General features: G+C 47.0%; 5 protein-coding genes and 1 pseudogene across 15 annotated transcripts in view; 4 read left to right on the top strand and 2 right to left on the bottom strand.

The window, feature by feature from the left end:
- Positions 1-24,546: 24,546 nt before the first annotated feature.
- IQGAP3 (IQ motif containing GTPase activating protein 3) lies at positions 24,547-69,920 on the bottom strand. 3 transcript variants are annotated; one of them, XM_045204825.2, is made up of 38 exons: positions 69,841-69,920; positions 66,383-66,470; positions 55,676-55,832; positions 54,954-55,031; positions 53,568-53,644; positions 52,776-52,843; positions 52,574-52,687; positions 52,185-52,363; positions 51,669-51,756; positions 51,066-51,229; positions 50,437-50,524; positions 49,344-49,504; positions 47,533-47,690; positions 46,071-46,192; positions 45,809-45,972; positions 44,898-44,988; positions 43,871-44,038; positions 43,641-43,780; positions 43,366-43,536; positions 40,268-40,351; positions 40,056-40,127; positions 39,885-39,954; positions 36,699-36,907; positions 35,755-35,907; positions 35,344-35,507; positions 34,776-35,000; positions 33,752-33,892; positions 32,288-32,372; positions 31,606-31,838; positions 31,122-31,254; positions 30,887-30,989; positions 30,098-30,224; positions 28,976-29,063; positions 27,923-28,135; positions 27,354-27,520; positions 26,950-27,051; positions 26,401-26,509; positions 24,547-25,749 (listed from the first exon to the last, which is right to left on the bottom strand). In XM_045204825.2, the coding sequence occupies exons 1-38, from the start codon at positions 69,872-69,874 to the stop codon at positions 25,636-25,638; spliced, it is 4,902 nt and encodes a 1,633-aa protein (XP_045060760.2). In that variant the 5' UTR covers positions 69,875-69,920; the 3' UTR covers positions 24,547-25,635. The 3 variants fall into 3 exon arrangements, with proteins under 3 accessions (XP_045060760.2, XP_045060765.2, XP_024426821.3); XM_045204830.2 differs by having other exon boundaries at positions 30,098-30,212; XM_024571053.3 differs by having other exon boundaries at positions 51,669-51,747.
- Positions 59,183-64,120, top strand: LOC112315414 (hsc70-interacting protein-like; annotated as a pseudogene).
- A 3,795-nt stretch (positions 69,921-73,715) lies between the features above and the next one.
- On the top strand, positions 73,716-84,190 carry TTC24 (tetratricopeptide repeat domain 24). 5 transcript variants are annotated; one of them, XM_071219776.1, is made up of 8 exons: positions 73,716-73,766; positions 77,952-78,661; positions 78,866-79,069; positions 79,564-79,692; positions 79,840-79,952; positions 80,296-80,368; positions 81,593-81,687; positions 83,061-84,190. In XM_071219776.1, the coding sequence occupies exons 2-8, from the start codon at positions 77,956-77,958 to the stop codon at positions 83,199-83,201; spliced, it is 1,461 nt and encodes a 486-aa protein (XP_071075877.1). In that variant the 5' UTR covers positions 73,716-73,766; positions 77,952-77,955; the 3' UTR covers positions 83,202-84,190. The 5 variants fall into 5 exon arrangements, with proteins under 5 accessions (XP_071075877.1, XP_071075878.1, XP_071075876.1 ...); XM_071219777.1 differs by lacking the exon at positions 73,716-73,766 and adding an exon at positions 74,724-74,789 and having other exon boundaries at positions 83,120-84,190; XM_071219775.1 differs by lacking the exon at positions 73,716-73,766 and adding an exon at positions 74,724-74,789.
- Positions 84,191-87,512: 3,322 nt separating this feature from the next.
- On the top strand, positions 87,513-90,135 carry NAXE (NAD(P)HX epimerase). Of its 2 annotated transcripts, none has more exons than XM_024571062.3 (6): positions 87,513-87,739; positions 87,821-87,929; positions 88,055-88,165; positions 88,245-88,358; positions 89,249-89,396; positions 89,727-90,135. In XM_024571062.3, the coding sequence occupies exons 1-6, from the start codon at positions 87,558-87,560 to the stop codon at positions 89,927-89,929; spliced, it is 867 nt and encodes a 288-aa protein (XP_024426830.2). In that variant the 5' UTR covers positions 87,513-87,557; the 3' UTR covers positions 89,930-90,135. The 2 variants fall into 2 exon arrangements, with proteins under 2 accessions (XP_024426830.2, XP_053771617.1); XM_053915642.2 differs by having other exon boundaries at positions 89,249-89,443; positions 89,727-89,927.
- A 184-nt stretch (positions 90,136-90,319) lies between these two features.
- LOC112317216 (G patch domain-containing protein 4) lies at positions 90,320-97,370 on the bottom strand. Of its 3 annotated transcripts, XM_045204835.2 has the most exons (9): positions 97,288-97,360; positions 96,621-96,700; positions 94,726-94,861; positions 94,185-94,258; positions 93,998-94,090; positions 93,811-93,897; positions 92,244-92,335; positions 91,941-91,991; positions 90,320-91,537 (listed from the first exon to the last, which is right to left on the bottom strand). In XM_045204835.2, the coding sequence occupies exons 3-9, from the start codon at positions 94,805-94,807 to the stop codon at positions 90,751-90,753; spliced, it is 1,266 nt and encodes a 421-aa protein (XP_045060770.2). In that variant the 5' UTR covers positions 94,808-94,861; positions 96,621-96,700; positions 97,288-97,360; the 3' UTR covers positions 90,320-90,750. The 3 variants fall into 3 exon arrangements, with proteins under 3 accessions (XP_045060770.2, XP_024430059.3, XP_071075839.1); XM_024574291.3 differs by lacking the exon at positions 96,621-96,700 and having other exon boundaries at positions 97,288-97,370; XM_071219738.1 differs by lacking the exons at positions 93,811-93,897; positions 96,621-96,700 and having other exon boundaries at positions 97,288-97,370.
- A 16,888-nt stretch (positions 97,371-114,258) lies between these two features.
- The window catches only part of HAPLN2 (hyaluronan and proteoglycan link protein 2), a 5,313-nt gene continuing 508 nt past the window's right edge, over positions 114,259-119,063 (top strand). The window contains exons 1-7 of one of the 2 annotated variants that reach the window (XM_053915476.1): positions 114,259-114,359; positions 114,987-115,045; positions 117,277-117,388; positions 117,607-117,960; positions 118,165-118,281; positions 118,401-118,583; positions 118,947-119,063. The exon at positions 118,947-119,063 is cut by the window's right edge and continues 508 nt beyond it. In XM_053915476.1, coding sequence (XP_053771451.1) covers positions 117,301-117,388; positions 117,607-117,960; positions 118,165-118,281; positions 118,401-118,583; positions 118,947-119,063 — 859 coding nt within the window. In that variant the 5' untranslated portion in view covers positions 114,259-114,359; positions 114,987-115,045; positions 117,277-117,300. Of the gene's footprint in view, positions 114,360-114,983; positions 115,046-117,276; positions 117,389-117,606; positions 117,961-118,164; positions 118,282-118,400; positions 118,584-118,946 lie in introns of both variants that reach the window. The other variant, XM_053915475.1, reaches the window with a different exon arrangement.

The following is a 119,063-nucleotide window of genomic DNA, read 5'->3' as shown; positions in this document are numbered from 1 at the left end:
GTGGGGCAGCCAAGCCCCCAGGGGACCTAGAGAACTGGGTTTTCCACCAGTCTCCAGTTTTGAGGTTCTCCAAGCCAGAGACCTCTCTGGCCCCAGCTCTAATGGAAGGATTCTCTCAAAAACAGAAGCAGTCCTTGAACAAATTCTTGCCCAGGGCTGATTCCCAGAAAACCCCCTCCCCAATCTCCTGTAGACCTGCGGTGGTGAGCCTCCCGCCAACCACAGCTCCAGCCAATCTCAAGCCAGAGTCAAGCTTGCCAGGGCTGTGATTGGCCAGTTAGTCCTCCCTGCCTTGGAATGTTGGGTCCTTAACAAAGGAATGAGGAAGGAAGGTGAGTCACCTGGGAGGGTGTTTTAAAGGGCCAGGAGCTGGAGGGACAAATTAAGGGGGCGGGGATGGGGGGAATAGGGGGAGAGTCCTGAAGGGAGATAGAATGTCCTGGACCCTGAGATGCTGTAATGATAATTCACCGAAGAACAGAGTAGAAGAGACTGAGGGGTAGAATTTATATATTTATATGTATAGAGAGAACTAAGAAAGATTCTAGGGAGTAATGTTGCTGGAAATCAGATTATAATAAAGACTTCCTGAAAGTGACTCACTGCATCCTTTTCTTCTAGCCCCTGAACTACCCATCCCACAATCCTCTAGGTGGAAAATGCCTGAGAAGTCTCACACGCTTGGATCTCCTTCTTCCTTCTCTCCCTCTGGCTACCAACCCATATTCCCTAGAGAAAAATCATCTAATAGCCCAAAGTTGCTAAAAAAAAAAAAAAAAATCCCCAGGAGTCAGACAGACAACTGCCTAAGTCCTACAAAGCATGTGTAAACTCCTCTGCACAGTCTCACCTTCATAAGTCTACAGCGCAAAGGGATATCAATAGCCCCCTTTCTTCATGCCTCCCCAAGCATCCCTAATTTAACCTAATTTAGAAAGGTCTTCCTTATCCCCAAGGGCTGCTTCTCTGCCTGCCCATTGTCTCATATCTCTGGGGAGTCATTATTGCTGTTTCAGTCTCTGTATGGCTGCTTGGTGACCCCTCTTCCTTCCCCATAGTCAGGTGAACCTCCATCCATCTCCTCCCTTTCATTGTGCAGATGATTCCTCCAGTTTTTCAGTGATCCCAACAAAGTCCCCAATCTCTCCCCACATTGTGCATGTTGCTGTGAAGGAAAGGGCCATCAACATGAGTGTGGGCGGTCCTTCTCTGTACACATTCTCTACATGGACTTGTGTGTCCACCTGCGCCGCTATTTGTGCATAGTACTCTCTGCTCTGTGTATCTCTGCCCCACCAGTACACCCATATTGTGCTGACATTTTTGGTTTCTAATTTACTCTTCACCAGATCCTGAGCTCCTTGAGGGCAGCAGTTTAACTCAAATTTGGGTCTGTAGGGCTTTGCAGGGCCTGGCCATGGAACACGCTCACCAAACGTGTTACATGGCTCCGTGTGTATAACTGCACCTGAGTTAAAACTATAAAAACTTTACTGAACACCTCTACTTGTCCATTGATAACTGTACTAGCCCAGGAATGGGGTCTCTGATCTGGAGTTCTGGACAAGTTCCATAGGCGGGAGGTGTGAGGTACGGGAGAAGAGTCCGGCAGGGAGCTGTGCCCCAAGCTGTGCCAGGGTATAGGCCGGCTGGGGCAAAGTCAGAGGCCCTACCCTGCAACTGAAAGGGGCAGGGAAGGGGTGCCAAAGCCAGGTCCTAGGTCAGTGCCCCCCACATGAGTTCCCTGCCTGGGCAGGATGTGGTGGCAGCTGCAGGAGGGTGGGCAGGATGTGGGGGCGGGGGCAGCTGAAACGGAGCCTGACAGTCTTCTCCCAGCTCCTCCCTCCTTCCCTCTCCCCTCCCCACCACCCCCTCCAAGTCACGTGCTTCCAGCCGGGGCACGGACGGACTATTTCCCCTTTACGCGGAAGGACATAATTGACATTACAAACTCGACCCACGAGATACTTCAGCCGTATCACGCCTTTTCCTTGCCCCGTAGTCCAAGACGTCAAGTTTGCTGGATACACATTTAAGTCCTGATCACTAATCCGGGAATGGCCCCTTTAAATGCAAATGACAGCCTTCTTGCTGTCGCCCCCAACCCCCATTCCAACTTCGCTCCTCGTGCCCAGACCACGCCAGCTGCCATTGACGTCATGCGTGCGTCAGCGTCGCCAACCCAACCAGACGGCACGTGGGGGGAAGAAGGTGGCCTTAAAGGGCCAGAAGCTTTCGGTCTACCCGGTTACTGCTGTGAGGTTTGGCCTTGAAAACGAGAAATGAAATGAAAGGTAGGAAAGTCTATTGGAACAGGAAGAAATGCAGGATAGATGTTAGGAAGGACTTCCCAGAGTAAGGGGCCAGCCTTTCCTCTAGAAGTTTGAGTATTTGCGCCTGGGAGAAAGACCCAGAAGGAGCAACACAACTCTGAGGGTGAAGACTTGGCATTGAAGACTAGCCCTTTTACAATTTCAGCCTTTCCTCTATTCCTGTCCAGCATGTCTACAGTGTAAAGACTTTGTTCACTTGGTATCCCCAGCACCAAGAACAAAACACTTAGTGGATATGAATAGAGGCCAGTAGAAAGCCACCACCTTTAGGAGGCTTTCCCTGATTGCCCCACGGAGCATGCATAGCACATACCAGTAACTAAAGACAATCTCTCTTTTGAACACCCACCCAGAACATTTAATGAACCTGTATCTTCCTTCCACGTATTCATGACCCCAGGGCAGTGTTATGAGCACAGAACTTGAAGTCATGTAAACCTGGGTACCAATCCCATTTAAACTGTTTAGTATCTGAGTGACTTTGAACAAGTCTCTTCATTTTAGTTCTAATAACTGTCAAATGGGGCTAATGCTCCTTAGGCCATAGACTTGCTATGAGGATTAAATGGGACAATTTCTTTTAAGTGCTTGTATGATTTGTATTGCCTAGTAAACCCGCAATAATGGTGGGGAATAGGTTTTAAGATAGCCATTTCCCCCACTGAACTATGAGCTTCTTGAGTGAAGGACCTTGCTAATACTAATTATTCCCAGCACCAACACAATGGGAGGCTTATAGCTGGTGCTTTTAAACAGGAATGAATGAATGATATCAGTGTCTCCTGAAATCTGACTTCCAAACCCACCCCTGAAGTTTTACCCAAAGGGAGAAAATAGAGATGTCCCTTCTGTGCCCAGGTTTTAAGCTCTGCGGTAGAGCCTCAGGTAGAGTTGAAGTGAGGCCCTAATCTCTGTGGTTGAACCAAAAGTATTATGCAAACAAGCTGCAAATGACTGGCCTGCAATGGAGACCTGAGGGGGCCTCCTCCACACCTCTCCCCATCCCCAGCTCAGCTGCTAGAACCCTGTCCCGGGAAACCCAGGCTGGGCTTCTGCCAGGAATACAGGACACCAAAAGGGAACGGGAAGAGGAGAGCTCCTTGCCCCTTCAAAGAGTTCCTCAGTCAGACACTAATCCATGTATGGCCTTTTCTGGATCCTAGTTTGTACTGCCCACCACCCCCCTGCCAATTCCTCTCTCTAGCTCTGCCTCTCATCCCCCACCCCAATCTACATTCCCTCCACCGCTTTACAATAGTTACAGAGGGGGCAGGAGGCACAAGACCTCTTAAACCTGATTCCAGCTTCTTGGCCAGAGGAGCAGTAGCCACCTGGTTCTGGTTCAGCCTGTTTTGCAGCTGCTTGTTGATTTCATTGTCAATATCTGCTCCCATTTCTGAAGTAGTAAATAGACAATAGAAGGGACTTCCTGTCAGGGGAGGAGCTATGAGGAAGATGTAGTGAGAACCCTCTCCTTCCTTGAAAACCAGAAAAGAGCAGTGAGACCCTCCTGAGAGGGGCGAGGGTAGGGAGTGAGATGGTAGGGGGAGATTCAAGAATCTCCCAATCTCCCATCAGCCTTGATGCTGGCTCCTCCCCCTGAAGGGGTGGGGTGTTGCCCAGGAGCACTCTGTGTTCCAGAAAACCCCAAAATAACTGCCTTTGCTGTCCAGTTGCTATTTTTGTCCATCTTGTTTAATTATTCAAACCAAAGTTGGGGAGTGAACTATAAAAAGCTCTCCTACTTGGGGACCCAGGAGAGCTGGGAGTCTCGCCAGGTTGCAATAGCAGCAGGCAACAGAGTTTGGGTGAGGTCACTTGGTCTGGCCTCCTGCCTCCTCTGTTCCATCTGCTGTTTGCTTGCTTCCTCTGCTGGAAGGCGGAATCTAGGACCCGCCCCCCTCCCCAAGCTTCCCTCATGCCCTCATTTCAGCATCGTCAAGCCAGGCCTGCCTGGGAGCTGAGGTTCACCTCTCTCCCTTTACTCTGTAAGTATTTTCTCTCAGCTGTCTCTTGCTGACTGCTTTCTTGTCTTGGTTCTTAACCCAGAGACAGTATTGTCAGACCCAAGTATCAAGGTCTAAGGGAATGGGCTGGCAGGGAGTGTAGGTAAAGAGGTCAAGTCAGGGGACACAGACAGGGCAACTGGAGAGCACTCTGTTAGCTGGGGACTGGGAGCACTCTTTTGGGAGTGTGTGGGTGCCTGATATCAGTCACAGATGTGAGCTTCTTCAAGGGATTCTCCTGAAGTCTTTGCTCTTGTAGCTGAGAGGATAGAGAGGAAGCAGCAGGAAGGACCTGCTTTCTTTTTTGGGCCTACTCCTCTTCTCCTTTGCCAGAAGTCTAAGATCAGTTTCCACGGAAGCTGAAGTCCAGGGCAGGCTAAGTGACCAAAGCAGAATTTCCTCCGGGGCCTCCTCTGTGCCGCCTTCCTGTTCTCTTGTAACAAGGGGTGTGATCATGGTTGTTACAGCAACATGGGGTCGTGCCCTTGGAGGTGGTGAGTAAGAGGGATTGTGTTAGTGAGGGGAGACTGTAAGTTACACTGTCTGCTCAGGAGGGGCCCAAAGAGAGGCTGGGGCAGCCACAGAGACCCAGAGAGAGAGACATGGATATGGCGTTACAGTATGGACAAAAGGACAATGGGCCTCAAGCTCCAAGAAAAGGAGAGACCGTAGAGACAGATTCAGAGCCCCAGGGCAGAGAGAAGGGCAGACACATGGGGTAAGAAGCCCAGTGTAGGAGAGGGAGCCAGGGGAGCATGGCAGGACTTTCCAAGAGCCACTGTGGGTCCTGAGTGTTAAAAGAAAACTTAGGTTTCATATTTGGGCCTATTTTGGAGCCTGTTCCTACTCATGGTCTGTCAGCAGCAGCAACAGCAGCTCCTGGAGGTCCAACCTGGCTTTCCTGCTGTGGCTGCTAGTAGAACTCCAAGGTGGTTGGTTGCTGAAGTCCAGAAAGAGGCACGCCATTGCTAAGCAACAGAAGGCTGTGTATCTGGAGCGCATAGGAGGGAGCCCTGGCACCACTGATACAGGGAAGGCAGGGAGATGTAAAGGAGCAGGGTGGACAAAGCTCAAGCTCCCTCTCCCATCTTCCTCGTGACAGAGAGGAGGGGTGTCTCCATCACTCTAAGCATGTTAGTGAGTGTGTGGTCTTTCTCCAGAATGCCGTGATTGTGTGCTCGTGCCTTGTGACAGTTATCAAATTGACTCTGGCTGGGGCAGGGGCAAGGGGACGAAAGGCCAGGGTAAACATCTTTCACAGGGTGATAGGAAGGGTCAAGGACCTGCCCCATTTGCTAAAAGGTAGAGAAGCCTCTGTGGAAATGCAGAGGCCTGAGGGTGGCAGCTTGTTTGGAGACAGAAAAAGAGGAGAAGCTGACTGTGACCTGTACCAGCCTCCTCGTCAGATAGAGGCTCCACAGAGGAGAGGCAGCCTGGCAACAGGGTCCCTCACCCATCTGGATGTCTGTGTTCTCAAAGTGGAGTTCTCCACTGTATTTCATGATTTTTATTCTGTTGTTTTAAATTAATTTTCAGGTCGACAAGAGTTTGCAGAGGTAACCACCAATGAGAAAGACCGTTCTTTCTTCTTTAGCCCTGTCACCTACCCAACCGCATCTCCAACCATTCAGCCGAAGTAGCTTCGGACGCTGGACTGTCACCACTCTTTTCCCATTGGCTCAGCCCCAATTCACAATGAGTACTTTCATTCAACAAACACTTACTGGGCACCTATGATAGGGTGTTGGGGAAGTGACGAGGGGTGGGCTGTGTGCTGGACCACACCTGGCCCCTCCTGCATAGTGCCGGTCTGCCCGCTGGAGTCCCAGCGGGCTCTGGTTCCTCCACCAGGCTCTCCACTTGCACATGTTACATGGACTGGTTAATAACTTCTCGCTGTCTGTCCCGGTAAGGCCCCCAGTTCCACAGGGAACAGTGTGTGCTTCAGCCCTTCGTCTCAGTAAGGGCTGGGAGGTTGCAAGCCCTCTATCTCAATCACACCAGACCTGTCCCTGGAGGGCTGTGTTGCTGAGAAGACACAGGCCAGTGAGAAGCTGCCTTTGGCCTGACCCATGAGAAAGGGAAGAAGTTGGGGCCAAAAGGGGTATGACCTTGTTTTATTTTCATCCCTGCTTTGCGCCAGGCACTCAAAAAGGCATTGTACACATTATTTTCATCATCATGCAATAGCCCACCTGACACAGAATTATCACCCTCATTTTGCGGATGATGGAAGTGAAGATCAGAGGGTTAAAGAGCGTATTCATATTCACACAGCAAGCCACCACGGGGTGCCAGCCCAGGCCTGTGCGTACCCAGTGAAGGGTGAAGGGAGAAAACGGTTTCACTGTTGCCCAGGAATAGAACCCTGACTGTGTGATCACAGGGATACTGGAGGGACCGAGGACTCCAGACCATCGTTAGGACAATACCCTCATGAATTCAATGTTTGAAAGTGCTAATGAGGAAGAAACGCCCACTCGGAGATCCCGTATGGTCACACACAGACCTCCGAATTGCTCAGGTTTACAGAAAGCCAGGAGAGAAGGCTGGATCAAACAAAGCTAAAACCTAATCTCAGCTCAGTCATTTCTAGCTGTGTGATCTTAGGCATGTCACTGACCCTCTCTGAGCCTCAGTTTCCTCAGTGACAACGTGAGAGTGATACTCATAAGGTGCTGCAAAGATTGTAAGAGGTAATGCAAATAATGTACGTATGTTGCCTTGTAACAAAGCCCCTCTTTTTTCCATCCCCTTCAGGACAAGAGGACCACATATAACCATGACAAAATTCACAGGAGTATAAACCTGTTGGGCTAGTACCAGGAAGCCCAAAGCCTGGCAGAGGTTTGTGGGACATTTTAGAGTTTTCTCTTTCTCATGGCAGGGGCCAGGGTGAGGTCAATCACATTTAGAATAAGCAAGAGTATCAAGAAAGGGCCCCAAAAGAGTCCTCTGCTGAAGCGTGTGAAGTACTGGCAACAGTAGACAAAGGGGAAACAATTTCCAACTCCTATTTTCTTCCTGTCTTTCTCCTGAGACAGATACTGAAAGCGGAAATAAGAGAAGTGAAGTTCTGGAAAGGTGAGAATAAAATCTACAGCCCGTTCATTCAATGGATGGGCTGTATCTTCCTATCTCCACCCTGTGAAGTTCAGGGGCGGCACAGAGGGAGTGTGCACAGATGGTTATGGGGGCCTTGCCCCCGTCTGTGAGGAATTTTGGAGAATAGAAGAGGTGTCAAAAGACTGGAGGTAAAAATAGGAGGCTCCAATCTTTCAGAGGAGGGAAAGACAGATTTTCAAAACTCCAAGCTTGAGCCCTCCCCCCACCCCACCCCTTTTGGAAGGTTACAGAAGAAGGCGGGGATCATCTGGAGCTAGCTGGGGGTAGCCAGCCCCTGACTACTCAAGTGTGGACATCGCCTGGGAGACCTTAAAACTGCCAAGAGTTTCAGCCCACTCTAGACCTGCTAATTCCAACTTGCATTTTAACAAGATTCATAGGTGATTTGAATGTAAGCATTCAAGACTGAGAAGCACTTCTCACCATTGTGGCGATCATTTTGCAATATATGCAAATATCAAATATTGTGACATGCAGTTATGTACCACATAAGGATTTTCAGTCCGTGATGGATGGGCCACATGATGGTACTTCTGTAAGATTATAAGGGAGCCCAAAACATTTCTATCAGCAGTGATGTCGAAGCCATCATGATGTTGTAGCACAAAGGTGACAAAAAATCACCAAGGCTGTGGCTGAGGTGGTGAACCACAAACAACTTTAACCCGGTGTGGCTGAGGATGACACTGAGGAGCTCCTGGAGGCAGTTCCTGAGGACTGGCTGATGAGGAGGCGTTGGAACTGGAACGGGAACGCACGGCTAAAGGAGAGGCAAGAGAAAAGGAAACTGCAGGAGAAAAAGATGAAGAAATTCACAATGGAGGGTTTAACAGAAGCAATTGCTCCTTAAAAAGTTGGAAAACGTGGACCCCACCCCTGAAAGGTTCTCACTAACGAGAGGAGTGTTCATGGCACATTATCTGCTTACAGGCAGATCGATGATGAAAAAAGAAACAGAACAAGGACACCACCAGGGGAATGTTTCTGAAAAGGGGGGCCCTCTTCAAGAAGAGCCTCCGGCAGGCCCTTCAGGAGATCTTCCAGAAGACATTGTTACCGTGGGAGAGGACAGCTCCATGCGTTTTACTGGCCCCGACGAACCTCCAGTGGGAGAAGGTGTATAGGTGGCAATGTCACAACAAGAAAAGCGTGGGGGATGGCAGATTTTGTTATGGCCATTTTAGAAAGTATAATCTGCTACGTTTACTAATTATCAAAGAAATGGAAACTAAACAAGGGTGCTCTTGCATTTTTCAATTAACAACAATTGACTCAGTTAACACGGAGTGGAAGCTAAGTCCTTCCTTGTCAGGACAGATGAGCTAAGTTGTGCTACAGTGATAAATGCCCTCAAAACCTCTCTCAGTAGACGAACCTAATGCGTGTCTCAGTGTCAGACAGTGGCTGTCTCCCCACGGTGCTACCGGCTGGTGACTCAGCCCATGACACATGTCACAGGTTAGTAGCGAGGGCCGTGCTCACATAGGGGGAGCGCAAAAGCAGGTTTACAGTTGCATTGTGACATTATTTTGAGTTAATAAAGCTACTATAATAATCATAACTGCCTGTCTTTCTCCATATGAACAACTGTGAACACACATTTGCCCACCCAGTAGTCACTCAAGGACCTGAGCTGACAGAGGCGCTGCCATGTTGTAGCTGCACTATCAGGAACAGGTACCACATCAGGGAAAGAAAGAACAGAGAAGCACATGTGGGATTTTTTTTTTTTTTTAGAATTTAATTTATTTATTTTTAGAGAGAGGGGAAAGGAAGGAGAAAGAGAGGGAGAGAAACATCCATTTGTGATTGGTTTCCTCTTGCACACCCCCAACTGGGGACCTGGCCTGCAAACCAGGCGTGTGCCCTGACTGGGAATTGAACCGGCGACCTTTTGGTTCTCAAACTGGCACCCAATCCATTGAGCCACGTCAGCCAGGGCTGGGATTTTTATTGCCAGACTTAGAAGTGACACACAATACTTCCACTCACATTTTGAGTCATATAGTCCCGCCTAAACTGCAAGGGAGCTGGGAGACGTAACAGAGTAAATGGAGTTTTGGGTGAGCGTCTCTGCCACACCTGGTATGGCATCTACAAGGCCATACATGATGTGTCTTTCCACATCTTATCTCAAACCTTTTCTCCTGATATGCACATGGCTTACTCTTCACCTCTTTCAAGTCATCACTGAGATGTTTCTCCTTAACGAAACCTCTCCTGGTCACCCTATTAAAAATGGCAGCCCACGCCCATGCCTCTCCTTCACCGTATTATCCCTTATTCTGCTCTTTGCTTTTGCCAAAGTGCTCCTGACTTCTGACATGCCAACGTACCTGTCTTTACCTGCCATGACGTCAGTGCTATATGGGCCTTGCTCTGTGTCTGCTTTTCTTAATGATGGAGCCCAAGTATCTCAGGTAGTGCCTGGCACATCTAAGAGGGCAGTTGATAAATATTTGCTGAAGGACTGAATTTTTAAAAATATTGCTGCTGGCAAGGGTGTGTGGTAAGACTACCACACTTCTGTTCCTTCTTAGAGGGACTATACATTGGAACAATACAACATTTTTTTTATCTTCACCAAAGGAATTGTTTTCATTGCTTTTATTTTATTTTTTAAAGATTTTACACATCTATTTTTAGAGATAGGGAAAGAGAGGGAGAGAAACACCAATGTGTGCCACCCACCAGGCACCCAGCCTGCGACCCAGGAATGTATCCTGACTGGGAATTGAACCAGCAACCCTTTGGTTTGCAGGCTGGTACTCAATCCACTGAGCCACACCAGCCAGGGCTTTCATTGCTTTTAGATAAGGAGGGAGGGAGAGGGAGAGAAACATGGATTGGTTGCCTCCTATACGCGCCCAGACCTGGGATCATACACAGAATGCACAGCCTAGGTATGTGCCCTGGCCAGGAATCAAACCCGCAACCCTTTGGTTACAGGATGACCCTCCAACCAACTGAGCCACACAAGCCCGTGTGGTACAATTCAACTTTAAATAACCTTTGGATTTTGGGACAGTTTTAAGTTTACAGAAAGGTTGCAAACACAGTACAGAGGGTTCCTGTTTGTCCCTCACCCAGTTTCCATAAGGTTAATATCTTATATCACATTTGCCAAAACTAAGCAATGAATATTAACATATAACTGTTAACCAAACCCCAGACTTTACTTGATTTTGCTATTAAAGTCCTTATCTCTGTCCCAGGATCTAGTTCTGGGTACCATATTGCATTTGGCAATCCATATTATCCTTTTGGAGAAAGGGCTTCTCTTATGATGCAACACTGTTGGAAAGGCAACTGAGAGGTTCTACAAGCCACAGCAAGGACAGCTTTGCATTGATTTGCAAAAGTCTGGCTGAGCTGCTTTCTGGACCGAGGACCACTGGTCCCAGCAGGGTATACCACTTTTCTCTCTCCTTCCGGGAACTCTTTCTTTCTGTTATTGGTACAGATTCTCTTAGGCTACATGTAAAAAGATTCTATATAGAGTGCTTACCTTTTGATGCAGCAACTTCCCTTTTAGAAATACACTCCAAGGAAATAAACGCGGGCACAAAGATTTTAGGTGCAAGAAGAAATCAGGACGGAATCTTTGTAAATGACATAACACAGTCCAAGGTGCTTCAGCAAGTAGGTGTCTGTTGGGAGATGCTGAGTGGCATTCAGGGTTGTAAGGAGTGAAATGATTTGACCTGGAGAAGATGACGCACTGATCTTTCTGGGGGGCCCCAGTGCCAGAAACTAGTGGCCATCTCTCCAGGGTGCTGCCAGCTGGTGACTCAGCTCTGACTGGCTTCCCTTCCTGGGTTCTGCCCTCAGAATTCAAATTTTCATGGTAGAGGGGAAAGGGGTCTATTGTCTGCACTAGAGTCCTGAGCCCAAGGTCTGGTCAGTGTGAGGCTGATTCCACCAACCATTAACCCCACCTGTCACCGGGAGGGAAGGAGGGTCTGTTTCCTAGAGGAAGAGAGAACAATGCCACAAAGCATTTGCAACACAGCATTCTTTTATATATCAAAATTTAAACCATCTAAGATGGTTACATTGTAGTGGATTGATTAATTAAATTATGGTGTATCTCATTTAATATGGGAAAATGTTTATGATGCTAAGTGAGAAAAAATCTGGTTACAAAATAATATGCATAACATGACTCTAATTACACATATGATTCAACCTGGCTGGTGTGGCTCAGTGGATTGAGTGCTGGCCTGCAAACCAAAGGGTCACTGGTTCGATTTCCAGTCAGGGCACATACCTGGGTTACAGGCTGGGTCCCCAGTTGGGAGGGTGCACAACAGGCAACCACACATTGATATTTCTCTCCCTCTCTTTTCCCTCCCTTCCCCTCTCTCTAAAAATAAATAAATAGAATATTTTTAAAAGAACCAAACAAATATGATTGGAAGAAAATACGTAAAAATGTTAAAAGTGGTTATCATTCTGTGATGGGACCATGAATTACTTTTACCTTTTTTTTTGCTCTTAAAATATTTTTTTAAAAGATTTTATTTATTTTCAGAGAGCAAGTAAAGGAGGGAGAAAGAGAGGGAGAGAAACATCCCTTGGTTGCCTCTCACACCCCAGCTGGAGACCAGCCCACAACCCAGGCGTGTGCCCCAACGAGGGGTTGAACTGGTGACCTTTCACTTTGCAGAACAATGCCCACCCCACTGAGCCACGCAGGTCAGGGCTGCTCATAAAATATTCTCTACATTTTCTACAATAAATATGTATTATAACCAAGAAAAAATGATATTTTAAGTTCCTGCTCTTTTTTCTAGTTATTTCTGTTCTAGCTTTCTATTCTAAGGAGATAATTAAAAGTAAGTAAAGATGTTGTATACAAAGCTATCATTACAGAATTATTAATAATAGTGAAAATAGAAAACAACTTCAATATTGTAGGAATGTTAAATACAGTAAATACAAGGGGGGACCCAAAAAACTGTAATTCATTTATAAAAATTGTTTATTTATTCTGTATGTTTAAACTTTAGTCACCTTCAAAGTACTCTCCATTTGACACAATACACCTATGGGGACAGTTTTTCCACTGCTCAAAACAGTTTTTGAACTCATTAATTTTTTAAAAAAATTTTACTTATTTACTTTTTAGAGAGAGAGGAAAGGAGGGAGAGAAACATCAATGTGCAAGAGATACAGTTGCCTCTTGCACCAGCGACCTTTGGGTTCGCAGGCCGGCGCTCAGCCACTAAGCCATACCAGCCAGGGCTGAACTCATCGATTTTAATGCCTTTTAGTGCTTCTGCCATTTTTATTTTATTTTATTTTCACCTCTTCACATCAGCAAAACATTTCCCTTTGAGGATTTTTTTCATCCTGGGAAACAAAAAAAAGTTGCTTGGGGAAAGATTGGGTGAAAAGGGTGGGGCACAGGGGGCTGCCATTGTTGGTCAAACACTGTGGAACACTCAGCACGGTGTGGGCAGGTGCGCTCGTAAGTCGCCCATCACAAAATGGGCAAACATGTTGAGTCTTCAAAAAAAATTCACTGAAGCCAAACACAGCCTCTCACAACAACGCCAGCTGGTACACTGACACAGATGGGTTCCTAGAACAGTCACCTAGTGGGGGAAGCCCGTACTGCAAGGACCCACCCTCCAGGAGACAATTCTGTTTTTTGGGGGTCCCCCCTCATGTATGGGCTTTATTATAGTCATTAATGTTTTGAAGAAATTTTAAAGACACGGAAAAAATGTTTTTATGGGTAAATGAATAAAGAAGAATCCAACATCGCATGTACTGTATGACCTCAGCTGCTCCAGTAGTCTGTTTAATTCAACAGTGTCAATTCTTATATCACACTACTAAATGTGTGCCTCTAGAACAGGTTTCCTTGGACTGTCTGTAGTGAAGAGCAGTTTTTTAAAGATTTCACTCTGTTATGGACTGATATTTTTGTGAAATACAGTAACAACTAGTTACTAGAAAAATGAAATGAAAAAGACTTATAAAATTCACTCATTTTTTTCTCATTCAATTCAGGGATTAAATGACTGGCAGCCTGCTGGGCATTCCTCAGTGCTTGTCTCAGTGCCTGCATGTGCCTAGTAGTGGACCAGAAGCAGCTTGTGGGTCCTGCTCTGAGCAGCACTGTGGCAGCGCAAGGGACCTACCACCCAACCCCGTGGCTCACAGCTCAGTCAGAGCCACAGTGTGTTTGGCTTTCCTTTTCATGAGATTAACATAAACTAATTGTAATTTAAGAGCACAGAAAAGATACTTCCCCTCCTTGCTACTTCCCAAAGGTGACCACTGCCAAGTTTCTTGTGTGTCATTCCAAACAACATAGACCACTGACAGCTTTTCACATTGGTACGCACAGGTCTAGATCATTGTCGCTAGCGTTCCTCTGGGCGGCTGCCCTACTAAGGGCATCGCCGTTACAAACAATACCGCCACAAATACTCCAGAGCTCTCTGTTCTTTTGTCCAGAATATCCATAGGAAAAGTTCCGTGCTTGGTATGTGCAGATACCATTAAAAAAGCCAGCTTATTGAAATATAATTCACATACCATAAAAGTTGCTCTTTTAAAGTATACAATTGAGTGGTTTTTACTGTGTTTACAGAGTTGTGCAGCCATCACCACTGTTACAGAACATTTTCATCACCCCCAAAGGAGAACCCATCCCCACTAGCAATCACTGTCCATTCTCTCCTTTTCCTAGGCCCTGGTAACCACCAATTTACTTTATGTTCCTACACATGTGCCTATTCTGGGCATTTTGTATAAACAGAAGCATGAACTTCGTGACCTTTCATGTCTAGCTTTCAATTAGCATAATGTTTTCAAGGTTCTTCCATGTGGTAGCATCTATCAGTACTTCAGTCCTTTTTTTTTTAAAGATTTTATTTATTTATTTTTAGAGAGAGGGGAAGGGAGGGAGAAAGAGAGGGAAAGAAACACCAGTGTGTGGCTGCCTCTTGCATGCCCCCCACTGGGAACCTGGCCCGCAAGCCAGACATGTGCCCTGACTGGGAATCAAACCGGCGACCCGTTTGGTTCACAGGTTGGCACTCAACCCACTGAGCCACACCAGTCAGGGCTACTTCACTCCTTTTTAAAAATTGTGTAATATTCTTTCCTCTGAAAACATGTTTTATTTTTCAATTTCAGTTGCCATTCACTATTACATTAGTTTCAGGTATACTGCATAGTGGTTAGACAGTTATACGACTTATGAAGTGGTCCCCTCAGTATGTCTAGCGCCCACCTGACACTATATTAACTGTATGTATTCCCTAAGCTGTGCTTTATGTTTCCAGGACTGTAACTACCAATTTGTACTTCTCAGTCCCGTCACCTTTTTGACCCAGTCCCCAAATCCTCCTCCCACCTGGCAATCATCAGTTTGATCTCTGTATCGATGAGTTCTTTTCTGTTTTGTTTATATATTTATTTTGATTTTTAGATTTTACATGTAAGGGAAAACATGTGGTATTTGTCTTTCTCTGTCTGACTTATTTCATTTAGCATAATGTCCTCTAGGTCTATCCATGTTGTTGCAAATGGTTAGATTTCGTTCTTTTTTATAGCCAAGCAATATTCCATTACACACAGGTGGGGCGAAAGTAGGTTTACAGTTGCTTGTATAGAAGATAATATAATAACTAATAAACAATAATACAAGAATAAATTCTGTGTTTCCCGTACACACAACTATAACCCTACTTTTGCCCCACCCTGTGTGTGTACCACATCTTTACTCAATCATAAATAATGCCGCAAGCAACACAGGGATACATCTCTCTTTTCAGATTGGTGTTTTAGATTTCTTTGGATAAATACCCAGAAGTAGCATTTTCAATTTTTTGAGGAACCTCCGTAATGTTTTTCGTAGTGTCTGCACCAATTTGCAATTTCACAAACAATGCACGAGGGTTCCCTTTTCTCCACATCCTCGCCAGCACGTTTGATGATGGATTTTTTGATGATGGCCATTCTGACAGGTATGAGGTGGTATTTCATGGTGGTTTTAATTTGTATTTCTCTGATGGTTAGTGATGTTGAGCATCTTTTCATATATCTTTTGGCCATCTGTATGTACTCTTTGGAGAATTGTCTATTCAGGTCCTCTGCCCATTTTTTAATCGAATTGTTTGTCTTTTTGGTATTAAATTGTATGAGTTACTTATATATTTTGGATATTAACCCCTTATCGATGTATCATTTGCAAATATTTTCTCTTTTTATTCTGTTGATAGTTTCCTTTGCTGGACAAAAACCTTTCAGTTTGATGTAGTCTCATTTGCTTCTTTTTTCTTTTTCCTTTGCTCTAGGAGACATATCCAAAAAAATATTACTAAGAGCAATGTCAGAGCAATGTTTACTGTCTATGTTCTCTTCTAAGAGTTTTATGGTTTTGGGTCTTACATTTAAGTCTTTAATTTATCTCTTAAAAATATTTTATTTATTTTTAGAGAGAAGGGAAGGGAGGGAGGAAGAGAGGGCAAGAAACATCGATGTGAGAAAGAAGCATCGATTGATTGGCTCTTGCATGTACCCTGACTGGGAACTGAACGGGTGACCCTTTGCTTCAAGGGCCGACTCCAAAACAACGGAGCCACACCAGTCAGGGCAGTCTTTCTCTTGAGTTTATTCTTGCCTATAGTATAAGAAAGTGGTCTAATTTTGGTTTTTTGCATGTATCTATCTGCCCATTTTCCCGAACACCATTTCTTGAAGAGACTGTATTTACCCCATTGTGTATGTTTTTGCCCCACTTGTCACGATTTAACCACATACTCTGTCTGGAAGTTCTCCAGCTATACACTATGAGAAATAGACACATTTATTGAAGAAGATACAAGATATAAGAAACATTGTACATAGGGCAATGACGCCTCAGTCCCCTTCAAAGTAGGCAGCTTGGGACCTCACACAGTTCTCCCAGTGTCTCTTCCACTGTTCAAAACACAGTCTTGATCTTGCTGTGACTTTGCTGCACCTTCTTTAGACATGGAGAACCAGGTGACTTCCATTGGGACAACTGGGCCTTTTTTTCTGGATCACAGCCATAGACCCAGGATTCATCTCTGGTTATGACCTTCTTGAGGAAATCTGGTTCATTGGTAGCAGTTTAAATCAAGTCATTAGCAACTGCAACATGATGTTCCTTCTGCTCTGGTAGTAGAAGCCGTGGAATGAATTTTGCCATGAAACATTCCATGCCAAGATCCTGTGTCAAAACCTCAGCCACAGTAGTTTGTGGGATCCCCAGATCAGCTTCTAGTTCTTGCACTGTCAGTTGCCGATCTTAGTTGATTGCAGCCTGTGTAAGTTCAACATTCTCAGATATTTTGCCTGTTGTAGGCCTTCCAGAATGTGAATCATTTTCAACATACTCTCGACCATCTTTGAAGCTTTGCACCAGTCTTATTTGCACTGCACTCATTGCATGGTCCCTAAAAGCCTTCTGAATCATCCAAATAGTTTCTGTGGAGGAATGTTCAAGCTTAATGAAAAATCTGATGCGGATTCATTTTGAATGCGATGGCCACACAGTACACATGCTCACTCAGTGGCATCCACTACCCCCACTGATTAGTACAGTGAAGTTGTCATTGTTCATGCATGCGCATTCCAGTCCACTCTCCTTGGCTTCCAGGCTACATCAATGCTGCACAGTTATATTAACAATGGCTGGGATTTTCCGTACAGATCTTGGTAGGCCTGGGATTATTTCTGGGTTCTCTATTCTGTTCCATTGAGCTACATGTCCATTTTTATTCCAGTACTATGCTGTTTCAATTACTGTAGACTTGTGGTATAGTTTGCTATCAAGTACCATGATACCTCCAACTTTGTCCTTCTTTCTCAAGATTGCTTTTGCTATACAGGGTCTTTTGTAGTTCCATGTAAACTTTAGGATTATTTGTTCTAGTTCTAGAAAAGCGTCATTAGTATTTTGATAGGGACTGCATTGAGTCTATAGATTGCTTCGGGTGGTATGGACATTTTAACAATGTTAATTCTTCTTAGCCATTGTGCATGGTATGTGCTTCCATTTATTTGTATCTTCTTCAATTTTTTCATCAATGTCTTATAGTTTTCTGACTATAGGCCTTTTACCTCCTTGGTTAAATTTATTCCTAGGTATTATTTTGATGCAATTGTAAATAGGATTATTTTCTTAATTTCTCTGATAGTCACTGATGTTTAAAAGTGAAATCAATTTCTGAATATTAATTTGTATCCTGCTACTTTACTGAGTTCATTTATCAGTTGCAGTTGTTTTTTGGTGGACTCTTTAGGTTTATCTCTGTATAGTATCATATTATCTGCAAATAATAAGTTTACTTCCTCCTTTCCAATTTGGATGCATTTTATGTCTTTTTTTCTTGTCTAATTGCTGTGGCTAGGACTTCCAATACTCTGTTGAATAGAAGTGTTGAAAGTGGGCATCGTTGTCTTGTTCCTGATCTTAAGGAAAGTGCATTTAGCTTTTTACCATCAACTATGAGGTTAGCTGTGGGTTTGTAATACATATAGCAGTGATTTTCGACCAGTGTGCCACAAGAATTTTTAAAACATGCAAGTCCTATTTCGTCTGAGACACTGTCCTCTTTTCCCTTAAATTGTCAAATAGAAAAATAACAACAGCTAACAAAACAATAGATATTCTGTGTGAATGAATCAAAATTATACCATTTTAAAAAATCAAATTGGCAAAAATATATTTTTTGGTGTGCCACAGAATTTTAATAATTAGTTTATGTGCACCATGAGATAAAAAGTTTGAAAATCACTAATATATGGCCTTTATTATGTTGATGTATATTACCTGTATTCCCACTTTGCTACATTTTTAATCATAAATGGATGCTGGATTTTGTCAAATGCTTTTTCTGCATGTATTGATATGATCATGATTTTATCCTTTATTTTTTATTTATTTTTATTTATTTATTTATTTATTTATTTATTTTTATTTCTTTTTAAAGAGAGAGAAACATCAATATGTGTTTGCTTCTTGAGCACCCCCTATGGGAGACCTGGTCCACAGTCCAGGCATGTGCCCTGACTGGGAATCGAACCAGCAACCCTTTGGTTTGCAGGCCATCACTCAATCCACTGAACCACACCAGCCAGGTGTGGCTAGCCTTCATTTTTTTAATATATTTCATTGATTATGCTATTACAGTTGTCCCATCCCCCCCCCCTTATTCCCCTCCTCTCTGAACACCCCCTCCCACCCACATCCCTCACCCTTAGTTCATGTCCATGGGTCATCATGTAAGTTCTTTGGCTTCTACATTTCCCATACTATTCTTAACCTCCCCCTGTCTATTTCCTACCTATCATTTATGCTACTTATCCCCTGTACCTTTTACCCCATTCCTCCCCTCCCCTTCCCGCTCATAACCCTCCATGTGATCTCCATTTCTGTGATTCTGTTCCTGTTCTAGTTGTTTGCTTAGTTTGTTTTTGTTTTTGCTTTTTAGGTTTGGTTGTTGATATTTGTGAGTTTGTTGTCATTTTACTGTTCATATTTTTGATCATCATCTTTTTCTTAGATAAATCCCTTTAACATTTCACATAATAAGGGCTTGGTGATGATGAACTCCTTTAACTTGACCTTATCTGGGAAACACTTTATCTGCCCTTCCATTGTAAATAGTAGCTTTGCTGGATAGAGTAATCTTGGATGTAGGTCCTTGCCTTTCATGACTTTGAATACTTCTCTCCAGCCCCTTCTTGCCTGCAAGGTTTCTTTTAAGAGATCAGCTAGGTAACACTCTCCTTTTCTCTTGTTGCTTTTAAGACTTTCTCCTTATCTTTAATCTTGGCTAATGTAATTATGATGTGCCTAGGTGTGTGCTTCCTTGGGTCCAACTTCTTTGGGACTCTGAGCTTCCTAGACTTCCTGGAAGCCTATTTCCTTTGCCAGATTAGGAAAGTTCTCCTTCATTATGTTTTCAGATAAGTTTTCCATTTCTTTCTCTTCGTCTTCTCCTTCTGGCACCCCTATGATTTGGATGTTGGAATGTTTAAAGTTGTCCCGGAGGTTCCGCAGCCTCTCTTCATTTCTTCAAATTCTTGTTTCTTCATTCTGTTCTGGTTTAATATTTATTTCTTCCTTGTGCTCCAAATTGTTGATTTGAGTCCCGGTTTCCTTCCCTTCGCTGTTGGTTCCCTGTGCATTTTTCTTTATTTCACTTTGCATTGCTTTCACTTTTTCCTCTATTTTGTGACCATACTCAACCATTTCTGTGAGCATCCTGATTACCATTGTTTTGAACTCTGCATCTGATAGCTTGGCTATGTCTTCATTGCTTAGTTATATTTTTTCTGGAGCCTTGATCTGTTCTTTCATTTGGGCCTTTTTTTTTTTTTTTGGTCCCAGCACACCTTTTATGTAGTAAGGGGCGGAGCCTTAGGTGTTCACCAGGGCACAGCAACCCAGGTGGCTGCTTTGTTGTGCTGTATGTGGGGGAGAGGTCCAGGAGGGAACAATGCCCCTTGCTCAGCTCTCAACCAGCTTTCAGTCACTTACTCTGCTACCCACAAGCAAATTGAGCCTTTCTGGTGCTGATTGCCAGGTCGGTGGGTTTGTTTACATTCTAGGACCCTGGGGGTCTCTCCAACGAACTCTCCTGTGAGGCTGGGAATTTCTCTTGCTGCCTAAACCCCCACAGGTGTTTTCAGTCAGAGGTTTGAGGCTTTATTTCCCCTCACTGGAACCCGGTGTTTCATGGTCTGTCTCACTACCTAGTTGTTCCTCCTGGTTTATCTTCACGCGAATGTGGGGCTGCTGGATCCACTAGCCACTGCCTTGCCCACCCCAGTCCTCCAGCCACCACTTGCTGCAAGTCCTCTTTGCCCAGCTGCCCGTCTCCACCCCTCCTACAGGTCTAGATGAATGTTTCTTCTTTAACTGCTTGGTTGTCAGACTTCCATACAGTTTGATTTTCTGGCAGTTCTGGTTGTTTTTTGTTTTTAAACTTGCTGTTGTCCTTCTTTTGGTTGTGCAAGGAGGCACAGTGTGTCTACCTATGCCTCCGTCTTGGCCGGAAGTCCTTATATGGTGTTCATGTTAATAATTTGCAGATGCTGAACCAATCTTACATCCCAGGAATAAATCCTGGTTGATCTTTTTACTGTATTGCTAATATTTCGTTGAGGATTTTTGCATCTATGTTTATCAGCAACCTTTGCACATAATTTTATTTGTTGTGTCTTTGTCTGGTTTTGGAATAAGGGTAATGCAGGCCTCATAAAATGAACTTAGGACCCTTCCCTTCTCTTCAGTTTTTTGGGAATAGTTTGAAAAGAATAGGTGTTAATATTTGAAAAATACTCAAATTCAATATTTGGCAAAATTCACCTGTGAAGCCATCTGGTCCAGGACTTTTTTGTTTGTTGAGTTTTTTGATCACTGATTTGATTTTGTTAGTAGTTATCAGTATGTTCAGATTTTGTTTCATTTGGTTTAGACTTGGAAGATTGTATAAAATTTATTTTCTTCCAGGTTGTCCATTATGTTGGCATTTAATTGTTCATAGTATTTTGTTATAATCTTTTGTGTTTCTATGGTGCCAGTTTGTCACTTCTGTCACTTTCATTTCTTTGGGTTCTCTTTTTCTTGATAAATCTGGTTAAAGTTTTATCAATTTTATTTGTTCAAGGAACCAGCCCTTGGTTTCATTGATCTTTTGTATTTTTTAAGACTCTATTTTTTAAATTTCCACTCTGATCTTTGTTATTTCCTTCCTTCTACTCACTTTGGACATTTCACATAAATGGAATGGGCTTTGTTCTTTTTCTAGTTCCGTTAGGTATAAGGTTAGATTGTTTATTTGAGATTTTTCTTGTTTCTTGAGGTCGGCCTGTGTGGCTATAAATTTCCCTTTTTGAACTGCTTTGGCTGTGTCTCATAGATTTAGGGTCCTTGTGTTTTTTTAAAAAGTATTTTATTTATTTAATTTTAGAGAAGGAGAGAAACATTGATGTGTGAGAGAAACGTGGGTCATTTGCCTCTTGCACACCCTCAGCTGGGGACCTGGCCCACAGCCCAGGCATGTGCCCTGACAGGAAATCAAACTGGCAACCCTTCAGTCTGCAGGACAGTGCTCAGTCCCCTGAGCCACACCAGTCAGGGCAGGATCTTTCTGTTTTCATTATCATCTGTCTCAAGGTATCTTTTGATTTCTTCTTTGATCTTGTTTTTAACCCATTTACTGTTTTGTAGCACGTTATTTAGCCTCCATGTGTTTGTGTGATTTAGTTTCCTTGTAATTGATTTCTAGTTTTATACCAGCATGATCAGAAAAGATGCTTGGTATGATTTCAATCTTTTAAAACTTGAAACTTGTTTTGTGGACTAACATATGGTCTATCCTGAAAAATGTTTTATGCACATCTGAAAAGAATATATATTCTGCTGCTTTGGGGTGGAATATTCTAAAAATATCATTTAAACTCATTTTGTCTGTGTCATTTAAGGCTGCTGGTTCCTTGTTAATTTTCTGCCTGGATGATAGTGTTTTGATGGCTGAATAATATTCCATTGTATGGATATACCACTTTATGTTTACTCATTCTTCAGTTGATGGACATTTGGATTATTTCCCCATTTGGCTATTATCAATAATGAGGCTATGAATATTTATGTACAGTTTGTATGGACACACACTTTCAATTTTCTTGGGTTTATTGAAAATAGGAGTGGAATTGCTAGATCACATGCTGTTTTGAGGAATTACCAAATTGTTTTCCAAACTGGCTCCACAATTTTATAACCTCCTAGCAATATATAAGTTGTCATCTCTGTGTCCTCACCAACAGTTGTTACTGCCTGTTTTACTTTAGCCATCCTCATGGGGATGAAATAGCATCTCAATTTAATTTGCATTTGCTAATGACTAATGATGAGCATTTTTTTCATGTGCTTATTCGCCATTTATACATCTTCCTTGGAGAAATAACTATCCAAATTCTTTGTCCATTTAATTGGATCATCTTTTTATTTTTGAATTGTAAGAATTCTCGTACATTTGGGATATAAGTGCCTAATCCGATATATGATTTGTAAATGTTTTCTCCCATTCTGTTTTCATTATCTTAACGGTGACCTTTGAAGCACAAGTTGTTGTTGTTTTTTTTAAGATTTTATTTATTTATTTTTACAGAAGGGAATGAGAAAGAGCGGGAGAGAAATATCAGTGTGTGGTTTCCTCTTGTGAGCCCCCACTAGGGACCTGGCCTGCAACCCAGGCATGTGCCCTGACTGGGAATTGAACCGGTGATACTTTGGTTCACAGGCCAGCACTCAACCACTGAGCTATACCAGCCAGGGCGAAGCATAAGTTCTTAACTTTGACAAAGTCCTATTTATCTAATTTTTCTTTTGTCACTTGTTCTTTTTGGTATCCTAGGAAACCAGTGCCAAAAGTTTTGAAAACTTGTATGTATGTTTTCTTTTAAAGTTTTGTATTGACCCGAGAAACATTGATTAGTTGTTCCACACATTTATGTACTCATTGGTTGATTCCTTCCTGTATGTGCCCTGACCAGGGAGGGATTGAACCTGCAACCTTGGAGTATCAGGACAATGCTCTAACCAACTAAGCTACCAGGCCAGGACTGTATCTGTTTTTTTCTAAGAGTTTTATAGTTTTAGCTCTTACATTTAGGTCTATAATCCACTTTAATTAATTTAATTTGTTCTGTGATCTATTTATATATGGTGTGAGACAGGGGTCCGACTTCATTCTTTCATATGTGGATACCCAGCTGTCACAGCACCATCTGGCAGAAAGACTAGTCTTTCCCCGGTGAAGTCCTGGCACCCTGCACTTGCATTTTAATCTCACCAGAGGTTGCACTGGTGTATATTCCCAACCACAGGAGCCAAGTGCCTGTGTCTCAGACTGAGCACTGAAGGTTAGAAAAGGACAGATAGACTAAAGCTCATCAGGGACCACCACTTATGGTGGAGTGGGGGTAGGCTTGAAAGAGTGGGTTGAAGGAAGTCCAAATGTTTATTTCAACAGAAAATGCTGGGTAATATAAATTCTGAATGGGTGGGCCTGAATTTAAAACCCTGTTCTGCCCGTTACCAGCTGTGTAAGGTGTCCCTTACTACCTCAGGTAGTTATCCAAACCTACTTACTTTAGTTGCATTATACAGTGACCACATACCTTTGTAGAGTTGTTGTGAAGTGAATATGTTAATACCCCAGCCCATGACAGGCCCTCAATAATGGTAGCTATTGTGATATCTCTGTATGTGCTGTATGGGGCCAAGATCATGTGACTGTAGGGGAGCATCACAGTGGGATAGTGTTGGAGTCATTGGTTGTGGGATTTTTGACTGATCCTGTATAGAAACTTCAATCTATTGCTATGTGTCACTGTCACCCGGAGCAAGGCAGTACTGAAGTCTTCGCTGTGACATGTTAAGAGGGGGAAAGGATGTGACTGAGACTGAATGTGACAGCAAGACAAATCCTGAGTGACATAACGGCATGGAGTGTAGGGAGGCAGGCTGCTGCAGCAGGCAAACTTGTGCGGGTCCAAAATGGGCTGCTTGGGAGTTCAGACACCAGGACAGTCATCTGTCCTGTGCCCTCCTCCACAAACTTCCCTCCCTGCTTTCAGGAAGCAGGGAGGCAGGAGGGTGGCTTTCCTCACGGAAGGGGGATTTCATGTAATATCTACGGAGCTGCTGCTCAAGCACCTTTGGTGTCGTCACCCAAGGCTCAGGGAAAAAACCTGCTGGAAATGTGTGCAAAATGGGTGGGGTAGAACCCGGACAGGTTTCTCCTCTTCTTAGCTTTAGTCTTCAGAGTGGCTGATGAAAACAGAATTGAAACCTAAGAATTCCTTCCTCCTCCTGTCTGTTCCCTGGGGAGGGAAGAGAGGCATAGATGCCGCATCTCATTAAGCTTTTACAAGCTCAGTCAGGCAGAGTGGGCCCACATGGGAGGCAGGCAGGGGGCTTAGGTAGGCTGTAGGAAGTTCTCTCAGGAAATATCTGTCCAAGACCATGGAGGCCTGCTCTGTGCAAATGAAATAAGGGTCAACAACAGATGTGGAGTAATAGTGGCTTTAATTGAAAAGCAATCAGAAGGGCAACAGGGACAGGAAGTTGGTAGATGTGGGGACAAGAGAGACAGTGGCAGAGACAAGACTGCAGATTATAAAAATTGCCTGGAAGAGTCAGCTCTAAGGTACAGGAGTCCTGAGGGTGAAAGAGAAAAGGGAAAGGCTGTTCTCTGTACCATACGAAGCTGAAATAATGAGTGGGACTATTGCCCTTGACCTAAGGTGACTTCATTTTATCTTTCCAGGTTTTCACCCTGAGTCTTTTTATTAAAACTGAATTTATTGGGGTGACCTAAGGTGACATTAAATACAAGGTATGAAAGATTGGCATAAATATCAGTTTGAACGAGGGAAAGGAGAATCTTTTTCTGAGCTCAAAAGCATGAAAGAATTAAAACCATGATCCAAAGTGTGAGGCTGGGAGAGAGAATAAATAGCCTAGTGATACCACATATAAAACAGACCATAAACAAAGGAATGGGATTTGAGGTTAACGGAGGGTCAGCTTGCCTTGCCACCATGGAGGATAACAGTGCCGCAACTCCACGTGGGCATCGGCGCGCACTGTCTGTCCCCTCCTGGGTGTGAGGGTGAGGGGCTGGAGGGTGTGAGGGGTCACAGCAGCAGGGTGGCCTGGGCTGCAGCAGGGCAGGAACACCCACTGCTGACGAAGTGGGATTGGGATAGGGAGCCTGGCCCTGGCCTTGGGGTCTGCAGAGAAGGTAGAGGAAATAAGGCTGTGAGTATAGTGCACATAATATCAGGGTGATCACGGGAGGGCAGCCACAGACACGAGTGCCATCGCCTTCCCAGGCCAAAGGGCAGGGTTCTATCCCATCTAGGTTCATGCCCTGCCATCTAGCTGGAAACCTATGAGGTTCTGGGACTTAAAAGCCACAAGCCAGAGTCTGGGGCAAGGCTGACTTTAGCCAATTAGAGACCCTCCCTGTGGCCAGATAGACAAACTGCTCCCAGCTAGGGAGCTCTGGGTGTCTGCAGGGAAGCAGAGTAGTGTATTAGGGTTAAGCAAAGCATCCAGTGAGATAAGTAAGGGCTAGGGTAGCACCAGCGTATTGCTTCTGTCACTTCTGCAAGAATTTCTTGTTGAGGAGGAAAATGAGAAGGTTCACATTGACCTTGGCCTTGTTGAAGAGTTTCATGACAGCCACACCCTCGTACTGAAGCTGCAGGAGGTCCTAGTAGAAGGGGAAGGGAAAGGGAGGGGGTTAAGGCTTCTTCACTGTGGCCCAGCCAGTCTGTAAGACATTTTGGAGACTTATATAGTCATCCGGTGGCACTGGCCACTGCAATGGGGCACTGCAACCCCACTTCACAGATGAGGAAACCAAGGCCACAGGAGAGGTATAGTGACTTGGCCAAATGCCCATGCAAGCACAGCCATGCCTGAAATGAGTTTTCTCATTCAAAAGGCAAAACAGCAGAGCAAAAAGATTTAGAGTTGAAACGACTGCTTTCCTGAACAGCCTCTGCCTTAGGCTGGCTTCTTAACCTTTTAGCTTCAGAGCCTGTAAACAGGCATAATGCTTCAGAGCTGTGGAGGGGATTGAACGAGACACCGTGTGTGTAAAGTCCCTGACTTGCGATAGGGCTTCAAATATCAATCCTACTCCTGACATTGCCAGCCCAGGCCATTCTCCTGATGTCTGGCAGTGGGTGGGGTCTGTTTATGTCAGGGCATGGGGACAGAGGGGCTTGGGCTGCACGACCTTACCCTTTTCTTCAGGAACAGACGATACTGATTGTGTGGGGACCTGAGGTCACCTGTCATAAGGCTAGCACCGAAAGCGTGGCAGGTGTCTTGAGGGATCACGAGGATGTCCTCTCACCTGATAGTGAAGCTGAAAGCGCTCCATGTCCACACCCAGGAACTTGGCATTTACTTCAAACTTTCCTGCCTCATCTCCAGGAGTGATGTCAAAAATCACATTTCTGAAGCTATCAGGAAGAGGATTCAAAATGGGGCCCATTGCCTCTTTCCAGAGTCATAGTCCCGCTCTTCCACCCACTGCCCCTCATCCTGGTCAGTGCCACGTGTCACCCAGAGCCCAGGCTTCCTCTCTGTCACTCCCAGGGCCCAGCTCTGTCTTCTCCCGTTTACTTCTGCTCACCAACCCATATATGCCTGGCCCCAATCAAATGTTCTCTCCTCCGGGAATCTTTCCCAGCATCCTCTGCCTGGGGGTGTCTAGTGCCAGACTACACCCAGTGTCTTCAACTTTCTGTCTGGAGATGTCCTGTCTTCCCCACCATTCCAACAGCTCCTTCAAGGCAGGGACCATGCTTCTTCTCCCCTCCTACCCAGCCCCCAGCCAAGAGCTCCACCCCCAGGTAATGGGACAGCAAGAGGCTGACATTCTGCCTCTGAAGAAACATACTGAGAGGTGGGAAGATCTTCAATTTCCACCAAGACACCCTTCTCCAGGAGCTGGGCAGCAGTGTAATGAAGAGATAGCTGCTTCTTCCCCTTCCCAGAACTCCTGATTGAAAAAAGGCCCCAGAGAAGTCATCCAGTCAACCCTTCACCACCAAAGACAGTGTACTTCTCTGTGGCTGGTAGGAAGGAATTAGACCCTGAGGGCGACTTCTCACTAGTGGGAGACAAAGAAGGGGCTACACCTGAGCCCAAAACTTCACAAGGGAGATTCAAAGACCTGAGTTAGGAAAGGGCCATGCTGTGCTGGATGGAGATGTCCCTTACCAGCTCTTCTGTTGGTAGAGAGCAGGGCAAAGGTTGCCATGGGCAGGGTGAGAGGTCACACGGGAGGAAGATAGAACCTACTTGGAGCCGGGGGCCAGGTGGCCCAGGCAGGCCCGGATGTACTGGCTGTAGTAGTCACCCTGCTCCTCATAGAAAGTGGTCTTAGCACTCAGGCCTTGGAGTGTGGCCTGGAGCTTCACCAGCTCTGCCTTCCGCCGCTGCCGGTGCCTGCGCTGGTTACGGATGTCCTGGGGTTGGGGAACCAAGGGAGGGGGAGTTGGCCATTTCTGGCAGGAGAACCTCAGGGCCTGACCCAGGCCCAAGAACAACTCACTGTGAGGACCTTCAGGAAAAGCAGGAAGAGGGGGATTTCAAGGCTGTTTTTGTTAGGAGGAGCACAATCTCAAGGATGCCATCCCAACCCACAAAGGACATCTTTAGGACCTTCCCCACTGAGGAGTAACTGTTTCAAGCCTACTTAATTTTTAGTAAAAGAGAGTTAGTTGCATAAATACCTGGTTGGTGAAAATTTGGGGTGGGCACTTTCCAGGCAGAGGCCTGCCCTTGAAGTGCTGATACTATGCACACACGTGCACGCACATGGGCACACATGTGTGCACAAGCACATGGCCCCAGGCTCAGGTCATTACCTTGGCCAGTTTGTCCACCAGCTCCTGGTAGCCATTGCTGGCACTGACCAACCCCAGGCTCTCCAGTCGGTACAGGTTCCGTAGGACACGCCTTTGCTTCTCTGCCAGTGGCAGGAGAGAGCCAGCTGTCAGTGAGCGGTGTCGTCGAAGCAGCTCTGAGTTCTGGGCCTCACAGGCCTGGCGTCGGCACATCAGCCGCTTGTGAGCTGCTTCCTGGGGGGACAGAGATTCTGGCTTGAGGCCCTACCATTCTGCCCCCAAGCCAGGGCAGCCCCAGGGGCACCAGAAACAAAGGGAAACCTGGGCACTTCAGGGTATCACTGGGAGACTGCCCCCAGAGCCCAGCTTCTGGGGGAAAGAGACAGGGGTGGCTTGTGAGGAACATCAAGGTGTAACATCACAGATATAGAAGGGCCTCATGGAGCACCAAGGGGAGCAGAGGCCCAAGGGAGACCCAAAAAGTACAGCATAAAGGATTCCGGACAGACTGGCTGCGATTTCCCAACATTCGAGCTCCGAGATGCTCCAGGGTATTCAGGGCATTTCCCTTCTTTCGTGCTGTGTGCTAGGACGTGCCTCTACTGGCCATCCCACCTTTTCTCCGGGAAGCCCCTGGCTTAGTCTTCACTCCAGCTGGCCCAATTTGCCCCTTGTTCCCCACCCACTTACCACTTTCCCCTGCCTCTAGGCCTTCAAGCACCCACCCTCTCTGCTGAGCACCAGGCCTTTGGTGCTCTTTAAGGTAGTCTGTCTAGACTGTCTCTTGGCATCCCCCACAACACCTGGTACCAGGGGCTGGTGTCCCTGCAGAGCTCGCTCTGGTTTTAGTGGAGAGTGGGGAGGAAGGTGGAGTCCCAGGATCCTGCAGCCTGAGACTCCCCACAGCTATGGCTGTTCTCTGCCTGTGGGTCTCTGGGGTCAAGGACATAGGCTTAGCCCTCTAGAGCTCTCATTACTGGTGAGAGGTATCTGCTTGTGGCAGACTATGGGTGGGATCCAGGGGAAGGAATCAGTAGTGCTGGTGGGGTGAAGTAGAGATGAATGAGACAGTACCTGTGGGCTAGATGCTGGGAGGGACAGTATCTCCTTGAAGGAGTCCCCAGGGTGGAACTGCATGATGTCGGCCAGCAACTGCTTGGTGCTGCAGAGAGGGGGTTGATGGGGGAGAGATAAGGGACAGGGGAAGGGTCTGGACGTGGGACTGGCTAGACGGCAGACAGTAAGTGGACCCTGCCTAGCATCACAGCTGCCAGGGACACTAGGGAGGTGGTAGAGTGAGGGGGAGTGTGTGTGAGAAGAATGCCACCAGGAGGGAGACCCCTGTGATACAGAAAGAGCTACCCCATTCTGAACATACTGTGGTCTCTTGCACCTGTGTCCTCTGCCTACAGGGCCCTCCCGCAAAGTGTCTTCTTTTGAGTCCTTCGGTTGAAGCATGTACTTCCTCTCCTGTGAGACTTTCCCCAACCCAGGTGTCCCTTCTCAGCTGTCAATGTACCAGACACCCACCTCCTTCTTGGTGGCTCTGGCTGTGTGTTCAGCCCTAGCTCCATCCCACTTTGATGGCAAGACAAAGCTGAACACCCAGCTCACTTGCTTGCTGGGTGAATGAGTGGGGAGGGGCTGCCTTGCTGGCAGGGAGGTGGAGGTAGTGACTTGGCTCCTCTTCTGCCTGTATGAGCAGCCCAGCCCCCTGAGTCCTCCCTCACTTTTGCAGAACTGGGGAAACCGAGCTCCATGTCCACCTCCTAACCATCACTCGGCAACAACAGGGAATTAGAACTCAAGCTCCACCATCAACTGGCTGTGGGGCTCTGGGCCAGTCACTTAACCTCAAGTTTCTTCCCTTAACTAGAAAGCACTTTGTTACTAAGGTTAAGTGATAGCATATGAAAAGTGTTGGGTAAACAGCATAAACACACACACACATCCGTTGTTGCCAGTATGTTAACTATTCCTTTGCCTCCAGCTACAACACAGATCAGAAGCTGAGGATGGTAGGAGGCAAATAGCTGAGATGGCAGCAAGGGGAATGCCAGTTAGGCCTCAGGGAGAACTTTCTGAAGGACAAGAGAGCCCAGGAAGAAGGTGGCATGCCACTTCAGTGTAGGCCATTTGACGGGCCTGAGATCCAGAAAGCTCAGATCAGCAGGGGCCGCGGCCGCTCTCACTCACCTCAGAAGTAGGCTGCGGGCACCGGTATCGTCAGCGTCTGTCTCTAGCCCTTCGAACTTGTTGGTAAGTGTCAGGGACACTTCTAGTTTGCTCAGATCCATGCTCCCATCTGCACCTACATTTCCCCCTGAGGTCAGGTGAGAAATGTGAGGGACAAGCACACACTCTACATGCAGAGATAGGAGCACCGTAGACACACTGCTCCACGCACCCCTCTTCCAGGAAGCCTTCCCGCACTGCCCTGGGCTCCGCCCTGAGCACCAATGGAAGGGCTGTTTCCCAGAGCTTACCCTCGCATTACTGGAGACATGCCTCCCCAGTAGCCTCAGCCTGGGTGTCCTGAGGGCAGGGGGGCTGTCCCTCCCTGAGCCCGGAGCTCCTGGCTCTCTCCTATCTGTCGGTCTCTCCATTCTGCCCGTCCACCCCCAGAACACGCTTCCTCCCACTCCACAGCTCCTGAAATCCTCCCTTGTTGGGGAAACTTTTGATACCCCAAACAGGCCCACATCTATCCCTCCACATCTATCTTACGTGATTTAACTGGCCATTTATATAACGGTGCTGAGCCTCTACTCTGTCCGCTCTCTCCATAGTAGTGTGTGCCTACGCGTCCATCTCCCAACCAGAGGGGGAGGGAGGACAAGTGCGTAACCAGCTTCCCGGCACACATTCCAGACTGAACGAAAACTCTAGAAAGGGCAGGTTAGCATGCCCTGCTCACCTGCCTGTCCATCCCTCCCTCGGGCTCCCTGCAGGCCCCCAGCCGGCCCAGCAGGCCCCAGCACGCACCAACGAGGTCAGCGACAGTGGGCAGCTCCCCAAGGTCCTCCAGGAGCTCGTGTAGAGGGTCATGGTGACCAGGAGCAATCCAGTCCTGGTGCTCCAGCAACAGCTGCAGCGTGGAGGAAGCAAAGGAGACGCAGGGTCTGAGCCAGGCCTTCCTTTGAGGGCAGGCCCTCCACCCCATGTGGACTTCCAGAGCCCGGCCCACCTACCCAGCACCCCCCAGGGTGCCGCTCCTCACCTTGTGTGTGTTGATCAGCTCCCCCACGGTGATGTACACCATGGGTTTAGACACAGCCACCATGTCCGCGTACTCATCCACTGCAAAATGCTCTTCTGGCTCTGGCACCTGGCAAGCTCGGCAGATGAACCTCCTGTCTCCACAGGGAGAGTGTGTGAAAGATCGGGTCAGCACCCCACAATGTTCTGTTCCCACAGCCCTTCCTCTGGCCCCTCCAGTGACTGTTCAAGCCAACTCGGACTCTCCAGCCTCAGCTCTCACCCCTCTGTCCCGCCCCACCTCTCTCCCAGTTCCCTCAAACCACTTCCTCCAACAGCCCTCTTTTATCTCCACCAGGGAGTCCTTCCAGTAATCTCCCCTCCAGCCCACTAACAATTCTCTTCAGCCCATGAGTCTCTTCCTCATGAATTCCAGAGAGAAGCGGGAAACAAAAGATGAGGAGAAAAAGGGGGTAGGAAGGAACAAGGGTGCTAGGACCCTAGACCTGAACTTGAGGTGTGTCTCCTCCAGATAGTCATTCAAGACTCGCAGGTGCCGGCTCTCCCCAGAGAAGGTTTTGCCAGCTGCAGCATGCTGCAGGAGTTGAGCCACAGCCCCCAGGGTGTGGCGCTGGGGGGTGGCCAGGGCACCGCCTGCAGCCATGGCCACAATGTCGAAGGCGTCGGGGGCCACTACAGCTGGGTTCAGGAAGCGGTAGTACAGGAGGTTCCCTACAACCTGAGGACACAGGAGACCATTCCAGAAGCGCTCTGGGGTCTGCCTTGCCAGCCGCAGCCCCAGCCTAACCCACCCAGCTCACTTGGCTAGAAAGGACTATCTCTATCTCTGGTACAATGCTATCATTTTACAGAAGAGAAAGCAAGACCTAGAGCAGGCCAGCAACTTGCTCAAGGTCACACAGCAAACTTGAGCAAGAGATGGGACTAGAACCCAGATCTCCCAACAAGTCTGTGCTTCTCCACTCTGTCAGTTCATGTCCCAGTTGCCTTTCCATCTGCCAGCTGAACCCTGCTGGTAAGCCAGGGTCAATTTACATGGAGAATATTTTGCTTCTTGTGTTTTTACATTTTTACAGGGTTGATTTGTCCTTTTATCTCAGTCTGGGGGTTCACAGACACTACTGAGGCAAAGGAAAGCCCAAGAGGCTGGGGAGGAAAGACACTTGCCTTATAGATCTCAGTGTCCGTGGCATCAGGGAACTTCTCGGCCAGAGTCATCTTTAGGACCTTGGCCACATATCGCATCCCGTAGCTGCAGACAAAGTAACTGGGGTTCTACCAGAGTTCAAGTCAGGAGCGCCTGCTGGCCTCTCCCTCCTCAGGCTCAGCCACACCAGAACTGGGCAGTAGCACTGGCCCTCTAGAGCCAGCTCCCCGATGCCTCCTCCAGACGTCTCTAGGCCTTGCCCTTCCTTCCTGCACTGTCAGTGACCATAGCCACGCATCTGCTAGACTCTCACACAGTTCCCACCCCCCACGCCCCCCCCCCCCCGGCCCCTGAGTCTTTTCTTTGGCTCCTATAGTTTCCCTGGGGACTCCCCAGATCCCAGTATTCACCCCGCATTTCCCCACAGAGACACTTTTAGCCTGTACCTTGGGTGCCTGGCACTCACAGCCAGGACCCTGCCCCAGGACAGCCCAGGAGGCCCGGAGGTGGCCAACCTTGTTCTGTTACCGAGCACCTGTGAGGGCCTGGCCTGGGATAGGCAGGGTCCAAGCACAACCAGGAACTGGAGTAGGAGCTCCAGTCCTGACTCTGCCACGACTGGAGATAACAGCTTAGACTATTTTCTTCCCCTTTGAAAGTTGTCCCCTGGTCTAGAGGATGGGGGTTATTCTCGCCCTTGCTGTTTCATAGGGTTTTGTGAGGGTCAAGTGACAATGGGTCTGAGAAAGTGATGTATAATGGTAGAGTGCCATTCAAACATGCCAGAATTTATTATTATTTTTATTATTCTCATCATGGATGTGCCACCTACAAACTTCTTCAGATTTGTTTGAAAGCTATTGCTATCTCCTAGGGTACCAGAGACAGGAATTTACAGCTCATTGTGTAGTTTCCTTTTTGGGCTCTAGGACAGTCCTAACTGTAAGCTTGTAACCCCATTCTCCAGGTCTGGGGAGCAGAGTTACAGTCTCTGTGGGTCCCCTCACCGGTGTGCCCACCTTGCCCCCCACGGCAATAAGCACCAGGAAGGATGGCTGGCTGGCTGAATGATGACCTACGTGATAGGCTCACCTTGTCAATATTTTCAAAATAACACCTACTAAATTTTAAGAAAGGAGAGAACTATAAAGTGCTTACTGCTTTGAAGTATTTCTCATTTTTGACTTTGTGGACTGAAGAGTCCTATTGTCCCCCATTTGTTCTCAGATAATAAAACGCCCCCATAACCATTCAACGTCCCATTCTCTGGCTCCAGTGATGTCCTAACAGGTCGCATACAGACCTGCGTGCTACACTCCGGCTCAGGCTCCAAGTGAGTGTTCATGCACTCTGTCTCCACCCGTCTCCCGGAAGCCCTTGGGCACCCCAGACACATTTCCCTCCCTGTCCTGCCCTACCCGCCCAGGGCAGCTCTGCTCTTCCCATCACGGCCGGCCTAGGCTGGGTGGGGCTGCCGCACATACGGAATTTGGTCCACAGATGAGATGATGGCTACAAGGAACTTATCAGTCATGGCAAGGAGGGTGCGAAGGGAGATGTCCAGTCGTCTCTGGACCTCAGGGTGGCTCAAGGCCTGCTCCGAGGTGACGTTGTAGGGGAGGTGGCTGTGGGCAGAGAGAGATGAGGTGTCAGCCAGAGCCCCCTCCCAGGGCTTCCCCTGCCTGAAGCCCTCCCCCTTAAACTCTCATCTAACAATAGCATCTCACACATATTCATTTGCGAAGGGCAGCCCAGCATACTTATGGGGATCAGGCCAGAATAAGAGAAAGGATTCAGAGAGGACCAGAGCCATGTGAGTGGAAGGTGAAGAAGAAAAAGCTGGAATATCCACAGGGAGCTGGAAGAGTGCAGAAGGGAATGAAGAACCTGGAGTCTGGAAAGACTCCCAAAGAAAATGGAGGACACCATCCGTTTGTATCTAGCCTTTGGCAATTAGGGCAATGGGGAAAGCTGCGCCAGGGCCTTGTGGTCCCCCACCCACAAGCCTGTGTGCCACCAGGAGAAGCCACCAGCACTGTTGCTCTCCTCGGTGGCTCCTTTTCCCTAGTACCTGCACTTGAGTAATGCCTCCAATCTGTAAGGCCAACCTATTTCTCTTACTATCTCATTTGCCTATTCATTTGTAAATCTGAATATTCATCTATACCCCTATAAATAAAGAGTCCATATCCCAACTCCCAGCAAGTCTGACATATCATTTGCAAGCACTGACATAGCCATTAAATGAACTTGCATATTCATCTGTGCTGCTCGTTCTATGTCAGGCACACCAGGTCCAGGGTCACTTACATCAGTTCCATGTTAATTACCAGAGGGGTTTGAAAAGCTACCTTATTTCACCCTATAGGGCTGGTGTCATATTTTCATAAATCAGCATGCTCATTTATATGCCACGTTCAAAGCACACCCAAGCTTCCCCAGGGAGGCCTAAGACAGAGTAGATGAAAGAGGGCTCTCCCTCTGTCCTCTCTCTGCCCGTCTGCTCACCTGCGCTGCCCTGTCTGGGCCTCCATCTGGTTGATCCAGCTTTTGTAGATGTGAACAGGGTCAGTGTGGATGCTCAGCATCTTGTCCTGCAGCGCGTCCTGGATAACCTTGCCCAGGATCTCCATCAGGGCACTCTGTCCACGCCCATTACGGTAGAATCTCACCACCAGCCTCACCACAGTTGGGTTGCCTGTCACCATGTCCTGGGGCTGTTCCACCTTTGACCTGTGGTTCAAGAGGTCATTGAAGCTGGCCTCTTGCCTCTGTGTAGGACAAATATTGCTTTTTCTTCTTGAAGTTGTGGCTCTTAGAGCCTGCTCGGTATCCCTCCTCTTAAAAATGTCCTGTTACCTTTATCTCATCTTTGTGCTAACATGTCAGCCCATGTCTGCCCACTGTGCTGTCCTAGGACATTTCTTGTTGTCACTCCACTGGAGGCAGAGAAAAGAGGTCTCCTGATTACATTTCTACCCTCAAACCTCAACAAGTTGCTACCTTGTGAAGGTATCAACAGTGGCGTCTCTTAACCCACTCTTTCCATTCCTTTGCACCTGGAAAACAAACCTACTTGATTTCCTCCTGGAGTGCTGTCTTGAACAGCTGGAGCAGGAGATAGGCCTCACGGCGGTTGGAGGCATAGTTGTATAGGCTGAAAATCACTGACTCCATGAACTTGGTGGTTTTGTTCTGTGGCATCAGAAAGATCAGTTTGGCCAGGTAGATGGGTTGAGTCTACAAGAAACGGGGGAGATGAGAACGGCCACTCGTGCACCTTGAGGACTAGTGATCAGATAAAGGAAGGTTTTCCTGACGGGGACTTGCAATGGAGGAAACACTGTCACACTTTCTCAGGGAGTAAGGCATTAGGGTTATGGAAAAGGACATCTCACATGGAGGCAAAAGCACAGACACAAAGGCCTCAAGGTCCTAGACCCTCAGGAGATGGTGAAGACATCTCCTTCCAAAGTCCTCTGCTCACCTGGAGCAGGTAAAATAGGTGTTGATAAGCCTCTAGTTTCTGCCGTTTCTCTTTGCTCAGCGACTTTAATCCCTTCTGCTTGTCCAGAATCATCATATCCGACAGCTGTTCCTTATTCTTCTTGGTCAGCTTCTTGCAGTGGGAGACTACCTCCTGCAGGGGTGGGGGAGCAGGTGATACAACCAGCCCAGGCCAGCCCGGAGCACAGAACATATGGTCTAGAATCCGTGCCTGGAACAGCCAGGGCTTTCTGCTGTTCAAGGTATTCAGTGGACGAGCCAAGGGAGATAAACAGTTCTAGGGTGAAGATGAGCCCCTCCTACTACCCCAAAACTCCACCTGGCACCCCTGCCCTCACAGGGTGAGTCCCCAGAGAGAACTGGGTTGCCAGGCTGAGGCATAATGCCTAATGGATTTGCTGTTAGTTCTTCTTAAAAAAAAAAAAAAAATTTAGTAAGATTTTATTTGAACCAAAACTGACAACAGTTACTGGGAAACAAGACCTAAAATGTTCCCATTAGTTCGTATTGGACTGTTGTACAAATTTAAGTGGAGATATCATTTCTACCCAGTCCCTGCATATTTGTATGGTAACTCACAGTTTAAGGAGCTTACGCATCTTTCTCTACATTTGGTCTGGTGAGGTGGGCCCTCTCATTACTCCCACTTTACTAATGAGGAAACAGACTTCCCAGTTAAATTACCAACCCACAGTACCACCACTAAGAATCAGACATTTCAATTTTATGCCCAGTGCTCTTTCTACTGTATCACGTGTGCCCAACAAATTACTAGAATAAAAGAGACACCTAGGTTAAGGACCTGAGCCAGGTGATGAAATCCAGACATTTAGAAGGATTGGATTAGCAACCAGAGAATGTGCAGTATCACCACTCCAGAAGCAGCTAGGTTTGGGGAAGAGGGTGGGCTGGTAGGCCCCTCACCTGCAGGGTGATCCGGTTCTTCACCAGCAGGCCAATCTTGATGTCCATAAGGTTGAGGTCCTGCTCCAGCTGCTGGTTGGACCGGATCTTTCTGACCACCTCTTCTTGAAGCTTTAGCAGCTCTGCCTCAGCCAAGAAGTCCTGCTGGCTTTGATTCAAGAGGTGGACAAATCTGCATACCACGCTGAGAGGGGGATGGGATGCACGGACTGGGAGGAAGGGAAGAGGCATCAGGATTAGACATGCCTCATCAGAGGCTTTGTTGCCCACCCCCTACCTTTGTTATCCCGCCCTGTACCCATTCTGATTGAGGCCAGCAGGCCCCCAAGCCCCAGTCCTTTTCTAGCTGGTTCTGCTTGTAGGTAGAGGACAATGGGCAGCCTCCCAAGCCAGTCCTGTTCCTGAACTCCTTATCTTATAACCAAATGTGACATAAGAGCTGTCCTTCCCCTGCCTGTGGATTTATCCCCAACCTGGGCCTATCTCAGTGACCTCCACACCAAAGTCAGAGTCCTAGCTCCCTCAGACGATCCCCCGAGCCCTCCTATTCTGATTTACTACTTACTTTTGCTAAGCCAACTTGCTCTCATCTTTCATCCCAAGTTCACCTCCATTTAATAGCCTCCACCCAACTCTACCTACCCCGGCAGGAGTATCTGCACAGGAAGAAGCAGGGATGCCCAGTGGGTTTTATAATACAGGGAGGTCAGAGGTAGATGGGGCTTCTCCTGGAATCACTTTTGGAATGGGTATTTGAGCAAAGAGCAGCGTCTGAGCAAAGCTACATGGAATAGCAATGAAACTACATATAATATTCAGTATGGGACAGAAACTGTTTTACACACTTAAAACAACCCCGTGAGGTCAGTATACTAAACCCAATTGATGAAATCACTGAGGACAGAAAGGGTAAGCAACTTGACTTGTTTACACAACTGGTAATAAATGAAAGAGTCAGATTTGAAGGATGAATAAAATGAGGCCCTGTCCAGTAAGAGAACTAGATAAGGAAACCACAATTCACAACAGTCTAGTTAGTGTTTTCAGAGGTGTGAACACGGGGACCTTTGGGGAAACAAACGGGCCACCCAAACCCTCCTGGGGAGTGAAGAAAGGCTTCCTGGAGGAGGTAAGGCTCTCAGCCTGATGTCTGAAAAGGAGGTAAGAGCAAGCGAACACGGACGGCTGTCTCAGGAGGTGCCGGAGTCCATCGTGTCTGGAACACAGCGCAGAGGGTGCAGGCGGTGAGGGACGAAGCCAGGGGGCAGCGAAGCCAGAGGGACAGGCAGAAGCTGGACCACAGGGAGCCTTGGACGCTGTGGTGGGAAGACTAGACTTCCATCCAGGGCAATGGGGTTCACTGACAGGATTTACACAGGAGAGTGACCAGATCACATGGGCGGGTTTTGTGGATTAATCTGCTTGCTGCATGGAGGGCGGGTCTCGGACAAGTGAAGAGTGGTAGAATTGAAGACAACTAAAGACATCTTGAAATATAGTACATTAACTCATTTAACCCTCAAAACACCCTACAAGACAGGTACTGCCCTTATCTCCATTTTACAAATGAGAAAACCAAGGCAATAAATAAGTCAAGTAACTTGCCTAGGGCCACATGGCTAGTAAGTGGCAGTGCTGAGTAGAGTTTGGGATAATAAAAGTGGGAGACAGAACTGAGAAAAGAAAGTTTTTAGCCTTCTAGTGTGTCTCAGTGAGTTGGGTGTTGTCCTGCAAGCCAAAAAGTTGCAGGGCACACGCCTGGGTTGCAGGCCAGGTGCCTGGTTGGGGGTGTGCGAAAGGCAACTGACTCATGTTTCTCTCCCTCTCTCTCGCTCCCTTCCCCTCTCTAAAAATAAATAAAGTCTTTACTAAAAAAGTAAAGTTCTTTCAGGAAAACTATAACTAAAGAAAGGAAAAAGAAGAGAAAGGACGGCTAGGATAGTGTTATTAGCACACAGAAAGAGAAAAAATAATAAGGGCCAAGCTGAGGAAAGGTAAGGAGGAAAAGCAGCTGGCTGTCTGGAGGCAGATGGGCAGAGTGTCCGTGGCCAGAGGGAATAGGAGGTGCCCCCGAAGGCAGGACAGGGTGAAACAAGGGACTAAAGAGGTAAAGATGACTCCCAAACAGTATATTCAACGTGGAGCCCAGGAGTGTAACCTCAGGCCCAGAAAGGAAAAGGGCCATCCTTTTCAGGAATCCAAGAGCCAGTGGGGAACCTAGAGACGGACCACTAGTCCACCTCACAACAAGGAGGAGGACCTCCAAGGTTGGGCTTTTGGACTTTGGACAGGAGCCAAGAGGAGCCTAGAAGGACCTCTTTAAATGCATGCCCCCCACCCCGACCAGTGTGGCTCAGTTGTTTGGGTGCCGTCCTGGAAAGTGAAGGGCTGCCAGTTTGACTCAGTCAGGGCACGTGCCTGGGTTGTAGGTTCGGCCCCGCCTGGTGTTTCTCCCTCACATCAATGTTTCACTCCCTCTCTTTCTCCTTCCCTCCCCCTCCAAATGAATGAATAAATAAATAAATAAATGTGCGCCCACTAGCCTCACCTGGATTCCTGCATGCTGGAGCAGAGGTTGGGAGGTAGAAAGGTCATAGGCAGGGAGAGGGCAAAGTGGAAGAAGGCTGGAATTTTAGGGAGAGGAAAAAGAACCTTTTCTTTTTTTTGTGGCTTTAGCGGTAGCAAAGAAGATAACTGAAGCCTAATATATAATGAAACTGGTTAGAGGAGCTGTCCCTGTGGCCAGGCTTTTTGTCATTGGGGTGGGCAGGGTGGCAGTTGTTATCACACCTGTCTGACATTCTTGCACAGACAAGAATAGACAAGGACTTGTACCTCCCCCTTACCTGCTGTGCAGCCCCAGGAAGGATATCTAGACCTGCCTGACTCTGGGGGATCTCTATCTCCTCCATGAAACTGGGGGATCCCCAAAGGCAGGGGCACATCTCCTCACTGTTTGCCCACTCCAGGTCCCAAGGCATACTCAAGGTTTGCTGTCAATGAGAAAAAAGGGCTCAAGAAGGCCAGGTAACCTCTCCAAGGCCCCACTTTGTAAGTGGTGGGGTGGTGTGACTCTCTCCCTTGCTGACGGTTGGAAACCATCAGACTTGCCCAGCGGACACTCACAGACAGCGGCGGGAAACCAGGCAGTTCACTCACAATGCAGAGCAAGACCAGAAAGCTTACCTAACCTCCTATAGTCATCTCGGGCTTTCCTGGCTCGGAAAAACGCCTGGATCTTAATAACAGAGTTAACCTGTCATGAACACAGATGGAAGAAAGGTCACTGGCTGCCCTTGCCCTGGTTTCATGAGTAAAGGTCGAGTACAGAGACAGGCAGAGCAGGAGCACCCTCACATTCTTCTGGAAGTAGCCCAGACGCCTCTGGTATTGCCTTCGAGCCGCCCACATCCGGGCCCAAGCCTGAATCTGAAAAAAAGAGACACAATGCCCTCAGCTCCAGGACAATTCAGCCATCTCCAAAGATCACAAGTTGGTGAGAGGACTAGAAGTTGTTCTCAGAGGATCTTTCAAGAGAGAAAGGAACCTGCCCAAATCATGACAGCTACCTTGATTACAGCATCTACGTTCGCTTTTAAATACTGCCGCCGTTCCAAGTAAATCTTCCGTTGTCTGTAACCCCGCCAATGAGCCTGCGCATCAGGAGAGAAAAAGAAGTAACCTTGGCTGGTCCCCATTGGCCTGAGAGGTTTGTGGAAAAGCCTTATCCTGGGCTCTCCAAGGAAGGGTGGGATCAGGCAAGCAGAGGGGGAACGGGAAACTGGCCCTGTTTTCAAAGAGCTTCCAGTTTCAGGGGGAGACCAAATTCCTGCACATGGCCAACCATGCCCTCTGCCACACTCCCTGGTACCAGCTCACATGCACACACTGGAGTCGGGCACACACACCCGTGCTAACCAACACCTCCTCACAGAAACTCAACGGTAAGATACAGTTGCTTAGAAGGAATTAATAAAGCATACACCAAAGCACCAACTTCACCAAACCATGCACCATTATCTCTCCAAAACACACTCAGCCACCCATTTGGAATCCATCCAGACAACATCACACACTCCGAACTCCCTCACACGCACAGTCTGGGAAGGCACACGGGGCAAGGTTTGAAAGTGTGCACAGGCAGAGCTGTGTGCCCACTTTCTGTACCAATGGGCAGCAGGTCACTAAAACTCTTATAACTCACACTTCTCTTTACAACTCTGCCATACAGCTACCCACCCCAGCTCTAAGTGAGCAAGGTCCCCAGTAATTCAGCTGCCGGTCTAACGGCCTCTGCCCTCACTGGTCAGCTACAAAGGGTTCAAGTGACCATCTCCTCCATAAACCACACCCTCTTTGGTGCCTAAGACACAAATCTCATGGCTCCCTCCTATTCTGTCTCCTTCCTAGGCACTTCTTCCCTTTCACCCCAAGCTTGTGTGACGCTGATTTTCCTGAAGAACCACTTGGACTGTGTCTTTCTCAGCCCCAAAGTCCCCAACCACCTGACTTTCCTCTGCTCCCTACCTTCTTAAGGATTCCAGCCACATCAGATATTTTTCTCCTAAACATGTTTAATGATTTTTCTATCCCCCAATCTTTGTTTACATGCCCACCCTCCCTCCCCAGCCTTATCTCCCCTCTGAAATCATTCCCGACTTTCAGGGCCCATGTCAAATATCTCCTGGGCACTGCAGCCCTGGAGAGTGCTCTACCACTGACAGTGTCACAGTTTGGTGGGTTATGTGTATCCCTGTTCAGCCAATTGTCCTCCCAGCTCTTCTTAAAGCCAACTCTCCTGGCCAGGCTTTCCCTAGCCTGAGGATTATAGTGTCCCTCCAATTGGACAGGATGTTAAGACACGGCTTGGCTCCATGACACCAGCGGTCTGTTCTTATTAGAGTGTAGAGGCCAGAAGACCCCATTTCTAAGTCTTTCTTCAGCGCTCCTTCCTCTCCTACTCCAGGTACCGCCTGACATACCCTCTGCACAGCTGCTGGAGTGAAAGGCAAAGGTCTCTCTGCTCTTGTCCCCACCCACCTCACATGGCTCCTCCTTAAAGAGGCCTCCCAATCTGGATTGGTTGGAATTCAGGACTGACTGAGGTCCTGGCGAAGGTCAGAGCTTTCAGGAGAGATTAGTCTCAGCACACCAAGAAGGCTCATTTCTGACTTTCCATTCTCCACAGGTGGAGGCCAGGGGGCCTGAGGTTCTGTGCCACCTCTGTCTCCCAGGACCTAGGCCAACCCCGCACAGCACCACTGCTGGTAGCAAATGACTCTACCCTCCTCCCACTGTTGGTGTGGCTTTTTGGCTCTTTGGAATTGGCCTGAAATCCCAGTCTGGGCTCATAGGAGGGAATCCCTGTGCTTAAGGGCACTGAATGTTGTTACTAAGACTCTGTATTGAGTTCTTGGACGGAGGCCCTGAAATTTAGTGACTCATATACTCATTGAGTCTACTATACTCATTGCCACATGTAATTGTCCTACTCAACCGTCAGATGAGCAAGCACCACCATTATAAATGAGGAAACTGAGTGCTGCAGAGGGCTTAGGTAGGGTGCCCAAGGTCATCAGACCCGGAAACAGTAGGACCAAGGAGGCAGACTCCAGCCTCTGACCCCAAAGCCTGAGCCCTCAATTTCCACCCCCATGGCCTAGATCATTATCCATAATTGAGGGCTGCTGAGTCTTGGCCTGTGCATCTGTCTCCCTGGGATGCTCTGGGGCTGTCTTTGTGTCTCTTCTATCATAGTGTTTAACATCAGTTGTATTCCAGTTCCTGTGAGGGGAGAGATGTGATCAGTCAGCTGTGTCCCACACCTATCTCTGTGCCCCTGCACAATGCCAAGTGGCAGCCTTTGCAGACACTGGGCATTCAGAAATATTCATTAAATAAAGTCTCTGTACACTGCCAACATCTCCATGAGGCCCTCCAGGTCACATCTACCTGGGATGGTCTCTGTTTGTTCACCGCCCATCATTCCTGCCTTGTAAAGTGCTTGGGCCTGAGGCCTATCTTTCTAGTTGGCCTCATGACCCAGTTACTTGTGGGTCAGTCTTAGAGGCCACATTGGACCAGCCCCAGGTTGGAAGAATAAAACTGGAAAGGGCTGGCTAAAGAGAAAGGACAGAAGTTCTTTCCCTAAGAGCTAGTCCACCCCCTTTGCATTTATCCACCACCCTCTCTTCACTCCTCTTATTCTAGAAGGAAGTTCTCCTGGTGTCTAAACCCCGCCGTCTTACTAAATCTCATTCACTCTCCCTGTGGGGAAACAACAAGCAGCTCTCCTACTGTCCGGATAGTGACGGTGGTGACAGTAACTAGGACATATGCCATGTTTCTGCCTCTCTGCCAGGCACTATTTAAAAGCACTATAGATATTATCTCACTAATCCTCACAACAACCCTATAAGGTGGGTGCTATAATTTTTGGGTCCCTATTTTTCAGATGAAGAAACAGCAGAAGTAAGTAACTTGTCATAAGTGGTAGAGCTGGGAAGCAAACCCAGGTAGTCTGGTGCTCAGAATCCATGCTCTTAACCAGTATGTTCAAAGGCCAAAAGATCACTCCAAACCCATTCAGCAAAAGGGAATTAGTGAGGGAACCATAAAGCTCGGGTAAGTCCAGGCCCTGAAGACTGAGAAAGCCAGAGCCTGCAACCTGGATCTTGATGACTGCTGGGAGCCAGGTCCTCAGAAAGTGCAAGCGCTTGGCAAACTTCTGCCGAACCAGGAAGCCACGGAGACAGGCCTGGAGTTGGATGACAAAGCCAATGTTGGCCTTCCAGAGCTGTTGGCGGTCATGGGCAGCAGTGACCTTGGTGACAGCTGACTGTGGAGGCAGGAAAAAGAGCCTGTGGTGCCTTTGCAGGTGGGAGCCTCTCTTACAGGGGATCCCTCACCCATTGTCCCCTCCCTTGTAGGGGCCCTGCCAACCTGGATCTCCTCCCGAGTCAGATGGGAAGTGTTGAGGTGGCAGCCAAGGGGTCGTTCCCAGGTACCCTGGAATGTCTGTAGATGGAAGTAGTAGGCAGTGCCATCCTTCATGTCATGTTGAACCCAGAAAGCTGTGTCCCCTAAGCAGAAGCCAAGTAAGCAAAGAAGGGTCGGTGGAGGCAAGAGGTGGCTGGGGCGGCAGAGAATCGGGGTCAGGCTAAGGCCATTACCTGAACACCTCTTCTTTGCCATGGCATCTTCCAGGACCCGCTGGTAGCCATCGGCATGGTCAGGAACCACCCCTCGGAGGGCCACAGCGGGGTTCCTCAACACCCGCTCTGTCTGGGCTGCTTTGCCCTCTTTGATGGCCTGATTGATGGCGGCCACACCAAGAGCCACTGGCAGGGGCATCAGAAAGGAGTGGTCAATCCTTCCCTGAGTCCCTCCCATGAGCCCTGTCCTGTCCACCAGTGAGGGATTCAGAGAAGGACACAAAAACACCCCATGTGATGGAGAGGACAGGGAATATCCCAAGATGGATGAAGACGCATGAAAAGAAGCAGCACACAGCTGTGCTTGGAAGAAAAGAGAGCAGTCGAGAAAGGCTTCCTGGAGGGAGGTAGCATGGGGCAGGGTTGGGTAAAAGGAAAGTCAGCTTGTACAGAAGGTCAAAGGCAGGATATGGGCCCAGAACCTCAGGACAGTTTCCTAGGAGGAGAATGAAGTCCAAGAAGTAGAGGTGGTTGATGCAGCACCTGCCTTCCAGTCACTCACAGACAGACAGATGGACACAGGGAGTCCAGACACTGAGAACTAACACGTTTCTGTCTGTTTGTTCTCATCCTGCCTACTATTCCTCAAAACCAACCCCTCTTCTCTACACTCAAGACTAGACATTCTTTCTCTAGCCAGAGCTGATTGTTGGAACCCAAACAAGCTACCAATAGCAAATGTTATGAATGTTTGGCCCCCACCTGATTCCACATGCTCACTTTGTGGGGGAAAATGCCCACACAGAAGGAGACAGTAGGTAGACAACGCCCTCTCAACTCCGGAGGTTGCCCTGCCCAGTGACTGCTGGGAAATCCATCCTGTGGTCTGAGCAGCTGACCCCCCTTTCTGATACCAGCCCACTTCCCCACAGGGGTTGAAAGGGAACGGAGTCCACCTGATCATCTGGGCTCTTGCTGAGCCTACAGTTCCTCCCCCCCAACCCCCCACCCCCGCTGCCCTGGTGCCCCTACCCAGCCCATTTACTTCTCTGAGCTGTGTCTGTGTCCTGGTTGGCTCTAACCACTTCCTGGCGGATCTCTTCCAGCCATAGCACAGCTCCAGGATCTCCTGTCCCCTGCAAAATTGAGAGATAGGAAAGAGAAAAGCCCAGCATGGTCTCCCTGGTTCCCAGGTTCTCTCAGGGGAACCCCACTGCAGAGCCACAGGGACAGCAGTCCCCACTCCCTTCCTCCTGCCCTGCTCATGCACAGCCTTGTGACTCTCTGGGACTGCTGCCCTCAGAAGGCTCTTCGCTACCTGTTTTCAGGTCAGCCCAGCATCCCCAGAACTCTCTTAAACTTACCTCAGTATCCACCACCCTATTAACAGCTTACTTCCTGTCTTTGTCCCTCAGTCATGTTCACAGAGGCCAACAATGGAGGCTCCACCTACTGCTCTTACTCCCCATTACCCTATGCCTCAGTTCACACCTTCTCAGGCCAATCCTCATCCTGACTTCACCTTCTGCTTCCTGAACTTCTCTACCGCACAAGGTAGTGGAAAGATTACATGCACCACATTCTTTAATTCATTTGCCTTTCCCCCCATGACCAGGGCATGTAGTATTTTATAGATGAACACGTGGAGCTCAGAGACATTAGAGACTTGCCAGAGGCCACATGGTCACTAATGTCAGAGAAGGATGCGTCTAGCCCAGTTCTCTGGCTCCCAGGTTGTGCTCTTCCCACACAGAGGCCCCCAGCATTCTCTCTGTGCCGGCGACGAGAGCTCAGTGCCCTGGCCGTGCAGGCCATCTTCTCCTCCTCCTGCCCCCACCCCTAGAGAGGGCTGTGTCCACTAGGTTGGGGTTCCCAATGACACCTACTGGGCACAGCCCTACCAACAAGGGATGTTCTTCCTGGTCCAGTGACCAACCCAGACAGCCCAAACCTTACCTGGGCCTTCTGCCTTTTGGCTGCCACGAGGAGAAGATGGTACCGAGGGGCCACAGGAAGGCTGACATTGTCCAGGCCAGCTGAAGGAAGCAGCAGGGCAAATAGGGTCTTCTCAGGGCTGTCTTGGTTGAGAGCCTCATTGATGAGGCTGATCGCAAAAACCTCTGGGGAAGAGAGCTAGGTGGGCAGGGGCCCAGACTTATAGCTAAGAGACAGGGCTACCTGTGGTGGGCCGTGCTCCCCAACCCCAGACTCCACTCACGATTATTCTCCTCCTGGACCTGGGCGTTGACCTGGCTCACAGTGGCCTGCAGGTCATTCCAGCTCAAGAAGGCCCCATCCACTCCACGCACCTGTCGCAGCTTTACCAGAGCATCAAAGTAACTGGCAGCAGGGTGAGCAAGTGCATCATCAGCCAGAAGTCAGGAAATTTCTGAACCACATTCCTCACTTGGCCTCCAGGATATCAGTCTCTTGGTTCTCTTCTCATCTCACTGGCTAGTCTTTCTAAGCCTGCTCTGTTGGTTCTTCCCCGACTTCTAAACACTGGAGTATCCCGAGGCTCAGCCTCAAACCCTCCTTTCTCCCCATACTCGCATCCAAGGTAATCTCACGGCTTGAAATACCAGATTCTAATAACTCCCCAAAGCACACCTCCAGCCCATTGACAAATCCCAGCTGCCCCCTTGGCATCTCCATGTGAATGCCTGATAAGCACCTCAAACCCAGCAGCTCATGCCTGATCTCCTGACCACCCTGCTCGATTTGCATACTCCATAGTACCTCCCGTCCAGGTAAATATTCACACCAACCTCTCAGGCCAAAAACCTGGACGTCATATCTGATTCCACTTTCACACACATCTCATATCCATTACATAAACAAACCCTGTCGGTTCGACTTTCAGAATATGTCTCAAATCTGACCGCTTTCCACTATCCCCACTGCTACTGCCCAAGGCCGAGCCTCCATCACCTCTGCCTGGAATACTCCGATAAATGTCTAACAGGCCTCCCTGCTTCTCCCCTTCTGACCTGCAGTCAATTCTCAGCACAACAGCCAGAGTGATCCTATTAAAAGTAGGTCAAATCATCTCCCTCCTCACTCAAAACCCCCCTCTGGCTGTCTTCCTCACTGGACTAAAAGCCAGAGCCTACATCATCCGGCCTCTACTTCACCTCCCACCAATCTCCCGATGGCTTCCTGGTGTGCTCTGCACACGCCAGGCTCACTTCTCAGGGCCTGTGCCCCAGAGCCTCACAGTAACCACTTTTGCCCTGTAGGTCCCTCTCAAAATGACCCCCTTATGAAAGAGGCCTTCCGCAAACACACTATGTGAAATGGACAAACCACCCCTCCCACACCCCCACACTTACCCCTAGTGCCCTGTTTTATTTCCACCACAGCTTTTCTCTTCTAATCATCTGGCATGTTTATTTTTTGTCTGTCCCCACTACTAGCATGTAAATTTGAGGAGAGCAGAACTTCGTTTTGTTCACTATTGTTTCCCAGCACGTAGAACAGTATCTGGCACATAAGTGGGTACTCAAATCTTTGTGATGTAAGAGTGGTTAGATTAAGGAAAGGGGAATGACTATGCCCCCACCCACTCCTAGGAAGAAAAGGCCACCATGCAAGAAGGCCAGTATCCGAGTAGAACTGGGAGTCTTGGCTACATTCCCTCCAATCCCCTCACTCTCAACATGGGGCTAAACCTTTCTCACCGATGAGCATTCTCGCCTTCCACCTCGGCCAGGCCCGTGGCAGGGTTCACCAGACTGCCCCAGAAGCCACTGGCATGCCCGGTCTCCAGGGCCTGGTTAATCAGGACCACAGCTGACAACATCTCCACAGCCACGAAGAGCTCCTCCTGACCAAGCTCCTACAGCAAGGGGAGGGCTGGTGAATGCAGGGTCTGGGGCCCACCTGCCATCCTGCCCCCAAGACTCCACTATATCCCAGAGTCTCTATCCCAAAACCTCATTCACTAACAGTCATACCTAATATTTGAGAATGCTTACTATGTGTTCAGTGTAGAAGTATTTCACACAAATGATCATTTAATTTTCATAATAAGCCATGAGGTAGGTTTTAACATCCCCATTTCACAGGTGAGCCCACAATCAAATTATGTAAGTTAAACCCAGCTGCCTGACTCCAGAGCCCACACGCAACTGTGAGCTCCACCAGCTCCTTTCTGGTCCCTTCTACACATCGAGAACTGCACTAGGACCCGGGCACACAGACAAAAAGATAAAGTGGGCACCTCAACCGTACACCACACACCACAAAGGCTCTAGCCCCACTTCTCTGTCCAGTCTTCCTCCTTTTCAAATATCTGCTTATGCTCTTTCCTCTGTCTTAAAGAACTATTCCTACCCTCTACAAACAGAATACTGTGAATAATAACAATAGCTAAAACTGCCCTGACTCGTGTGGCTCGGTGGGTTGGGTGTTGTCCCACAAACCAAAAGGTCTCTGGTTTGATTCCCAGTCAGGGCACATGCCTGGGTTGCAGGCCAGGTCCCTGGCTGGAGGTGTGCAAGAGACACCCGATCTGTTTCTCTATCACACTGATGTTTCCCTCCTTCTCTTTCTCCCTCCCTTCCCCTCTTTCTAACAATAATAAAATCTTTTTTAAAAAATAGCTAAAACTTACATGCCAGTTTCATTCCCAATCACACGTTAACTTGCTTAATCCTTATAACGATCTCATGAAATACGCTATTGTTCCCACTTTATATATGAATTGAGGGTCAGAGAAGGTAAATAACTTGCCCAGGGTCACTTGGCTGGAAGTAGCAGAAAGAAATTGAATTCAGGCAGCCTGGCTTGAAAGTTCACATTTGTCACTAGGCTTTACCTCTTAGTCCTTATCTAATGCTTGGTCTATAGTCTCCTGTGCTGAGACTGTGCCCTTCCTGAGTGTTGTACCTGGAGTTGATGCTCTATAAAAGCCTGCTGTGGGTATGATTTTCTTTCTCTCTTCCAGGAAGCCTTCCAGACTTACCCCTAGTTCTGCTCACTCCACTTCCCTAGTCTGAAGTCATATTCCACTTATATCATCTACTTTTCCCTCCCCGTGTCTCTGTCTAGATCCTCTAATAGACTGGGAAGGCCCTGTCACCCAAAGGGAGGGTCCTATCACCCCACCGTCAGAGAAGCTGTATGGACTGGGGTGATGTGGGACAGCAGAGTTGTCAAAAGCATGGGCTGCCAGTACATTCAGCTTAGCATTCACTCCGCACTGCCAGCTACATCTGTGTTGGGCAAGTTAACCTCTGCACCTCAGTTTCCTCATCTCTAAAATGGAAATAACACCTATAGGATTCTTTTAAGAATTAAGTAAGTTTGTAAAGCAGTTTTTGCTCAAGAGTATCTGCTATTATACCATACTCAGGGGAGCAAGCCGGGTCGCCCTCATTCCTAATCTCTGTCAGCATCTAAGAGTACCTTCAGAGGGTGCTCTGGGCTGATTGCCTGATCCCTCTAGCTGCTTGGGAACCCAAGAGCAAGACCCGTTTCTGGGGCTTACCCCCTGCTGCTGCTGGAGTGCTGCTAGCTCCTGCTGGTACATAGCCGAGGCAAAGGGGTACACAGGAGGCAACTGGGCTTCAGGGCACATCAGCTCCTTCATTGTGTCAGCTGCCACCCCCTTTTGGATGGCTTTGTTGATCCTCCGCACAGCCTGGAGCACTGCAGGGGAGGAAGAAGAAGTGAGGCTACCTAGGTTGGGCGTTCAGAGCCATTTCTATTCTCCTGACCAATCAGGTTCTGCTGGGGATCTCTGCGGGGACATGGCTTTATAACTACTCTTAAAAACTACTCTGCTAGGTTCAAAATGTGTTTCTAAATATTCAGGAGGAAAAGGGGCTGGGTCACTTTAAGAAGAAGCTCTGAAAGAAGCAATACGTCAGGCCTAGAAGTTGAGTAGCTCAGCAAGTAACACAGAGCGGCTGTTATGGCTGAGGTGAGTTCCTAAGGTGTTGAGCACAGGACTCACAGGAGGCTGTGGAGCATAACTAAGATGAGGTTAGGCCAGGGGTTCCAAGGGGGGATCAAATCTTGACGACAGCACAGAGGAATAAAACACCAGCTCCAAGGTGGAGCCATTTGGGTGGGTTGTAAAGGGCAGGAGTAAGCAAAAGGGGGGCCATGGTGCATCAGTGTAGTTTAGCTTCGAAACACCAGGGCTTATAGAACAGCAGGTGGACACGGGCACTGGCGGCAGGAACACACAAGCTACAGGGGAGAAATAAAGGCACAAAAACACACACAGTACACTGCTGTCATTGTATATGGGAGATCACTACATTTCAGAAGGCAAAGGATCTCTAGCAGGTTGCAACTGTCAAAATACAGGGGAAGTGCGTAGAAGGAAATTGCCAGGCCCGGGAGTGCAGCCTGGTGCAGTGCTATCATTATCTCTTAGGCCTTAATGAACTTATCTGTAGTGTCCCTCCAGGCAGCCAGGAATAGGGCACACTAGGTGAGAGAGGAGAGAAGGCCGTTGCCAGGCAGGAAAGTCAGGCATCAGTTGCACTGTGCTACACAGAAACTGGCAAAGGGTTACTCTTCCAAGAGCCTGTGATGCATCCAGGCCAGACCTCGGCCTGGATATGACTTACTGGCTTGTTCCTGATCACCCTTCATGTTGGCAGCAGCAACACCAGCTTGAACCTCCACCTTTTCCAGAAGCTCCACCAGGCCCAGCTCCTGGAAAAGGAGGAGATGCAATAGAAAAGAGTCCTCCAGGAGTACTGAACATGATTTAGAAGCTGCCAGCATAAGCTCCCATATCTACCCAGTCACCTACGGTCAACCCCTCCTCTCCCATTTAGGCAGATTAGCCTGGCCCACCCACCTCTATTAACTTGTCCCTATTAACCCATCTCTAACCTCTGACTCTTTTATTACCTAGCAAGCATCTGATATAACAACCCAGGTAATGCAAACATAAGTAGTGTCATGGTGAAATTCAACAGCATTGACAATGAGATTACTAGTAAGTTGAAGGCCCAATTCAGCAATGCGGGAAGTTCACTAACACTGCCTAGTGCACTCCAGGCGGTCTGAGAAACTCTCAAGAGAGCAAAAGTTGATCAGTCTAGCCCATTAGACTTCGGGGTGATTTAACCATTTAAACATGTAGTCAGCACTGAGTACAAAGAATTGACAGAGGTGATGCCTAAGTAAGAGGCCCTTCCCCATCCTATGGTCAGACAGAGAAGGTAGCAGGTGATAGACATAGCCTGACCTGTGCTTTCTGCTCTCTGTCTGAGCTCAGCTGCTCCAGGTACCAGTTCGCAAAATCACTCCTCACCCCTCGCAGGGCCAGGGCAGGGTCTTGAAGGGCCTTAAGCAAAGCCTCAGGGCTCTGTCTTTCCAAAGCATCATCAACAACTTCTAGAGCCCCATGGACTGAAAAAGACAAGACTCCATAATGTACACTGTGGGAAAGCCCGCTGCCACTAACCCCAGCCCAGTCCTAGAAGTCTGCCCTCTCCCTGCTGGCCCAGAGTTACCCCCACTCCAGTCCCCTGAATTCCTGGGGCCCAACTGATCCAGGCCAAATTCTTCATCTTGATCTGCACAGCCTTCCCTTCTCACCACCCCAGACCCTGAAGCTTCAACCAGCCCTCCTGTCCTGATCTCCCTTCCCCATCCATTCTGTACATCCCCTTCTTGAAGGATCCCATGCCCTCTCCATGGATCTCCATTTAAACAGAAGTCCCCTAGACAGACACAAGTTGACTTTGATCTTTCCCTGAAATAAGGGTTGGCCCCAGCCTCTAACCTCCAATGCAGGAGCTTACCCTGAGAGCATTCCCCTAAGCCCCTCCTGGCCTATCTCTCTTACCATTGACATGGTTGATGCTGTCCTGGATTTCAGCCTGAGTTAGGTAACAGTCATAGATGTCCCGGTTTCCTCCATCATCCTGCAAATACTACATTGAGAGGGGAACCCGGGAAAACCAATCAAATCTTCTCCTCCTCCTTGTGCTTACCTATTTCTTCTTCTAGGGGCCTCCCAAGGCCAAAAAGTCAGCGTGGTAGGAAGGAATATGGGGAAATTGTGGGGTCCAACCCCCCCGGCACTGACACAGTTAAGTCAACCAGCCTTTGGAATCTCCAGTCCACTCTCATTCAGTTCTATATTCAGCCCTCACTGAAGAATCATCCCCCTAGAATCTCTTTTCCTGTCTTATCCTCATTGTTATCCCAAGTTCCTCTCCTATTTCTGTAAAATAACTGACAAGTTAGTTTCTCTGAGCAACTTTGGGACCTGGAAACAAGGTATAGGAGTCCTGGTTTCACTTGAGATTTTTCAAACCACCCAGCTGTCTAGCCCCTGCATTCGAAGGTTCCTCCTTACACAGTTCCTGGCATTGGCAGCCTTCTCCATCTTGGCCTGGGCCAACAGCTCCTGGTAGATGGCTGCCAGAGGCTCTCGAAGATTCCCTAGCAGAGCACTGGGATTCTGCAAGGCAGTCAGAGTGTCCTCAACCAATCCTCGCTCCACTGCCTCATTGATGGCAAGAATAGCTGCATGGACTAGGAGGGGGCATCGAAACAAGGAAGCCAGATCACCTGTGAGCCACTTGACATCATCCCTTTCCCACCCCCAGGGGCCAGACCAATCACGTAGCCTGATGGCCCTGCCAATGGATGAGAGGTATCCAGAAGCCATCTGAGGGCTGTAAGGCTCAGAGTCCTCCCATTCTCACTGAGCCTACCCCTAGCAGAGCAGAACCCAATCCCTACCTGCAGCCTCATCCACCGAGAGCTCATTGGCCAGGATGCCCCCAATTTTGCTGAAGGCAGGCAGCTGAAGGCCATATTTGGCCAGCTCCGAGGCCATGTTGCTGAGTTCCTCAGCTGCAATGATACCACAGGTGCCCTTCATCAGGTCCAAAACTCCAGGAGCCTGACCAGAATTGTGGTGGTTGGGGAACAAATGGCTTACCTGTGAATTTCACTTTCCCGTATAGATCATGTATCTGAGGGGCCAATCCTAGCCGGAAGAGGAAGAGACTGGGAAAGAAGAAGGCAGTGGAGCCTATTTATTTTGACATGCTGCCCATAATGGGTTTTCAGGAGATACTATGGAGACCTAGAGATGAAGACCATTCAGTACCTGCCCCCAAGCTCCCCCAATCTGCAGGAAGAGATGATATTGGAAGGCAGCCCAAGGCAAGTGCCATAAAAGATAAATAAGATGCCGTGGGGATCTGGGGATTGGGAAGACTTCACAGATAAGGGCACATTGCAATGGCAGGCCACTGGATGGAGATGGAGAGTGGGAAGGGAATAGCGAGCACAGGCCCACTGAACCAAGGCACAGAGACTCGAAAGAACACAGGAAATGAAGTCAGGAAGCAATGACGTACAGGACACAGGAAATGGTCAATCACTTCTATGAGTTAGCCAACTGGTTGCTGATGGCTGGCTATGAGTAGAACCAAAGAGCCTTCACCATTCACACTGAGTTGCTCTTGATGGATCCTGTGTACCCCAGTCACGAGCTGAAGAACGTTCCCTTGCTGCTCTTTTCCTTCACCCACTCAGGTTATGCATAAATATCCCACAAACATGCACATAACTCTAAACACAATTACACAAATCTAAAACCTTACTTTGCTGAGAGGTGCTCCCTGTGGTCTACCAACCATCCTTCCTGCTGCAGCACTTGTTGCTGTCAAGGGTTGGCTGCAGCCACCTGGAGCAACCAGGATGAGAGAAGTTTGGGGTCTCTCACCTGAGTGCATGGATGCAGTAGACCACTCGGGGCATGTTCTTCTTGTCGTAGATGTCCGTGGTCTCCGGGAAGAAGGTCTGGAGGAGAAACCAGCAGTTACTGCCATTGGGGACCTTTAAGCAGCACCACATACAGAGAGAGAGGGCTGAGTCACAGATCTTCCTCTCCATCCTGGGGTGTGTGCTCCTTTGTTGCCTGGGACTTCTAGATTAGTCTCCCCAACCATTTACAGCCAGCTCAGTGTAAAAGAAAAGCAATGGGGACACCTACTAAGCCAAGACCCAGTCACAGAACACAGTCCCAGATTAATCAAACACTAGACAGAGCTATAAAGGATATAGGATGCAGGCCATATCCTCTAGGATAAACAGGCCCCTTGTTCATCCCATAGACACAGCCAGCCTGTGCCCCTCACCCTGGACTCTTGCCAGAAAGGTGGCATGCTAGGGAGCTGGCCATGGTCCCAAAGAGGGCTCAGTGAAGCATACGTTGCCAAGGACCACAAAGGAGTCAATGTATGTCATCCCTGTCTACAAGCCAGAGGCCTCTGATCAATGGGAGCTCCTCTAAGAGGAACTGAGTCACCCTAGGGATGGATTTCCACACTGCCTAGCAACTGAGGTCCAACCTCAGTACCTCTTGATTACTTTACACTCCTAATGACCAAATCTAGAGACCTAAGTGTTCCAACCCCACTGGGACACATGGCCTCTATTGCTCCTGCCTCCCACCAAAGTGCCTTTTTTAACTGCTATTTCCTTGTCTTATAATATACTTCTACAAAGAAGAAAAACAAGGCAGAAAAAAATCATACATTGTAGAATCCTATCACTCCTTATTTGTATAGCTCTTTACATTTCAAAGAGTTCCCATGGATCATGCAATCCTGTCAACCTCAAGAGACAGACAGGGCAGGGATCACTATACCTGTTTTATAGACAAGAAGCCGACTGGGATTTGAAGAGTCAGAGGACATGTACCACATATTCAACTGGGGTCTGGGGCCTGGGTTTCCAAGTCTATCACCAAGGGACATGATATCCCCTACTTCACATTATGAAATCCTGGTGGAAAGATGGCTGACCAACACGAGCCCCATCTCCTGCATTACACAAGGGCCTCACTGCCTAATGGGAACAATGAAACTCGAGCCAGGGAGCCTTTGCCTCCTTTGTTTACACACTGAGAAGTGGAGGCAGAGACCAAGTAACCTGGTTCAAAGACACAGCCTCAAGGAACCTAAACTCTTAGATTAATTTAGTTTAGAAAATACATGGAGATGAAGGCTAAAGGGTCCCAAGGAGACAAAATGTGTGTGTGGAGGGCTGCAGGGGGCGGCGCTGGTGAGTAGTACAGATGAATCCCAATCTTGAGGCCCATTGTTACCGAAGGCAGACCGATGTGGGCTATTGCGGAGAGCCAAAAATTAATGTTGTCTGTGTGACGGAAATGCAAGCCAGTCACCTGAAAGGGAAAGAATGAGAAGAGAGTTTATTCCCACAGTTCTCGGGGTTCCCTATGAGCAAAGCCCAGACCACAGCTTAGAGATTCAAGTGGCTGGAGGAGCCAGTGGACCCTGCCCCATGGACTTCCCATCTCCCCAGGACAGAGATCCACAGACCAGCAGAAACCACAAGGAATGGGCCCAGAGGGATATTTGGGGGAAATGGCACAGGGATGGGATTAACAACCTAGTAAGGCTTCCTAGAAATGGGGAGTGCAGAGCTGAGATGGGAAGGAGAGGCAAGTTGGGCTAACCAGGGCACAGGGAAGGGGCAGTGTGCCCAGGAAGTACCTTTAGGTGGCAAAAACCACAAGCCTGAGCGTAGACTGTGGGTAGAAAAGTCTTCTTGGAAGTTCCCATATCAGGGGTATCTGAAAGCCCACCTACCAAGTGTCTGTCCCTTGCTAAGGATGATGTACACTGCTGGGCTGGGAGATACCAATTCATACCTGTTGTCCCAGTGCAATGATTAGTAACACCCTTTTCATCCTCAAAAGTATCCAGTTTTAGTCAATAAGTTATATGGTCATTCTACTCTCACAGCTTTGAGGAGAAGGGGCAGTTTGAGAGAAGAAGGTAGAAGGTAGAGACCTCTATTTCACACCTGGTACCGCAGCTGCTCCATGTCATAGATCTTCTTCAAGGGAACCACAGAGGGTGCAAAACAGTGGCCCAGCTTGGCCAGCAGCACTCCATTCCGGAGACTCTCCTCTAGCTCCACTGGGGAGGGAAGCTCCTCCTTCAGGCAGGCCTCCATCCAGCTGAGAGCATGAGAGCATGAGAGCACCTTCTCACCCGCTCTGGCAGGCCACCGCAGTTCATTCTAACCACAGGACCTTCCCGCCCTCTCTCCCCCTAAGCAGGTTCTGATTCTCCTGCCTCCTGTTCCTGCCCTGCTCCCTATTCCCCTCTCTGCCCATTGCCTGGCTGTTCTCACCTTCTCCTAAGCTGCCCCAAACACCTGGATTGGCCAATCCTCAGCCCCCAACCACCCCAGAAAATCTCCCGACAGATCATAACATGCCCACCTTCAGCGGGGCTTAAACAGGCCCTTATCTGTTACATCAGGGTTGTCAAACTCATTTTCACTAGGGGCCACATCAGCCTCGTGGTTGCCTTCAAAGGGCCGAATGTAATTTTAGGACTGTATAAATGTAACTACTCCTTAACTAGGGGCAAGGAGCTTGGTGCTGCCGCCAGGTAGAAACAAGGTGCCGGGCCAGATAAAATAAGGTGGAGGGCCGGATTCAGCCTGCGGGGCCTTGTGTTTGCCACCTGTGTGATACACGATGTAACCTCTCACTCAGTCTGGTTATGCATTTGACTGTTGAACCCAATTGAATCTGCTCACTTCTCTCATTCTGCATGTTCTCTGAGAAACCAGGTACAGAAAGGTCATGTCTACCTGAATGGTCCATATAGCCCATAGCCCAGCTTTGATGATGGTGATGGTAGTGGGGAACACCCAGGGTTGACAGAAGGGGAGCAGCACAAAGGGACAGAAAGGTCACAGCCCTTGGAGTCAGAAAATGTGCTTTTCACATCATCTCCCCTACCTCACCTGAGCCTCAGTTGCACACCTTCAAAATGAAGACACCACCACTTGTACTCCCTTTGTCAGTGGGCAGCTGCCAGGATTAAACGAGCTAAGGAATGTGAGAACACTTTGAATTCAAATGTGAAGTACTCTCATTGTTGATAGTTGTATAAGGGAGCAAACAGGGGCTCCTCACTCTCCACACTGTCAGTTGATCTCCAAACTTCTCCACATAATAGCTCTACAGGAAAGTAGCTGTTTTCAAAGACAGAGCCTGTCACAACTCACTTCCTGCTTTCCCTGCCAGACACCTGACTTCCTGTCTACACCATCCTACCTACCTTTTTGGAGAACATTAAGAATATACTATTTTCACAAAGGAAACAAGTAAGTATTTATCCTGCCTTTGGAGCCAACATCCATTTACAGGAAATACGGGGTATAGAGGAACAAGTTAAATGACGCAAGAAAGCAGAGGCAAAACCAGAATGTAGGATGTTCTACAGGGCAAATGACTTGGTTTCTTCAACAAGTTAATTGCATAAAGAACGAAAAAGGGGAGATGAGGTGTTCTATATTAAAGAAGACTTAAGAGACATAGTGACCAGATTAATATATGAAACTTTTTTAGATCCTTATTTGAATAAGCCAATTGTAAAAATAGATTTTTTGAAACAATCAGGAAAATCTGAAAATGGCCGGGGTATTGATTTCCAAGGATTGATGGGTAACTTAGTTGGGCATTATAATGACAGTGTGGTTATGTAAGCAAATGCCCACATATTTTAGAGATATGTATTGAAGAATGTTATCTTCGTTCACAGACAGCATGACTGTCTGTGTATAAAATCTGAAAAAACGTGACCAAAATAACTCCAGGAACTAATAAGCAATTATAGCAAGTTTTCAAAATACAAGGTTAATATGTATACATGTCAGTTGTTTTCATATGTACCAGCAACAAACAAGTGGAATGTAAAATTAAAATCAATACCATTTAAATTAGCTCCCCCCAAAACCACAAACTTAGGTATAAATCTAACAAAATATGTGCAAGATCTATGTGAGGAAAACTATAAAACTCTGATCAGCAAAATCAAAGAATAAATAATTGAGAGATATTTCATGTTCATGGATAGAAAAACTTAATATTGTCAAGATGTTAGTTCTTCCCAATTTGAGTTACAGAGTCGATGCAATCCCAACCGGAATCCCAGCAAGCTATTTTGTGAATATTGACATACTGATTCTAAAGTTTATATGGAGAGGCAACAGACCCAGAATAACCAACACAATATTAAAGAACAGAGTTACAGGACGGATGCTACCTCACTTAGCCAGAGTAATCAATACAGTGTGGTACTGGTGAAAGAATAGACAAATAGATAATGGAACGGAACAAAGAGCCCAGAAGTAGACCCAGGTAAATACTGTCAACTCATCTTTGACAAAGGAGCAAAGGCAGCACAAACAGAGCAAAGATAGTGTCTTCAACAAATGGTGCTGGAACAACTGGATATCCACTTGCAAAGAAATGAGTCCAGACACAGATCTAGTTAGTAACACTGGAATACCTATATATGGTGCCAGGTCAGCACTTGAATTATCAGGGGGATCACTTCATAAATTATAACACTGTCTAACCACTATGCTATACACCTAAAACTAATATAAAATAATATTAAATGTATCCCTGGCTGGTGTGGCTCAGTGGATTGAGTGCTGCTGGCCTGCAAACCAAAAGGATCTACCAGTTGCTGGTTTGATTCCCAGTAGGGAACATGCCTAGGTTATGGGCCAGGTCCCCAGCTGGGGACGTGAGAGAGGCAACTGGTAGATTCTCTCACACATCGATGTTTCTCTCCCTCGCTTCTCCCTCCTCTCATCTAAAAATAAATAAATAAATAAGTATTTAAAATAATATTGAATGTCAACTTTAATTCAAAAATAAAAATGAATAAAAACAGGCACAGACCTTACACCCTTTACAAAAATCAACTCTAAATGGAGCATCAACCTAAATGTAACACACAAAAGCATAAAACTCCTAAAAGATAACATAGGAGAAAATCTAGATGACCTTGGGTATGGCAATGACTTTTTAGATATAACAAATCCCTGAAATTATTGATAAGCTGGATTTAATTAAAATTAACAACTTCTGTTCTACAAAAGACAATGTCAAGAGAATGAGAAGGCAAACCACAGACTGGGAGAAAATATTTGCAAAACATGTATCTGATGAACAATTGCTATCCAAGATATACAAACTGTCAAAACCCAATAAAGAAAACAAATAATTCAATTAAAAAATGGGCCAAAGACCTTCAGAGCCACCTCACCAAAGAATATATACAGATGGCAAATAAGCATATGAAAAGATGCCCCAGGACTTCCCGCCAAGATGGAGGCATAGGTAGATACATTTTGCCAACTCACACAAACAAAAGAAGGACAACAACAAATTTAAAGACAAAAAATAACCAAAATTGCCAGAAAATCGATCTGTATGGAAGTCTGACAACCAAGGAGTTGAAGAAGAAACATTCGTCCAGACTGGTAGGAAAGGTGGAGATGGGTAGCCAGGGCAGAGAAGGTGCGTGGTAAGGCGGCAGCTGGCGGACTGGGCTGTCCCACATTTGCATGCGGATAAACCGGAAGGAACAACTGGGGAGCAAGACAGACTGCACAACCCAGGGTTCCAGCATAAGAAAAGAAAGGCTCAAAACTTCTAACTGTAAAAATCTGTGGGGGTTGTGGACATTGGGGAAACTCCCAGTCTCACAGGATAGTTTGTTGGAGAGACACACAGGGTCCTAGAACGTACACGAACCCACCCACCTGGAAAGCAGCACCAGAAGGGCAAAATCTGCTTGTGAGTAGCAGGGGAAGTGACTGAAAGCGGACTGAGAGAGCAAGCAGCACTGTTCCCTCTCTGACCCCTCCCCCACATACAACACCACAGCAATGTGGGTTGTCCTACCTTAGTAAATACCTAAGGTTCTGCCCCTTAGAAGATAACACGCACTCTAAGACAAAGAAATATGGCCCAAGTGAAAGAACAGATCAAAGCTACAAAAATAGAACTAAGCAATGAAGAGATAGCCACCTACCAGATGCAGAGTTCAAAACAATGGTAATCAGGATGCTCACAGAAATGGTTGAGCATGGCCACAAAATAGAGGAAAAAGTGAAGGCTATGCAAAGTGAAATAAAGAAAAACATAGAGGGAACCAACAGTGAGGGGAAGGAAACCGGGACTCAAATCAAAGATTTAGAGCAAAAGGAAGAAACAAACATTCAACCAGAACAGAATGAAGAAACAAGAATTAAAAAAAATAAGGAGAGGCTGCAGAACCTCTGAGACAACTTTAAACATTCCAACATCCGAATCATAGGGGTGCCAGAAGGAAAAGAGGAAGAGCAAGAAATGGAAAACTTATCTGAAAAAATAATGAAGGAGAACTTCCCCAGTCTGGCGAAGGAAATACACTCCAAGGAAGTCCAGGAAGCTCACAGAGTCCTAAAGAAGTTCGACCCAAGGAAGCACACAACAAGGCACAGAATAATTACACTATCCAAGATTAAAGATAAGGAAAGAATCCTAAAAGCAGCAGAGAAAAGGAGACAGCTACCTACAAAGGAGTTCCTATAAGGCTTATCAGCTGATTTCTCAAAGGAAACCTCACAGGCAAGAAGGGGCTGGAAATAAGTATTCCAAGCCATGAAAGGCAAGGACCTACATGCAAGATCACTCTATCCAGCAAAGCTATCATTAAGAATGGAAGGGCAGATAAAGTGCTTCCCAGATAAGGTCAAGTTCAAGGAGTTCATCATCACCAAGCCCTTATTATGTGAAATGCTAAAGGGACTTATCTAAGAAAAAGATGATGATCAAAAATATGAACAGTACAATGACAACAAACTCACAAGTATCAACAACCAAACCTAAAAAACAAAAACTAAGCAAATAACTACAAATGGAACAGAATCACAGAAATAGAGATCACATGGAGGGTTATCAGCAGGGAGAGGAAGGGAGGAGATGGGGGAAAAGGTACAGGGACTAAGAAGCATAAATGATAGGCACAAAATAGACAGGGGGAGGTTAAGAATAGTATAGGAAATACAGAAGCCAAGGAACTTACATGTATGACCCATGGACATGAACTGAGGAATGGGAATGCTGGTGGAAGGGGGCAGTGCAGGGTGGAGGGGAATAAAGGGGAGAAAAAAATAGGACAACTGTAATAGCATAAGCAGTAAAATATACTTAAAAAAATAAAGATGCTCCACATCATATGTCATCAGGGAAATGCAAATTAAAACAATGATGAGGTTCTGCCTTGAAGCAGCTATCCCCTTCTACCTAGCCCCACCCTGGAATTCAGCCATAGCCTCAGCCTCACTGGCTGCCTTTTGAAGCGTACCAACCATGGACCATCCCCACCCACCCAGCTTCGGGCCTTCATGAAATCGTATAATCACAGTCTGAGCATTCTGCACAATGAGGTAATATGCTTCCTGATGGAGGGGGTGGAGAGCACAAAGGGTAAACTACCACTTGCTACTCTTAAAACCAAAGCAGAAGAAAATATCAAGGATGAAAAAGACAATAGTAAGAAGGTGGAGGAAAACATAAAGACAGAAAAACTATCATGTGAGGAACGTGATCTTGAACTTGGTAATGAAGGTGTGATTGAACCAGACATTGATGCCCCTCAAGAAATGGGAGGTAAAAATGTAGAGATAAATGAGGAGATGATGGATCAGGCAAATAATAAAAAAAAGTGGCTGCCATCGATGCCCTAAATGATGGCAAACTACAGAAAATCAATGACTTGTTTGCAGATGACATCAAACTGAATCTTCACTTGGCCATTCTATATGCCAGGAGAGCCAGTATCTTCGTCAAATTACAGAAGCCATATGCTGCCATCTGAGATTGACAAAGCTGTTGAAACAAATCCCAATTCAGTTCAACCTTACAAGTGGCAAGGGAAAACACACAGATTTCTGGGCCATTGGAAAGAAGCAGCCCATATTCCTCCCTTGCTTACAAACTGGATTACGGTGAAGACGCTAGTGCAGTGCTGAAGAAGTTCAACCAAGGGCACAGAAAATTGCAGAACATCAAAGAGAAAACGTGAAGAGCAAGAGATCAAAGAAAGAATGGAAAGGGTTAAGAAGGCTCAGAAAAATCATGAAAGATCCCAGAGGGAGGAAGAAGTCAGGCCACAATCAGGAGCGTAGTATGGCTGTTTTCCATGTGGCTTTCCTGGGGGAACGCCTGGGAAGGGAGAGGGCATGCCTAGACTGGCAGGAATGCCTGGGATCAATGACATTCTCAGTGATCCAGAGGTTCTTGCATCCAGAAGTTACAGTGGCCTTCCAGAATGTGGCCAGAACCTGGCAAATATGTCAAAACATAAGAGTAAACCAAAAGTTATGAATTTTATTAGTAAACTGTCGCCAACTTTGGAAGTCAAGGGTAATATCCATCTGACAAATAAAGCCTTTGCTTTAAAAAAAAACCAAAACACTAAACTAAATCACCCAATGGATGTCACAATAATACAAACCAGTATACCTTGGACCTCATGAAGAAGGCTGGGGTGCTTTGAAGAGAATCCCCACCTCTCTGCCCCAAATAAGCTGTAACATTTTACAGTGGCTTGCCATTAGGGTATTTGTTCAGGTAATGTTTTCCTTCTGAGAATTACAAACTTCAAATACTTTTAAACCTTAAAAATATTTTAAAAGAAATTAAAAGAGCGTGTTAATCCCTACATTTTTCTTTGAAAAAAAAAATGATGAGATACCAATATGCACCTAGTAAATGGCCAAAATCTGGAACACTAACAACACCAAATGCTGGCAAGGATGTGGAACAACGGGAACTCTCATTCACTGCTGGAGGGAATGCAAAATGGTTTAGACACTCTGGAAGATAGTTTAGTGGTTTCTTAAACTAATCATACTCTTACCATATGATCCAGCAATCGTGCTCCTTGGTATTTACCCAAAGGGGCTGAAAACCTATGTCCACACAAAACCCTGCATACGGATGTTTATAACAGCTTCGGTCACAATTGCCAAAACTTAGAAGTAACCAGTATGTCTTTCAGTACATGAATGGATTAATAAACTGTTACATCCAGACAATAGAATATTATTCAGTGCTAATAAGAAATGAACTATCATGCCATGAAGACACAGAAGAACCTTAACTGCATATTACTAAATAAAAGAAGCCAATCTGAAAAAGCTACGTACTATATGATTACAAGTACATGACATTCTGGAAAGGCAAAATATGAAGACAATAAAATTATCAGTGGTTGCTAGGGGTTAGAGAAGAGGGACAGATGAATAGGTAGAACACAGAAGATTTTTTAAAAAATCTTATTTATATATTTTTAGAGAGAAGGGAAGGGAGGGAGAAAGAAAGAGAAACATCGATTGGTTGCTTCCCATACACACCCCGTCTGGGACCAAACTCAAAGCCCAGGCAAGTGCCCTGACTGGGAATCGAACGGGCGACCCTTCTCTTTGTAGGACAACGCCCAACAGAGCCACATAGGTCAGAGTGGAACACAGAGGATTTTTAAAGTAGTGAAAGGATTCTGTATGATACTATAATGGTATCATGGGTAGTTACACATGTGTCCAAACCCACAGCATATACAACACTGACTGTAAGCCCTACCATAAACTGCGGACTTTGAGTGGCAATGATGCGTCACTGTACGCAGGTGCATCAATTGTAACAAATGTACACTCCTGTGGGGAATGTTGATTACGGGGAAGCTATGCATGTGTGGGGGCAGGAAGTATATGGGAAATCTCTGTATCTTCCTCTCAATTTTCCTGTGAACCTAAAATTGCTCTAAAAAAAAATAAAGATGCTGCCCTGGCCAGGTGGGTCAGCTGGTTGGAGCGTCATCGCGTGCACCAAAAGGTGGTGGGTTTGAGCCCCAGTCGGGGCACGTGTGGGAGGCAGGGAAGCAGCCAATTAATGTCTGCCTGTCTGTCTCTGTCTCTCTCCCCGCTTTCCTCTGTCTCTGAAATCAGTAAATATATTCTTGGGTGAGGATTAAAATAGATAGATAGATAGATAGATAGATAAAAATCAATAGAGGCATATCCTTGAGTGAGGAGAAAAAAAAAAAGATGTGAAGATGGTGACCTGGGCAGACATGGCTCACCTCTTCGCACAACCACATCAAAATCACAACTATTATATAGAAGCTTCACTCAGAACCATCAGAAATCGAGCTGAATGGAAGTCTGACAACTACGGAATTGAAGAAACCACACCATCCAGACTGGTAGGGGGGTTGTGGATGTGGAATGGGCTGGCCCCACACCCACATGGATAAAAATTCAGGATTGATATCTTGGGAACGAGGAGTCCCAGCCCCACACCAGGCCCCGCCCCCCAACCTCACAGGATTCCAGTGCCAGGAGGATATGCCCCAACTTCTGGCTGCGAAAACCCGCGCGGACTGAGTCAGTGGAGGAGGCTGCTGGAGCCCTAAGCAGTTCCTCTTAGGGAACCCACATACTGACTCACCTACTCAGACTCGCTCATTCTGAGCTCCCCCTCCAAGGTGGCAGCTTGAAGGGCATCAGTGGGATACAGGGAGAGACTGAATTGTTTGGCATCTGGGTGAGTAGAGGCCATTGTCCCTTTGCTAAGCCCTACCCCTCCCCCAGGCTGGTAGGCTGGTGCCATATCTGAGACTCCTGACTAACACTGTGTGACCCACCTGGAGATCCACAGGGGCTCTACCCAACCCACTTATGGGCCCACCCAAGATGCTTTTCCAAAAGAATGGCTAAGCCAGGCTCCTAAATTCTACCAAACAAACAACAGCTTGCTTCAGTGAGCCCTAGCGGCAGCCTGATTAGAGTCACAGCTTGGCTTCACCTGGGAATCTCCAAGCCCAGCCTCAGATTGCTTTATAGCTCAGGCAAGGTGCCCCGGGCAAAACACAGGAAGGGTTGGCCCTGGCCTGCACCACCCAGGAAACTCCAGGGCCAACACACCCAGTGGACAGCTACAGACCACTCAGAACACCACTACCCTGCCCCTGCACAGCTGATCCTCCTCAGAGGGCAGAGGTTGGTGGTCACTGGTCACAGTCCTTGCAGCTGACTGGCCTGGGTAAATCCTCCCATTGATCTGCCAACAGCAACCAAGGCTCCATTACAAGAGGAAGGTGTACTCAGCCCACACAAAGGGTGCACCTCGAGTACCCAGCTTGGGTGATAGTGGAGGCTGTGCCACTGGACCGTACAGGACAACTACTATATTAGGCCACACTACCAAGACATGGAGTCAAAGCAGCTCTACCTAATACATAGACACAAACACAACTGCCGAAATGAGACAAAGAAACATGGTCCAAATGAAAGAACAGATCAAAACTCCAGAAAAAGAACTAAACGAAATGGAAATAAGTAATCTATCAGATGCAGAGTTCAAAACACTGGTTATAAGGATGTTCAAGGAACTTAGTGAGAATCTCAGCAGCATAAAAAAAGACCCAGCCAGAAACAAAGGATATCCTAAATTGAAAGAACAATTTACAGGGAAACAACAGTAAAATGGATGAAGCTGAGAATCAAATCAATGATTTGGATCTAAAGGAAGCAAAAAACAACCGCAGAACAACAAAAAGAAAAAAGAATCCAAAAAAATGAGGATAGTATAAATAGCCTCTGGGACAACTTTAAGATGTCCAAAGTTCATCTCATAAGGGTGCCAGAAGGAGAAGAGAAAGAGCAAAAAATTGGAAATCTATCTGAAAAAATAGTGAAAGAAAACTTCCCTAATTTGGGAAGGAAATAGACACACAAGTCCAGGAAGCACAGAGAGTCCCAATTATGATGGATGCAAAGAGGCCCACTCCAAGACACATCATTATTAAAAGGCCAAAAGTTAAAGATAAAGAGAGTATCTTAAAGCAGCAAGAGAAAAGAAGTTAGTTACCAGCCCTGGCTGGTATGGCTCAGTGGATTGAGCGCCAGGCTGCAAACTAAAGGGTCACTGTTTTGATTCTCAGTCAGGGCACATGCCTGGGTTGCGGGCCAGGTTCCCCAGTGAGGGGCACACGAGAGGCAACCACACATTGATGTTTCTCTCCTTCTCTTTCTCCCTTCCCTTCCTCTCTGTCTAAAAATAAATAAATATCTTTAAAAAAGAAAGGTTAGTTACCGGAAGCCAGATGGGCGGGGGCAGGGGGAGAATGGGTGAAGAGGTGAGGGGATTAAGAAGTACAAATAGGTAGTTACAGAACAGCCATGGGGAAGTATAGAAAATAGAGTAGCCAAAGATTTATACTCATGACCCATGGATATGAACAATGGTAGGGAGATTGCCTAAGGGAGTGTTGGTGCTGGGTAGAGGGGGGAAAAGAGGGAAAAATTGGGACTACTGCCCTGGCTGGTGTGGCTCAGTGGACTGAGTGGCGGCCTGTGAACCAAGGGGTCGCTGGTTTAATTACTGGTCAGGGTACATGCTGGGCCGTGGGCCAGGTCCCCAGTTGGTGGTGTGTGAGAAGTAACCACACATTGATGTTTCTCTCCCTCTCTTTCTCCTTCCCTTCCTCTCTCTCTAAAAATAAATAAATAAATATATTTTTAAAAAAGATGCTGTTTCAACTCTCCCTTGCCCACCGAATGGACTCTTACCCTTTTGCATTTGCTTTGGGAGCAGGTACTTGGTGTGGGAAAGGGAGACCAGACAGACATAGTCCCTCTGCTCACCGTTTGGCTTCCTCCAGCCTGCACAGGTACTGATAGGCAACGTTCTGCCGCCTCTGCTCGTCCATTTCCTCAGCTGTGAGGCGTTCGTCTGAGGAGTGAAGGGGGATAAGGTCAATGAAGGGAGCATTACATAGGCATTAAGAAGCTTCTTCTTAACAGACTTTCTTAGGCAACTCTGCTCGAGACCAGAAGCATCTCCCATATATCTGTTTCCTTCTCCCTGAGACACCCTGGTTCCAGTCTTCCACTCCCATCCAGTAAAGCTAACCTAGTCAGCACCCTGCTTAAGGGTGGCCTTTGAACCCTTTAACAGGGGTATCCGTCCTGTATCAAAGACATTCCTTCCCATTCCTCTTCAGCCATCTTCCTGACTGCCTCCTTCCCAAATGTACTTCATGGACCTCCCTCCATGCAGGGATATCCAGATCCCTCCTCGACTGATAACTTAGCTCCTTATTTTACCCCTACTTAGACTCTAAGTTCTCCAAGAACTGACTGTGTCATCTTCCTCACATACTCTCTCTAGGCTAGGTTAACAGAACCCACTAGGACTCATTATTCAACAGCCATTCATTCACTCAACACCTCCTATGTCAGTCACTGGGCTAGCAGACATCTACTCTCAAGAAATACAAAAATAATTATTAGAACAGAAAAACACTCCAAGATTATAACCCATGAATAATCTATACAAGCAGCAGTGGAAGCAAAGGATTCTACCTATGAGTAGAATCTTAAACAAAGAACAGGTGGAGCCCTGGCTTTTGTGGCTCAGTGGACTGAATGCCGACCTGCGAACCAAAGGGTCACCGGTTCGATTCCCAGTCAGGGCACATGCCTAGGCTGAAGGCCAGGTCCCAGGTAAGGGGCATGCGAGAGGCAACCACACATTGATATTCCTCTCTCTCTCTGTCTCCCCCCCTTCCCCTCTCTCTAAAAATAAATAAATAAAATCTGAAAAAGAAAGAACAGGTAGAAAGAGGGAGAAGGCAGTTCAATAGAGAGAACAACATGAAAAAGTCCACTCACTTGGGATTAAGTGGAAGGACAAAGAATTTTATTTTACTTTATTTATTTTTAGAGAGTAGGAAAGGAGTGGAGAAAGAGAGGAAACAAACATCGATTGTCTGCTTCTTGTAGGTGCCCCAACAGAGGACTGAACTCGCAACCCAGGCATGTGCCCTGACTGCAATCTAACCGGTGATATTTTGCCTTGTGAGCTAACGCCCACACCACTGAGCCACACCAGTCAGGGCAGAAGGACAAAGAATTTTTCAAAATCACAAAGGTTGCCCTGCTTGGTGTGGTTCAGTGGACTGAGTGCTGGCCTGCGAACTGAAAGGGCACGGGTTTGATTCCCAGTCAGGGCACATGCCTGGGTTGTGGGCCAGGTGCCCAGTAGGGGGTGTGTGAGAAGCAACCAATGGATGTTTCTCTGGCCTATCAATGTACCTTTCCTTCTTTCTCCCTCTCTTACCCTCTCTCTAAAAATAAATAAATAAATAAATAAATAAATAAAATCCTAGAAAAAAGATAGGATATCTTTATTCTCCTTTGGTACAGGTCACTTGAGGAGGAAAATAACCTCCAGGATAAATAAAATGCAGACAATACTCTGAGCCCCAAACTCAAGAACAGGGAATCCCTTAAATGAGACTATATTCATAGCCTGCCTTAGCCACAGCCTCCCTTTATCCTCCTCCTTTCTCCTCTCCCCCATCCCCCTGGTCTCCTTAGGGAAAGCAATACAAAATTAGAATGAGAGAAAGCTATACACACATACCAAGAAAATGAACTCAGAGGGCTTGAAGAGACAGAGTTTAGTCAATCTGTCTTTGATTCAGCACCTAATGTCATTCCCACTCTTTATCTTATGTCTTTATACTGCATATCCTGCAATGATTTGGGAGGGGCAGGGTTTATTTGAATTGGCAGTTAAGCAAGCTAAAACACACACACACATACACGCCCCCATTCAGATTTGAAAGCACTGGCCAACTGTAGGAAATATATCAGTTCCTCTGATGCGGTATATGAGGAGCAAGTGTTGGTTGCTAAGCATGGAAAATAAACCAGTAAGTGAATGATATCACCTCTGAGTTATGAATTGAGGAGTATGAGACATGGGTAGGGCTTTGTACGTACCCACACAGTCTAAAAAAAAAATTTAAAAAAAACCCCAGTCTTCCTGTCCTTCTCAGGTCTGGAACTAGCTTTTCTTCAAAATATTGGTGGACACAGGCTTTGTTTTATGAATCTCAATGGATAGGAAGGAAATTTTGCCTTTTATTCAGAAGGTTTGATGGAAGACTTTCTGCTGCCCCATCCTTCTGACCCCAGCCTCTCTCTAAAGCAGTGTTGTTAAAAGTGTGGTTCGTGGACTAACTGCATCATAATTACCTGGGGTGAGGAAAAAGCATAGCAGGGCTGGTTATACATGAAAATTATGAGCCCCCATCTAGACCTACTGGAGCTAAAACTCCGGGGTAGGGTTTTCATTTTAAACAAGCTCCCCAGGTAATTCTGACACCCTAAAGTTTGGCAGGCATTGTCTCAAAGAGGCATCAAAAAGTTAAGAAGCCCCTGTGGGGGTCAAAAAAATAACTTTCCTCTCTCCTCTCTAAGTTCTAGCTGGGCTAATAATCACATTAACATGAGACAGATTAACAGGAGAAACTTATTACGGTGTACATTCAGGGGTACCATAAAAATATGAGACTCAAGGAGACAGAGGCAGGGTCTGGGATTGCAAACAGAAATTAGATATGGGACAACTGTAATAGCATAATCAATAAATATATTAAAAAAAAGAAATTAGATAAGTCACAGGTAGATGAGAAAGAGCAAACACGTGGTAAACAAATCCTTGCTGGGTCACCCAGAAACAGGGTACACAGAGAGAAGTTCAACAAATGGGCTTTTCTGGAATTCTCCCTGCCTATCACATTTAGTTTCTGTATTAAGCAAGGTTTTTTTTAATTCCATTAGGCGGGTAAGGACAGAGGGTCAGAAGTTCTTTCTGAATCTTGTGTTTCTTAGTAACTAACTTAAAATCAATATCCCAAAAGGCAGTATTTTGGGGTGGCAAAACTGGTCCGCCTCACCTCCCAGGTCTCCTTAGGCGTCCAGTCCACCTGGTAGCGCTTAGCAAGCTTGGCAGCCATCAGTAACTGCTGAATTTTACGGGGCTATCCAAACCATCTACATTCTCCCAGAATGTAGGAGCCCCGCAATTTGGGAATAAGGGAGAAAACTCTTTGTAACCAGGGAAGTCGGAGAAGTTTTGCTGCTCACAGATTGACTCCTGCCCGCAGGAGTCCAGATTCAAAGTTCCCTCCTCGCTGAACACAGTCCCGCCGGCCCCACGCCCGGCCGCTTCCCAACCTCTCCCAAGTACCACCTAGCCCCCGATAAGGGGCACCACCGCCGGACCCTCCTCGGCACGTTCTGACACTCACAGACCGCCCGGCCAGGACCCGTTCCTCTCTCCATGTTTCTCCTTTTGCAGGTTTGAATCTCCCGCCGCCAGCCGCCGCCACTCACCGACCAACACTTCCGATATGTGCGCAGGGAACACTGGGATTTGTAGTTCCAGGCTGCGGAGGCGCTCCCCTGCTGGGGAGGATAGAGAGACCGCCCCAGTGCGGGGAGGGCTTCTCTCTGGTGGTACCCTGGGTTGCTGTTCCTCGAGGGCTCCTTAGTTGTTAAACCATCTTATTTCAAGTAGCCCCTGCCCTTGCCGTTATCATTTCCCCCTAGTATTCCCATTAACCTCAACCTGAACTGCCTGGATGATGTGGATTCACAGAAAAAGAAGTACAGCTATCCCTGGCTGGTGTAGCTCCCTGGATTGAGTGCCCCCTGCTAACCGAGGGGTTGCTGGCTCGATTCCCCGCCGGGGTTGTGGGTCTGGCCCCCAGTGAGGAGTGCTTGAGAAACAACCACAGGTTGATGTTTTTCTCCCTCTTTCTCCCTTTCTTCTCTAAGAATAAATAAATAAAATCTTTTAAAAAATACAGTTAAAGCCCTAAAGAAGCTTGCTGCTCTGTAATGAGTGATACACATATAGTCAAATAAATTAGAGATCAGTGATACATAGAGGATAAAAGTCAATTGCTGAGATGAAGGACAGGAAGACTTTCTTGTGGAGGTGACAGCTGATCTGGGTTAAAAAGTTAACAAGAATTCAACAGATTGAAGGAGAGAGGAATTCCAGTAAGTGGAAACAGCATGTACAAAAGCAAGGAGGTGAGTTCAGGAAATTAAAATCAGTTCAGTTTCATAGGAGAACAAAGCCCAACCAGAGAGAGGTGGGAAGTAAGCCTGAAGAAGCACAGGCCAAATCCTGCAGGGCCTTGGGCACCATGGTCTGGGGAGCAGTCACAGGCCAAAGTACACTTTAGACATAGGTCAGATACAGATTTATATTTTATAAAGATTCCTGTGGCAGCAAAGACTTGAAAGGGAGTGAGGCCAGGGACAGAGATCAACTGGGAGTTTATTGCAATAGCACAGGTGAGAGATAGTAAGAGTCTGAACTAATAAAAATAATATAATGACAACTATACTGAAAAATTATTTTTTGGTATATTACCTAATAGTCTTCCCCATCTGGTATTTCTCCTTTTGCCCTTCTCCCCATACCCATTCAAGCAGCTAGGCAACCTAGGCTCAGGGGAGAAATGTGAAGGGGCAGAAAATAGAAAATATCCAAACCTTCAGAGAAACACAGGAGACTCGGCTGAGACAAAGCCGTTTGGGAGATGCGGGGTTTGAAGAGAGTGGGTGTTCCCCGAGACTAGGAGGGATTCCTCTTGCCCACTCTGCCACCACCACCACTGGGGGAAGGTGGGGAGTAGGGAGAATCTAGATGTTGGTGGCTCCCTGTGACAGAGATCCCACTCCCTGTTTCCTGGGAAGGACTGGAAGAGCATAGGACCCCAAGTAGGAACAGTTGCATAACCAGCCAGTCAGCTATGCCTTTAGACTGCTGTGCAGAAATTGCCCATCCCAGCCAGAGAGATAGTACCTAGATGACTTACTCCCTCTTCTAGTTGGGATGAGGGTCCCTAAGTCTGAAAGGACCAGTGGATGAGAAGAAAGATGTCAGAAGAGAGTAAATAGGTGGCCAAGGACAAGATGGGCCTTCCTTCTTAAGTCTTAGCATCTCATACTTCCTCCAACTGGACTACACCCTGGGAGAAAGGACAAGGCAAACTAAACAGTCTGTTTCTACCATCCTGGTGGAATAGGTGCTTGAAGTAGAGATATAATGTCAAATATATGATTTGCGGACCATTACATCAATATTCATTGAGTGTTTACTGTATCCTGGTACTATATTTAGCATCATCTTATAAGGACCATCTTATTTAATCTTTACAGTATAGATGAGGACACTGAGACTTAGAAATTTCACACAACTAAAAACTGGTAGAACCAAGATTCAAATTTAGTCCAATTCCAAGCTTGAGTTCTTAATCACTACATACTATACCACTTCCAAGGCTGTGGCCATGAGACTGCAGAAGAGAGGGTACACTAGAAAGAGGTTTCAGAAGTAGAACCAATAGGATTGAGAGCTGAAAGAGAGTGGGGAGTCATGGGTGTCTACCAGGTTTCCAGCTTAGAGACTGGCTTATTGGTTTACCAAGACCAGGAACATATTGGGTTGGCCAAAAAGTCTGTTATGTTTTTTCCGTATGATGGCTCAGGTAGTGCTTAGTTGTCTTTAACTTATTCAGAACAATTTTAGATTGTATTGGAACAGATGTTGTATCAGCATGCTTTCACAAAAACTTATCAAAATTGGTGAATTTTTGTGTAGCCATTTTAATGTTGAAGATGGAAGAAGATACGCAACATTTTTGGCATATTATGCTTTATTATTTCAAGAAAGGTAAAAATGAAACCAAAACTCAAAGAAAGATTTGTGCAGGGTATGGAGAAGGTGCTGTGGCTGATCGAATGTATCAAAAGTAGTTTGCTAAGTTTCTTGGTACTATTGACATCTTGGCCATACAATTCTTTGCTGTGGGGCTGTCTTATGCACTGAAAGGTGTTTATTTTTTTAACAGGTTTTATTTATTTTTTTTTTCAGAGAGAGGGGAAGGGAGGAAGAAAGAGGGAGAAAAACATCAACATGTGAGACCTGGCCCACAACCCAGGCATGTGCCCTGACTGGGAAGCAAACCTATGATGTTTTGGTTTGCAGGATGGCGCTCAATCCACTGAGCCACACCAGCCAAGATGCATTGGAAGATATTTAGCAGCACCCCTGGCCTCTACCCGCTAGAAGCCAATAGTCGGAGTTAGCTGACATACTCAAAATATCCAAATCAGTAAAGTTATGGGTGAAAATAAAAAGTCTGTCTTTCATTTTTTGGAAAAAAAGTAACAGACTTTTTGGCCAGCCCATTAGAATGAGCAGATTTGAGGAACTAGGAATTTTGCTTAGACAAACTAAGTCTAGAGGTATACATTTAGAAATTATTGCCTTATCGGTGGTGGTAAAATCAGAGAAGTGAATGATTATGAAACTGGAAAAAACGCCGGCATTCGGGCTGCTTGTCACTACCAAAACCAATAAGCAGTGACAACGATTGAATCTTTATGGGCACTTTATTCAGATGGCCAGCGATCTGAGAAGATGGTGCATTCATACCCTAACTGACCATCTTGTCTTTTCTTTCCAGGCCAAGGTTTTTATAGCAGGTTATAAACAAGGTGCGGTGAGGGGTTTTGAAATTCAGGGAGGATTAGGTGAGAGAAACTGCCACATTCCAGGCCTGGGCAGTTAGCTGTTCCCAGGGACGGGTCTTTCCCTGGAACACAAAGGCCCAGATGCCTCCAGTTGTCCCCAGGCTGTCTGTAGCAGTGCCCCAGGAGGTCTGCCGTTTTCCCAGGAGCCAGGACGGGCCTTATCTGTAGTTTCTGAAACAAAAGCTTTAACATATACAGTACTTGCTAGGTTTATAACTTTTTACCTTAAACGAAAATTTTCCAACTCTTGAGTCCCCTATCAAAATGTTTGTGGAAGGGTATGTAAAGCGAGAAAGGGCAAAGGGCGGAGTGTTTGGGAACTCTGGAAGAATTTAAGAGGTGGACAGAGGGCACAGAAAAGGAGACAGAAAAGGAGTCGTCAGAGCAGGAGCAGGAGAGCAAGGACACACACACACACACACACACACACACACACACACACACACACACACGGGATGTGGAAGCCGAGTAAGCAGAAAGTTGCAAGGATATGTCGGAGAGCAGGAAATCAAACAGAAAACGATCCAAGAAAATAATGACTAGATCATTCAGAGGTCTTTGCAACCCTAGTGAGAGCAGTTTCAGTTCCTGTCCCCTCCCCAAATCATCCTCTCCCTTTAAGGTAAGTGTGCAGAGTCAACAACAGAACAAGCTGCATAACTGGTCCTGGCCAGATGATGTAGCTCTGGAAGGCCCAAGCCTGGGGCAGAAGCTGCAGGTAGCTGGGGGAGTCTGCCTCCTGCAAAGCACAGCAGCACTCAGCAAAGTCTGCCAGGCAATGCAGATGAGCCCGGCTATTTCCTTATAATTTTGTTTCTGGCAAAGCCCTACCTGCTTAAAAGAGGACTTTCCTCAGGAAAATGAGGACATTTGCTCTCTGATACGGGCACCCTTGGTGAATTAGGGCAGTAGGTGCCCATTGCCTTGGGGCCTGCTGTCCTCTCATTCATTAAGCAGAACTTGGAAATTGCAGATCACTGAAGCTGGGAAAAGGAGTCTGGGGGCAGAAAGGCTCTTCCCATCTCCAGACCTTTCCTGACCATCAACCTTTCACCCTGTTCCCAATTGCGAGGCTACCACACAGAAGTACAGTGTGTTAACAGTGTGTGTGCATGACCATTTGTGCATGTGTGAGAGGGTTCACTTCCGGGATAGCTCAAGCTTTATTAAAGCTTGCAATCACAGTTAGTGGAAATGACCCTAGGCTAATTAGCCCAGAGTCAGAAAACCTGCAATCTAATCCCAGCTGCAAGGCTGCTCTGTGACCTCAGGCAAGTCACACCTGCTCTCTGAGCCTGGTCCCTTCCTCTGTGAAATGAGTGTATGGGTGTACGAGTGTATGAGTGTACTTTGAAGTTGCAGCTAGTAACCAGCCCATGATGCTTTGACTCATGCTTCAGGTGAAGGACTTGAGAGTGTGTCTGCAGGTTTGGAGAATGGTGGGACAGGAATGGAAATGGAATTCAGGTGTCTGTGTCCAAGCTCTGAGACAGGGCACCTGAACTGTCAATCGAAGAATTCCCTAGGAGAAGAGGGTGGTACCTAGTTGTCTGGTAACTCAGGAGGCTCTGAGTAAGGAGCCAGAAAGGTAATTCAAGCCAGAGGGCCCATTCCAGAAAGCCAGCTGCAGAGAAGATCGAAGGAGGTAAGGTGTTTTATGGCTGGGGCCCCAAAACCTGGTGGAGGTAGCCAGGAATGCCCCAGGGATAAGGGCCTTCAAGAAGCAGGATTTGAAAGTGTTCTTAGGAGCAAGGGAAGTTTCTTTAATAAGAGGATATATCACCTCTGCCTATGTCTCCTAAAACTGGGAATAGGAGGGGGGGAGGGGCTGAGAGCTCAGTGCCTGGGTCTTTTTCACCCTTTGTCTTTTGGGAGGAGAGTTTATGAAAAGGCTCCATTTTTATAGGGGAGAGACACCAAGGGGAAACACATGTTGATGAGAGAAACGCATTTGGATCTAAGAGTGCCCTAGAGACCAGAGCAGGATGTTGGGAGACTGGAATTAGCCAGCAGGCAGAAAGCCAAGGAGATGGGGGAGAAAGAAGTTCCCCTTGAGATGAGTGGAGGGGGCAGGGAATAGAGAGAGAGAATCCTCACACCTGGAAGCTAGTTTCTTGCCAATTCAATAGCCTCTTCAGCTTTGTGACTCCAGTGCCTTTTATGGCTCCTGGTACGTAGCAGGAGCTCAATGAATATTTGTTAAACTGACTTGAATCATATCTTAATATTAGATCCACTCACCTGCACTGTGAGTGGATGGGTGTATGTGGAGGCACAGGGTGAAGGAGATGATGGAGAGACCCTGTATGTGCTCAGTTTATTCATCAATTCATTAATTCATTCAATAAACATTTTTATTGTATTCAAATATATATAACAAAATATATAGTTTTAAACCATTTTAAGTGGCATTGTTGACGAGAGAAACGTGGTTCTTCTTGCTGACGCATGTAAAGAATTACAGATCAGCAAACCAATTAGCGTGTAATCAGTTTATTAGTAGCTGTTCCCATGGAAGAGAATGGGACTGGGTAGAGTGGGGGGTGAAAGGCAAAGTTTCAGGGCAAAGCAGGGCAGCAAAAGTTGAGGGACTGAAGACCAGGGTGGCGAGCCCCCAGGCAGCCTGAGGCTGGGTGGTCAGAGGCCCAGTGGCCCAGGAGCCAAGAGAGCTAAGAGTGCCCCAAGCCCCCAAAAAAAAGAGAGAGTCCTTTGTTCTGAGAACTTACACAGTTGGTGGGAGAAGAGAAAAAAGTTACATATTGGTTAACGGGTAAATGTGGTGCCAGCTTTCCTGGGGGAATGTGACTACCCATACTTAGGTATGTGTGGGGGTCTGTTAGCCCAAATACTTATCTTGCTCCAGACCCTATTTGTTCATCTTGTTGTAAAACAAATTCATGACAGGAGGCAGTTAATTAAAATTGGGGCACTTTCCAAAGTTATTTATAGGCTTTTTCTGTAAGCATCAGGGACTCCCTTGTAAAACAGATAGTGACCAGAGGTAGACAATTAACCAAAATTGTTTTATGGGCTCCCTCTTTGGGCACCAGGGACCCTCTCCCACATTCAGGCCTTGGGATGAAAGCACAGTTTCAAGGCTTTCTTTCCCAGATAGTGGAGATGCTACATAGAATTTCAAGGACTTCCCTTCTTTCTTGCTAACCTAGTGTTTCTTGTGATGTTGGAACACCTGGCAATATCATCAGACCAGGCTCAGGACTGCTGAGTTAGCGTGGGAGACCTGTCTTCTTCCTCCTCCCTGCCTGGGTTTACTATTTAATCTATCTAATTGGTAAAAGGCGTTTCCTGGCAACCAGGATGCTAGCCCCTGACCAGTAACAGTATCGCAGTCTCAGAGTTCTTCCTATGGCGTCTCCTGCCTCAGCAGTTGTGCAACCATCAGACCATCCATCTCCATAACCTTTTTATCTCATTTGAGAAATGTTTATGGAGAATCTACTATGTGCCAGGCCCTTTGAGTTGCTCCAAATCCAATAGGGGAGACAGACAAGAAAGTGAACAACTCTGACCAGTGTGACAAATGCCAGAAAAGACATAATGTTGCTATGGGTGTACAGAAGGAGCCAGTTGGTTGAGGGGAGGGGACTTTCTGTCTTTTTTTTTTTAAGATTTTATTTTTTTATTTTTAGAGAGAAACATCAATGTGTGGTTGCCTCTTGCAAGCTGCCAACTGGGGGTCTGGCCAAAAACCCAGGCGTGTGCCCTGACCAGGAATTGAACCTGAAACCCTTTGGTTTGCAAGACAATGCCCACCCCACTGAGCCACAGCAGTCAGGGGAGAGGATAGGGGACTTTCCAAAGGAAGCTATTACTTGAACTGAGTTTTGAAGGACTAAGAATTAGTCAGGACATTAGAATTAGTTCATTTGGTGCCCAGTGGGATAGATGAAAGCGAAGTGGGATGGCAGAGAGAAATTCTTGAAACCCTGAGGTTCACACCAAGGCAGGGTTAGAACTGAATTGCCCTAAAGCAGCCATTTTCAAACAGTGTGCAGTGGCACACTGGTATGTTGCAAGAATTTTTATTTATTTTATTTTTTTAAGATTTCATTTATTTATTTTAGAGAGAGGGGAAGGGAGGGAGAAAGAGAGGGGCAGAAACATCAGTGTGTGGTTACCTCTGACACGCCCCCTACTGGGGTCCTGGCCTGCAACCCAGGTATGTGCCCTGACTGGGAATTGAACCAGTGACCCTTTGGTTCCCAGGCCCATGCTCAATCCACTGAGCCACACCAGCCAGGGCTGTTCCAAGAACTTTTAAAACATGCAATACCTAACCAGTCAGGGGCACTGACCTCTTTTCCCTAGATTGTCAAATAAAAAAATAACAGCAGCCCTGGCTGGTGTAGCTCAGTGGATTGAGTGCTGGCCTGCGAACCAAAGGGTCCATGGTTTGATTCACAGTCAGGGCACATGCCTGGGTTGCAGGCAGGGTCCCCTGTGGGTGGTGTGCGAGAGGCAACCACATATTAATGTTTCTCTCCCTCTCTTTCTCCCTCCCTTCCCCTCTCTCTGAAAATGGATAAATAAAACTTTAAATAAATAAAATCTTAAAAAATGACAGCAGACAATACAATAACCATCTGGTGTGAATGAATCAAAATTATACCTATTTTTTTTGTTAGATAGGCAAAAAATATAAAACATTTTTTGGTGTGCCACAGAATTTTAGTAATTAGTTTATCTGTGCCATGAGATAAAGGAGGTTGAAAGTCACTCCCCTAGGGGGATCCTGCTTTGGAGGAAGTGAAGGGTGACGCATTGAACCCTGTGCTTCCATTGTCAGTACCATGTCTTCCCCCAGCCCTGAGGATACACTGCAAGAACCTGAGCCCGAGCCCTCAAGCTCCAAGAAGAAAAAGAAGAAAAGAAAGTGGCAACAGCTAGAGGCCAGCATCCAAGCCCTCACCAAGGCTGGCCACGAGGCCCTCCTGGCTGGCCGGAACCATGAGGCCTTGACCAGCTTCCAGAGGGCCTTTCTCCTGGCTTCCAAGGTCCCGCAAAAAAGGGACACCCCTATTCTCCGGGCCTGTGCCTTCAATCTGGGTGCTGCCTACGTGGAGACCGGGGACCCAGCCAGAGGCCTTGAGCTGCTCCTAAGAGCCCAACCTGAAGAGAAGGCACAGGGCAGGTGCCATGGTGACCAGTGTTTCAATGTGGCTTTGGCCTACCATGCCCTGGGCAACTTGCCTCAAGCTTTGGCCTGGTACCACAGGGCCCTGGGCCACTACCAGCCACTAGGTGACCAGGGGCAAGCCCAGGCAAAAATGGGAGCCTGCTACCAGGCTTTGGGACAGCCGGAACTAGCAGCTCACTGCCTGCAGGAAGCAGGCCGGACATATGCTCGCGCAGGGCAGCCCCAGTCTGCAGCCCTGGCACTGGGGGCTGCGGCGGTGTGTATGCTGAAGAGCGGGCAGCACAGCATGTGTGAAGTGGTGCAGGTGCTGGAGGAGAGTCGGAGGCTTGCTGAGATGAGTACTGAGCGGGGACTGCTGGGTGAGGCCTTTGGTCCAGATGTGTGGGATCTGGGGAGATTCAGATCTAGTGATACCCTGAGAGGTGGGGTGGAAGCAGAGGCATTTCTGAGGGATGGAGAAGGGAATTGGGGGGAACCTTTAAGAGTGGGAGGGCTAAACCAGTATAGCCTCAGTTGCATCTGACCTGGCTACCAGTGACTCTGGCCTTGCCCTCTACCTCTAGGGCAACTCTATAATGACCTAGGCCTGGGCTACTCCCAGCTCCAGCTGTTCCCGCTAGCAGCAGAGGCCTTCCTGCAGGCCCTGCCCTTATGCCGGGGGCTTGGGGAGAAGGCCACAGTTCTGAGAAACCTTGGAATGGCCCACAATGCCCTTGGCAACTATCAGGAAGCCCAGGAGTTTCACCAGAAGGCTGCTGTCCTGCATGGTGAGTATCAGGGGCTGGGGAATGGGATTGAGACTAAGGGACTAAGAGGGGGTTCCAGCAGGAGCCAAAAGGCTGAAGAGTGGATGGACCTTTAGGACTAGTTATGGGATCGGGGAGCCCAGAACTGGGGGGAAGTGCTAAGGATACAGGAGATGGGATAGCCAGACAAGAGAGAGTATTATGGGCCCAAAGGCTGAGGCCTAGGGCTGGGAAGGCAGCATGGGCAGAAGGAAGAGCTATTAATACCTTACTGCCTGCCTCATAGGGCTGTTGGATGGCTGATAATAGCCAGGGGGAGGCATTCAGACCAAAACTCAGGACCAAGGAGAAGTTGGTTATGAGTATTGAAAGTCTGGGCCTCTGTGGTACAGCTGAAGGTGTGCTGGGGCTGAGCCATGGCACTCCTGCAACCCCCGCTTGGTTGTTCGGGGATAGGGTCCTGATGCCCCAGTGGCCAGGGTCCTCTCTTAGAATTGGGTGGGCTCTGTCATCAGGCTCTGTGGGACAGCGGTGGGAACAAGGTCGGAGCTTTGGCAGCCTGGCATTTGCACTGAGCCAACTGGGGGACGACAAGGCGGCCAGAGACAGCTACCTACATGCTCTGCAGGCTGCCCAGGACACTGGTGAGAATGAGGAGGTTAGCAGAGGTGGTTGGAGATTCCTTGGGGCTTGTGGGGAGGCAAAAGGGGGGTTGGGGTGGGAAGTACCTCTGCAGGGGAGGGTTAGTGGAGTAGGAGCCATAAAAGGACCTCTCAGGATCTCTTCCCCAGGAGACATGAAGGGGCAGTGGCAGGCCTGCGAGGGTCTGGGGGCTGCTGCAGCCAGACTGGGGCAGCATGATCAGGCCTTGAAGTACTATAAGGAAGCACTGGCTCGGTGTCAGGTGAGACCCTCCATCCCAGAATCTAACTGTTCCTGCTAGCCTTCCAGGGGGCATTCTCCGGCTAACATTCCTGCCTCATGTCTTATCTTCTCTGCATCATTCATTCACTCATCAAACATACACTGGGCACATTGTGTGCTAGGTCCTGGGACACTATTGTGAGTAAGAGTTTATCTCTATACACAGTTCTGGGCAGGACCCTGGCAAAGGCATGGGGATGGGGCAAAAGAGAAAGAAGACAAAGCCCCTTCACTCCCTCCTTTCCCGTTTCTTTCTTCCCCAATTCCCAGAGAACCACAAGCCCATGCCTTCCCTATTATGCCATTATCCTCCCTCTTCCCAGAAGGAGCCAGATTCTGTGCGAGAGCGGCTGGTGGCCAAGCTGGCGGATGCCATGAAGACCCTTTTGGCCCAGGGTAGGCTGGACCCAACTCATACCCTGGTGAGATGACACCTAAGACAAGGAGCTGGGGATAGGGAGAGGTTACCTGGAGAAGGGAGAGGGTAGAGGTAAGCAGAGCCGATGTCCTCAGGGATGCTGCGCCTCACTGCTCTCCTGTGTTCACCTGCCTCTGGACCAGCATATGGTACACGTATCATTTTCCCAAGGCTACCTGGGGGTGGTATGGGGGCAGGGGATTGTAGCACGTGTCCAACACTAGGGCTTTGCCAGGGCCTTGGCTGACTGTTAACCAGCTCAGTGAGTGAAGGCCAAGGAGTGCAAATAAGGACCCCGAGGATCCTGCCCAGGTTGCCTAGTTGGTTAGGACAGCGTGCCACTACACCAAGGCTGTGGGTTCAATCCCCAGTCAGATCACATACAAGAATCAACCAATGAATATATAAATAAGTGGACCAACAACAAAAAAATAAATGTTTCTCCCCCTTCCTCTCTATAAACAAATCAGCAAACAAATAAACAGACCCTGAGCCACACCAAGAAGTGGATTTTCAGTCCTTGGCTGTGGTTCCCCAAAGGGCTACACAATGGGAGCAGTGCTCCAGGGAAGTCCCTTTCTCCCATCTCCGGTTCTCTGGGGCCATTTCTCCTTGGGTCTCCACTACGCTCCTCTCCTCTTCTCCTCACCCTCTCTCTGCCTCTCGGCCTCTCAACAGGTTGATGTCTCTCCAACTGTCTCCTTCCTCACCCTCTGAGATACCCTTGGAAAGCCTCTCATCTCAGGAATTGAAATTTACTTTAGTATTTATTATATTTATTTAATATACTTTATGTCTTCTCTTATTTTAAAGATTAGGACACTGTATTTATAATTTGTGAGCAAAAGTTAAATTAGGCTGATACAGAAAGAGGATTGGATTGGGAGTCAGAGGACATGGGTTCCATCTAAAGTCGTCCACCAACTTTCTGTGACTTTGCTCCTCGAGGCCCAGAGTGGAAGGGGGTGGTGGTCAGGCTTTGGCCACATCTGATAGTCCATTAGCCTGAGCTCTACGGTATAGTTACTAGTGGGGCCCTGACAAAGCTAAGGGCTCAACCTGAAATTTCATTCTTGGACGCATGGCACAGCCCCGTTCTCTCTAGCACTTCTTTGTCTCCGGGGCCCTGTGTCTGGAGGGAGCATGTACTCACGTGCACATCCACAGCCATTCTTCTCAAACTGATTCCCTTTCACTTCCAGACCTCAGCTCCAGGGAGGCCTCAGGCTCCAGGGGGAGCCGGCCCAGCAGGAACTCCAGCCAGGGTGGCAAGGGGCCCAGCAGAAGCGAAGCACAGGTGAGTGGGGTGGGGTGGAGCGGAGCTTCTGGGATGGATATGACCTCTGAGGGTATTAGGAGGTATTGCAGCAGTGCTGGGGAGGGTGGAGGGCTGGGACCTCGTAGGTGTCCCGGGGGGAGGGGAACTGGCTGGGTGCCGCTCTGCGCCCTGTTCCCTGCCCCTATAGATCTTTGAGTGGGTGGGAAGAGAAAGAGTTAAAGGAAGGCCATGAGGAGAAAGAGGAAGAGGGCTTCATGAAAGTTCCCTGTGACTGGGTTGGCTTGTGCAGGGACTGGAGCGTGAGTACATGTAGGCTGTCCTGGCTGAGGGCAGTGGTCTCCCCACACCCCTCATTTCCCTTACTGCCCCCCTTTTCCTACCTCAGGTCTGACACCCAAAACCAGCCCTCTCCCCATTTCTGCTCCTCTTTCAAGACTCTGGCCCAGTGTTCCTGAACCCTTTCTGGAATCACCTCTTCTCCCTTGCTTCTACAGCTTCCCTAACTTCTAGAACTGCATCTTAGAGCACCAGGGTTTGTTGGAAGCCCACTAGGTGCCAGGTACCCGGTGCTTTTCTTACTCTAGCTTGTTGTTTCTTACTCTAGCTTGTCTTCCCTCAAAGACTTCCAACTCTGGCAGCAGAGTTCCTTGCTATTTGTTGACTTGAATTCACTGATATTTTCTTTTCAGTGTGTTTCCTTCTGGAACTGCTAAATCATTCCCATGTTTAGCCCTAGATGACCCAGGGTTGTCAATCACCTGTCCCACACAGGGCACAGTTTTTGGTGCACCCTTCATGTACAGTGACCAACACGTTCCCTGACACCCACCCTTCCTGTTCTCCCAAAGTGTTCTCTTTTCCACCATGGTGATTCTTGGTTCGGAGAGGCCTGTGATGAATATGTCTGTCCCACTCCATCCAAGTCCTGGACCTAGGACCCATCTCCTATTTGGAGACCAAGCCCCCCGCCACCCAGAATGGAGTACTCTGGCATTCTGGTACCCAGTGGCCCCCAAATCAGTAGGTGTATCCTTGGGGAGGGAAAGAGGCCTGGAGAATGGATAAAGAGAGTGGGGAAGAATGTGACTTTGGAGATTTTAATGGAATGTGATCACTGTTGAAGTTGAGGAAGATGTCGTCCAGTGCTTGGGAATACCCAGTGCCCTGAGCCTCTTTGTCTCTGCCCTTTAACAACAACCCAAACAACCTTCACCCAGCTCTGGAGGCCTGGCATATCCCCTGCCTCCTGTGTGGCCTGACTGTAGACCTCAGAGAAAGAGAGAGTCCCACTGAATGGGGGGATAGGCAGCTTAAGTCTACTCCCTACTGCTCTGTAGCCCACCGGCAGAGGTAAGGTCCAGAGAGGGTGACAGAAACTAGAGCCAGAGCAGGCTGCCTGTGCTCTTTCCACAGCCATTCCCACTGGCAAGCTCTGCCCTGCCTCCTTCAGGTCATTAAAACAGCCTGGGGAAACCCCCAGCAGGGACCCACAGAGGAGACCCACCACATCTGGCTTCTGCATGATCATGTGATCCCACTCTGCTAGCCTCAGCGGTGCCTCCACACACAGACCTGAGGAGGTTCTGGGACCAAGCCTCTTCCTGGTTGTTCAGCCCTGTATAGACACGGAATACAACGCAGTCAGCAAGTGGGCTCCTGAGCAGGCTGGAAAAGGGCTTTGCAGTCTCAGCACTGAGGCTGTTTGCTCCTTGCTGAGATTTTTGGACTCAATAGGTAAAAAGAAAAAGGAAAATGGATGATGAATCTTCCCCTTTCTTTCTGGATACAAACCTCATGATCACTAAGGCCCTTTCCAGTTCTAAAAAGCTTTTTGGCCAAGAGGCTCTGGAGTCAATGACTCTCTTCAGACCTCTATTTTCTCATTTAGGACATGGGATTATATTACTATAGAAGGTACCTCTTAACCAACCTATGCACCCCACTTGCTCCATGAAACATAGCAGAGGCTGGGTGTAGGCCCCTGAGGCCTATGGGCTGCAAGACAACTGCTGCCAGCAGCCACAACGATGATATTAAGTAAGCTTTATTGATTACTTAGCACGTACCACCCATGTTCTAAGTGCTTCACAAGTATTTTCTCCTTTGATCCCATTTCACAAATGAGAAAAAGAGAGCACAAAAGCTACATAGCTTGTCTTCTGGGATCACACAACTAGCTAGTGGAGAAGCCATGATTCTAAGCTAGGCAGTGAGTTCCTTCTTCCATAATGCCGGGCAGTTCCACTCCCCCGGCTAAGCCATTGGTTACCAACAGTTGGTTGTGCTTGACACCAACTGTGTTTATGCCGGTTGTATGTGTTATTGTAATTTGTAATCTAATTAAATATTACATAAATTGATGAACCAAGAGTGTGAAAACAAAGTTGAATCCTTAGAAGACTTGACTAAGGTGAGGCACTAAAAACTGTTATTGAGCTCTGGCTGGTGTGGTTCAGTGGACTGAGTGCTGGCCGCAGGACGCAACCAACCACACATCGATGTTTCTCTCCTTCTCTTTCTCTCTCCCTTCCCCTGTCTCTAAAAATAAATAAATAAAATCTTTCAAAAACAAAACTGTTGTTGAATTAGATGTGAGCAGGAAGATTGCTACAGATGGGAAGAAAATCATAAAAATCTAGATGAATTTTGCACTCAGATTGCTTTAAGCACGCCATTTATTTTTTGTTCCATCTTAAGGAAGCAAACTGCAAGGTGTAAGTGATACATAACCGGTGAGGGTTATGGAAGAAAATGGAGAAATACAACCATTGGCTCTGTTGTCAAAGAAGAACCTGGCCACACTTTGACAGGTGGCAAGCAAATGTAATTTTTGTTTTTAAATTGACGTAAGATCATCCACCCCTGATTATGTCATATAAGATGCTTCTACTGTACTGTGAGCTACTTCACAATGAGATTTTTAGTATTCATGAAAACATTTTTAGAGGACCTACTATGTGCCGGGTATGGAAGTAGGTGCTGGGGACACAGCTGTTAATCTTCCCTATGTAAATGGAGTATATGATCTTGTCAGGCATTCGAGATGTCGTGATTGGGATGCAGGTTCACCAACTATAACAAGCCAATAGAACAGTGCCTTTTTCCAGAGAGAACTCTATTCTTGTCTCGTATAAGCAGTCCAGGGCCTATGCAGTGGCTCTGTGGAGCTTGAGGAGCCAGGCAGGATGCTCTGCCATCCTCAACCTGGGATTTACATCTCATGATCTAAGTGGCTGCTCCATCTCAGCATAATACCTTCCTTCCAGCCACTAAGAAGAAAAGAGGAAGTGGAAGAAAACATTTTTTAAAGGATATGATCTACCAGTTGCATATATCATTTCTGCTCAAATCTCATTGGTCAGAGTTTAATCACATGTGGATGGTTAGTTGCTGCATGGGAAACTGGAAAATGTAATGTTTAGATGCACAGCCAGTGTTTACATGTGGCCAGATAATTCGCAGGGATTTTGTTATCAAAGGAAGAAAGAATGGATTCTGAGGGACAAGTAGCAGCGTCTGCCACCCAGGAGTATTGCCAGTTCATTATCAACCATCACTGGCTCTACCATTTAATAGCTGTATTATCTTAGGAAACTTACTTGGCTTCTCTCTGCCATTCAATTTCCTCATCTATAACATGAGGATAAAAATATGTTATGGGATTGACAGGATTACATTAGATAATATATGTAAAGCATCTGGAGCTCAGCAGGTGGTCAATCCATGTGCCCTTCCTAAACTGATTTTGAAGGTATTTCTCAGAAAACTCCAAAAGTCTGAAGGACAGCAACAAAGTAGACTAGGTCTTGGGCACTGCCTTCCTGGGGACAGCCCTCATTTTGTTGTTTTATAAATCCTGTGTGTGTGTGGTGGGATGTTTTTGTGTCATTATGCTATAGTTACATCTCATCAAAATGAAATCAGCAAGGACAAGCTTTTAATGACCTACTTCTGCATTCGGGGAAGTAGTTCAGTATAGCATGGTACTTAAGAATGCAGAACTCAAGGTCAAGCTGCTTGAATCCTAGCTCCACAGACAACTACCACTGTATCATTGGGCATGTCTGTCAACATCTTTGAGCTTCAATCTTCTCATCTGTAAAATGGGAATAACAACAGGGTTGCTGTGAAGATGAAATAAGATGATTCATGTTATCACTTGGCACATTTAAGTATTCAAAATGTTATCTATGTCAAAGAAACGTGTTTCACATGGTGCTTTATAAATGAATCTTCAGAATCACAAAATTAATTTCTCAAACACGCATAAAAGTAAAGCTGTTTATATGCTGGTGAAGTTACAAAGTTAACAAGGTCTTGGGCAAGATTATCCAAATGTAATATACACTGTAAACTCAATTTCCGACCATAAACACAGTCTGACAAAACAGTTTTCCACCACAATCATAGTCTCATAAATTAAATTTCCCAGCACAAACATGTAAAACAAGCACAGCTGGAGACCAAGGATACATCCATAGGAGATAATAAACCTCATAATTAGAAAGGAGATTATCAGAGGAGAAATTAAAAGGTGAAGGGGTTCTTGCCTTTTGCAGTGAACTAGCCAGGAAGGCAATCCATGATACAGAATAAGGATAAATCTAAAAAAAAAAAAAGAAAAGAAAGAACAAATCTAGCTTAAAAACAGGACCTTCATTCCACCTGGATAATTATCTTAGTGCCTTGATGGTAACTGATTTGTTACTCCACAACTTCTTCACTATGCAAAAGTGCATTTGCACTCTTAAAAGTTGTTGGGTAAAGAATTTAGTTTTCCTCTCCAGGTTTTTCTTTTTCTTTTTTTTTAAAAAAGATTTTATTTATTTATTTCAGACAGAGGGAAAGGGAGGGAGGAAGAGAGGGAGGGAAATATCAATGTGTGGTTGCTTCTCCCGCACCTCTCACTGGGGACCTGACCTGGCCCACAACCGAGGCATGTGCCTTGACTGGAAACTGAACCAGTGACCCTTTGGTTCGCAGGCCAGCGCTCAGTCCACTGAGCCACACCAGCCAAGGCCTCCAGGTTTTTCTTGAAATGTAATCGTGGCCCAAAGTGTATGGTTTCAACATTTTTTACAATGGCATACTCAGCCTCTTGAGGTCTATAATTTTCTGTTATTATTACCTTGATAAAGGGGTAAGTATTCTGTATGACTAGAAGTACATTGTGCTATCCTGGTAAATAGAGTTAGGGGGAGTTAATGTAGTGAGGACAGGGGTCCTAAGTTAGATAAAACGCTCAGCAGAGTATGAGGACACCAGCTATGCCCTGACTCCTGTGGCTCAGTTGGCTGGGCGTCATCCCACAAGGCGAAAGGTCACTTGTTCAGTTGGAAACACTGATGTTTCTCTCCCTCTTCCTCTCTCCCTTTCCCTCTCTCTAAAATAAGTAGTTTTTTAAAATACCATAAAAAAAAAACCCACTAGCTTAATTTATTGAGGCCTACGTACCCGGTTCTGTCGACGCTTTGCATGCATTACCACCCTATGAAAATGTACTCTCATCCCGTCTTGCAGACAGGAAACTGAAATCTGGCGTGTTCAAATTTACTCAGCTAGTTAGTAGTAGGGGCAGGAACCCGGGCTAAATTCTATGCTAAACTTTAAGAATTATTATTGAAGGGCGATTGCGAGCAAAGCACTTTGCTCCACCTGGAAATGTGAGCCAATAGGTAACTACTCTTGGGAAAGGAGGGCTGGCGTCCAGGCTGTAACCGAAGGTGCAAGAACAGAGGCCTCACCCCGAAGGCACAGCAAAGCGCCTGGGAGCCCACTAACGATTCTGACTCCGGGTGCCCCGCCCGCTTCGTGGGGGCGGGGACGAAGCGCGGCGCCTGCGCCACGGCGGCTCGGCCGGGTCGGAGGCGCGCACGGCCGCGGGTTGAATGTCCCGTCTGCGGTCTCTGCTGGGGCTTGGGCTGCTGGTGGCGGGCTCGCACCTGCCCCACGTCAGAGCTCAGGCCAACATCTGTCGCGCGGGACCCACCTGGTGGGGGCCGCAGCGGCTGCGCTCGGGGGGCCGCGGGGACCCCGAGGTTATGGCTAGCGCCGCGGTGAGGTACTTGAGGTAGGCGGGGCTCCCGTGGGGTGCAGGCCCTGGGCGGACGGCTGTCGCAGGAGGGAGCCCCTGAGCAGAGGGTTTCCTCAGCCAGGAGGAGGCTCAGGCTGTGGACGAGGAGCTGTTTAACGAGTACCAGTTCAGCGTGGACCAACTTATGGAGCTGGCTGGGCTGAGCTGTGCTACAGCCATTGCCAAGGTCAGTGGTGCAACTCTTAAGCTGTCTCCTTGGCCGAGGCACAATGGAGGGGGAGGGACAGCCGGGCCAAGCCCGGGCTGTGACGGCCCGAAGCTCCTCTGAATCCCCTATGACTCTGCCTTCAGGCGTATCCTCCCACGTCCATGCCCAGGAACCCCCCTGCAGTTCTGGTCATCTGTGGCCCCGGGAATAATGGAGGAGATGGCCTGGTCTGTGCGCGACACCTCAAACTCTTTGTGAGTATGTGAAGGGCTGTGGAGAGGCTATGCGGTTTCTGGGAGCTGGGCATGAATTACCTCTTACCTTTCCTCCTAGGGCTACCAGCCAACCATCCATTACCCCAAAAGGCCTAACAAGCCACTCTTCAGTGCACTGGTGACCCAGTGTCAGAAAATGGACATCCCTTTCCTTGGTGAAATGCCCCCAGAGGTAGGTACCTCCGGTTCAGTGCCCTCCTCCACAGTAACAGTGTCCTGCTCTTCATCTGCTTATCTTCCTCTAGACCAGGGGTGTCAAACTGATTGGGGCCACATCAGCCTTGCAGGTGCCTTCAAAGGGCCGAATGTAATTTCAACTCCTTAACAGTTAAGAAGTAGTTACATTTGTACAGTCCTAAAATTACACCCCTGCTCTAGATATCGAACTCTTATTAGAGGGCAGGAATGGTGCCTGGCACCGAAGGTGCCCAACGTGTGCTATTTGAACAGACGCGGTGTTCAGAGCTTTCTCCTCCGCCGCCAGGTGTGCTCTGTGCGTTCCCAACACTGCCTCTAATGCTTCCTTTCCCTTTCATCTGCCCTGGTTGCTTCTTTTACTCTGTAGTCCTTCCTCTTCCCCTACGATATAGTAAACACGTTATCTGCCCCTCTTAGGAACTGAAGTGAATGCCTAAACCCTTTCTCCAGATGCATGGATTTAGGGGTGGGAAACTCAAGAGCTTGTTTTTTGTTTTTAACATTTTGCAGATGAAGAGACTAAGGTGCAGCAAAGGGAAGGAAGTGGTTTGTCCAGAGCCACAGACCAGATCATGGCAGAGCTGAGACCAGAACCTGTCCCTCCTGACTCCCAATCTCAGGCTTTCCCATACCATGGCCTCCCCAGTGGCAGGCAGGCAGAACCTGGTGTCTGGATTCAGCTTGGCCTGAATCAGTGACCAACTTACACTTAATTCTAGGCCTCAGAATGCGATCAGAATGAGACAGAACTACATGTGTGCCTCTGTGAATGGTCTGTGGGTGCAGAGGACAACCCACACCTGTTAAGAGCTCTTTGTGTTGCTGCTGGCTCTGACATCCTTTCCTTTTCCTGCTCTACCACAGCCCACACTGATTGATGACCTATATGACCTGGTGGTGGATGCCATCTTTGGCTTCAGCTTCAAGGGTGATGTTCGGGAGCCATTCCGCAGTGTCTTGAGTGTCCTGAATGGACTCACAGTGCCCATTGCCAGCATTGACATTCCCTCAGGTGCTGGGTCCAAGGAGGTTGGGATTGGGGCCCTGCCCTGTCTTGAGGTAGGTACCTAGGGGTCCTATTTCTTGACCCAAGGCTCAGACCAAGTCTAAAATGAGTCTAGAGGTGCAGAACACAGTGGAGAAGCAAAGAGTTCAGGAGCACCCTTTACATGTTGGCTCTAAGAGACCAAGCCCAGGGATACATGGAGCTCCAAGGATGCAAGTTTCTCAGGGAGGAATGAAGGGTCCTTCCCATTCCTTTAGAACTAGGACAGAGCAAGGTTTGGAAGAGGACTGGACATCTGGCCTCTTCTGCTCTTCCTGAATGCAACCCTTTTTTTAGGATGGGATGTGGAGAAGGGAAATCCTGGAGGGATCCAGCCAGACTTGCTCATCTCCTTGACGGCACCCAAAAAGTCTGCCACTCTGTTTACTGGTCGCTACCACTACCTGGGGGGTCGTTTCGTGCCACCTGCTCTGGAAAAGAAGTACCAGCTGAATCTGCCACAGTACCCTGACACTGAGTGTGTGTATCGTCTGCACTGAGAGAAGGTGGGTGGGTGTTCTTGCCAACAAAGATTTAGTGCCTCTCTCTCCCAGAACTGTGGAGACCTGAGAGCTCTTCTGGGAGCAAAAGTTAATGGATGACAGACAACAGTGGAGTTACCATGTCTTCTCTGGGGAAGCAGACCAAACGAGAGGTTGCTGTGGCATTTGGGGGCAATAAAAATGTACTTTCAGATGCTGAAAAAGGCTCCCAAGTGAGGTGCTTGTCCTTTACACACACACATGATTCTTACCCATTAGGAACACAGACAGGACACTGGATGGCGGGGTTCTCGCAGCTTTCCCCTTCTATTTAAGTGTAGCAAGACCACAGGAGATTAACAGAAGAAATTTCTTCAGAGGCCTCCAAGGAGACTCTTCATCAAGACATAGAGTAGGAGCCCAAACTGACATTTATTGAATTATTTGCCATAGTGTTAGAAACCAGCCCGTAGACCTACTTGGCTTCATAACCCACCCCACACAGCCCAGGACATACCACATAAGTCTACATTTCCAGCTTCTTTTAGCAGGGATACCCATTCAAAGGGTATCTGCACTCCTGTTCCCACAACCCTCAGCATTCCCTGTCCCTTGGCTCCTACTGGCACTTGTCAGAAGCTGCAAAGGAGAAGATGCCCACTCCCTCAACTAAGGTATAGTGATACCTCTGTCCTTTTCAGCAGGCTGGTATTCCAGAGCTCACTTTTCTCCTTCGGAAGGGCTCCTCACTGGGAGGGTTCAGGAGACCTGCATCAGCTCAGGTCTCTGGCTTCAACAACTAAAAGGAAATCCATGGACCCCTACCCTGACTTGACCCTTCAGTCTCTCTTCTTCTTTTTGTTTTTTGCTCTCTGGTCAGTGCTGACTTTGGCTCTTTCCTCCTCTGCTTGCTGCTGCCTCCTCTTCCTTCCGCTGCTTGAGCTCTCCCTAGTGCTGCCATCCTCATGTCCATTCCTTATAGCCAAGACATCCTCTTCATGCTGTCTTTTCTTGCTTTTGCTTTTCCTGTTACTGCATGCTCTGCTTTCTGCTTCCCTGGTCCCACCATCTACAACAGCCGCCTCACCTTCTTTATCCCCTGTGTTCAAGTCTTCCTCCTCATGCTGCTGCTTCTTGCTTCTGCTGCATGGATCAGTGTGAGCTCGGCTCTCTAACTCTGTTCTCCATTCTTTATCTAAGACCCTCAGCTTCTCCTCGTGGTGCTGCCTCTTCTTTTTCTTCCTTTTCCTGGGGCACTGATCAGTTTGTTCTCTGCTCTTCAGTTCCCCAAGCTCTCTTGTTCCTGTGGCTTCTTCCTCATCCACTACAGTTATTTCCCCTCTCTTACCTGTGACCTTTTCTTCTTGATGTTGTCTTTTCTTCTTGCTTTTCCTGATGCTCTGGTCTGTGTGATCTGGGTATTCCTTTTCTGCATTCCTTTCTGTTGCTGTTGCCTCTTCTTCCTCTTTCTGCTTCCTTTTCTTTTTCTTTTTTTTGAGGGGCTTGCACTCACACTGCATTTGAGGGGTCCCAGGGTCCTGGCCTTTGAGCCCATCCAGGAAGGCCTGCTCCTGGGCCTCCAACCGAGCAAGCTTAGCCTTCATCGTAATCCCAAGACGGGCAGCCCTGAAATAGGGCTGAGGTCAGAGGAAGGATCTTGGGAAAAATAGGCCTAATTCTTGAGACTGCAGGGGAAATTGGTAGGGGAGGAGCTGTCTATCTTCAAGCAGCTTCAGAGATGGGCGGATAGTATGAATCATTTCCCTGGGGTGAAAGAGAGTCAAGAAGTGGCACTCATAGCTAGTGGCCTGGGGGTGGGGGAAGGGTAGGGGTGGAGGGACTGAGCAAAAAGGAAAAAGGACACATGGACAACAATGTGATGATTACTGGGGGGGAGTAGGGTATAAGGGGACTAAATGGCAATAGAAAAAAATAAAGATTAATTTTTTTTAAAAAGTGGCACAGGCTATCATCTGGGGTAGGCTTATGACGGGGAGAAAAGGGAACCCAGGAGCTAACTCTTACTTACTTGTGTGCTGTTCGCCCCTCACAGGCTTGGAGCAACATCTCATCAGTCAGACTGTTAGGGGGTTGGGGGAGAAATCAGGAATTACAAACATCTGGTAGAAAAGCTTGACCTTTCCTCCCCTCTAAAACATTCTTTCAACACTGAGTTTCTGTCAGGACCTGGTACTTTTCTAGGTACAAGGGATACAAAGATTAGTACAACACAGTTCCACCCTGAAGAAGCCCACAGTCAAGCATTAGACTTGGTCCTTTCTCTTGAGATCTGACGCATCTACCTATCCCCAGCACTAAAATGAAGTCTCACATTTTTGGAGGCTGAGGCCCCTGGTTGTTGCCATCACTGCAGCTTTCCAAGTCCTTGTCTGGCTTCTCCCCACCTGAAGTCAGTGTGGCCATCTAGGAGGAGGAATCATGACGTAGACAAGCTCAACACCACTCAACACCACTGCCATCCCTCTTCCTTCCTGGAACTCCCCTCCCCCAGCAATCATAACCATACACACAAATTTACCACCCCCTAGTATTGTTCCTTGCAGACCCATGGAGAGGTGCACCAAACTGTATACTTCAACTTGGACAGGAGGGGGTTGTGGGGGTTGTGGGGATGGGGAGTGCTAGCCTCCCTGGCTTGTGGGGCCATCAGGTCTTCACAGTGGGACAAGTGCCCCCTGGTGGTCACTGTGGTCCTTAGTGACTGACAATAAAGATGGCACTTCCCCAGCCCCCGAACACCTATGCAAAGTACTTTATTTGACCAGATTGAGAACCTGCTGTGGGCCAAGGGCTGGGGATACAGAGTGGAACGCGGGTGAGATGTGTCCAGCCCAGATGGAACCTACATGGTGAGGGGAAAGAAGCAGGGCAGAACATAGACAATTACAATGAAAGTTTGCCTGGGCTAGAGGAGTGGTACCTGCTCAGACTTCAGGGTTTGGGGAATAATTTCTAGAAGTAGCTGAGCTCTCGGAGATAAGAAAAAATCAGGTAAAGGAGGAAAGGGAGTGGAATGTCCCAGGCAGAGGGGATAGCATGTACAAAAACTTGAAGGTGAAAGAACATGCTAACTTAACAATGATTCCATCTGGCTAAAGTATAGAAATCCCGAGAGACGTGGCAAGAGGGTGGGGCTAGAGAAGTCGGCAGGGACAAAGCTTGAAGGGCCATATGAGCCAGTCTGATAAATTCAGCCTGTGTCATACTAAGTCAAGGAGGAGTCAGTGACACAATGAATTCAGAACACTCTGGATGCTTTGTGGAAGATGAACTGATTGGAGTGTGGGGTGAGATTACAAGTGATGAGTCTAGTTATGAGGCCATAGAAGAAATTAGGCAGGAGATGGTGACGGTCTGGGGTGGAAGGTGGCCACAAAGATGAACAGAAATGGAAAAGATTTGCCAGTTACCACGTAGAGCCCTTGGCACATAATAGGTGACTAGTAAATATTAGCTCCCTTCTATTGGTGTACTAGTAGGTGGGAGTCTGAAGACCCGAGTTCTAGTCCTGTTTGCCATTACTAGCAAGCTGTGGGCTCTTCAGCAAGCCCTTCTCCCCCCCTTTTGGCCACATGTGCAAAATAAAAAGGATGGATCAGATAATCTGTCCGTTCTCTGACTTCTAAACCCTTTGAATTGGGCATCCCCTCCCTGCCCCACTCTGTCGCTGCCCTCAGCTGAAGGTAGGGGTACATGTAACCTGAAGATCTCAATTCTTGCCTACGGTTGGGGCAGTCTAATTAAGCAACAGCAAGGTTAGTTGCAGAATCCCACTATCTTAGGATGGTCCTGAGAATAGGTAGGGCACACAGGGCAATTGTTCACGCCCCAGAGAAGGGAAAAAAAGGATGGACCCTCTCACCCCCAACCTCTAATACCTTCACAAACTTTTGATACAGCAAGTTGGGCTTGGGATGATTATGACGGGTGGTCTCCTTAGAAAGGTGCTTTATCTGTACTCCATCCTGTGGGGAAGCATCAATGAGTTGATGACATACCATGGCTCCCTCACCTCCACATGACCCAGGCCTTCATGTTTCATGTGCCATCTATTAGAGTTCATACCTGTCTAGTTTCGACTACCAAGTTGGCTGCAGTTTTGTTGAAGAGCTCATTCCACCAGTGATTTGTGAACTCCTTGGAAGGGTCGTGTCCCACCTGCCAAAGGAATAAGTATGAACTCTGAACCTGCCGCCCTGTCCTCAAGGGTTCCCCTCTGCCATTCATACCCCCTCAGCCTGCCCAGTCTTACCCCGTAAGTGTCCTGCTTTAGCCTCACCCTGAGGGCCTGGGTGATGCCATTCTCCTTCCGGCCCAGGCCTTTGCCTGCAGAAGACAGTGAGTGACTTAGCTTATTCTGCTTGCCCATATCCTCACAAGGTACCCCAGCACATGCCACTCCTTGCCATTCCACACATCTACCATTGGGCAAACTCTGTCTCTTTTGGAAGCCCTCCCAGTAGTTCTTTCTAGCACCTCTCCATGCAATCCCCCTGCCTTTATCTGGAGCCAAGCTCTTTTTCTTCATTAATTCCTTTGGGGTAGAGGTCATGTTTCTTCTCCTCTGTCCCAGCCCTCCCAACCACTTATTTCTTACTATCTATTGTCAAATTTCTTCCTCTTCTCTCCTTCTCCGTAAATGTCAAATTTTCTTCTGCAAATTTCCCTTTCAGCTAGCTTTTCCTCCTCCAACTGAATGGACTGCGTAGAAATAATCCAGGATGATGCCCCTCCCCTGGGCTGAGGGTGGGCAGTGAATTGGGGTGATGTGGAAGGTGCCCCATGGGGATCACCTTGAGTCCATCCCTGCTTTAGCAGCTGCTCCTCGGCAAACTTCATCCCACGACTCTTGACCTCTGGGGTGATGACACTCATGGTGAAAAAAGAGTAACTGTCTTCAGGTCCTCATCAAAGAAGAGGTCACTTATCCTTTTAAGAGGAAGGAGAAAGGGCCACATCATACATCAAATCCACCCTGATTGCTTTTATAAGAATTATTTCCTGAGCCTGAGGCAGAGACAGGTTCAGAGGCCTGGTCCGTGGGGAGCTTCCCGTCTGACCACAAAGAGGTCAACACCAACATGTCAAAAGGCATTATTAATAATACCTACACATATGGAGAGCTCACCCACCACATGGCAGGCTGTGCTAAGGCCTTACATGGATTGTCATTTAATCTTCCCAACCCAGGAAGATTCCTTGAACTTTACATTCAGGAGAGTATGATTATCCCTATTTTACAAATGAAGAAACTGAGGCCTAAAGAGGTTAGATAATTTGCTCAAGGTCATGCAGCTTATGTGTACAGAACCGAAACTTAGGTAGCTTGTCTGAGAGTCCCCAGCTCTTCACCACTACAGGAGAACATCTGCCATGTAAAAACAAAGCAATGAGATGTTTGCTAACCTGAGTTATAACAGTACTTAATAGAGCCCATATCCTATACCTGTGCCATAGTAGTTACACGTCCTCTTGGTGTGGGGGCTACGCACCTCTTCCCCACTGCCACTGTCCTTCACCCTTGTTGGGGCACCCCTCCTGAAATTGTCCAGCTTAAGAAGGGTACTCTTACTGAGCATTTGATGCGTAGTAGCTGTATAACACATACTATATTCTTATTTAGTCCTGACAGTCCTGTCAAGTTATCCTTATTTTACAAATGAGGAGACAAAGCCTGTGTTTCTTGCCTGAGGTTACACAGCTAGTTAGAGATGGAGCTGGAATATAAGCCTAGGTTGCTTGACTCTAAAGTGTCTTTCTCTCTATCACATCCCCAACTAATGGCATTTTAAAATTTAATTTTTTAAAAGATTTTATTTATTTACTATCAGAGAGAGGGGGAGGGAGAAAGAGGAAGAAAAACATTGATGTGTGAGAGAAACATTAATCGGTTGCTTCTCACACACCCCCAACTGGGGGCCTGGCCCACAACCCAGGCATGTGTCCCCACAGGGAATCAAACCGGTGACCTGTAGGTTTGCAGGCTGACAATCCACTGAGCCACACCAGCCAGGGCTAACTGCATTTTTTAATAGTCACTCTGCTGTTCCTCCTTTTGGACTCCAAAATGGCATTATTGAACTTACACACCAGATTTGCCTCTGAAATGGTTAAGATGGCTTATCACACAAGACATTCAAAACTACTACCACTGCTGACCTGACTCACTAAAGTTAACCTGTATTAAGATAACTTATTACAGGCACTGCAGACCATTTTTAAAGCTGAACAACGAATGACACTACTAGAGTAACCCCGTTGCCTCCCAAAATGACAGCTCTGAAGGTAAAACTTTCATGTGAGTTTAGGAAGGTCTAATAAGTATGCTTTAAAAAAATCAAACACATCATTAAGTCACCCCTTCTAAACATTATATGTTACCTTTGCTGAGCGGCAGACTAAAAACGACTCACATTTTGGTTCATATTTCTATTGTGAAGGGCAATCACCTGTCAACCTAGGTGATACCTTGAGAGTCCCAACAGAAAAGCACTGAGTGAAGAAGTGGCCCTATCTTGCTACTTGATACTGTTAAAAAGAATTAAAATTCAAACCATGAGGCCTTTACGGTCACCTCAAAACTCTGCCTCTTCTCCGAAGTTATCCCTGATCTTTCAGTCCCCAGACTTCAGTAACAGTATTATTACTTATTGCATTTTACTTGATGCAAATCCTTATACACACGTACTTGATGACAGCCTGTTGCTAATTGCTTGACGCTGATGATCTCATTTCATCCACCAACAGCCCTTTTAGGACGTGGTATTACTGTAATTCGCAAACGAAGAAATGGCACTGAGAGGTTTAGTTACTCGTCCAAATCAAATGACTGGCGAGTAGCGGCGCCAGGATCTCGGGCATCCCAGAACTGGTGTCACGGCCATCACACATCCCGCAGTCTCTCCCGGCTCTCTGTGACTGCTGTTGTAAGCCTCACACTGCCTGTCCCCTGTCGCGGTACTTCCAACACTGCGCCCCGGACGGGGAGTCAGAGAGGCCTTCTCTGCCCAGCCCCAGCGCACCCGAGACAGCGTCCGCGCGTCATTTGCCGAACCGAATGGCGTGGGGGGGAGCTGCTCCGACGGACTTAACAATGGACCCTAACCTGAGGACAAAAGCAACCAGGCCCCAGGCTCTGCGCGGCAGTCTGGTGAAGGCTGCGAGCACACGTCCAGGAGCTGTCTCTCCCCCCCGTTTTCTCGAGCGGCCCAGGGCCACTCTTTTTACTGAGGTTCTAAAGAGTCGACTACAACTTTTCCCTCGGCCTCCTTCCTGTTGAGGTCTAAACTCCAGCCCTCCCTCCGCAGCCTTGCTTGGTGCACCACCTGCCACCTCACAAGACAGAAGCCCCTTACCCTCAGTCACCTCACCACCCTCTCGGCGACACATGTGCCAGGTCTGAGCGCTACGCCGCCATGTTCCCGGAAGGGTCCTTTCGGCCCTTCTAGCCTGTGAAAACCATAGAGAGGAACACAGGACCCAGAGTCCCGGTCCTCCCAGGAGAAGCAGCAGGCGGGGGGCCCAATTGCTGGTGTGTTTGCGGAAGAAACTCGGCCCCCGAGAGTGTCCTTTTCTGGAGGTCCCAGAGGTGTCCCACTCTCTGCGTCCCTGAAAGACCAAGGCCCTTGTGTCCTGACGGGCCCTCGCGGGATGCCAAAAACAGTCCTGGGCACGAATCTGAGGAAGGAAGACTCCCAGGGAAAGCGCTGAGAGTGCCCGTGGAGGCAGAGAAGGAGGTAGCACCTCTGAGGTGAACTTTTCCGGAGGGGTCAATACTTCCCCTGCTGGTACAGTTATTGATCAAAGCCTAGAGACGATAGGTTTCAGTGGTTCATCAAACACTTTTGACTCACCTCTGTGTGCCAGTGATGTGGACTCAAATGTTGGAAAATTCTTAGTTTCAGATAATAGCTAATAAGCGTAGTGATCAGGGCATGTAAAAAGCTGTTGTTTAGGAACTGAAAGTCTGACCCACCTTGACGCTGGGGGACTGTTAGCACTTCCACCTCTGTGCCTCAGGAGGACTTCAAGCAGCCAAGATGGAACATGAGTCATTGTCTACAGCCCATGACACGGGTGCAGGAATGCTGCAGCTTTTATCTGATTAACCTTTTCCCTGAATTCCAAGCCTCTTATCTACATTTTTCTTCTCCTTATAAAAAGGGTCTGTTTAAAATGGAATTTAAGACAATCTGTTAGGGTACAAACCCTCTTGTCTTCTCAGATTGCTGGCCATCTCCATAAAGCGCCATAAAGATTCAATCCCTGTCTATGCTTATTGGGTCTGGTAGGTGACAGGTAGCATGAATGCCAGCTTTTCTGGCTTTTCCAGTTTCACCAGGACCTGCCCTTTTGCTACTGGTGATAAAAATATGCATAAGATAGCAACCCAGACTTGGGGAGTACCCAATCTATTCAGGGGAAGTTGGGATCTTGAGTGAGACTGGAGGACATTGGGGGAGGGGCATGGAGAGAGTTGTCGGATCCCGCAGCGCAAGCCAGACTGAGGGGTTTGGACTGGCTTGAGCAGGGAAGGGGAGGAAGATATGGCGAAGAAGTCAGCAAGAGAGGTTACACATGCCCCTATCCCCTAGGCTTCACTGAGCCACCCAAGGACTGAAACCTGAAAAAAGTATCCGTCATTTGCCTCCCTCTATCAGTATTTACAGTAAGTTAGTGCTCCCTAGGCACTCCAGAAAGGAAAATCGCCATTTCATAGTACAGTGGAACCTATGTTCTTGAACTTAATTCATTCCTGAAGGCTGTTCAAGAAGGGATTTGTTTGAAAACCGAATCATACTCATACTCGTGCATTCTCTCCTCTGTTGCCTGAGAGATGCGTGACTGATCATATGCGCATCAACATGAAAGACTTGTCAGGTAAAATACTGAAGTTTTGTTTGACAACTGAGACGTTTTTCCCCCCATGAACAACTTGGTTGAGAACCGAACTGTTGGTGATAGGAGATATTCAAGAACTGAGGTTTATCCCTGGCTGGTGTGGCTCAGTGGATTGAACACTGGCCTGTGAACCAAAATGGCACTAGTTTGATTCCCAGTCAGGGCACATGCCTGGGTTGCTGGCCAGGTCCCCAGTTGGGAGCATGTGAGAGGCAACCAGTCAATGTATCTCTCCCTCTCTTTGCCCTCTCTCTAAAAGTTAAAAAAAAAAAAAGAAAGAAAGGAACTGAGGTTTGACTCTAAAGCTCTGTCACAGTTGCTCAGTGTGTCATACTCCCTTACACCCATAAAACTTTGAAAATTTTTTCCATTGAATTAATTTTACTTTGAAAATATGCTACATAGGGATAATACTAACCAACAGATTTTGGTTAGTGGAATTTTAGGTGATTGCAGAAGGGATCTGAGGTGCTTTAAAGGTCCTCCTCAGAGGCTGGATTATTGAATAGAGGAGCATTCTGTGAATGGGAGTCAGAACTGAGTCCTTTTCCCCTCTCAACCCCTAATTGTGTAACCTTGAACAAGTCACTCTCTTGCTCAAGAGCACCTTTTCCTTGGTCTATACAATTGGAATAATAGACTAGCTTTTTTAAAAGATTTTATTTATTTAGTTTTAGCAGATGGGAGGGAGAAAGAGGGAGAGAAACATCACTGTGTGGTTGCTTTTCAAGCACCCCCCAACCAGGGGGGTGGGTTGGGGAGGGGATCAGGCCCATAACCCAGGCTTGTGCCCTGACTGGGAATCAAGCCGGCGACCCTTTGGTTCTCAGGCTGGCACTCAGTCCTCTGAGCCACATCAGCCAGGACCAATCAATCCTTTTTACAATTTGGTTTCATTGTGGTATCTTGGGCCACAGAGAAAATTCCGCAATTCTTCTATTTCCACCATCTTGCCCTCTATCTCTGCTATCTATCTACTTATCTATTTAATATTATATGTTGCACTGTGGTCATAAAAGAAGAATTGAAAACTCCTGGATGAGGCAACCTCAGGGCCCTTTCCAGCCCACAGTTTTTGTGTGGCACACTTGGCAGGCCATTCCAAAACCCCGGCCATAGTTCTTTGTCTCAAGATTCCTAGTCTGGTCTAGGACCTTGAACTCCTGACTCACTCTCTCAATGAACATTTACTAAGGGCCTCCTATAGACCAAGGGCTAGAGGTGTAAACACGTTTCCTTGGTTTTCTGTTGCGCCTCACGATCTTGTGGGGGTGTGTATAACGATCACTGAGTGACAAGGGCTATGGCAACTTCAGGACGCAGTGTTGTGGGAAGTAAGATGAGAAGTACCTGACCTAGTCCAGGACCCTGGGAGTTTCCTGAAGGAGCTGCAGGCCTAACGCTGGGGATTACGTGGATTTGCAAAAGAAGAGGAATGGGCCTCAAGGAATTTAAAGTTTCTTGGGATCTCATACCTCCTCACAAAGAGTAGGAATAAAAGCCATTACAAGAGAACAGCATACATGAATAATTATAAGGAAATAATTTGAAATGTAGACATAGCAAGATGCATGTTAATATTTATAAAATGGAGAAGTTGTAAAGCACCTAAATATCTCATAACAAGTGAATGGCTAAATAAATTATAGTATAACCATATAATGGACTAATATGTAGACTTTTATTTTATTTATTTTTTATTTTTTCCACCACCTGGCCTCAGACTGACATGAGCTGGCTAGACTTTTAAAATGATGTTGAAGAAGGAGCCTTAATAGCTTGGGGGAAATGTCTATGATATAATTGAAATGAAAAAAGCAGGTAAAAATGTTACATACCTATAGTAATAGCCCATCTATGTTAAAAATTCTTAGGCAGTAGCATAATAAAAAGGAATAAAATACTTAGGAATTTAACAAAGTATAACAAAAGAAGTGCCCTGGATGGTGTGGCTCAGTGGATTGAACACTGGACTGCAAAGCAAAGGGTTGCCAGTTTGATTCCCAGTCAGGGCACATGCCTGGGTTGTGGGCCAGGTCCCCGGTAGGGGGCACACGAGAGGCAACCATGCATTGATGTTTCTCTCCCTCTCTTTCTCCCACTCTTCCCCCTCTTTAAAAATAAATAAATAAAATTTTTTAAAAAGTATAAGATATACACTGAAAACTACAAAGTGTCATTGAAAGAAATTACAGAGAAGGTCTACATAAATGAAAAGATACCCCTGTTCATAGTTTGGAAGACTTCATATTGTTAAGATCACAATAATCTCCAAACTATTCTACAGATTCAATACAATCTCTATCAAAACCCCAGCTGGGTTTTTCATAAGTTGACAAACTGATTCTAAAATTTATATGGAGGCCCTGGCTGGCAGTTCAATTGGTTGGAGCACTGTTTGGGTCAGGGCACATATAGGAATCAAGCAATGAGTGGATAAATAAGTGAAACAAGTTGACTTTTCTCTCTCTCTCATCAGAGAGAGAGAGATCTCATCTCTGATGAGAGATCTCATCAATACATTTTAAAATTTTTTAAATTTTAAATTCATATGGAAATGCAAAGGACTTTGAAAAGCCAAAACAATCTTGAAAGAAAAAGTTAGGGGATTAACACTTACCAATTTCAAAACTTACTACAAAAATATGGCAGTCAAGACTATGGTTCTGGCACAGGGTAGATGGAAGAGAATTGAGAATCCAGAAATAAACCCATCCATTTATGTGCAATTAATTTTTAACAAGTATGCCAAGACAATTCAATGGGGGAGAGATTAGTCTTTTCAACAAATGGTGCTAGAACAACTGGATAGCCACGTGCAAAAAAATGAAGTTGAAAAAAAATTTAATGAATTTGGATCCCTATTTTACATCATATGCAAAAAGGAACTCAAAACAGATCAAAGACCTAAATGGAAGACTAAAACCTTGAAAACATAGATGTAAATTTTCATAACCTCGGATTAAGCAAAAGTCTTTTTCATATGACTCCAAATATATAAGAAACCAAAGGAAAAAATAGATATGTTGGACTTCATAAAAATTAAAAACTTCTTCCCTGGCTGGTGTGGCTCAGGGGATTGAGTGCCATCCTGTGAACCAAAGAGTCACGGGTTTGATTCCCAGTGAGGGCACATGCCTGGGTTACAGGCCAGGTCCCCAGTAGGGAGTGTGCAAGGGGCAACCACACACTGATGTTTCTCTCCCTCTCTTTCTCCCTTCCCCTCTCTAAAATAAATAAATAAAATCTTAAAAAAAGATATGCAAAACATAAAAAAAAAAACTTCTGTGCTCCAAAGGACATTATCAAGAAAATAAAACGACAATCCACAAAGTGAGAGAAAACATTTGCAAACTATATGTCTGATAAAGTTCTGACACTCAGAATATAGAAAGAACTCTTAAACTCAACAATAATAATACAACACAATTTAAAAATGGGCTGAGGATTTCTACAGACATTTATTCAAAGAAGATACACAAGTGGCTAAAAAGCACGTGAAAAGATGCCAATATCAATAGTCATCAGGGAAATGCACATGAAAACCACAGTGAGATAGTAAGTTACACATCTAGGAAGACTATTAAAAGAAAGAAAGAAAAAAGACAGCTCTGACTGGTGTGTCTGAGTTGGTTGGGCATTGTCCTGCAAAGTGAGAGATCGCTGGTTCAATTCCCGGTCAGGGCACTTGCCTGGCTTCAGAGGCAAGTGTGGGTTCTGTCCCTTGTTGGGGCATATATGAGAGGCAACCAATTGATGTTTCTGCTTGCATCAATGTTTCTCTTCCTTTCTTTCTCCCTCTCTTCCCCTCTCTCTAAAAATAAATAAATGAAATCTAAAAAGGACAAATTGGAACCCTCATATATTGCTGGTGGGAAAGTAAAATGGTGTAGCCACTTTGGAAAATAGTTTGAAAGTTTCTCAAAAAGTTAAACATAGAATTACACTATACAACACAGCAATCCCATTCCTAGAGAACTGAACACCCAAGAGAACTGAAAACATATGTACACAAATGTCCATAACGCATTATTTATAATAGCCAAAAAGTAGAAACAACCCAGATGTCCATGAGCTGATGAATGGATAAATAAATAAAACGTGTTAGATCCATGTAATGGAATATTATTCAGCCATCGAAAGGACGGAAGTACTGAGACATACTACAACATAAACGTTGCTACAAAATAAACCTTGAAAACATCTTTTTTTAAAAAAATTATTTATTTAATTTTAGAGAGAGGGGAAGGGAGGGAAAAAGAGAGGGAGAGAAACATGGATCGGTTGCCTCTCACACACCCACAACAGGGGACCTGGCCCACAACCCAGCCATGTGCCCTGTCCGAGAATGGAACCAGTGACCTTTCGGTTTGCAGGTCAGCACTCAATCCACTGAGCCACACCATCCAGGGCTTGAAAACATATTAAGTTAAAGAAACCAGCCACAAAGGTCACATACCGTGTGATTCTATTCACATTCAGTGCTCAGGAAAGGCAAATGCACGGACCCAGGTCAATGGGGAGAGGAAAATGGAGAGTGACTGCTAGTAGGTACAGGGTTTTTATTGGGGAGGCGATGACATGCTCTGGAATTAGTGGTTATGATTAAGCTTGTGGACATACTAAAACTCACTGAATTTTATACTTTAAAAGGGTGAATTTTATAATATGTGAATTGTATCTCAGAAAAAAAAATCCATAGGCACACCTAAAATAGCAAGAGAAGAACAGTAACACGTTACAAGCAGTCGCTCCTAGGTGAAAGTATTGTGAGTATTTCCCCTTCTTTATATCTTTTCCCTGATTTCAATTTTTCTACAATTAACATATTTTACCAGGAAAAATAATCTTAGCAAATGTATATAAATCAGAGTTCCTCGGGGCAAAGGGACTTGGCGAAGAGATGAGGACAAGTATGAAGGGGAAGTGAGTGTGACCCTGAGGTTACTTTCTGGTTTCCTTTCCAAGTTTCTGGAGCAGAATCTTCAAATTCTAAAAGCAAAGGTACTGGGTTATTTTTCTATATTGAGTTTATTTTTTTAAATGTATGTATGTATGTATGTATGTATTTATTTTTAGAGAGAGAGGAAGGGAGGGAGAAAGAGAGGGAGAGAAACATCAATGTGTGGTTGCCTCTCAACTGAGGACCCAGCCTACAACCCAGGTATGTGCCCTGACTGGGAATTGAACCAGCGATCCTTTGGCTCACAAGCCAGCACTCAATCCACTAAGTCACACCAGCCAGGGCTCTATACTGAGTTTAAATACATGCCACTGCTACTGGGGCTCCTGCCGTGTCTCTAGTGATCCCAGAGAAGTTCCAGCACAATTTATGAATACTCAACACTAGTATCGATGGGTGGCAAAAAAAGGTCTTTGCCATCACTGCAGTTAAGGTGTGGGGTGAAGATACGCTCACTCGTGTGGTGTTGAGGAAAGCAGACATTGACCTCACCGGAGAGCTCACTGGGGATGAGGTGGAATGTGTGATTGACCACCATTATGCAGAACCCATGCCAGTTCAAGATGCCAGAAGTTCCTTTCTTTCTTTCTTTCTTTCTTTCTTTCTTTCTTTCTTTCTTTCTTTCTTTCTTTCTTTCTTTCTTTCTTTCTTTCTTTCTTTCTTTCTTTCTTTCTTTCTTTCTTTCTTTCTTTCTTTCTTTCTTTCTTTCTTTCTTTCTTTCTTTCTTTCTTTCTTTCTTTCTTTCTTTCTTTCTTTCTTTCTTTCTTTCTTTCTTTCCTTCCTTCCTTCCTTCCTTCCTTCCTTCCTTCCTTCCTTCCTTCCTTCCTTCCTTCCTTCCTTCTTTCCTTCTTTCCTTCTTTCCTTCTTTCTTTCAAATACTCACCTGAGGATATGTTTATTGATTTGAGAGAGAGAGAGAGAAAAACATAGAGGTGAAAGAGAAACATCAGTCGGTTGTCTCCTGCATTCACCCCAACCTGGGATCGAACCCCAACCTTTTGGTGTAGGGGACAACACTATAACCAACTGAGCCTCCTGGCCAGGACCTAGACTGGTTCTTGAACAGACAGAAGGATGTGAAGGATGGAGAATACAGCTAGGTCCTGGCCAATGGTCTGGACAACATGCTCAGTGAAGACCTGGAGCGGCTGAAGAAAATTCAGGCCCCCAGAGGGCTGTGCGACTCCTGTGGTCTTCATGTTTGAGGCCAGCTCACCAAGACCACGGGGGCCACTGGGGTCACCTGGTCTATGTATCCAAGAAGAAATAAATCTGTCGGCCTTGTCTATAAATTACTAATTTGTACACTTTAAAAATCATACTATGCCAGCAAATCTCTATGGTTCATAAAGTCATAGGTCACTTCTCATCCACCACCTCTTTTCAGTTATTTTTTCTGTTAGTGAAATCTGAGACTGAGGGAAGAGAAAATAGCGTGTGGTTGCAATTGCGATGTGGTAATTTAAAAAGCCTACATGACAAATACTGGCAATGCTTACCGAATAGAACAACAATTACCAACCTTTTTCATCTCATGGTACACATAAGCGAATAACTAAAGTTCTGCAGCTCACCAAAACATATATTTTTTGCCAATTTAACAAAAAAATGGGTATAATTTTTATTTATTCACATTCGGATAGCTACTGTTGTGTTGGCTTTGTATTTTTTTTTAATTTAAGATTTTGTTTATTTATTTTTAGAGAGATGGGAAGGGAGAGAGAAAGAAGGAAAAGAAGCTGTGCAAGAGAAACGTCAGTTGGTTGCCTCTCACACATTCCCCACCGGAGACCTGGCCCGCAACCCAGGCGTGTGCCCTGACAGGGAATTGAACCAGCACCCCTCGGGTTCACAGGCCGGTGCTCAATCTACTGAACCAGTCAGGGTGGCTTTGTCTTTTTTTTTTTTTCACCTGACAATCTAAGGGAAAAGAGGTCAGTGCCCCTGAATAAATAATCAGGAATCACATGTTTTTAAAATTCTTGCAGCACACTGCTCAAAAATCACTGTAATAGAATGTTATTTTTCTTTCTGTTGAGAAAAAAGGTTCACCTGTGTCTCGCAGGGTTTTTCTTTTCTCTCTTTCTTTGAAAGATTTTATTTATTTATCTTTAGAGAGAAGGGAAGGGAGGGAGACAAAGAGGGAGAGAAACATTGATGTGTGAAAGAAACATCAATCAGTTGCCTCTCTTACTGCGCCCCGACCAGGGACCAAACTCATAACCCAGGTATGTGCCCTGACCTGGAATTGAACTGGTGATCTTTCTCTTTGCAGGCCAATGCCTAACCAACTGAGCCAGGGTGAGGGCCACAGGGTTTTTCTTAGACTGATATTATTTCCTAATCCTTAGCCTAGGTAGTTTCTAATTTTCCTACTTTATTAATCGTTTGAGTTCATGGTAACAAAAATATTACACACACCAGTGCACAGTGATTTATTATTTAAAAATAATAGTTTTTTATTTTAAACTGTGGCTTACAGTTCAAGATATTTTCACAAATATTGTCATATTTGATTCTCACCACAATGCCATGCTGTATTTAATGATCCCCATTTGTAGGGAAGTAACCTGAGAGTCGAACAGCGCAGAAAAAGGCAATGGAGAAAGAAGACATGATCTCAGCCACAGGCTGTGGTTCTTCGATGCAGTCTAGTGTGGGTTCTGCTTAACAAACATTTGTTTCTTTTTGAAGCCCTGTTGCTGTCTACCCCTTGGTAGCATCCTTCTCAGCAATGGGGTCAAGACCTGTCTCTGAGCCCTGCATCGCAGGTTCCTCTACTTCTTGTGTCTTCCTTTCCCTGGCCTCAGTGTAAATGCTGGTTGTGCTGGGAAAAATGACTGAGGCCCTCTTTCCTTTGTAATGCTTGCTGCCACTTCCAAAGTTGTCCTGAGGACTGCAGGTTTCAAGGTAACAGACACATCCATTTGGGATATTATGGAGAGAGAGACAGAGAGAAACATGGCTTTGCTGTTCCACTTATTTGTGCATTCATTACTTGCTTCTTGTGTGTTCCCTGACAGGGATCCAAGCCACAGCCTTGGCGTCTAGTGACAATGCCAAAACCACCTGAGCTACCTGGCCAGGGCCATTTGGGTTGCTTTTTAAAAATTATTACTTATCAGGAACAGCTGTAAAGGACACACGGACAAAACCAAGCCGTTGGGGGGTCGGGGTGTGGAAGCAAGGGAGGAAGGAGGGTTTGGCTGGGATGAGGGGAGTGGTGGGGAGTAAATGCAGACAACTAATTGAACAATGATAAAATAATTTTTTAAAATTATTATTACTTAAAATGAGATACTTCCAGGCACATCAGTAAAACTGCTGTGGAAATTTTTCTGAAAGAGACATTATAAAAGACACCAGCTCCAGTGGGGGTAGAGGTGGGAAGGAGGACCGTGCTCTAACTAAAAAGACAAGGAATCCCAGCCGCATTCTTTTTCTCGGCACTGCTACCAGAGATAGGAAGAAAAATGCTTTGAGAAATTGGGCCTGCTTCCTTCTCAGCCAGAGTTTAGCCAAACACTCGAAGAGCGAGAGTTTGAAGGACGCCTCCAGAGCTTCAGGTCTCTACTGCAGCATTTTCATCTGGGAACATTCTCCGCTTCAGAACAGGAGGTGGTGATCTGTGGAACGCCCACTGCGAGCCGAGCCCAGCAATCCTCAGGGCGGGTCTGCGCGGTAACACAGCCTTTCCCTGCCACCTGCTGGCTATCTGACGTAGTGCACAGTATTGAAATCGGCAAGCAATTCTTACACGTTTTATATACACACACGTATATAAATGTCTTGAAAGTTTAGAAGGATAGACAACAGAGTGGTAAAAGTTATTTAGTTATTTTCTCTGTTTGGTAAGATTAAGGAGAATTTTCATTTTCAGAACTACTTTTATGTTAAATTGTTTACAATCAAGTGTATCATTGTGTAATCACTTTTAAAAAGCAATAAGATTTGACTTCCAATTTAAAAAATCATTATTCTATGATTCATTCTGCACTTACTTTTAAAAACCCCATAAGTTTAATAGCATATATACCTCCTGTATGTTTGGGAGAGACCCAGGAAATATGAGCAACTTTTCATTTTTATCATTTAAATCTTTGAGCTTCCTAAAACTTACTTAGTTTAAGGAATGAGTTATGGACTGATTTTTTCCCCGTGTGATTAGTTAATTGTCCCAACCTCTAGCAACCTAAATGTTGATCAATAGGCATCTCATTAAATAAATTATGCCACAGACACCCCCTGGAATGCTGTGCAGACAAAAATGAGGGAGCTTTATGTTACATACTCATAGGACAGAGGCTCGCAGCATGTTACTAGGTGAAAAAAGCGAGATAGGGAAGTGTTTGTATGGTATGATTTCAATTCAATTCAAAAAGAATGTATGCATGATGTATGTTTCTATGTATTTGCATTCTCTAGATTCTTAAAAACTTTCTGACAGACACAGAAGTTTAATAATGGTTTAATTATTCTAGGGGGAAATGAGAAGGAAGGAAGACAGTAAAGAGGACTTGATCTTCTATTTTATTCCTTTAGTAGTGGTTGAATTCTCTTGCATTATGTGTCTGTATTACTTGTGTTATAAGTAAAAATAATTGAGGGGGACATTGGCTTTTTGGTGTGTGTGATTTTTTTTGTCCTTTTAAAAATCAGGTGATCCCTTAAAATCAGTCAGTGTCTGTGTTTTGATTGATTCTATTCCCTTTGACACTTTCCCCCTACCAATAATAAGGGCCAAGATATATCGAGTGTGTCATATGAGTCAGGCACTGTTCTCATTATTGATGTGGCCATTGTTGTTGTTAGCCTTATTTTCAGATGACAGCCACAAAGCAAAGAGGATGTAGGTAAGTTGTCTAATGCTACCCAGTTAGCAGGTAGCAGGGCTGAGATTTCTCCCCAGGCACTCAAATTTCAGAACCTGTGGGACTTAACCACTATGCCATATTACCTTTTGGTCAAGCTTGCAAAAATTAGAAGAAAATCTCAATTTTCTTTAGTTATTCAGTAAACATTTTCTGAATGCCTAGCATATGCCAGGCAAGAAAACTGTTAAATTGTTTCTTGCTTTTGTTAAGGAAGGCTTCCTAGAGGAAACACAACAGGCATGTTATCAAGTCTCATGGCTAATGGGACTCAGTTGCTGTAACAGTGGTGGCCTTCTGGAGCAACAGCCAGTGAAGGATGTCCTTAACTCCCAGAAGGCACTGTAGAGGACTCCTGCTGAGAATGGCCACTTCCTCCCAGTGCCCATTGCTGGCCTTCTGTGGGCTAGAGACGCAGTGTCCTACCCTCAAGGAGGTGCAGTCTCAGGGGGAACTTGTGCTAGTTCCACCAGTGGGTCTGCTATCGAGGGATGCAGAGAGTGCTAGTGTGTTGCTTTCAATATAGGGAAGCTGAGAAATGGAAAAAACCAATCCTCAAAGTTACTTGTTAACTCATTTCAAAGATTTATTTAGTTCATGGATGAGGGAACCAAGAAAAAGACAAAAAAAAAAGCTGCTTTGAAGAGCATTTTGAGAAACAGAGATTTATATAGTCAATAAGAAAGTAATGATGAAATAAGATTGCTAATTTAAATATAAGACTGGTCAACTTTTTAGGACAATAAAACCAAAACACCTTAGTGGTTAACTTCTCTATTGGGCAATAAACCCTCTTATTTTATCGAATCTGTAGGTTAGCCACTAACCACTAACTGGAGACTATAAAAGTCTCCACCCTTTATCAGCTGTAGTTCATGTATCAAATATACTATGACGAGAAAGTCACATTCCCCAGGAGAGGCAGGTGAGGGTCAAGCAAGCTTTTTTTAAAAGATTGTATTTATTTATTTTAGAGAGGGGAAGGGAGAGAGAAAGAGAGGGAGAGAAACATCAATGTGTGGTTGCTTCTCATGGGCCCCCCTTGGGGGACCTGACCTGCAACCCAGGCATGTGTCCTGACTGGGAATTGAACCAGCAAGCCTTTGATGCGCAAGCTGGCACTCAATCCATTGAGCCACACCAGCTAGGGCTCAAGCAAGCTATTTAGATAATGTTCTAGTATGGGTTCCAAAACACCAAAAAACAATCAATCCTCATTTTACCTTTTCCAAGTTTGGAGGACTTATTCTTTCACAGAAGGGAAGAACTCCTCTCTTGCACTTTGGAGATAAGCTACCTGGGTTACTCTGTAGCAATAGGACCTTGAACAAATTACCAACTTTCTCAAGACATCAGCTTTCTTGTCCATAAAATGGGAATCATTATACTTGATAATATTATTTCTCCCATGCAAAAGAATGCAGGATGGGGTACTTTTTAAAATTATTCAAAATGCTGGTCTGACAATAGTTGATTAATACTGGCCCAATGTGAGGTGGGGGGTGAGAGTCTGCACAAGCTAAAATCAGACCCAGCCTACACTGTCTGTAATGAGAATAGGAGCAGGGATCAGAGAGCGCAAGCCTCGAGGCCTGGAAGAATGAGAAGGGCTGATGAAATGTGGAGGCAGGGTCTCCCGGTATTTGCAGGGGTAGTTTAACAAAAATACAGTTTAAATGGTCCACGTGAATATAGCAGTGAACTGACTGTACAAACAAAATGAGAGCTGACATGGTTATTAATAAGTGAAATATAATTGCTAGTCTTGGCCAGGTAGCTCAGTTGGTTACAGCATCGTCCTGATACACCAAGGTTGCAGGTTCAATCCCCAAAGAGGGAGCATACAAGAATCAACCAATGAATGCGTAAATAGTGGAACAACAAATCAATATTTCTCTCTTTCTCTAAAATCAATAAATAAAAAGAAAAAAAATATATATATATAATGGTTAAATCTTAGTCCGTGAAAATAGCTTCCATCTGTCCACTTTACCCTCCCCTATCTGAGGTAGACAGAACAGGTATTGTCCCACTAGACCAAACATGTGATAAAGTCAGGAACCACATAAGGTCATTTAATTCTCTCCCTTACACAATTCATGCACACAAGGGCCCTTCAGTAAAGGACTTCTGGGATGAACTAGCCTGATGCCCACCCCCCACAACGCCCTCAGAATAGAGATGGATGTTGAACCTGAATGCTTGCCAGGTTGAGATGACAGCATGATGTCCCTATTCCATTCCTTCAGAAAATTTCAGAGCCAGGAAGGAGCTGACCAAACAGCAGCCAACTCCTTCCCTCTGGATATCTTCTTGTCCAGTTTCTAGGTTCTGATCGGTACTGATGTGAGGTCCACTTCTTGAGAGCCCCAAATAAAGGGGCTGGAGTGATGAACAGGCTCCACGTGCCATCTGAGGCCTGGTGGTGACATCCTCATGCTTTCCCTAGAGATGGAAATATAGAGAGTAAGAGGGAGAGGTCTCTGGCCCTCTACCACTTTCCCCTCTCCTTTCTCCCTCCTTCCTTTGCCCTTACTTCCTTGTCCCCTCTTCTCCTCTACTGTTGCCTCAGACTTTCAGGGATACCCCTCTGGTTATCCTCACTGTATAGAAGGGCCCCCCTGTTCTTAGAGGCTGTGGCTAGTACAAGGATGAGTGGGTCCAATGGGTCTCATCTCTTTCCCACCTTATCCTCCCCCACTCCAGCCTTGTTTCAATTTGAACCAACCATAGAACAATGAACATAATTCTGTGTGTGCTTTTCATCTGGTAGAATGCGTTCCATCGCCCTCACACCAGCTAGTCCTATTGGGCAGATGTGGTACCTGCTTGGTCATTAGAGAGCCTGCAGCTCTCAGGAGTTTGGTACTGAGTCTCATATGAGGTTAGCATCTGGCTGGAACAGGATGCCTGATTCATGGTCCAGTGTTCCTCCTATAGCCCAGGTGGCCTCAGGCCCCATGCCTCAGGCTGGCAGCCTCCCAAAGGACATGGACCTCACCTCCCACTTCGTTCTCACCCTTGGATCTATCCACAAGATCTATCCAAAGGCTGTGCAGGGTGCAGGGAGGCCTCCTGAGTCAAAAGCGTGTCTTTCCTGAAGGTTGATTCCCCGGGTCCACCCCCTATATTGTCCTGCAGCGCAGCCAGGACCCAGCTCTACAGATGCCTGAGCCTGGGCCTGAAGGAAGAGAGTGGCTTTGGGGATCCCAGAGAGGAGGAGAAAGGCAAGAGCCAGCAGAGGAGAAGCGTGAAGCTGCCCTGCAGCACCCCCAGAGAACTCTGCTGCAGGAACGCATGGAGGCGGTGGAGGCAGCGATGTATGTATAAAGTCACATCCAGTCCCTCCCTGCTCTTCCCCCTGAAGTGCCACTTTGCCAACTCTTCTAGTCTTTTATGTGACAATCCCAGTAGAAAACTATCACCAGGGGTCAAGAAAATTTGTCAGCCAAAGGTACCTGGAGGGTGTAAGCTGAGCCTGAGATAGTAAGGAAAGAGGTATCAGGATTCCATGCTTGTTCAAGATGATTCCACCTCACCCTGGTTGATAGGTAGCAGGAGTGGCAAAAGCCTCTCTTTAAAAGATGCCATTTCAGTGAAAAGGTGGCAACTCAAGACTGAGCAGTCTTATTCGATTCCTATTTTGCGGTGTCTTGGAGAAAACTGAGAATAAAAGTGACCTTGAGCAAACTACAATCAGCTTGTCTATTCACTATGTTTGTTCCTGGTCTGTCCCTTTCTTGTCCTATTCTCAAAGGTTTTTGTTGCTGTTGTTTTGGGGGGTTTTTTGGCATCTATCAAATAGTTCTAGGTTTTCCTCCACGCCAAAGTCAACTGTTTTTGGATTTACATACCAGAGACTTCCAAACCACAATTAAGAAAGGAGTGGTGGGGGAGGCACGAGCTGGGGCTCGGTGGTGGTGACCAGCCGCAGCAATGACTGGCTGTGGAGCCTTTATATTCTCCCCCTCTCTGCGGGAGGCTGCTTGCTTGAGTTGGGTGGAAGCCAATCAGATGCACTGGATCAGGGTGTCCTGGCCCAGGAGACAGGGGGTTATTTGTCTTCTCTGTTTGCCCTTTTCTCTGGGAGGAGGGAAGGGCTTAGAAACAGGGATGGCGCAGGCAGAGAAGAGAGAGTCAAGTTCCTGAAGAGTAGGATGGTCTGCGCTCCTGTTACTAGATCTGGGCCCAGTGAAAACCCCGTAGCCCATCCAGCTTGAAGAGTGGAGAAGAGTAGAAGATGAATCACCGAAAAAGGCAGCAAGTTCTAGGTTTGACTCGACAGCTGACTTCTGCATGGTCTTGGGCAGTCCCCTTCTCTTCCATCTCCTCTTTGTCTGGTAACAGAGGAGGCTAAACACCCTGAAGTCCCCTCCAGTTCTGAATGTGTATGATTCTAAAAACACAGAACTACTGTGTGTGTGGTTGCTCAGCGGAGAAAGAAGGCTAAGAGGCAGTATGAAACTCAGACGTTTCTAAATGAATATTTATGGAGGGAGACCTCCCCCTGCATCGATAGCAAACAAAAAAGAAATGTGCTTGCTTATTCTGGGTGTTGGAAAGGTTCTATACCTTTTTTTTAAGTGTCATATGTTTTCTTTTAAAATATTTATTTATTTATTTGTTTATTTTTAGAGAGAGGAGAAGGAAGGGAGAGAGGGAGAAAAATATCCATGTGTGGTTGCCTCTCACACACCCCTACCGGGGACCTGGCCCACAACCCAGGCATGAGCCCTGACTGGGAACGGAACCGGCGACCCTTTGGTTTGCAGTCCAGCACTCAATCCACTGAGCCACACCAGCCAGGGCAGAAAGGTTCTACATCTTGATGGGAGAGGTTACATAGTGTGTGCACATGTCAAAATTTATTGAGCTGTTTATTTTATTGCCCGTAATTTATACCTCAATAGAAAGCTTTTAAAAATGAACTTGAACTCCAAAGGAGTTTAGATTTCAGAAAGAACTTCCTGACAAGAGGGACTTTAGAGAAGTGACTTTCTACCCAGGAAAGTTAAGAATCTCCCTTCTCTTGAGAACTTTTATTATCTACCTGTGCTGAAGGCAGAGGTAGACAACTAGGAAAAAATAATATAACCTCTCTTGGAGAGCTTCCCATAATCCCTCCATCCTCAGAAATTCCATGTCCCCTCCTAGGGACAAATCCTCCTTGCTGTCTAATTTCTCTCTCCTCTGTTGCCATTCTAACCACTCGCTCTGCCCTCTATGGAGCCCAGCCTCACACAAAACCTCTTTAAAGCTTTGAAGCTCACAGGATTGAGGGGGATCCCATTTCAACCTTCTCACAGACCACTCTTCCCCACTCATCCTGTTCTGTTCTCGTTGGGGATGTCAGTTCCTGTTCTAAGCCCACCCCCACCCAGGCCCCTTTTCCGGTGATGTGTGCCAGCCAGTCCTGCACCCCACATCCCCAGCTGTTGCCATTTTGTTGCCATTACCCACGGGATAAAGAAAGGGGCCCTGTTGTTCAACAATGGGGGAAAGATTAGGACAATGGGAAATTGTGCTTCTGATGGGGTGGGGACAGAGACGGAAAGGACAGACAGATGGACAGATGGGGGGCTGGACAGAAGGCGTCAGGTTTCTTCAAGCAGCTGGAAGACCTGAGAGTCTGGTTCCCACCTTGAGAGCCTCTTCCCGGAGGCGATGCGCACCCAGGCACCGGAGGGCAGAGGTGAGGACTTTGTTGGGAAAGAAGGAGGGGAGGGGTGCTCCATTCCCACACTGCTCTTCTGCGTTTTCTAAGTTCTGGCCTGTTAAGGAGTCAGAGCCCTAAAAGCAAGATCGTTGGCCCAGCAGCTCAGCCTACAGATGAGGCCCACATAGAAAAATGGAGGCATCTGGAGCTTGACAGCTATGGATCTTTGAGACTCACCCCCATGCCCATTGGCCCGACATCCTCATATCTACCCATCAATCAGCTCTTCTTTGGTCGAAGATGAAATGAGGCACTTTGCTGTCTGCACTCTTCCTTGGTTGCTTCCTTTACTCCACACGCCGTGGGTCCCCAGCCAATATCCCAAGCCCAGCATCTTCCCCTGGGCCCAGGACAGTGAGCAGTGCAGATGGAGTGTCTGGTCACAAGGCTGGACACGGGTCACTTAGCCTAGCTTTAGTGGAATAATGGGTAGTGGAGTTCTTGGCACCCTGGCTTCTTCTGTGAGCTCACGGCAGAAGCCTTTCCTTGAAGATGTACAAGGAGTGATTGCACTAACCACATGTCTAAGTCCAGAGCTGTAAGGTGTCTGGACCTCTCAGTGGCCCGGGCAACTCCTTTACCGGGAACCTCTTCCTCCAGCAGGACGAAAAGCTGCCAATCACTGCTCCCTCCATCTCTGTAAAGAAACCATCTTCTAACAGGTAGGCACTGGAGGTGCTGGCCTCTCTCATCCTCTGTAGGGGTGTGAAGAAGTTGTGTGTGCACTTGCTCTAAAATACAAAAATACAGACCAGTGATTAGGAGCTTATGCCTCAGTCAGATGTGGATTCAAATCCCAGAAAACTCCTCCTCTTATAAGCTGTTTGATCTCATTCAAGTTTACTAAAATGTATGCACCTTTGTTTATAAAAACAAAGCATATAAAATAAGATTCATAATTGTTCCTACAATTGTTCCATGATTGTTCGTCGTCTTGCTGAGAGGAGTACATATAAAATGTGCATGTGAAGTGCTTACAGCTGTTTCAGGCACATTAAACTGGCTAACGCTAGCTACCACTACTGGTCCGTCAGTAAGTCTCAGTTCCCACTAACACTCTGATTACCAGGTTCTCCCTCCCATACGGGAGAAGCGGTTCCCTCACTCGCGTCCCTGTCCCATATACTTTCCTTTTAGCCATAGGAAGTGCTTTGTGTGCCTAACCCCCATTTCTCCTTCTGCAGCATTGTCTTTGGCCTCCATTTGCAGGAAGGTGGAGCTCAGCTCCTTAACTTTCTGACCCCTCCTCAGTGTTTTTCCCCTCTCCCCGTGTCCCAGCTCTCCTTCCCAGAAGTCCTTAATATGAGCTCATTCATTAACACACACACACACACACACACACACACACACATTAATTCAGTGCTTGCTGTCTGCCAGAAACTATGCTGGGAACTGTAGAAATGAGCTCACGTATACTTAGCACTTACTGCACATCAGGCACTATTTTAAGCAGTGTACATACATTATTTTCATCAAATCCTCACAACTACTCAGTAAGGGAAGTGTCCATATTTTACTGATGAGGACATTGAGGCAGAGTAAGTTTACATACCTTGTTCAAAGTCATGCAGTTAGAAAGGGGAGGAGATTTTTAAAGTGAATGAAACTAGGTTAAGGGGTCTTCAGTTTTGAAAAATGGCCAAAGTGATGAAGAATAGATATAAGAGAAAAAATAACTAGTGAAATGACAATTGCATTTGAAATCTTTTATTTTTATTTATTTTTAGAGAAAGCGGGGAGAAATAGAGGGAGAGAAACATCAATGTGTGGTTGCCTCTCACATGCCTCCAACTGGGGACCTGGCCTGCAACCCAGGCATGTGCCCTGACTGGTAATAGAACCCGTGATCTTTTGATTTGGAGGCTGGCACTCAATCCACTGAGCCACACTACCCAGGGCTGAAAACTTTTTTTAAAAAAAGTTTTTATTTATTTATTTTTGGAGAGGGGAAGGGAGGGAGAAAGAGAGGGTGAGAAACATCAATGTGTGGTTGCCTCTTGAGTGCCCCCTACTGGGGACCTGGCCAGCGATGTAGGCATGTGCCCTGACTGGGAGTCGAACCAGTGACCCTTTGGTTCTCAGGCTGACGCTCACCCACTGAGTCACAACAGCCAGGGCTGAAATCTTTTTTATAACTATATTGTTATACTTTATAATGTCTGGAAACCTTAACTACATATGCTTATGTATTACTTTCAAATTCACATTGTTGGTTTTGCTGCTAAGAAAAGTACTTCTAAGGGAACAAAAGTCCCCAGTGCAGTGCAGCAGGGGAACCAGAGAAGTGGATCACAGTGCACCAGTGTGGTAAACTGGGGGGAAGAGAAAAGGCTTCCCAGAGGTGAGGCTCAAACTGATGCCTGTGAGGAGGTGAGAGTGAATTTGGACTGTTTTGGAGCCAGAAGGCCAACATGTGTGGAGTGGAGTGAAGAGGGCACAGGTGGTGCAGAGAGACTGTATCTCAGAGGCTTACAGACTGTGGTTAGGTGACTGCGCTTTATTCTCAGGGCAACAGGGAGCCACTGTTTTAAGGAGAGTGATCAGATCATATTTACTCTGGCTTCAGATGGGAGTGGGTGTTGGGAGAGGACAGAGACTGGAGTTGGCAATCCAGATGGCAAGACTTGGGAACTGGCACTTGAGAAGGTGCTGGTAGAGAACCTGCTGACTGAAGGGATGGGAGAAAGAGGGATGGGCTGCCCGGGTGGGGGTTGCTACTGACCTCCCCTCCCCCTATCACCTTTCTTTTGCCACCAACATAAGCCCCCCCAATGGCTTCCAGCTGGACAGTGCTCTCTGAGGAATCTGATGGGAGTTCCTCTCCAGCTCTGCTTTCCCTGCCCTGACCCCATTCCCTCAGGACTAAAGAATGGCCCACCCTTTTTGTCCTTAGATCCAGCTGGGCTGACTCCCCATCATGCAAGGCTGGCTCAATCTCCCCACACTCTGTCACTTCCTTCTCCCTTGGGCCTTCGCCATCTTCCACAAAGCCCTGGGGGACCCAGGTAAGACCTCAGTCCTGCACAGAATCTTAGGAACAGTGGGGGAAAGGCTCCAGGTGCGGGAAAGGTGAAAGGCAGCTGTTGGAGGTACCCAGGGAGTGAGAGTCATTGCTGAGTGGCAATGGAGTAGAGGATGGGGCAGCCTGGGGAAGAGAGTCTGGATGAGCACTTGGGGCAGTGCGGGTCCGGGGGTTCCTGCCACTGTGGCCCCCTCTGCTCAGCATCCCACGGGGGCCCCCACTACCTCCTGCCCCCCATCCACGAGGTCATTCACTCTCGTCGTGGCGCCACAACCACGCTGCCCTGCATCCTGGGCACCCCGCCTCCCAGCTACAAGGTACGCTGGAGCAAAGTGGAACCAGGGGAGCTCCGGGAAACGCTGATCCTTATCACCAACGGACTGCATGCGCGGGGCTACGGGGCCCTGGGGGGTCGAGCCAGGATGAGGAGGGGTCATCAGCTAGACGCCTCCCTGGTCATCGCGGGCGTGCGCCTGGAGGACGAGGGCCGGTATCGCTGTGAGCTCATCAATGGCATTGAGGACGAGAGCGTGACGCTGACCCTGCGTTTAGAGGGTGAGGCCCTTCGGTTCCAGACCCCTCCTCTCTTGTGGTTGTGGTGGCGGGGGGGGGGGGGGGGGGTTGTTCGGGTCTCCCAAGGGTCCGTTCTCAGCATCTCTCCGGCTTGTTCCTGCGGTCCACCTCTCCCCCGCCGCCCAGCCCTCTCTGCTAGGCTGCACTGCCTTTTCTTTCCCCCTTCCGCGTCCGCCCCCTCCCCAGGTGTGGTGTTTCCGTACCAGCCCAGCCGAGGCCGATACCAGTTCAATTATTACGAGGCTAAGCAGGCGTGCGAGGAGCAGGACGGTCGCCTGGCTACCTATGCCCAGCTATACCAAGGTGAGCTGCCCCCGGGCACCGCCTAAGCCCCTCCAGGCTGTCACCAGGGATCTCAGCAGAGGCGACCTCTGGGTCTGGCTCCTGCCTGTGACGCCTCTAATCCCCCCATCTCCCGCCAGCGTGGACCGAGGGGCTAGACTGGTGTAACGCGGGCTGGCTGCTCGAGGGCTCCGTGCGTTACCCTGTGCTTACAGCGCGCGCCCCGTGCGGCGGCCGCGGTCGGCCGGGGATCCGCAGCTACGGGCCGCGCGACCGGAAGCGCGACCGCTACGACGCCTTCTGTTTCACCTCCGCGCTGGCAGGTGAGGGGCGGGGCGAACGCTGCGGCGCCGGGGGGCGGGTTTGAGGGACTGCGAAAGAGGTGCTGCTGGGCAAAGACTCTGAGCTGGGGCGGAGTCTGGAGAATCGGAGCTGGGGGTTGGGGAGTAGAACGCAGGAAGCTGGAGATCCCCGTAAACTTCGTTGTTTCTTCAAGGCCTGGCGCCCGCGCCACTCCGTCCATGCACTCCAGCCCTCCTCCCGCAACCCTACCTGCGCTCCCGCCCAGCCTGGCTCGGCTCCTCCGCAGCCTACCTCTAGACTCTGTTCCCTGGGAGCCGGAATCCCCGCTGCACCCCTCCCAGTCCCCGTCCTGCTCTCGGCCAATGACCCTCTCCGATCCCCAGGCCAAGTGTTCTTCGTGCCCGGGAGGCTAACGCTGTCTGAAGCCCACGCGGCGTGCCGGCGGCGCGGGGCCATGGTGGCCAAGGTCGGGCACCTCTATGCCGCCTGGAAGTTCTCGG

This window comes from Desmodus rotundus, chromosome 12 (genome assembly GCF_022682495.2).
Source record: "Desmodus rotundus isolate HL8 chromosome 12, HLdesRot8A.1, whole genome shotgun sequence".
Lineage (NCBI taxonomy): Eukaryota > Metazoa > Chordata > Mammalia > Chiroptera > Phyllostomidae > Desmodus > Desmodus rotundus.
Note: the sequence above shows the minus strand (reverse complement) of the source record. Positions and strands in the feature narration are given on the sequence as shown.

Bases quoted from the DNA above. Each gene is read 5' to 3' on its own strand.
- IQGAP3 (XM_045204825.2), bottom strand. From the start codon at position 69,874: ATGGAGAGAGGAACGGGTCCTGGCCGGGCGGTCT. The intron at 50,525-51,065 runs GTCAGGCTATGT...CTCCTTTTCCAG, and splicing joins ACAGAGAGCAGAAAGCACAG to GAGCTGGGCCTGGTGGAGCT. The intron at 47,691-49,343 runs GTAAGCCCCAGA...CCCTTGCTGTAG, and splicing joins CACTCCAGCAGCAGCAGGGG to GAGCTTGGTCAGGAGGAGCT.
- TTC24 (XM_071219776.1), top strand. From the start codon at position 77,956: ATGTCTTCCCCCAGCCCTGAGGATACACTGCAAGAACCTGAGCCCGAG. The intron at 79,953-80,295 runs GTGAGACCCTCC...CCCTCTTCCCAG, and splicing joins AAGCACTGGCTCGGTGTCAG to AAGGAGCCAGATTCTGTGCG. The intron at 80,369-81,592 runs GTAGGCTGGACC...TTTCACTTCCAG, and splicing joins GAAGACCCTTTTGGCCCAGG to ACCTCAGCTCCAGGGAGGCC.
- NAXE (XM_024571062.3), top strand. From the start codon at position 87,558: ATGTCCCGTCTGCGGTCTCTGCTGGGGCTTGGGCTGCTGGTGGCGGGC. The intron at 87,740-87,820 runs GTAGGCGGGGCT...GGGTTTCCTCAG, and splicing joins GCCGCGGTGAGGTACTTGAG to CCAGGAGGAGGCTCAGGCTG. The intron at 88,359-89,248 runs GTAGGTACCTCC...GCTCTACCACAG, and splicing joins TTGGTGAAATGCCCCCAGAG to CCCACACTGATTGATGACCT.
- LOC112317216 (XM_024574291.3), bottom strand. From the start codon at position 94,807: ATGAGTGTCATCACCCCAGAGGTCAAGAGTCGTGGGATGAAGTTTGCC. The intron at 94,091-94,184 runs GTAAGACTGGGC...TTCCTTTGGCAG, and splicing joins TAAAGCAGGACACTTACGGG to GTGGGACACGACCCTTCCAA. The intron at 92,336-93,810 runs GTATTAGAGGTT...TCCTCCTCCTAG, and splicing joins TGTATCAAAAGTTTGTGAAG to ATGGCCACACTGACTTCAGG.